Consider the following 144,179-nt stretch of genomic DNA (forward strand, 5'->3'; position numbering starts at 1 on the left):
ATGATAATCAAGGATATATAAGCACTAGATTATGATTTTAATGCATCTTGTCAATTTAAAAAATTTCCAGAATTGAAAAACATGAGTTAGTGAGTTAAGGAGACATATAAGGAAGCCAAATGGCTGAAAAAACAAAACCAAAAGGGATCCATGGAAGGCATATGCCAAATGCTGTCTAGTTCATCTGGCTTCTACCACTTTCAGGGCTGTTAATCACCATTACCCTACTTCTGTTTTGGGGGTCTTACACAATGAACATAATTGTCAGATTTTTATCTTCCAAACTTCACTAGATCCAAGACAAGCTGATTCTTTTCACCCCTCCCAGACCAAGAGCCAATCTTGCCCCCTTTATAATCAGGCAGGGAGAGATTCTCTAACATCTATATGTCATCCTGAAGTTATAAGAAATCAGAGTCCTCTACCTCTTTCCCCTTAGTAAGGAGGAAGATAAAATTTCTCATGGGAAATGAGACTAATAGACCAGAATGCAGGAAAAAATGGCAGATAAACTCTCAAGCCTTCATTCATAATTTACTATGAATCTTTTCCTACTCTTCTGCCCTAACAATGCATGGAATGTGCCTTTTCCCACCCTTCTAGTCTTCATCAGTTCAACCAAAAACAGGTGTTTATCAACTAGACATAGGATGGTCCAGGAGATATCACAAGAGTCTTCCACAAGAAACTCCTTTAAAAGGTTACCATGAAAATGCCAGCCTTTTCATATGGTGTAAAGAGACAGATATCATTACCCTGTGTACATGTATGATTACATGAATGGTGTGAATCTACATCATGTACAACCACAGAAATGAAAAATTGTACCCCATTTGTGTACAGAGAATCAAAATGCAATCTGTAAAAATAAAAAAGGAATTATGACAAATAAGTGTTTCTTTTTTAAATTCTTAATAAAAAAGAACATATTATGTACCAAAAAAAAAAAAAAAAAAGCCAGCCCTTACCAACCCAGTCACTCACTGGAAGCCTTGCTCATTCTGTTTCTCTCAATCAGGGCTATTCCCTTTCTCCTCAATGTAAAATCCCCCACGATCCACTAAAGCCTTGCTTATATGTTCATGCTCTTCTGAGTCAACCAATTTGGCCTAAGTGAGGTAAAATTTCTGCTGAATCAGAGATTGTCATCTTCACTATCACCATGACAAAGGTCCCTGCCAACCAAGTCCTTCCTGCTTACCCTGGGATCATAGTTGAAAAATACCCTTTGTTGCTAGCTAATGAGTCTCCCTGTTTTTATTACCAACATGAACATACAGATCAATGAAACAGACCTTCTTTGGGTATCCCAGGCCAGGTACTAAGCAGAAAATGACCCATGTGTCAAGCAGAAAAGTGGACCAGCAAAGTACAGAGCTGAGGATGCCCTGGAAGATCTCTCACACAGCCCAAGGGGCCAGGGACAGCTTCTCAGACTAGGTGACATCTAAGTAAAGCTTTCTGTTTGGGGGTCATCATATGCTGAATTATTATTTCCAAATTATAGTAATAAACACTATTTCCCCCTTACTGGGCACCTACCATGTGCCAGGCTTCATCCCTAGTGTTTCATAATTCCAAATATTGTCATGCCCTCATGCAGTAGTGATAACAGTGGTTCTGCAGATGAAGCAAGAGAGGCTTAGAATAGTTAGAGTCTGTAGCCACAGTGCTGGACTGAAGCTAAAGGCAACTCAAATAGTTCCAGGTAGAAAGGCTCAATGGTAGAGCTCAGACTCAGCTTTATCAGGAGAGGCATAAGCTTTGACTACGTCTTTTCACCATGAAAGGAAAAACTAGCTCATCTTAATGATAAATAAAAAAAAGGATAACTGAGAAAATGTTAGACTAATCTGAGTTGAAAATCATCCTTTTGCTGATGTGAAAGTGTCCAAGGCAGTGGATGCTGGAGTGACACAAGAAGTGGGTCATAAAAGGGATCCATCATATTCTCCTTGCCCTCTGTCTTCAAAACTCTCAGCCAACCTCTTGTCCATAATGGCTTTTCTAACAGTCTCTACCCAACTGATCATCTGGGATTTTCTATTTAGAGCCAGCTGGAAGCTCCTAGAGAATAGATGGACTTGCACCTGCTTTTGCAGAAAAGGGCACAGTCCTCCTGGTGGCATGGACTGTGGCACACCTGAGTCTCTCTTACTCTAAGCTGAATCAGCCAGGTAAGGAGCAGCACTGTGGGGAGGTCTGACAAGAAGGCCATGGTAGCAGTGGTGACACCTCATTATAATGTGCCTGGGTGTGGGTCTGTTGTAATTTTGTGTATTTGGAGTCCTATAAGCCTCTTGGACTTGATTTTCCATTTCATTCTTCAGATTTGGGAAATTTTCTGATATTATTTCATTGAATACATTGTTCATTCCTTTGGTTTGTTTCTCTAAGTCTTCCTCAATCCCAATAATTCTTAAATTTGGCCTTTTCATGATATCCCACATAGTTCTTGTAGATTCTGTTCATGATTTCTTACCGTCTTCTCTGTTTGGTCAACTTTGTTTCAAGATTAAATATTTTGTCTTCAATATCTGAGGTTCTGTCTTCCAGATGTTCTAGCCTATTTGTTATCCTTTCTATGGAGTTTTTAATTTGGTTTATTGTTTTCTTCATTTCAAGGATTTCTGTTTGGGTTTTTTTCAATATCTCTAACTCTATATTGAAATGATCTTTTGTTTCCTGTATTTGCTCTTTTAACTGTCGATTGGTGTGATCATTCAATGCCTGCATTTGTCCTTTCATCTCATCCTTCGATGCCTGCATTTGCTCTTTCATCTCCTCGTTTTCTTCCCTGATTGTTTTGATTATGTACATTCTGAACTCCCTTTCTGACATTTTTCTGCCATGCTGTCATTGGATTTTTTTGCTATACCATCTAGGTTTGTTTGGGACATTTTCTTCCCTTGTTTTCTCATATTGTTCAGGTATCTACCCCTCTAATAGTGAAACTCTGGGATATAGCAGATTTCCTGTATTGACTAATATTGTCTCTGTAGATTTCCAATAACTCACCTCTTAGCCTTCAGTAGCCTGAAGTCTTGGAGGAACTTGATAATGTGGTGCTCTACTAGGAAGCTGCCCCTCTAGTGCTGGTGGCCTTCAGGTGGGGTATATTCCCTGGTGGCTCTGAGTTGGTACCGAGTCTCTCAACACCTCCTCTTCTTGGCTCCAGGGTCTTGTCAAATGTCCTCTAGCCTCCTGTAGGTGTCTCAGGAAGGGAGTTGCCCTTACAATGATGATGGCCACACACTCAGGAGTAATTCAAAATGCCTGCACCAGCCTATAAAGAAGCCTCTGGCTAACTCCGTGATGGCAACAAACCTCGGCATTGTGGTCGGGCAGGGTTGTTCAGTGATGGCGTCTGTCTTTGACCTGGTGGTTGGGAGGGTTGGCTACCCACTGCCCAGCTCCGCAAGGCAGGCAGGTTGGGTGCCTGCTTGCTACCTCCGCCATGCAAGCGGCCTGACTCGCCTGCCAGTTCGCTCTGCGACTGTGACCAACCAGTGATGGCTAGGTGCAGAGATCAGGCAGGGTCGCTCAGTTATGATGTCTGTCCCTGGCCTGCTGGCTGGGCGGGATAGCTGCGCACACCCTACCTCCGCGATGTAGGCAGCCTGGTTCACCCGCCAGCTTGCTCCACGTCTGCTGCTGCTGACTTCTATTCCCACAAAAATGTTGTCTTATGTCCTTGGGAAGACAGAGGACTACTCCTGGGGAAAGCATGTTTCACTGCCTGGCCCAGCACCACAATGGTACAAGGATGTGCAGGCCTGGGTGGACACAATCCAAGTTGAACTGAAACAGGATGGCATGGGATGCAACATCATGTAGGTTAAACAGAGATGCCGTATATAAGAACACGTGCCAATAAAAGTCAAAATATTAGAAGGGAGGAGGGGAGTAGGTATGAATAGGAACCACAGAATGGGAGAGAGGGACTTGCCTTTGCCATATTCTCTCTTCCAGAATTTGGAAGCCAGCCGGTTGTCTCTCTTTCGGGGAATGTTGCAGCCATTCATGCCAGACCACCAAGGGTGTTCCCCTTCAGGAGGACTGGCAGGCAGGCGGAACTTTTCTGAACCCCATGCAAGATCTTCCTCACTCTCCATTCTGGGGGCCACTTGAGTCTGATCACGAAGTTCTCCCATACACACAACTTATTCAAAGCTAATTGAAACCCTCAGGGCTCTCGTCCTCAGCTAGACTGAAAGCCATTTGGCCACAGGTGCCAGAGTGTGTCATCATCAGTCACATCATAATACAGCATTGGTGAGTTTTACCAGGCAGGGTGCCTACAGCTCTACCTGTGTCACCCCATATCACAAGAAAATCCCACCCAGTGAGTAACATTAGTGTCTGTTTTGAAGAAAAGGAAACAGCTTTGAAAATGTATAGTCACAAAGATTCTGCAGTGAGAAAGAGACAGAGACCACCTGGGATGCCCCCCTCAGGCCACGATGTAGAGCTAAAACACAGTGCCCAGTCTCCATTTTTCTTTCTGCTATATGCTGACCAGGCCCATCCCAGGAACCCCAGAACTGTATGCTACTGGGACCACTTGCCACAATACCCTGGATTTTACCCACAGAATGACTGGGTCCTTGACCCTTGACCCTGGAGGCAAAAGCCCACACCTGCCCTTTTACACCCTCCTAAGTTTAGAGTGAGCCAGCCATGCCACACCAGTCAGCAGAAGGAACAGTTCCTGGCAGTGTCCTTCCTGGCAAGTCCACGCACTCAATCTAATGTTTTATCCAAAGCTGAAAAAGGATGCCAAGAAGCTCTGTCGCATTCTCTATCAGCTTCAAAGACAAGGATGAAAGATGACCCTTTTGAGATACCTTAATTACAGTTCTGCAGATGCAATGAAATGGGCTAAGTGAGATTCTGATATCTCATTCAAATCTGGGGGCCATCCCAGCCCTTTATAATGAGGATGCTGACCACTGACTCTCACAAGGGGAGATGCACAGAAATGGCCCTGAGCCAAATAGGTGGGACCTCATACAAGTCTATTGTCTGTGTATTTCTGTCCCTTCAGCTGTAAAGTGGGGGCCAAAACCAAGCATGTAAATCCACATACACTGAGTATGCTGGGCTTGCACTGCAGGCTGGGCCTCTTCCCCATCAGTAAGTTCTTGGCCATCACTTGACAAGATGCTCCATCTTGCTGACTATTTCTTCATCTTTTCCATGCAGAGAGGGAAGGAGAGAGGCTTAGATGAATCTTCAAAAGTCCTTCATGGTTCCAGGATCTAAAACTCAGCTCCATATGTCAGCACTGCCAGCTGACCTGTTCCCCACTGAAGCTTCCCTAACTCTCAACCTCTGAGGGTCTGGCAACACCTTCCTGCCACTGATGAATGCTCAATAAACACCAGCTGTGTACCAAAGGTATGTGAGGCACAGGACTTAATGCGGAACAAACTGATACTCTCCTCATGGGACTTATGGCCAGGTAAGTAACACACTTATCTGGAGCTGAGAAGACTGAGCTCCATACAATGCCTCCCCTCTGTGGAGTCTTCCCCCACAGTCCATCCCACCCTAGTCACCTCGAGTGGACTCTGCTGCCACACAATAAAATGATTTGAGGCTGAGAATTGTGCCTTTATTCTTCACCATTCTCCATCCCAGCACCCACAGGGACTTCAGAACATTCACCCAGAGCCCAATTCCTCATGAAGAGGAGGGGACTGTGGAGTTGCTGAGAGCCCAGAGGCACATACAACAAAATAACTTGTGGTCTGTATTTTTCAATTTTTTTACTCAGTGAGTCACACCTACTCTTCCCACAAATAGTTCAAAAGAACCAACTCTTGGTGTATCCTCACACAGTGACTCCATGGTGGGCAGATGAGCAACTCCCTCCCCTTCTGTCACATGACTGGTGGAGTAACCTAAGCACAGACCAGTGGGACCTCCTTGTCCCCTAGTTGCAGTCTACAGAACTTCTGGGGAAGTTCAGGCCTAGTTAGTTCATCCCCAAGTCTACCCATGTCCCAGGCAGGCCAGGAGGACACAGGACTGAGTCTCTTCTTCCCAGAATGTGCCCTGCAGCACCACTAACTCTCACAATAGTACCTGGAGCTGAGAAGACTGAGCTCTGTGCACCTGGAGAGTGTCCCCTGCTGTAAGCACAGGGTCCCCATCTCAGTCAACTTTCTTACCACCCATCCCCACCCCTGTTCTAAATCTTTCTTCCAAATAAGGACAACAACTGATCTTGGACTCCTGAGGTCTGTCATGTGTGCATAAAGACAGCAAAGCATAATAGGCCCCTGGAGGGTCAGAGGCTGGCATTCCTCACCTGCTGCTACTGCCATTATTTTACCTACAGCTTCAGTTTCCAGTCCCCTGGAGTTCATCTGCAAGCTCTGGGCTTAGATTAATTCAGCATGACACCTGCCACATCTCAGGGCCATGCTGAACTTCCATTTCCAGTCATTCAGTTCCTGCCATGCTGACTTTCCCCATCCTGTCCTGGATCTGATGTTAGCCAAGCAGGAGTGGGAAGGAAATGAGGCTCCCTACCCTGCAAACACATCCCTTCTCTTTGATAGTGTAATAGCACAAATCCCAGATTCAACAGCTTCGAAGATAATTCAGTTAACCATCTTCAATCAAAATGTTCACAATGTCAAACAAAATATGGATGAAATGGAAACCCAGTGCTATGGTTTGGATGTGAGGTGTCCTCCAAAACTTTACATGGAGACAATGCAAGAAGGTTTAGAGGAGCAATGATGGGGTTGTAGAGTCTTAACCCAAGCAGTGAATTCATTCGATAGGGATTAACTGAAGTGGTGGGGTGTGGCAGGAGGAGGTGGGAATTGGGGGAGTGGCTTTTTTTTTTTTTAATGTGGTGCTGGGGATCGAACCCAGGACCTTGTGCTTGCAAGGCAAGCACTCTACCAACTGAGCTATCTTCCCAGCCCAGGGGAGTACCTTTGAGGTATATATTTGTATATATCTGGTAAGTGGAGTCCTCTCTCTCTTTCTCTGCTTCTGTATTATGTGAGGTTTTCCCTGTGCCACACTCTTCTGCCATGATATTAGTCTCACCTCAAGCCCTGAAACTGAGCCCTCAAATAAACTTTTCCTCCTTTGCAATTGTTCTGGTTGGGTCCTTAAGTCTCAGCACTAAAAAAGCTGGCTAAAACATCCACAAACTTCAATTTTTGGATTCTAATACCAAAGAGAACACATGAAACAAATGATGTATAAAGGAAGGATGTATTTAAACAAAGCTATTTTGATCTGAACTCTCCCTCAGGTTATAGGCCAGTTTTGTTGCACCCCATGCTCTCAGTGAAGGTTTGTGTGCTGTAAGCTAAGAAAGGCCCAGCAATGCCTCACATGGATGCTCAAAAGCCAGGCCAGCATGCCACTGCTCCCGAGATCCCTCCAGGAACATCAGGTCAGAAGCGCACACCTTGCACATTCTTCAGCAAACTGCCCAGCACCTGGCAGAAGCTTGGCCCAGGGCTGCTGTTGGCCCAATCCTGCCCTCACCATGCTGCCATGCTGCAGGGGAGCACCTGATGAACAGCAGGCTCCTTGCTGAAAGTGGGATGGTGAGATCCCCTTCCCAAGGTTCACAAATGCTCACTGAAGACCAGCAGGTCTCAGCAACAGCCCAGAGGCTCCCCCTGACAAACAGCAAAAGGAGGCAGGGACATTTCAAGGGATATCCTAAGTCACATCAACCCCTCAGGTACAAATCCAAAATGACCTGGTGGGGAATCACCAGCTGGGAGAAGGGGGAGTTGTAGCTCCTCCAGGAACCCCAGACCCTGTACCTTCCCAGGGTCCTTCCCCTGACGTTGGTCCACCTCCACCCTGTCCTTAACCTCTGCATTAGAATTCTTGTTTGCTTCCTGACTTCCATTGCCATTTCCCATCCCTGCTGAACCATACACAGCACCTCAGTCCACCTCCACCTGTTGGTCCAAACCAACATAGTCCCATGGAACCAGGTTTCCAGTCTCATTAGATCCTTTACTAAGCAGAAAGGAAAATGTGTCTCCAACAGCATAAAAATTTACTTCCACATCACTGAAATCCAAGGAGATAACAAAAATTCATCTTCAGAGGACAGGTTTCTTCACAATGCAAACCCTGAAGGGTTAAATTCTTTCCAGGCAAAAGCCCAGCTACTCTATATCTGACATTTAGAACCATGAGCTCCAGATAATGGAGAAGCACACTTGAACCAAAAGGGTCTACTTCCTCCACCTTTCCTGTCCCTGTGTGTGAAAGGCTCACACATGCTCCTAAGGAACTGGGTAAGTGAAGAGTTGACACTGCAGAGACTCCTTGGGCTTGGGACTCAACTTGGGTCCTATCCCTGCCCTGCACTGCCCTGTGACCTTGGGGACTCCACATGTCAGTGCACTTGCTCATCAGTGTCACTAGCCTAGCACCAGCATGTGTGATGCCTGGGCAGCCCGCCTGACCTGTAATGATGCACCCTGAATTCTGCTTTCCCTTCCCCACTAAGAGCATGACTTGACTGTTCCCAGCATCAGCAAAGAGTGAATGCACAGTACTGGCTTGCTGAGGCAGTGACCCTCTTGGGGAACAGCCTCAGCCTGACCCTAACCATCCTCATCCCTCGTGATTTCCAGTTTCTCTCCCTAATAGTTCCTTCTGGCTCCAAAGAGGTCAAGGTCCTCTGCCCTTTGCAAGATCACACTCACTCCAGCCTCCAGACTTTGTTCCAGGCTGGAATGTCCTCCCTTCTCCCTTCTCCCTGTTCAAGGCCAAGGCCCATGTCCTCCCACCCACGGGCCTCCTCTGCTAACTCTGGCCAACAGCCCTCCTTCCCCTAAAGGACCATTCACCAAGAGGCAGAGCTGTGGCTTGGCTCCCCTATTCACTAATCCATGGGGACCACTGTCTTTCCTCCTCCAAACTTCACCAAAGTATCTTCATAGCAGGAATCAGAACCCTCCTAGTCCCGTTTCTCTTCCCTTTTCTAAACCCCTTACTACAGGATTGAGCAATATAGGGAGGACCCCTCTGAACACCCACTAAGTGCCTCTACTCAGTACTCTGTCCCTGTGGTCAGTGTTTGTTCATTCATCTGGCAAATACCTGAGAGTCTAAGGGGGCACTAACACCCCACATCCTGTACCTTCCTCAGGGAAGCCCCACATCCCCCATGATCCCCAGCAATTCCATCAGCACCTTGCACAAACATCTCCCCAGAGACCGTCTTTTCCCTCCAAGTGACACAGTCAAAGGCTCCTGGAGGACAGGGCCACATCCTTCCTATGCAGGCACATGATGAGCATGCACAAGACAGTTTAGAGACAATCTTCTCCATTTAGTAACTTTGGGTGGGAAAGAATAAAATTAAGCAGAGAACTCTTTTCAACTTGGAAATCACCAGGATTTGGGGGGTAGAGTAGCTTTCTATGGGGAACTGGAACCTGCTAGGGACCTGGAGAGAAGCACAGCTAGCAGTCTGTACCTAAGTCCTCAGAACCTAGCAGGCCAGGCGATTAGTCACTCCTTCATCAAAGAACACCTGTGTTAAGAGAGGACAAAGACACTGGTGATGTCATACAATGTCAAGATGGACAGCATCACAGCTGAGCAGAGCCCACCTCAGCATTCCATCTTCAGGGAATGGAGGTGCTCCCATCCACTGGCATGATCACAGCTAAGAATTTAACAGGGAATCCAGGAGTTTCAGTCAATGACTAGACTTGGTAGACGCACTTGATTTGCTGTATTCCAAAAATGTACATCTGAAACTTTTTCACGTAACTTTTTTAATAGCAAGCTGCCCAACACTTGTATAATAGCACTCTGTTAAGTTACTAAAATATCCCAGAAGTTTCTGCCACCAAGTGGTAGCCAAAACAACACTACCAGAGGCACTGCAGGAGTGTTGTAGCTGTGGTGTGCTGGTCCCTCTGGCTCCCATGTCTCAGGGATGGAGCATCTGACCAGGCCTATGCTGACCTCCGCACCACTCCACAAATTCAATCTTTCACCCCTCACAGCAACCCCAGATGTGGGTACATTATTATCTCCATTTTACAGAGTGGGAATTTAAACAAAGATAAATTGGGAGCTTGCCCAAAGCCAAAATCAGGCAAAGAGTTACAAGGCCAGGCCCCTCGGCTGCAAAGCAATGTCTGCAGCTATCCTCATTTTCTCCTGGCTCTATCACTCACAAGGCCCCCGGGAGTGGGCTCACCCTTTGATTCTGGCTGTGCTGGAGGAACATACTGACTGCTGCTACTGGCAACCTCAGTACTCATATGACAGAGAGTCCCTGTGGCTCTGGAAGTTCCTATCTTTAGTTTTGATCAACGTCAAGAAGAGCGAGGACTTGCATTTCTAAAGGGCAGTGCACAGGAAGGCTCTGCACAGCCATCTCTGCCCCTGGAGCAGTGCCCTGGTGCTGCCAAGGCCAAACCTCCCCAGGGCCAGCACATGGGACTGCCTGCCTGTGCACCTGAGCCAGCAGGTGGGGCTGAGGAGAGATCCTGAATCCTAGCCTTGTCCCAGTGCAACTCCAAAAGATATTTTGTGACTACAGCTTCTAATGCATCTTGGTCAAGTTTTGCATCAAACCTCCTACCACACTGGAAAGAAATTGGAAAACCAGGTTCTATCTGGTTCTAAAATCCAAGTTCTTATTATAGTATGTTACATATAGTTAGCAATTTATAGGTATTATGAATACAATGCTAGAAAAATATCAATAGAACAAGAGTCCTTTCCTCCATAGGGCACAGGGAAAACTGGAAAGGGGCTTATGATGGAATCTGCTCAAGTGCACTGGAAGAAGAGCTTTTGTCTAAACAGTCAATGTGTCAAGGGAGACCAGGAAATGTCATTTGCCCCTGGAAATCCATGAGTACGATTTCATGGAAATTACCAATCAACTTAAACATGCTTTCCTTTCTTTTATTCTTATTTCTTTTTCTTTTTAATTTTCTTTTGATGCTGAGGATTGAACCCAGCAGCACTTCACCATGGAGCAACATACACAGTCCTTTTTGTTTTTTATTTTGAGACAGGGTCTTGCCATGTTTCTTGTCAGGTTTTTTTTTTAAGTTACAGCAGCAAAAAAGCTCACTAAACAACCAATACACTGGTCTAGGATGGTGTCTCTATAGAAGTTGGGCCTGTTGATTTATTTCTCAGTGGAAAGATCTCAGTGAAGACATACATTTGGGAGACAGAAGCATAAAGATAATCCTTTTCAGGAACTTAGACAATCATCTGGGAAGAAGATACGGGAAGAAAAGAGAAGATGGTTTCAGACTGCCTGATCCTAAAGGAGTCCCAACTTAAAGCATTGGGGAGAGAAGAAAGACCCTGATCCTTCTTTCCTTTTAGTACTTCCCAAGGATGATGGGCAAAGCAACAGAAAATCTGTCAAGGCTTAAATGACTCAAGTTTTCCCTCTAACTGTGAAGCATATCTGCTAGGAAAAAAAAGATAACAAATATTAGCTAAAAGCCTGTCTGAATTCAACCAGGAATTTATTCTGTCTGTGAGGACTGTGACCCTGTTATATACAGGGAGTAATTCTAAATCCAGAGGAAAGGGTTTTCTAAAGAAAGACATTTTCTATTTATTAGAGGTTGGGAAGTGGAGGGGTGAGTAAGGGAGGCTGGATTTGATCATTTGCATGTGTGTACATGTATTGAATTATTCCTGTACCCCATTAATATCTACAATTAAGATATGTCAATCAAAAATTTTTTTTTAATTTTAAAACACCTTTGGAAACTGAAGGTATGATTTCCTATAGTTTGACAGTTTTTTCCGTGACACAGTTTATTCAAAAGCAGGAAGAAATAGTTCAATGATGGAAAACATTTTTTTTTTGAAGGAAGAAATTAAAGGAGGCTATTTGTGGCTCCATAACTCTTTAAGTGGTCCCAAACACAAGCTCATGGCAAGTTTGCCCACATACAACTTAAAAGTCCAGAGTTTAGATCAAAGCAATGAGCCCAAACAATAGGGCTCAACATGTCCAAATTAAGTAATTCATACAAGAAGCCATTTGCTATCATTTTTAAAAATATGAAATCATGTAGTTTCCCCAACTCTTTTTTCTCATCAAGACAAGTAAGTTTTCTGCTGCACTGGGTATCTGGCTAATATTCAGCTTCTTTGTATATTAAAAATAATTTTAGAAACTGCAGTTGGATTAAAAGGAAGACATGGTTCTTACTCATACACTTTCACCTTAAACTGTTTAACTTAACTTCTTAAAACTGCTACCTAAACAAAAATGAACAGGGTTGTTCTAATTCTCAAATTACATGTTTCTAAATAACACAATCCAGTAACTTCAGCCCAAGAAATTTCGCTATGAGACTTAACTAGTTATTTTTGACTGTGAGAAATGAAAGCTTTAAAATTGGGGTCTTTTTTCAGACTCTACAAGATTCTGCTGTTATTCATTGTTCAAAAACAACCTTGGTTGCATTATGTCCATCAGAATGATACAGTCTCCATCTCCAGAATGAAGTTTATCAGACCTTCCAATAATCTATCAGAAACAAGTATATATTATAGTTTACTTTTCACATAAATAGATGAGATTATGAAAAGGTAATATTCAATTTTCATTGCATAGCATCTTTCTAGCATTAGCCTAATGCAAATTAAAATATCATGTTACAAAAGTTATTAATCCAATAGAAATTCTTGGGTAGCTTTATTGATTGAAGGGAAAAAGTGTTACATGCTCACTGTAAAATAAAATTTGAGCAATATGGAAATGTACAAGAAAAATAAAAACCATGTGTGATTGTGTTGCCATCTAGGGACAGTTAATGTTTTGTATGCATACTCATGGTCTTTTTCTCTGTGCATGCTCACATCCTCCATGCCACATGCACACTCAACCCAGACACACAAATTGAGATTGTATTACACTGTTTGTGATCTTTTTGTCTTTAGTATGTCATGTACAACTTCTTTTGTGATTTTGTAATCTGATCATGATTATTAAAGTCTACACAGTATTCTATCCATCATATAGCCATACCAACACTTAACATTCTCAAATTATTGAACAGTGAATGTATATTAATCCAGTTATAAATAAGGGTACAGTGAATAATCTGCATAATGTTCCACATTATCCACCTACCCAAGCAGAGTGGTGCATTAGTTGCAATTAATGAACTTACTGTGACACATCATTATTATCCAAAGTCTACAGTTCACATCAAGATTCACATTTTCACATGCTGTGAGTTTGGATATATACATAAGGACATGTGTCCACCATGCCATGCAAGTATCATTCACATTTTTATTTTTATTATTTATTAATTTATTTTGGTACTGGGGATTGAACCCAGGGGTGCTCAACTAATGAACCACATCCCCAGCCCTATTTTGTATCTTATTTAGAGATAGGGTCTCACTGAGTTGTTTAGTGCCTTGCCATTGGTGAGGCTGGCTTTGAACTTGTGATCCACCTTCCTCAGCCTCCCAAGGCACTGGAATTACAGGTGTGCACCACCATGCCCAGCTATACACAGTTTTAAAGGCAAGTTAAATACTACCAAAGAATGGACCAATTCATTTTCTACCAGCATGTATGAAAGTGTCTGTCTCTGAATTCTTATAACATTAAGAATTACAAGAAAGAAATTCTTGCCTATTGGATAGCTGAATGATGAAATCACATTTTGATTTTTTTTAGTGAATCATATAGTTATTGGCTATTTGAATCCTAGAAGACGCCTGTTCATGCCCTTGCCTGTTTTAAAATTGAATATTTATAATTTTCTTTTTAATTTTTGTGAACTATTTCTATCATTCATTTTCAGGTACATTACATTTTTCCCTAACTTAGAGATGGCCATTTATCTTTTCATATTTAATGGTAGTATTTTCTTAGTTTTTGACATGTAGATGTTTTGTTTCTTATACAGTTAAATCCATAAAAATTAATTTGTTCTGATTATTTGAAACTAGAATTTCTGCACAGGGGTTTTTAAAAGTTAATTAAATCACCAACAGACATAAAAAATGTATACCCTCACAACCAAGGAAATAAAATACAAAGCAATGACATTTTAATATTTTTTTAGTAAATATTAAAAGGCTTAATATGACTTATTGATGAAAATAAATACTCTTACACACTGTTGTAGAATCAATAACTTCTTTGAAGTACAATTTGTTGATGCTCATTCTAACTGACATAGCAATTTTGCTGTTAGTCATATTCTGGTAGAAATGCCCGGTGATTAATGGTGAGATTAAAGATGATTGAAGATGGATACTCTTGCTTCCATCTCTTAGCTATTGTGAATAATGCTGCCATAAATATTGATGCACAGATGTATTTTTGAGTCCTGGCTTTCAACTCTTTGGGGTATATCCTAGCAGAATTTCTGGGTCACATGGTAATTTCATGTTTCACTTTTTGAAGAACCACCATATTGTTTGCCACAGTGGCTGCATTGTTTTACATACTTGGCAGTAATACACAGAGTTCTAACTCCTCATCAATATTTGATATTTACTATTTTGTTTTTGGTTTTGTCTCCTTGTTTATGGTTGCTAATCTAAGGAGGATGAAGTGTATCTGATTGCAGCTTGGATTTGCCTTTACCTAATGATTAATAATTCAGAGCATCTTTTCATGAACTTATTGGCCATCTATTTATCTGCTCAGATAACTACCTGAATACTTTGCCTGTTTTCTTATCAGGTAGTTTTGTTGTTCTTAAGCCCATGGATATTCCTTCATATAGCCTAAATATTTGCCCCTTATCAATTACATGATTCACAAATATTTTCTCCCATTCTGTTGGTTTTCACTTTCTGTATAGGGTTCTCTGATGCACAAAGATTTTTAATTTTGGCGAAGTTCAATTTATCTATTTTTTCTTTTGTTGTTTGTGCTTTTGGTGGGAGAAGTATTGCCTTTTGCTTTTAAAAGATCAAAGAGAAAAAAAGAGCCTGCCCATGAAAATTAAAAAAAAAAAAAAATACCTGCTGTCCTAACAGGTATTCTTATTATTCCTCTAGAAATAGTTCATTTTTTACATAAAAATTCCCAAATATTAAAGTCTCAACAGTGTATCTTGGCATATGTTTAAACAGCAATTGTTCTTACTGAATATTCATTATGCACGTCAGACAGTCAGAGATTAAAATATCAGCCATTGTCAATTCCAGAGCTGTCTGTCCTGAGTTAAGAGGCATATTTATTTGTAAAGACCCAGTTGCAAGTGACAGGAAACCAATCTGAAATGGCTTAGATAGAAAGGGGAATTTCCTGGCTCATGCAGCCAAAATGTCAAGGAGGAGTACAGTGGTTTTAACTAGGTCGAGACTATATCTCAAATATTTCCCTTTTATTATATCCTCCTTCCTTTTCTTTCTCTCTCTCTCTGATGTGTCAAGATATTATGTGAGGATTCTTAGCCCCCTTGCCCCAGAGTACCTTAGTGATCATCTAGTTTTCACCATTGTTTCTCAATTATGGCCTTCTTGCCAGGTGAGCAAGGCAAAGTGGTTTGAAGGCTGTATTAATCTTTTTTCTGTTGCTAAAACAAAATACCCAGGGCTGGAGAACTAATAAAGAAAAGAAGTTTATTTAATTCACAGTCTTGGAGTCTGAAAGTTCACATAGCATGGCACCAGTTGTGGTAAGAACTTCGTGGGAGATGGCATCATGGTAGGATTCATGAAGGAAAATCACATGGTAATTCAGGAAGCTAGGACAGGGGATTGCCTTGCTTTTTTATAACACCCTTAGGAGAACTCTCTGTGATTCCAGGAGAATGATTCGAATCCCTCTGAGGGCAGCAAACCCAGTGACCTAAAGACCTCCAATTAGACGCGACCTCTTAAATGTCCCACCACCTTTAATGTCAACACACTAGGGAACTGGCTTTCAACACATGGGGGACAAGGTCACACCATACCCAAACCACATGCAGTGCAGGTGAGGACATTGAGCAGACATGGAAGCATGTGTGCATGAAAACCTTTAGTTAACATGGAGCTCTTGTTCTCAGCAACTTGCCAGGCACAAAGGTTTACAGATTGATGGGTTAATGGGTTAAAGTTCCCCAGAAGTAGTGCAGAGATCCCATTTTATGACTTCACATCTTGATTTAAGAAGAACTATTAGATGTCAAAAAATCTCCAAACACACGCTTTTTGAAGAATGTGATTTATTCTATTATTTTAAAAACCCAGCCCATCCCATCATCTATTATATTTTTGTTATTATGTATAATTAAACATATAAAAGTCCTTTAGTAGACTTAAAATGCTTTATTTGATTATCCTGATAAATATTCATTATAAGGTGACAGCCAGATGTGCAGAAGGCAGAAAAAAAATAGTTAATCCTTTGAGCAAATTTCTTATTGGTACATTTCCTAATACGTTGTCATAAAGGCCAGTCCCTCACCACACATTAATTTTAGGACTTTGTTTATAATCAACATGAATGCCAAACTCCAATGCACTTTTCTATCTACTCATGGACCGAATTGTCTTATTTTTCCTTTGCAGAAAAGAAATATTATATTAAGCATAAATTTATAGCAGGCTTAAAACTTAGCTTGTTGGAAGGTTTCTTTCAGGAGGCAATGTTTCTAAAAGACTAATTCAGCTTCATGACAGAACATGAAAATTAGTATTTTCAATCAATGGGTTTCCAGTAGAAGCCTTGTTTTGATTGATTATGCTGTGTATTTATTTATTGGCTGTATTAGACTAACTATAATACAGGGCAACCCATAATCCTCAGTCCAGCATGTCTCCTTATCTCATGTCCATTTTTCACTCTCATTCTGCTCCATCTTTTGAGTCATGATGGTAACAGTGAGGAATGTAATAGAAGTGATTAGTCAATGACACCACAGTCCCAAGGGGACCTCAGGGTGGGTAATGGATCACCCACCTGTGTACAGATGTTTTGCAGGCATCACTGATTCCAGAAGCAGCTCTCGGAGCAGCGTGTGTGGGTCTAAAATTGAATATCATTTTTCCTTCTACACTAATGATGATGAACTGTTTCTCCTTTTGTTTATTCTCTGGCTTCTGATGCTTACATCATGTGGGCTTCAATAATCTGTATTAAGACACACGAATAATATTTATTATTTAAAAATATGATGCTACCAGGTGCAGTGGAACATACCTGCAGTCCTGACTGTCCACAAGGTTGAGACAGGATGATTGCTTGTGCCCAGGAGTTTTGGATCAGCCTGAAACACACAGCAAGATCCTTTACTTAAAAAAGTGTGATGCTGTGTTAATGACATTGACAGGCACAGCATACAATTACACTTGACCTGGAATTTTAAGTCTCAGGCTAAGTTACAGCCATTTTCCAAAGAGGCTAAATAAGCACATGACCCAGGTCATAGTTTAGACATACCTGAGCAAGGGAGGAGACATAGAAAGAACAAGATTGATGAATATCAATACAAGGTTGCTATTTAGAACTCTGAAAGGGACTTATCCTGGTATTATCATCAAAGAAGACATGAGCAGACCAACATAGAGTCCTGAGCCACAAATCCAGCATTAAAACCTTTGAGTTGATTTTCTCCATGCCCTGGTGAGGTCAATATTATCCTTATTTACTGGATTGGGAAAATCAAGATCAGGAAAGTGTAGTTATTTAAGTTACAACTCTGGCAAGAGGTATCGTCTAAATTGGTTTATATGGGTTGTAGCTGTCAAATAGTTACTTGGTTAGAAATTAAAACTGAGAAAATGAAAAATATTCTTGCATGCATTTGAAGATAACAATAATAATTGTGCTTCATCTTAAAAATATTGGCATCATATATGAGAAGGCCATCTAAAATCTTAAAATCCACAAAACTAAATCATAGCATAGTTTGTTCTTTCAGTTTTTCAGCTGAACCCTATGGTCAAGGGCAGAGGAGGAAGGAGATAGGTGCAAAGCCATGCCCCACTCCAACTCCCTCCCTCCCAGCATGCAAAACACCCAGTTCAGGCTGTTTCCTGTGTACTAGGGCAAAGTACAAATATGGATGAAGAGGGTGAACCCATCTGGGAGTTTAAGAGAATTTACATCAGGAAGTAAAATGAGAATGGAAAGATATAAGAAGGGGTGGGAAAAGTACCACCTGAGCCAGTCCATAGGCTGATCTCTGGAACAGCTTCTGCTTGAGAGTTGAAAATGAGGCTAAAAGAACCAAAGAGTGAAGTCCTTTGGCAGTGGCCCAGGTCTAGGCAGACTGGGGTCTAAATGGACTTCAGGTAATGGTTCTAAATGGTGACAAAGGGATTGACATGACAATTAGTCACCAGTCAAGGTCAGATGGGGGATATAGTTATGAGAACCACACATTAGCTGGGTTAATGGTCCAGGAAGCAGGACCAGCTGCAGCTGGAAAGGCAGCTGAGGCTGAGTAAACCAGGTCCACCAGCATGCCACGTGTGAAGGCAATGTTCCCGTTCTGCTTGAGGAAAAATTATATTCTGCGAAGAGGAAGTGAGAAGACTGACCAGATTTTGGACTTCTACTGAATTGTCTGGGGCCTGGCAGCATGGGCCAATAGTGAGAAGCTCGGCTTTATCTGGGGGTGTGTGCAGGGCCCATGGCTTTCTCTTGATTCCGTTGGCGCTATGCCTGCGGATGGCGCCAGGATGGCACCTGGCAGCTAGCCAGAGGTTGCTTTGATCACATCAGCGGTGAGGAGGTTGATTAACATAAGCACACCCAGGTGATTTGTTATTGGCCGTATCCAATTACGTCCACGCACACAACGCGTGCACAGGTGTTCCTGAGTGCTCCTGATCGTGCCTGCCTTTACCAGGATTGGGTAACTAGCTCCTCGCCTAATCTTTGCATAATTGGCGTTAGCCCTACCCGTCACCTCCTGGGGGGGATATAAGCTGGCTCTCCTCGAGCGTTGGGGTTCGAAGTTCTAGGCCCCAGGTTTGAGGTTGGGGGTTCCAGGTTTGAGGTTCCAGTCCCCGGGTTTCCTGAATCTACAATAAACGGATCCGAATTCAGAAGCCTCGCTATTCGTTTGTCTCCCATGCCAAATTGACTCTGCTGGACGGCGTCAATTCCCTTTGCTGCAAGAGGCTGGAGAACTGGTCCCCCCACCCCCACCAGAGCTGCTCTCTAACCTGTGGTACCCACAATAGGTCATGCTTGACTTCATTTGCATTATGTAATTTCTTGGTCAGTGAGAACTTTCTCCTTAAAACAATAACACAACTTTGAAGAGCAAAACATAGAAATGGCTTGGATTCTGAGCTAGTAATTCAGACTGAATAACCATGCAAAAATAAAAACTGAAGACCCATGTATTATGTGGACAACTTTTGATCAGAGCAATAAACATTTTACAAAAAAAAAAAGAAAATAGTGCCTCTATTAAACTCTCCTTGGAGTGTGCTACTTGATTCTTTCAATAGCTATCTCATCCTTGATTTTCTTCTCCATAAATGGAGTGTGGTTAGAGATCCCATTACTGCCTTGAGGTCAAAGTGAGGATCAGTGAGGATTATGGATATGAAAGTGTTGGATGAACTGTAACAAGTTTTAACTTGTTCAACTATTTGAATTGTTGTTAATCAACCCAGAACACTTCTTTCTCAAATATGTACACCGAAACCTTTATGTTCTTTAAGAACTCCTTATAAGGAATGCTATTTCCAGTACTTCCATTTTACCTTTCAGCACTGTCCTCATGGAAAGATGTAGCAAAGGAGGGCTTGAATAATACTGTCACTAGGTTATTTAACTTTGGCATTTCATGACTTTTGTTCTTTTATTGTTCTGTGTGCTACTGGGGGTTGAACCCAAGGCCTCGCACATAGGCAAACACTCTACCACTGAGCTACATCCCAACACCTTTATATTTTGAGACAAGAATCTTGTTCAAGTTTCCCAAGCTGGCCTATAACTTGCAATCCTTCTGACTCAGCTTCCTGAATATTTGGATCATGACAATTTCTCTCAGTTTCCACCTTGTGATTATCTTCTTGTTGTAATATAGGAATCAAATATGAGTTCATCATCTGTGCTTTAATTCAAACTAACTCCATTCTCAAAGATGCCATCCTAACTGTTCCCCCTGTTACTTCCCCATGAATGCCATCCCCTCTGATTTGGATCCACATGTTACTGATATTATGGGCTTTCATGACAATGAGACAAATACACCATATGGAAAAAAATCCCACTGAGAATTAAGTAATGAGTGTGGGCCTAGCAGAGAATGAACCAGACACAAGTGACCACTTTCAGCTGAAGTGTGGGCAGATCTTAGCCATCCTCAGGACTGAGGAAGTAAAAAAGTTCATCACTGTGGAGACTTCCTAAGAAAAGAAAGAGCAGCTTTTCTCATCCCATACATCTATCGGGCACAGTCTTTAGGAGAGTTTGGTGTTTTAACTCAGTTTCTGATGCTGTGCAGCTGTGCCTTGTGGACTGATCTGTTTCCTGTGCTCCAGGGACTAAATCTCCCATGTGGAGCCTTTTGCATTGTCCATAGCCAAGTGCTTCCTGGCTCTGAAGAAGAATGTGGTTTTTGCTGAAATTCAAGATGAACCACACAGAGATGAGGTCCTCAAGTGCAGAATGTTACCCAAAAAGTCCAAGTCAAACTTCTGTTAGAAAGGAAGTTGCTGGGACTGATTGAGGATTCTGCACCAGGGAAGCTGCCAAGTCACAAGACTTACATGACACATCAGGGTGATCAACCCAGATCCTCCCATGGCAAGAGACTGTGTATGGAACTGAGGATCTGAGAGTTGAAAATGTCCTTTTTGAGCATATTTGTAACAAGCAGAGAAGACAAGCTCAGAGGATGAGAGACATCAGGAAGGAGACCAGTGGGGCTCTCTAGGACATAGAAGAGGTCACTGGAGAGGAGTCCCAGATGCTTAGTAGTTACTTGATTGATCCCTGCCCACTCAAGCCCAGAAATTTGTTTTCAAACAGAGAATATGACTCTCTGTGCTGGCTCTTCTCCAAGGAACAGCATCTGCATACTCAGGACCTGAATGTTTTGAGTTTGCTGGAAATGGAAACTTTGGGCCATGGGAGCTGAAATCAGATGATGAAATCTGAGAACAAATCAGAGATGTTTAAAATTACTTGCCACTTTCTTCACTCTTAGACATTTGCCAGAATTTGTGTTAGTCAGTTTTCTGACAAAATACCTGAGAAAATCAACTTATAAATAGGAAAGTTTATTTTGGCTCAGTTTCAGAGGTTGCAGTCCATGGTCATTTGGCTCCATTGTCTTTGGTCCTGTGGCAACATGGCATACCACAGTGGGAAGGGTGTGGTGGAACAACCTGCTCACCTCATGTCAGCTGGGAAGCAAAGAGGGAGAGTCTGGATCCCAGTATCCCCTTCAAAGGCACGCTCTCTAGTGACCGAACTTTCCCCAAAGTGTCCTCACCTCCCAAAGGGTCCACCAGCTCCCAATAGTTCACAGACTGTGGACCTAACCTGTAAATGTGGAACTCTGGGGAACTTATTAAAGCCACAGCAATTTCATTTAGGTGACAGGTGCTACCCTTGGTGCGTGTGTAAAGCATGACCACAGTATTCTTTTTTTACTATTATTTATTTTTTTTATTTTTTACAGACTGCATTTTGATTCATTGCACACAAATGGGGTTCATCATTTTGCTCCTATGGTTGTACACGATGTAGATTCATACCATTCGTGTAATCATATGTGTATGTAGGGTAATGATGTCTGTCTCATTCCATGATTTTTCATCCTCCTCCTCCCTCTCATTCCCTTCTACATAATCTAAAGTGAAATTACACTTATTCAGCAGAAAAATTTATTTCTTCTAGACTTCTGGGTGATCAGCCCCACTTGTCATCCCATATAGCCCCAGGCTTAGAATCATACTTCTGCAGCTGACACCACACTGAACAATGCCTGATATATATGACACACTCAAGAAAAAAATTTGTGGATGAATGAACAAAGGAATGCTTTTGTCTTCTAGCACCTATGCTGGTGTCTTGTCTTCCTGCTTACTACTCCTCTGCTTGGGTAGAAATCCAGACAATTCTCCCCTTGCTCATCCAATCAATTAATCACCATGTCCTGCCAAGTCCACCTCTTCCCACTCTCATCTTTTTTTCTCAGTCTTCACTCTCATGCCCCTTGTTGAGACCAACATCTTTTCTTCTTATTCATTTTCCCAGTTCTACCACTTTCCAATTTATTCTCCACTCTAACCAGAGATGTCTTAAAACTGAAAGAAAGAAATTATTATTTTTCAAAGCCCTTCCAAAGTTCTCTATTCAGTTCAGATTCCTTAATACAATCTCTGGGGCACTACATGAGCTCATCTCTAGCCTGTGACATCATCACTCCCCACCACCCCTGCCTCCAGCTGGTTTTTCTAGGACTCAAAGCTCCAGCCACAAAGGAATTCCCATGTCCACAGCACAACTTTGAAGCTAAGGACACACTATGGCCTGGAATGTTCTTTCTTTCTACCTCCTCAGGGATAAATTGTGGTCATTCTTCAGTTCTCCCCATAGAAGTCAATCCTTCAGGCCACCTTCTCTTAACCCCAAGTCTTGCTAAGTCTCTTTTCTGCATGCTATAGAGCCATGTGGGAGAGAACAGAGGTTCTGCAGTTAGAGGAATCATGATTGGATTCACCACAGTGGCAACTTAACCTCTCTGGAGTTTGATGTCTTCCCTGTAAAATCTGGATAATTATCCATTCCTTTCTAACTGCTGTTTTAGAAATTGAAGGAGACAATCTCTAAGCACAGAGATCAACTGCCTATAGCACAAGTCGGGACTCAGTAGATGCATGCTCACTAAGTTTCTAGTGTTCTCCTTTAGCCTGTGTTGCCAGGGATAGGAGGCCAGGTTAGTATCTTCTGATGGGGATTCATGATTATATCTTTGCTCATGTTGACCTCCTACTATGAAGTGCCCCTTTTTCCCTCCCACCCACTCTCAGGGTCCTGTTCCACATACCCCAACCTCTCCCATATGATGATAGCCCCTGGTGATCCATCCATTGTGAGTTCTTAGAATATTATTCTTCTATTAATGATAGTAGGGCTCTTCAATTATTGGGCACGTTCTATCTGCCCAATGATTGGCATTTGATATGAATAAGCAAGGGAAAGGAAGAGAGCCAATCAAAGGATCTAATGAGTAGATTACTGTTGCAGGCAACCAGGGCTGATCTCATTAGGAATCTTGAGAAACCATTTAGATTGGCATCAGTAAACTATAGCTAAACCTAGCCTGTTAGTTTTTTGTGATTCTCAAGCAAGAATGTCTTTATGTTTTTAAATGATTGAAAGATAATCAAGAAATATTTTATGACATGAAAGTTCTTTAGATTCAAATTTTAATGTTTCTTATTATAAAGCCTTGGTCATTTATTTACATATCATCTAGGCTATGACTGCTTCAACCCTAAAACTGCTGAACGGATTAGTTCTCGTAGACACAAGATGGTCCACAATGATTAAAATATTTACTAACTGGTTCTTCACAGGAATTGTTTAAAAATTATGGTTTAGACCATGTTTCAACATTGTCTCTCTGGAAGGGCAAGGATCTTCTACATCAGTGCTATAGGGATAGTCCCAAGGGTTTTAACTTCCAACACTTTTAGTCTGCTCCTTGTCCAAGCAGTCACAAAAACTTTTCAGAAGAGTCCCAGGTCTTTATAATAAGAAGCAGATTGCATATTTGAAAGTCAGTGGGAGCCACAGTGATCCACAGAAGGTACAGAGAGCTCCTGATACAGGAGCGATTTCTCCATATTGGGCTGGAATTCCCATAACCCATTTTCACTGGTCTTCAACCATGGAACATTAAAGAATCAGCCTCATGTAAAGATACAGGAAGGAGCAAACATCCAGATAGTTTGTCGGTAAAGAAATCATTCTCGTTTCTCTAAAAATGAAAAAGTATAACCAATCCCCCATTTAGATGAGTGTGATGTATCACTATGAGCAGTTAGTCAGGGTAAGGACTGCACCAAGAACCAACTTACGGTAGCAAGCTCCATGCAAGCAAGAAAGAGTGTGGGCAAGAAGATTGGAGGTGGGGAAGGAGATGGAGACACCATCTGTGCTTAGTACTGCCTGCCTTAAGTTTCTGTATTTTGAAGTTTTGGAAGAAGAGACAAAGGAAAAAACAGAATTTATTAATCCATAGATTAGTAAATAGTCCATAGTCCATAGATTCTTATTAATTGGGAAGAGCGCTAGTAATAGGATACTCAAATTTACACCTGAAGTTATGAAGAGTAGTTGATATTAGTAGATGTTCTTGGTCCTTAAATATAAATGGGAACATATTCATTCATGGAAGGAAATAGGGGTGTATCCTCTAAGGGGTTAAGTCATGGGTTAGTAAGCAATGGAGTGGAGAACCTGAGTTTCCTGTTTCTTGACTCTTGCATGTCACCACGTATGTACCTCATCTGTCATCTTGATTCTTTGTAGCAAGCAGTAGGTGACACAGAGTCATTACTCTTTGGGTTTAGGGACAGGGATAGAATTTGAGTCATAAATCTCTAATTCTACAGAATTCAGTCAGAAAATGACATTCCATTAAAACAAGACAAAAATGAACAAAGAAGAGAAAACAGAAAATCAAAGAAAATGAAATAGGAATGAGCAATACAAATACCATACACTTGAGTTGGAGTAGTTGTGTCCATAGATTCTTATTAATTGGGGAGAGGCATTAGATCCAAGCCTGGTTCACTCTTTTCATTAAGAAGATAATTTGGGGGCTGTGGTGCAGTGGTAGAGTGTTTGCCTGGCACATGTGAGACACTGGGTTGAATCCTCAGCACCACATAAATATAAATAAATAAATAAAATAAAGATACTGTGTCCATTAACAATTTTAAAAATTTTAAAAGAAGATATTTTCTATAGTTCTAGAAAGAGCAGTAAACAGTTCTCCCCCTTTCTCCACACAGGTAGAAATAGGGAGGAAGCTCTTGAAAGGATGGCTATGATCTGAATTACCCTTTATTAAAAAGGATTTTTTTTCTTTCAAGGGAATTCCTGAATTGCTTTTCCAGTTAAGGAATATGGAGGTGGAAGTCATGGTGCACATTAGCTTTTTGTTGCTAGGACAAATACCTGAGGGAAAAAAGTTTAGAGAAGGAAAAGATTCATTTTGGCTTATGGTTTCATAGGTTTCAGTCCATGTTCAGCTGGCTTGAAGGTAAAAGCGTCATGGCAGAAGGACATGGCAGAGAAAAACTGTTCACTTCATGGCAGCCACAAAGCAGGGCAGGGGGAGACACCAGAGACAAGATATAGACCCCAAGGGCACATGCTCAGTGACCTTCTTCCTCCAATGCTTCCACACCCATGTGGTTTTCACCTCCTCCCGGCGTCCATTTTAATTATTAATCCATCAAGTGAATTGATCCACAAATGAGTTCAGAGCCTTCCTGATGAAATCACTTCCCCAAATCCATGCCTCTGACCAATACTGCATTGGGGGCCAAGCCTTCCACACACAAGACTTTTGACGACATTCCAGATTCAAACCATAACATGGTAGGATGTTCATAATGAACTGAGGAGGTGGTTCTATGAACCAGATTTGATATAACATTGATAATATTGCAGTCAATGTTTTATCAAAAGAGTGTGCGCCTTAAAATTCCAGTAAGTGGTAGATTAGCAGACAAAGAAATATGACATCTTCATAATCATAAGAGGGCCGAGAGTCCATTTCCTTTCCTGTACAGGTGCAGGCCAGCCCTTTGGTGTTTTAACAATGTTCTTATCAGAGGTAAAGAGGACTGGGTGTCTCTTCTCTGAAGACAATCCCAAGCAGACCCTGAGTACCCTGTGGTCACTCTGGAAGTGGTGTAAAATATCTAGTCTCTTCAAACCTCCACTGCCCTGTGATTCAGAGATGATGATTCTGGGTCTTCAGGGAAACTTCCATCTAATTTTGTTCCAGTAGGCTCTGACAACTGGACCTTTGTATTATTCCTCTGTATCCTTTGAGTACAGCATATTTTGTCCATCTGAATGGCTCTTTCTGTGAGCACCTGGAAGTCCTAACAGACTCTAGTAGGTAATATGGATGACTTTCTGCTCTTAACTAGATCCCTGTCCTCTACAGAGCCAGAGCATGCACATGATCACCAGAAAGCACTGTCACTCATTTGACTGTGAACCTGGAAGAAACAAATGCAGTTAAGATTTGTGAAATGGTGTCATAACCTGCAAGCTGGCTTTCTATATCCCCATTACATAGATTAGGTGATCTCTTTCCACTCAATCATATCTTAATTGTCTAGTTTTATAGACCAAAAAGCTTATACAATATTTGCTTTTACAAATGAACATGTAATGCCAAACTGGAAAAAATATTTGTAACAGTAATGACAGAAAAATAATAATATTGAGAATATTGTAAAGAGGTCCTAGTCAACTGGAAAAAGACCAAAAATTCATAGGAAAAAATGAACAAGGGAAAGGAAAAGGAAAATCAGAGAAGATGAAATAGAAGTGACCAATAAATATATTAAATAATGCTCATATTCACTAGGAATCATGGAAATAAAAATATTTAAAAACAAGATACCATTTCAACCAATGTAATGACAAAATTTTTAAATATTTTATATTAATACTTGAGTGGAGAAAAGGGAAAAGCTATTTTCAACATCGCTGCTGGGAGTGTAAATGTACATGACATTAGAGGATAATTTGGCAGTATCACAATTAAAATGAGCCTGTCCTCATGGCCAACCAATCTGCTCTAGATATTTGCAACAGAGAAATATGTAGGGAGGCAGAGTCTTCCAGTTATCTCCACATCTCTTCCTCATTTCTTGTATTGTAATAGGATTTCCATACAACAGCCTCCCGAAACATAAATAGACAGTTGGCCCTCCAAACCTTTTGGATCCCACATTGCAAATGCAACAACCATGAATGAAAAATATTCATTAAAAAATTGCATCTGTACCGAAATTTTACAGACTTTTTTCTTGTCTTTAGTTCCTAAACAATAGATATTTTTCTAAAAACTATTTACATTGTACTAGATTTTATAAATAATTCAAAAATGGCAAAAAGTATATGGGAAGAGATACACAAATTCTATGTAAATACCATGACATTTTATATAAGAGACTTGGGCATCCATGAATTTTGATGGGGTCCTGGAACCAATCCCCCACAGCTACCAAGAGATGACTGTATTTACTCATGTGATCTATTCTACAGTTTACATGCAAAGTTTTAGACTTAAAGTACCAATACCATTAAAAAGAACACATGTAATACAAGTTCAGATTCCTTTGTCCTGTGTTGTGTATGGGCGTGGAATATATTCCACTGAAGGTGTGCTCTCACAGATTTGTTTTTCAAGTTACTTTATATAATTATTTATTTTATGTTCACACTGGATGCCATGGATAATGTTAAAGAAATGCAAATAATTAGTATGTTATTAACAGTACTTTGTTAAAATACACGTAAAATTGATTAACTCCACTTCCTAGCAAAATAAGTAAGGGAAATTTAAAAAAAAACAGGAAATGCACACAGAGCCCAGCAACTTCAGCAGATTCTTGGAAGAGAAGTGGTGACTGATTTAGGAGAGAAGAGTAAGCCACAACTCCAAGTGTGTGTCCCAAAATCACAAGGTACAAAGGAAGTGGCTCACACTCCCTTCCCTGGACATAGGAGACTCTTGGCCCACAGGTGTAGTGGAGCACAGGGTTGAGGCATGCGGAAAACACAGGGGACAGAGGAAAATCTTCATATGGAAGAGTTGGCCTCACAGCTCCCCCTATTTGCAGATGACCCAGAAGGCTCTCAGAGGACTCTCCTTGGGGACCCTACACTGTCCTCTAGGGAAAGACCCCTGGCCTAGCCCTAGATCTATTCCTGATCCTTCTCTTCTGTGTTCTGTGTTTCAGGAGGTAAGCCACACACAGAGTGTCCCTTGGGCATTCTCCTTCTGGCTTCTGGGTAGATTCTGCTGGACTGGTGATGCACTGGGTGTGATCCAGAATTGCAGGGGACAGAGGCTGTCATACTTATTGCCTATTTTCTTCATGCCAGACTGTAGTTTGACAATGGCTTCATTCCCCTGCCTATGGCAATGGTTCCTGTTAAGGAGTCCCTCTCCCAGAGTTGGAAGCATTTAGGAGAGTCACAAACTTTCTACTCTACCTTTTACTTTCAGGCTTCAGGTGGAGTAGTGGCTCTCAGCTGTGGCCAGTCTCACTCTGAGCACTCACCCTCCACTGTTGGCCCTCTTAGGACAGGGACAGGAGTGCTACATGAAGAGGCCATGGGAGGATCTGACCATGATGTCTATTTCCTACATGGACCAATAATGGTTGGTGTTCTGAGAAGCTATCAGTTCCCCACTCAAGAAAAAGGCCTACTGGTAGCTTCCAGTCTGCTACTAAGTGACTCATCTTGCTCTTGTCATTGAACTATAAGCAGAAGTATCACACCAGGCAGACATCAAGTGTAGTTGGCCAAATGCTTGATTTTTTTCCACTCTTAAATCTAAATGGGCAACTCAAGATATAATTGAGGAAGACCACCATATGTAAACAAAAATAAACAAAGTGGGAAACAAGGGGAAACAGAAACCATTAAGGTAAAACTTTCAAATATAAATAAAAACAATATTCTCAGAGATGTTAAAAATGACACTGAATCCATAAATCAAACATAAGAACATAATCTTGTTATTTAAATTTTTGATATGAAGTCAAATGTATGGTTCAAAAGAGGTTCACTGCCTCTTGTTGACGGAGCATCATACTTGCCTACAGACTTGCTCATGTAACTTGCCTTGGCCACTGAAGAGTAATCAGAAGTATCAGACCAGGCAGACATCGATGTGTGGCTGGCCATGTGCTCAATTTTATTCCCCTGCAGGAGACCAACAATGTTCCACATATGGATTGTGTAATCAGCCTGGGTCTCTGTGACAATAATGCAGAGCGGAGCCACAACCAACCTCTAATAGATATGCAGTTTGAGCTGGCAAAAAAACCTTACTGTTTGAAGTCACTGAAATTTCAGCATCGTGACCACAATATACACTAGCCTATGCTGAGTAATACAACATTAAATATTTCAACATTTTTTAAAATGTGTTAAAAGATCTGAGAGAAAAATAAAAATTCAAGAAAATCTTTGGAAGGTAGAATAGATAAGAAGATGGAAAACAGACAAAAAAAAAAAAAAAAAAAAAAACAGAAAGAAGAAAAGTAGAGATTCAGCCAAAATAAAAATGCCAATATTCTAATAATATGTTTTATAAGTGACAGAACACATAAAATTACTGGGAAAAATTATTTAAGAAATAGAAAACATGAACCTCAATTGAAGGATATAATTATTATCCATTATCAGCCAAACACCATCAATAAATCTCTAATACCAAAACTTATTTCCAAGAAATTCTTCATCACCAAAAATGAATAGCTGTATAAGATTCTGTAGTTTAAAAAAAAGGTTACAGTAAAGAGGAACAAAAATCAGAATGGCATCAGGAATTTAAATGAAAATGGAATAAAGATCTTTAGAATTCTAAGAGTTATTGATAGCCAAACTATCCATAACATGAGAACAGAATATTTTAAAATATGCAAAGACCTATAATATTACTTTTTGAACTGTCTTTCTAAGAAAACTCCTTGAGAATGCTCTCCCATATAATGAAGTTGCAAACCAATAAAGATAAAGACATTGAACAGAAAACAATGTATCTAACCCAGGATAGCAGTGAAGACAAGATAGAATACTACAGAATACTATCTACACTTGCTGTGAAGCAACCAGTCCACACGGAAGCAGAGCTTTGAAGGGCTCCAGGGATGCAATTATGACTGCTGCTAAAGGTGTACTAAATGATATACACTCATGCACTGCATGTTTCAGTAACTGACTGTCGGGGTTTCTAGGGCCCCCAGCCTTAGGTAGGCATGGTCAAGATGGCGCCTGACGCTGAGCCAAAAGCGGCCAGCTATACAGTAAACAACCAGCGAATTCCAATGATTGGCTAGTTAACGATGTGACTAGAGCATGCCCCCCTCGTGTACCCATCCTATGCTTGCAGCTGTCCGCGTTTACCTCGTGTACTCTCCCCTGATTGGTTGAAGTGTATATAAGCCTGGTGGGTGGGAGAGTAGGCAGGAGAAGTTGAGGAAGAGGCAGAAGCGGCGGGGGCGGAAGAAGAGGAAGAAGCGGAAGAAGCGGCGAAGGCGGAGGTTGAAGCCAAGCTGGAAGCTGGGAGTACGCGGGAGCTGGAAGAAGCTGGGAGAAGGGAAGCTGGGAGTGCGCAGAAGCTAGGAGTAAGAGAAGTGTAGGAGAGGAACTGTGCACAATAAACTTCCAAAGCTTCAGACATTTGTCGTGTCTCTCTCTGCGGCCAGAGGGGACGCGATAACAGACAAACCACACATCACAGTAGTCCCATAAGACTATATTGCCTAGTGACATCATAGCCATCTTAGTCTGTCTACATACATTATGATGTTCACACAATGATGAAATCACCTACTGATACATTTCTCAGTGTGTCCCATCATGAAAATCACATGACTTTAGTAGAAAAGTCCCCTGTGCATTTCCGTCATGAAAGGATGACGTGACAAAGGTTTAAATTTGCCCCAGAGAAGAGGAGCAAAGAAAAAAGTTATCTGACAACCATAAAAGTGAGAAGTTTGAAAATATAGATGACTGAATGTCTATGGTACATCCATTCACCAAGTGTTAAAAGAAATGTGGCAGATATGTGTTATAATAAATAATAAATGATAAGATATTTTAAATAAAATCAAGATACAGAAAAAAATCAAAACACAGAATCGTGTGTGCAATATACTACCAGATATGTGAAAACAACATTTTATTGACCTACAGAAATTTCCATATATATAGAAAATACCATATTTGAAGTAGGGTCACCAGATAAAATTTAAGATGCCCAGTTAAATTTTAATTTTTAATAAACAATGACTATTTTTATTAAATTCTATGTAGTATTTGGGAAAAACAATTAACCACTTATATCTGAAATTCAAATTTAACTAAGCAACATACATTTCTATTTGTTAAATCTTGCAACCCTACTAGGAGGTTATAAAGTATGTGAAATTTAGTGTTCTGTTTCCAAAAATTTACTTGATGGCCTGAGCACACCAAAGGAAAGCAACAGCCCCTCCAAGTTCACATTCCTACACTGGACACATTCGCATGGTGTGCCCTGCAATTGTGAGATGTGGCACCTGGATGAATTACTAGGAGGCACTGCTTCTGGTGAAAGTGGCTCCTCACCCAAGGAAGTCACTGGCACTTGCTATAGAGAGAAGCCTGTGTCTGCCCTCAGGCTCCAACGGAGCTGAGGGCGACTGCAGACCACATGAACTGTCCAAATGCTGCAAAAGTTTTCTCCTAACACCAAATAGCTACCATCACTATGTTTGTTTCTTCCTGTGCCACACTCTCCCCAGTCCACCCCAAGCCACCATTGTTCCAAGTCCCAGGTAGAATTCGTGCTTATAATTTCTTAGCAACTGGATCTGAAAATATTATAATATTTTGAGTTAAGGGATTAAAAAACTTTATTACATTCCCTCTGCAGCCAGTTATAGTGCAATTTTGTTGGAACTTGTTGCTCCCTGTCGGGCAACAAGGTCCAATGTACCTCCTCAGGGCCCACCTGAAGAGAATATGGGGTCGAGCAGGATGATGAGTGTGGGCAGCAAAGGAAACACACCAGAGCCAGGAGGTCTGTCAGCGCATGAGGCACAGCAGGAACCTCGTTTATTGAGGAAATCACAGAGCTTTTATGTAGGATGGAGGCTAGGTGGGAACCAATCAGCTTAAAGGTCAGCAAGGCATGGGAGGTTCACGCAGGTGAGAGTCCCATAGGACTATATGGCAAGCACGAGCTGATCACGTTCGCGGAACTGTTGTTAACCAATCCCTGACTGTGGTCCAATTTATCGTCATTAACTATTGAAACCACCTTTGAGGCCTTGATCTTGCTCACTCACCAGGGAGTAAGGAGTCAGCCTGAGTTAGTTAATGTGTCATTAGTCCCAATAGGAACTCATTTGATGGGCTCCTACTTACCACTGAGTGGATGTTACTGACAAGTTTCTCTGAGGCACAGAAATAAGTAGTTCTCCTTCCCCTCCTACAGGGTGAAAGCAATGTTTCCTCTTGGGGGCAAAGAGTAATGCTCCTTCTTGCCCTTTTTCAAAAATTCCTGCTCAAACCCAACAGATTTCTCTGTCCCACCACCAGCTGTGACTGCTAAAAGCTAAGCTTTCCAGTGTCATTTATTCAACAAGCATTCATCAAGTGCCTACAGTATGCCAGGCTCTGGGGACTCCAGTATCATTTCAAGGTATGTCCTGGTGCTGCCAGGGACATGGAGAGATGCTGAGCCCTGCAGGGGCAAGCAGTCTCAGCTGAGGGGATGCAGAAAACCGTCCCACTCCAGCCCTTATTGTGGAAGAGGCTGATGTTCATAGAATCCAGGCAGCCTGCTCAATGCCATGATGCTGGCTAGCAGCTAAACCAAGACTGACCATCTGTATATTAGACCTGAAGCTTGGCATTTCTGGCTTTCTTGCATTGCTTTCTTCTTTCTCTCCTGGTCCACATAACCCCACCTTCCAGCCCCTCAGTAGACTTGCCTTTCCCCTTCCAGGCTCTAATAAAATGCCACACACCAAGAGGAGGACTGAATTTCTGAGTAGGCATTGAGTAGCCTGCTGCTGTTCCCCATGGAATGTATCTTGGTAACATGAGTTAGGAGGGAACTAGGCAGATAGACACTCCAATTCTCCATTCCCCCACAGACTGTGCCACAAGCAGACTCCCTATATGACTCCATTCTTAAAACTATAACAAACACCAAGCAGGCCTCTTTATCAAAAGCGAGACTAATTTTGGCTCCTAGTTCTGGTGATGGTCAAGGGCCCACATCTGTGTTGGCCTTATTGGTGGAGTTCTGAGGTGGAACAAGGCATCACATAGGAAGATACAGAGAGCAAGCATGTGAGCTTGCAGTCTCTCCTTACAAAGCCAGCAATATTCAGTCATGGGGCTCCACCCTGATGACCTTATCTAATACTAATCACCTCCCAAAGGCCACATCTCTACACCCTGCAGTATGTTTCCAGTCTCTTATTACCTCACAGTGGGAATGAAATTTCAACACGTGAACCCCTGTGAGGCACACTCCAGCTGTATCCAAAAGAGAGTTCTTCCGGAGCCCAGCACATGTGAGCTGTGTCTCCTTCCAATTCTTGAAAACAGCTCTGCTTTCCAGAGGAAACAGCTGAGAGATCGCTGTTATCAGATCTCAAAACAGTCTGCTGGTGCCTTGGGGTACCTCCTTCTTGCCTTTCTTGCCCATGAATTCTTATCCTGGGCTACTTCTGGGAAACCAACCTGAAATATCATTTAGTTACTAAGCATTTTTTTAAAATTATTGAGCACTTACAACCTTCCCAATCCTCCTTCCCTGCTTTATTTTCGACATGATATTTATTACCTTATAAATTATTTTGTTCATTCTCCCCGCCCCCCCACCCCCCCACCCCCAGCAGCATGTAAGCTCCTGGGTTTTGTTCACTGCTGTTTCCTCAGCACAGTGAGCAGTGCCTGCCAGAATGGGCACATTGTTTGCTGAATGAATAAATGTTACACACCAACAATGAGACAAAGAACAGGAAAGAAATGGACCAGAGCCCCAGGGAGTCCCAGGGAGTCTACAAAGAAAAAGCAACAAAACAGACCGTGCTCCTTGGACTCTTCAGAAGATCTGGCTGCCTCGTGCCATGGCCTCTACCCTGGGCTCCCTTCAGCATCTGGCTCTGGGGCTTCTCATTCTAAATGGATTCATTCCAGTGTGTTGTGCTCATGGCATCTGCTTGCACCAAGGATGGACTTTCCTGACCCTATAGCTCTCTTTAAACAACCTCTCCCCCAGCCCATGTTTGCTCCTGATTTGTCAAAAATGTGTCCTTTTCCTTCTGGAATCATGGAGCAGGTGTTCCTAATCCTACTTCTGGTCAGAATAGTTGCTTCCTATTTGAGGCCTGTGGCTGAGACTGTTGGTTTTCTCCCCATCATTCATTCTACCCATAGTGACAAAACAGATAATATGTCCAGTGATTCACAAGGGCCAACTGTTAGATTTGCAGGAATTTTGCCAACTGTTGTTAACCATTGGCAGCCTGAAACTGACCTCAGTGGTAGTATTTACCACATAAAACAGCAAATGTTACAATTGGGACCTACCTTCATTCCTCCTTCTCTCTCCTTCTTGTGAGGTGGGGTGGATAAAGCATGCTTGCCAACACACCAGGGTAAAAACATTGCACCCAGTTTAAAGATTACATTTCCCAGCCTCCTTTGCAGTAAGAAATGTCTAAGGAGTCAATAAAATGTAAGAGAAATGATATTTGGGACTTCCTGATGATTTTCTTAGAAGACAGAGTTCCCAAGTCTCAATATTGTTGCCTGAAATAGGAATACAATGACTGGAATTCCATAGTCATTTTTGATCATAAGGTCAAGGAGAATTAGATGGAGCTTGGTCCCTAATGACTTAAAAAGGTCTTAATTCCCTAACTCCAGAGCAGTGACACCAAATCCTAACCAATACAGGTCCAGGCTGAAAGTGAATTTCTCATCAAGAAACACCTATTTCCCATGCAATACTATTAATGTCCCCTGGGCAACATGGCTTACAGATATTATTGCTCATACTCTTGATCTGTGGGCTACAGTTGTCATCTACTTTACTTTCAGACTTACCCCATCCCTTGAAGCAGCCATTACTGTCCTCTTTCTTATTTTTGACATTTGATGTATGATTAAAGTTTATCCCAAGCCCTGAATTCTCTTAGAAATGTCTCTTTCAGTTTGGTCACCTTTGTCACCTGTTGCAGCAACTGACTGGTACCTTCTGCCATTGTTATCCTCATGGTGGGAGTTGAGCTGAGACTGTTCCCCAGAAGTATGCATGAACAGGAGGGTGGGTTTGGTAGGGGTACTAAAGATGACCAGGGAAGGACAATGTTTTTGTTAAATGAGTGAAAATAATCATGTGAGTGATCCCCTTTTCCTATGGAATTTAGCAGCCTGTACTATTGGAGGACCAGATCATGAACTGTGTGTTCCTACTTTAAAACAATGGCTTAGTGTAAAAGAAACTTTATTCATAAGGTGATTGAGAGTTTGATTTGTTTTTCCCAAATTAACTTATTTAGCCAGTTATTAGGCATCATCTATGCAATCCTTAAATTAACAAAATAAGTCCTATGGAAAAAATTGCCAACTTCATTACTGAATAATTACTTATATCACACCCAAGGACTTAGGAAGCATGACAATGTGTCATTCCCAGAAAGCAGTTTCATAAAATTCACATTGAATGCCTTTTTATTAGTTATTATTCTGTTAGAGATAGAAATAACAGAGACACATGGCTTTTTTTTCTACTCCATTAGGATAATTTAATCTTCTGGTCAATTATACATTTTTTAACATTTTAATTAAATGAAAATGAAGATGATCTATCTGTGTAAGTCTAAGCAGAAATGGCAATACTGTGTTTCAAATGTAGTATGTAAAAAAATATGCATTTGAAACCAGAGTGGAAGCTTACTATCAAGAAGATAATTAACTCTACTTTGGCAGCTTTTGCAGCAACTGAAATGTCTCTTAGGTGCTACTCAATTACATGCACCCCTTTTAGGTCCTGCTTGATTATGTTCATCTTATTCATACCTTGCTATGGAGAACCTGATTGTGTAACTTTAATCAAGATCAGATCTTTCTTTGCTCAGGGCAAGTAAATCTCCATGAAACTGCCAAGTTCAGAAAACACACTCCCTTCTCTCCAACACTATAATATAATCTGTTGAGCTAAAATTGAGATGCCTTTGTAAAAAGAAGTAAATAAATATATGTTCTAAAAAAAGAATTGTTTATCTATTTATATTTTACCTCTTCAGCAGAATTTTGCATAGAAATAATTTTTATTTTTAAACTTTCTTCTAGAAATAATATCTGCTTGTAAATCATTATTTGGCCCCTGAAGTTTTCTTTAAAGTAATTAGCATCTAAAATGATATTGTTAGAATAAAATTATAAATTTCTAGTGTTCAATTTTTCCCATTTTTAAGATTTCTTCCTAGGGTTCTAAAAGTTCTATGGACATTCAGTTTAATATAAAGGTATAATGGAAAAACATTTATATAAATGTAATGAAAATAAAGTAGCAGATTTTTGAGATGATAACTGACTTATGTCATAATGAACAAAACTGAACATTTGGTTTAGAGGATTCACTCACTGTAATGAGCAGCAACTCATTATCAAGATGTGTTTTCTTTTAAATTTTTATACATATTTCTAGTTTTTGATAGACCTTTATTTATTTTTTTATATGTGGTGCTGAGAATTGAATCCAGTGTCTCACACATGCTAGGCAAGTGCTCTAACCACTGAGCCACAACCCCAGCCCCAGCAAGATGTGTTTTGATCTCATTATTTTCCTGAAACCACACAAATTCTCACCTTATCTTTGTGAGTAATGAGTCTGCAGAGGGCCACATGGCCCTGTTGTGGTAATCAAATGAGATACTTGGAGGAGAAGTTCAAAACAGAATTTCTAGATTTTTTTTTAATTAAGCCTGGTCTAAATAGGTAACTGATCTAAGAGGCTACAATCATATGTCAACTTGTTCACTTGATGGTTTTAAGCATGAACTTTCAGAGGATGATCAGCATACTACAGTGATGCAGCCACATCAATGTTCATAGCTGCTCAATTCACAATAGCCAGATTGTGGAACCAAACTAGATGCCCTTCAGTTGATGAATGGATAAAGAAACTGTGATATATATATATATATATATATATATATATATATATATATATATATATACTCAGCCATAAAGAATATTTCTCAGCCATAAAGAATAATAAAATTATGGCATTTGCAGGCAAATGGATGAAACTGGAGAATATCATGTTGTGAGATAAGCCAATGTCAAAAAACCAAAGGGCAAATGATCTTGCTGATAAGCAGATAATGATACATAATGGAGGGGTGGGAGGGAGGCAAGAATGGAGGAATGAGGAACTGTATAGAGGGAAAAGAGGTGTGGGAGGGGTGGAGGGGGAGGGAAAAATAACAGAATGAATCAAACACCATTACCCTATATAAATGGATGATTACACAAATGGTACGCTTCTACTTCATGTACAGAGAAACAAGTTGTACCCCATTTGTTTACGATATAAATTGAAAAATTAAAAAAAAAAAGAGGATGAAAAGTTGCAGATAACCGACTCTGAAAAGGCAAAGTCTACATTACCCATTGCCTTTTATTTTAAAATGAGTTAAAAGATTAGAAAGGATTCACAAGCAAGTTACCAAAAATACAATTTAAATCTATATAAATTTTGTATCTTGTCAACACAATGTTGAGTTTATACCTGCTTACTTAAAAGAATAAAGAACTTTTCTGTTTTATTGAAATACTATTTGAAGTTGTTCCTAGGGCTACTGGTTAGAACCTTGAGCCTAGGGTATTTATTAGAGAGAACCATGACAGAGAAGAGTGTGTTTACTATGTGAAGGTGATTATGTTCAGTAACCTGGTGCTGTCCTGCTAATGACATCTTCACAGATCATGCCAGGATTAATACAACAGCAGCAAATGATCTGATGCCCCACAAAATATATTTTTCAAATGAAAATAAAAGGCAGACTGCATTAACAGTAAAAGGTAAAACAGAAGTTCAACTTTCCACAACATGTACCTTCTGACTACCTGGCCATCAAAATTCCTGAGATAACTAACTTATAAAGATAAAAGTTAAAGTTAAAACAATAACCCACTTATAAAAACTTATAGAAATAAAGGGTTTTTTTGGCTCGGAGTTTTGGAGGTTCCAGTCCATGATTAATTGGCCCCATTGTTTTGGGCCTGGGTTGAGGCAGCACATCATGGTAAGAGTACATGGCAGAGCAAAATCAGTTATATCACAAGCCAGGAAGCAAAAAGGAAGAAGAAAGAATGGGATCCTGTAAGTCCCTTCAGAGGAACACCCCCATGACCTAGAACCTCCCACTAGGCTCCTCCTCCTAAAGACTCATAGCACTTCCCAATAGCACCATTCTGGGGACCAAGCCTTTAACACATGGGCCTTTGGGGAATATTCCAGATCCAAACCATAGCACTATGCTAAATGTGAAACTTTTATAAAGTATAAAAAATGTATAAGTGGAAAATATCAGTTTTTAAAAATAGGTAGAAAACAAGATATTTTGAATGGCAAATGTTAATGCAAAAAGACAAATATTTTAAGATGAGTTTGATGACCTTTGCCTGTAAGGTACTGCATATAGATATTAATAAATGTCACATTATTGGAGGAGCATTATTAAACTTCAAGTCCATTGGTTGCCCCCTTTTTGGCCCACCCTGGCCATTTCCCCCAATATCACCTTTCCTCTCTCCTGATTTGTCTCTATTTCTCCTCCTCTCCATACTCCAGGGTTCCCAGACCCTACCCACCAGAAGAAACTGAAATTTAATTATACAGGATAATCTAGCTTTTTAACTCAACAACCTTCTCCCAGGCAACACACACACACACACACACACACACACACACACACACATACACATACACACACACACACAGAGAACAAACAACCTGTGGTCAGAGGGCCCACCTCCCCACTGCCAGTGCTGCAGGAAGAAAGAGGATGGTCTGGCCCGTGTGTTTTCTGTAACATGGTGGCTTGCATCAACGATGGTCTACTATGGCTTCTTATGTTTTGGTTACCCAAATGACAAAAGTGTGAGAGCCCTCTCTGGAGAGTGCTAAGGATGATCTGGTCATAAGCAAGGCCGTAAAGACCATTCGGAGGGGGAGCAGGGCACAATGCCACCTAGTGTGAGTGTGTTATCAGTTGTGTGCCCTTCACTATGTGTCACTTGGAGGAAAAGAGCAGGCCCTGTGCCAGTGCTGGGTGGCACTGGAGCAAGGACTTTCACAATGGATCTCCACTGACAGATCTAACAATGGGTCTCCAAATCAGCTCTGTGCAGGTCAGGCAGGATGGACACACACAGGGGATAATATGAATCTGTCTGAAGATGTGCAGAGCAGGCTCTTTGAGTGGGGATGCCCAAGTCATGGTATACATCAGAGCAGATGACTGTGGGCCCTCACGGAAGGAATATCAGAAGTACTATACAAGTACATAAGGAAAACTCTCACATACATGAGTGCCTACTGTATGCAAGGACTAGCTCTTCCTATAATATTTGATAGTTCTCAGGAAAGAATGTAAATGTGGATTCTTACACCTTAATCTAAATATTTGAAAGTTTAAAATCAGGAAATAGCTAGAAAATAAAACATGCTATGTCCCTCTACCTTGATGAGTATTCTTTCCTAACAACCTAAGGCCAGTTTCACATGAAGAATACTCAGGCCATTTGGAATTTCTGACCACCATTTTCTTTCCATCCTCAGCTCTACTCTGCACAAAAAGTCCCTGGGGGTTCTCCATCTAAATGCCCCATGCTGCATACCCAGCCTCTCCACTGTCTCCCGGCCCTCCAGCTGAGGGATACATGTTCTAAGGATGCCTCTGACCCTGACCTGGGGAGACTTGTACAGGTCCTAGTTGAAGAAGCATGGGCTCTCTGGGTGGAGAAATGCCCATATTCAGAGAATAGTTTATAGTAGGGAAGTATGGAACCCAAGTGTGTACTTTCCCTAACCCCATTATTTCACCTATATGGAAGGAATGACTGAAGGAGGTGTGGAATGGGGAACTCTAAAACCCCAGGTAGGGAAGAATCCCTATTGCCTGGGTTTGTGAGTGATGCTGGTACAGACAGACAGGGTAAAACTATAATAAGAAAAGTCAATATATCTTAGTAGCTTCCAATTGCAGGTATTTTCTGTCTCTTTCAGATAATACATGTCATATTAATTGGTTCAAATTTTACCTTAATATACTCCAGAATGATCTGCTATGCCACAGTAAGCGACGGAATTTGTCTTCTAGACCATTAAACCATGGGAAAATAACTGGCAAGAAAGTTGACATTTTGTAGGGGTGGACAGTGCATTAAATGTAGATTGGGGCTCTTCTTCTTCTCTTCTCTCCCTTTCTTAACAATAAAGTCCAACTCACTTTAGGTAGAGTCAAGTAAAGTAAGCGAACACTGCCTGAGTGGGAAAGAGGGAGTAAACTGTGGTGTTCTCAGAGCCTGAGCCCTGGGAAGGGTGAGAATATTCCCATAGGGAGATGGCCTGGCTTGAGCATGAGGGCCTGAGTGGGTAAGGAAGGCATCTGCACAGGAAGGGGACAGGGCAGTGGAAGCAATGGAAGGCTGGATACAGCTTGGGAAATTGACCAAATGTGTCAGTATGCTAAGGATAATGGAAGCCAGAATTCTCACCACTGGAGAAGTCACTGGGGGAGACTGAATGAACAATGCTGTTTGTTTGCAATTGTAGAGATATCAAGGTTTTCAACACAGAGAGGTATAGAAATAAAGATGTAACATATGATTACACAGTGGGTGTGATTCTACATCATGTACACCCAGAAGAATGAGAAGTTATATTCCATTTATGTATGATGTGTCAAAATGTACAAATATAAAGATATAAATGTAGATATGTATATACAGGTATAGATGTTCTCTGCGTTAAGAGATTTGGGGACATTAAGTACCCCAATAGCAATGAGTATACTTGGGGGTCAAATTTTGATTTCTAAATCTCATTTTCCAATATGAAGAAGCAGGACACCTTGAATTAGTAGCGAATTCCAGAGCTGGAGTAGGGAATGTACAAAATGATCCTGGAATCTCTTTAGTGCTCACAGAATAAGAGGATGGAGACAGATTACAGGGGCTCCTACTGACCAGATCTGGGACATTTTTGAGCATTTAGCTACATCATGATAATAATAGATTACACAACCCATAATGAAAAATTGTAATCCACTGGAACATGTTGCTACAAATAAGGAAATAAAGAGAGTAACTTGAAAGTTTCATAAGAAACAGGATATTTACATAGTGTGAAAGGCTTTCCTCCCCAAATACTTGTTATTTGCTAAGGGAGAAAAAGAGTAACTTTAGAGTAGGGAAGTTGGCAGGTACCACCTTAAGTAATGAGAGTAAACATGACCAGTATTGAAACTAACTGAAACATATCCCCTAAATAAACATTAAAAATGTAGCATCACTATTACATTCCTGCAAAGAGTCATATTTGAAGTTAAGCCATGAGAAAATATCACATCAACCCAAACTGGAGGACGTTCTACTAAAAAGTCCATAATTTCCAAAAGTGAAGGTCATGAGAGTCAAGGCAAAACTTTAAAATTATTCAAGACTGAAGAAACCTTAAGACATGAACAGCTGCTTGCAATGCAAGGCTTTAGGCTGATTTGTTTTGCTAAAGGACATCTTTAAGACAACCAGCAAAAGGTAAAGGAGGGTTGAGAAAGAGATGATAGTAATGGGACATCATGTGGGCAAATCCCTTGCAAATGACTGAGGAAAAAATAGTTGTGTGTGCTGTACTTACAGTTTGAAATTGTTTCACATTTTTAAACCAAAATAAAAGAAATAACAATAGCAAAATAACAATAGGAGTGGCACACTTAGAACAATGGGGAAAAAATAAGTAGATCAAAGCTCTAAAAGATGGTGAAAAGACAGTATTTCTAGATATGTCAGTATAGTTAAAAGCACTTCTCCTTTACAGAAAATGGACAGGGACAGTTCATATTTAATATACTTTTAAATAGGGAATAATAATAGTAGGGGGTATCTATACTTTTCTTTTGAAAGGGGGAAATAAAATTATAATATAAAAGAAGTGGACCAAGGTGAACAGACAGAGAAAATAATAAATCATTTTCTTCTCATAGGGAAAAGCAAGCAAGAGGCAGAGGATGATATGTGTGGAGTAGATGTTAAGTGGGCAGTATTCACTGGAGGACAAATCTACAGCACAAAGGAAGGAGAAGTCTTCAGGATTAGGACTAAAAATATAAAGAGCTCTTTCAGTACATACGACAGACTCCATGGGTCAGTCAGAGTTTGGATAGGGGAGGGCAGGCAGGAGGTATAACTTGGAGGACAAAGGAGTGGTTTGCACTCTTGTGCCCACAGAAGTGAGCTAAGCCAAGGGCAGAGGCAACTGGAGTTTGACCCAATCAAACGAATGAGTCAGAGTCTCACTGGAACCTGTTCCACCCCTGGTTGCCAGACTGTGGGACCCTCTCATTATGTTAATGGACAGTCATGAGGTGGACCACCAAAAATGGAAGTAAATAGTAATTACAGGCAGGACCATGTGGGATTCTGGGAGACACTCAGTGACAATTTGTCCATCAGGTGAAAGAGGAAAGGGAAGGTTTTGGTTTATTGATCCCACATTCTGCAGAGAGCTAGTGAGTTCCACCAGTGTGATCTTCAGATTAATGAGTCATGGAGTTGCCAATGCAGATGATTCCATCTGTTCTAATTCCTGGCCTCACCATCTGTACAGAAGCCAAGATAAGGATGCTCCTGGGACCCAAGCGAGGTTGTCTTGAGTTCTGAGCGATGCAGGAAGCTACTGTGTAGGTGTCTGCCCTCCCTCCTAACCCCAGAGTTCTAGGCCAACAGAGGACAGAGCTGACTATTGGACATGCTGCTCAATGGTGGAAGCAGCTGAGCTACTTCACCTTCTCAGTCACACTCTATTCTTTGCAGTTGCGTGTGTAATCTGGATATGCACAATGTCTATTTGTAGCTTTAATCTGACCTTCCAGAAGTTCCCTGACTTCTGTGTTCTCCCATACAGATGTTTTCAGTAAGGCATCCCATTACCATGAGAGTAAGTAAATCTGCCTTTCTCAAGCAGGAAAATCTTTTTTTTTTCCTAAATTAGAAAACTATTTACACCTCATTTATGGTGTGGAAAGAGATCCCACAAAACAAAGGAATTTTCTACTAAACATCTGCCATTTTCTGTGAAAATTCTGACATGCTGAGATAAACACAAATTTATTCAGAGGTCCCTTTTTAACACTAAGAAAATTGAAAATGTATGCAAAGAGTTCTCAAATGTTTCTCTCTTCTGCCAACATTTTTGGCCTGGAATATTAGCCATTTACATTTGATTTTGTGTAACTGACAAGTTCAAGGCACATTGACAATCATGATCTGCTTTTCTATTTATACCAGCATCAGCATAGGATGGTTAGGATTTTGTACACACCTGCATTCAGTATTTGTTGGCTGCAAAGAGCATTCAAGCTCAGCCTCCTTCTAATAGAGAAGGAGAAAGTGGTTTTGAAAGAATTTAAAAGATTATTTTCTATTTTACAAACACACACACACACATGCACACATTTACTGGCTAAAACTAATAAATGAATTCAGCAAAATTGCAGGATACAAAATCTACATGAAAAATCAGTTATGTTTATATATAATAATAATGACCACCAAAATTAAGAAAAAATCCCATTTACAATATTGGGAAAAATTAAATACTCTGCAATAAATTTAACCAAGGACATGAAAAACTTGAACACAGAAAACAATAAAATATTGTTGAAAGAAATTAAAGAAAGTTCAGAAAGACAGTCTTACTGATGATCTGGAAGACTTAATATTCTTATGATGTCAGTACAACCCCATGTTGTCTATAGATATATTTCAATCTCTTCCAAAATGCCAATGACATTCAGTTTTGCAGGAAAAAGATAAATTCATTCCAAAATTCAGATAAAATATAAACAGACCCTGAAAATTATCAAAAGAATCTTCAAAAAGAAAGACCAAGTCGGAAATCTCATACTTCCTGATTTCAGGACCTACAACAAAGTTAGAGTAATCAAAACAATGTAGTTTTGCTGACTTAAAAAGGACATATAGACCAGTGGAACACCAATAAATGATCCAGAAATAAATTCACACATACAGAGTCAAATGAGTTTCTACAACGGTGCTAAGATGTTTCAATGGAGGAAGGAAATTTTTTTCAACAAATATTCACATGCAAAAGAATGACATTGGACTTTTACCTTTTACCATAATAGATTAACAATTAATTATTAATTAATATTTAACTCAAAATTCATCAATGACATAAACTTCATTGCATTGAATTTTACAATTTGCCTCCATAGCACTGTTGAACAATTTTACAACTATTTTTTGAACATGACACTGAAAACACAGGCATCACAGAAAAAAACAGGTGAACTGTGTTACATCAAAATTTAAAACTTTTGTGCATCAAAGACACAATAAACAGAATGAAAAGGCAGCCCACAGAATAAGAGAAAATATTTGTAAATCACAGATCTGATAAGGAATCAATATCCAGAATACTTAAAGAACTCCTACAACAACAACAAAACCTAACACAATTAGGCAAAGGACTTGAGTAAATATTTCTCCAAAGAATATACATGAACCACCAACAAACACATAATGCGATGCTCAACATCTCTAATCATTAAGGAAATGCAAATCAAAACCATAATGAGATTCTACCTCAAATAAAATAGGATATCTACTATCAAAAAAAAAAAAAAAAACAGGAAATAACCACTGCTGGTGAAGATATGGAGAAATTGTGACTCTTAGGCACTGTGGATGAGAATGTAAAATGGCACAGTCTCCTTATAGAATTGTTTCTATGGTGGTTCCTCGAAAAAAATAAAAACACAATTATCACATGATCCAGAAATTCTACCTCTGGATAAGTTCCCAAAATAATTGAAAGTAGGGTCTCAAAGAGATATTTGAACCCCTATGCTCATAACAGCATTATTTACAATAGGCAAAATGTGGAAGAAACTTAAGTATCCATCAACAGATGAATGGAGAAGCAAAATGTGGCATATGTATGTATACAGTGGAATATTATTCAATCTTCAAAAGGAAGGAAATTCTGATATGCTACAATTCAGATAGGCCTTGAGGACATGATGCTAAGTAAAAGAAGCCAGATTCAAATGGACAAGTACTAGAGGGTTCTCCATGAGATGAGGTATCCAGAACAGTTGAATTTATGGAGACAGAAAGTGGTAGAGGAATAGTTATTGTTTAATGGACACATTAGGTTGAGTTTGAGGTCATGGAAAGGTTCTGGAATTGAATAGAAGTTATGGTTGCACCATGTGAATGTTCTTAATGCCACTGAACTATACACACACAAATGATTAAAATGTTACATTTTATGTTTTGTGTATTTGACCACACAAAAAATTAAAATAAAATTATATTCCTTTTAAGCTAGGTTTTCTTCAAATGATTTTGTTTGTGGTTGGTATGAATAATAAAACTAATTAAAAGTAATGTGACACCCAATAGTCCCATTATAACCCTTGAACAGAGGAGACTGAGGCAGAACAACTCTACGTTTTATATTTCTGAACATTTGAAGTAGATTTTGACTCAATGGAATCATTAATACACCAAAAACGAAGTCTAAAGCGACACACAAATATTAATGGACAAGGATATAATATTAAAGGATAAGATAAGTCAAAACAAAGCAAATAAAGACAAGACACTCAAGAAATCATACAATGAAGAAAGCTAAATGGCAGGGAGCTAGAAGAGGAGAGCAGGCTTGGAATTCTCCTGGGTTTCTAGTACTCGGCCTCAGTCTCCAGGGGTGATAGAGACCTCCCAAGTTGATTCCTGCCTTGAGAGAAGGTTTGTTTGTAGCCCTTGAAATAAGGTCCATCAGGCCAAAACACCAACTGACTAATAATAAAGGTACAGCAAGGTAACCAACTCTCAAACTTCACAGTTGGTTAGGGGCACCTGGATCCCCTCAGACTGCTTAGTCCTTGATACAGTTTGGCACCTCACAGAATGGCACAGGACAGATCCTCAAAAAGTAGTTTCTGGCTGGGGATCTGGCTCATTTGGTAGAGTGCTTGCCTCGTATGCACAAGGTTATGGGTTCAATCCTCAGTTCCACAATGTGATGAATTATGTATGTTTGGTTGTTGTCACCAATTTACAGACAAGAATACTGAGACTCAGAAAGGTTAGGATACATGCCAAGGTCAGAGAGTAGTGGAGCCTCTATTCTAGCATCTAAATCTAGCTATCTTTCCAGGACTCCTTCAAAGTCTTCTGTTAATATACAACAGGTAGAAGATCCCTTAAGGATGAAAATCAAATCAAGCTACTCCCTTGCCCTCCATCTTTAAAAGTTTCTCAGGCACCTCAACATAAGTCAAATGAGAGCTCTTTCCATGACCTATGAGACCCAGCATACAATATGCAGGTTTCCAACCTCCTCCCCAGCTCAGCCCTCAACAGACCTCATCACATCCTGACTGCATCCTCCATCCAGCATTGTGACCCCAGGGCATGTGCACTTCCTGTCCACTCTGCCTGGAGTGGTTTCCTCCAGAAGTCAGAGCCCCCTTCCCTCACTAATTCCCTCAAACATCACCTTGTCAGCAAGGCCTTTGATGACCACTTTATCTCAGGACATCACATCTCACCATCTTCATGCATTCAAAATTATGTCATATAACAAATTGCTCACTTGGTATTTTCCCCTCTGAAGAGAAAGCTCCATGAATTCACATACTCTTCATATTTTAGTTACTGTATCCCCAGACTGGGTATTTGGAAAGTATTTGATGAATGTACGAATGAATGATAAACCTCTCCATTTGATTTCAAGAATAGTAATTGACTCTACCAGGTCAACTCCTTGATACCACAAAACTTGTGCAAATTGTCCCTTAAACATAGAAAATCATGTCATAACAGGTTCACTGAGAATGACATCCCTCCTCTGCACCCAACTATCCCATATATCTATCACAAACATCCCATCTTGTACACATGCCTGTTCCCTTCCTTGTCCTGTGCTGCAACTTTGTCCTTTTTTTCTTGGTTCCCCTGAACTCCCTAACAACTCAGATTCCCAGGCTTTACACCCTTGGAAAGGTGCTAGGCAAACCACCCCAACCTGGTAACTGGGTCATCCCACAGGAACGGGCTATGACATTTCAGAACCTAGCAGATGTCTTCAGGGAGAGGTATAGGGGAAGCAGAGGAAGAAGCGCAAAGGACTGCTGGTTTCTCTCCATCACCTCTCATCTCTCCTGGATGCAAGACTTCACTAAAAATAAAATACCGTTCTCACTTGCAAAGCTGCTGCCTTTGGTTGGGTATAAGGAAAAGCATGTCACTAATCCAAACTCTCTGAGTGAGATGGACCGCCAAGGAGAGCTGGGGGATTCTCTGCTCCAGGAAGCCATGAGGCAGAGAGGTGTCAAGGGATTCCTGCATCAGGCAGGTTGCAAAGCACGAACTCCAGGGGCACTCACACTGCTAAACTGCACCAACATTAGCTCTCTGGGGAACTGGCTGTAGCTGCTATTTTACAGGTTACTAATTGTTGAGCACTAACAAGGCCCCATCTTCATCACATAATAACAAAATCTTTCCTGCCTCTATTCGCTAGCTTTTGCTGCACAACTAAACATCCCAGAATTTAGTAGCTCAAAACAACAACCATGCCGGGCACGACCAGTGGCACATGCCTATAATCCCAGCAGCTCAGGAGGCTGAGGCAGGTGGATACAAGTTCAAAGCCAGCCTCCACAACTTAGTGAGGCCCTAAGCAACTTAGTGAGACCCTATCTCAAAATAAAATTTAAGGGCTAGGAATGGACTCGGTGGTTAAGTGCTTCTGGGTTCAATCCCCAGTACAAAAATTTTAAAAAATGTATTTCTTTACCAGTCCATGGATTCCTGTTTTGAGCTAAGCTCACAAAGGCAGCTGGTCTCTATTCCATGTGATGGAGGGGCACTTGCTTGTGTATTTGCAATCAGCACTCAGTGGCCTCATTCATGTCTGGTAAGTAGCAGAGCCAATGGGGAAAACCAGGTCATGTCACGCTCATCTGGTAGGTAAGTCGGCTCCTTCACGGTGATGGGTCCAGAGGTTTTATGAGCAGCAAGAGGGCAAGTGCCAATGTCCTGGCACACTGAGTTCACAATATGCTCTATGGGCAATGTCTAGTGTACAGAATGATAGCTAAAAACTATGAAAATGACAGGAATTTCTCCATTTGGCAGAAACAACAGTAAAATGTAATAAATCATAATGGAACACTTTCACAGGAGACAAGGATCAATATGAAATGTTCACATTATCTAAAGAATGAAACACAAAACCACATAAAGGTGAAATAGAAATCATGAATGAAAAAACTTTGAAAAAAGTAAGAAATACAGAATCCTATCTATTTGTTTTAGATAAACTCCCAAATGGAGCCACGTAAAGCAGGTAAATATTGTTGTATTTCTAGATTTTCAAGATTCAAATACTTTTTTAAAGAGTATTTTGTGGAATTTGGTCCAGAAGACAATGTGAATAAAAAGAATCTATGCACATTTTTAACAGAATAATACCCAAACAGAATTTAGACAGAAAATATCCGACAAGCCATTAAATATGCTTATAAAATAGAATAGGCTACAAGAGCAGAGAAAAAAAAGTCTAGGGCATCCTATCTTCCATGTTTTGCACTTTCAAGTATGCTAGTGAACACTGCAGAGAAAACACTTTTGATGACACTGAACTTTTTCTTCATATCCCAGAATGATACAGTTATGATGCTGCTTCAATAAATATTAAAGTGTATTAAGAACATATCTGCCAAGCATTCAATTAAAACTGTGGTTGAATCTCATTGGGAAGGTAACGTCAGTGCCATCAGGTCTAAATTAACCCATCTAGAAAATATAAATTAAGTCACATTCCAGAATGCAGGCCAAAGATATCACTTTTAGATATCTATTTTCAACTGTATGTGCTCAGTAATAATTTGGAATCATGTGTTAAGTAGAAAATAATGCACTAACAAATTTTTCTTTTCTTTTCTTTTTGGTACCAGAGATTAAACCCAGGAGTACTGTTGAGCCACATCTCCAACCCTTTTGCCCTTTTTATTTTTTATTTTGAGACAGGATCTCGCTAAGCTGCTGAGGGCCTCACTAAATTGCTGAGGCTACTTTTGAACTGTGATCCTCCTGCCTCTGCTTCCTGGGTTGCTGAGATCTCAGGCATGCACCTGTAATCAGTAACAAAAATTAAATGTGCTATAATGCACAGGAAAGCACTGAAGGGATTAAGAAATTCTTTGAAGAAGAATGAAACAATGATAATATAGCATTTAGGGCAAAACAAATTACAGTTCCCTGACACTGAAACCAACTTCTCAAATGCAGAAAATACTAGAAAAAGAAGGAAGAAGACTCATTTTGATTACACATCTCAGAATGTATGACCAAATGCCAAATTTCAAAATTAATTTTTCCTTTTCCCTTTTTAGTTATAATATCTTTTCTGAAGTTTTTAATATTGAAACAACCAAAGCATTTTCTCATTTGTAAAGCATCCATAATTTAAAAAGTATAAGCACTCATTCCTACAACTAAGTTAAATTTATAGTTGAAGGGCTGGGGAGATAGCTCAGCTGGTAGAGTGCTCGCCTCGCAAGCAAAAGGCCCTGAGTTTGATCCCCAGTACCGCAAAAAAAAAATATATATATATAGTTGAAGTTGGCTGATAAACATGGCATGTTAAGTGAAATTAATGGGATAGCAACATTAGGAAGTAATGAACTTGGGTGACTTTTAAACAGGAATATAACTCCTATGGAAGAATTGCAAAGTATTTGCAACAACAATTTACCAGGTGCATTTATTTAGCACTCAAGTTATATTTATGCCATTTACAGCCACCTATAGCTTCTTAAAATTAAATTTTTAAAAGAATTACTCAAGATCTATAATGTCACTGCAATGTCTAATGTCTGTTTTTATAGAAAAAGGTGTTCTGGAGCAATTATGCTTTGGGGCTGCTGCAGAAACTTTCAACCAACACTAACAACTTAGTGTTCCTAATTAGTGATGCTGATAATTTGAATTGTATGCTATTTTATGTTCGTTTATTTGATTTGTGTTACTTTATTTTATATTTTTATTAAAAATTCTATATATTTATGCAATATGATGTTTTGGTATATATCACACACAGTGTACTCATAGCTCAGTCTAGCTGATTGAAGCATCAATCTCTTCACATAGTTACCTTTCCTGCGTGTATGTGGTGAGTCTTTAAGATCTACTTTCAGGAGATTCAAGATGGTAGGTTAGAGGAAGGCTGTGTTCCTAGTTGTTCTGTGGCTCAGGATTCAGGCAGCAGGCATACTGCTTCTCAGTGAGGTGGGTGAAAGAGGGATTTCACTAAAATATCACACACTCAGAGTGTCTTGGAGACTCGGAAATTTGGGTGCATTGAACAAAGAACAAAGAGCACACTGGAGCTAAGCCGGCTGTGACAGCAGCAGTGCTGGTTCACCACAGAGGAGGGAGAGCACAGAGAGAAGCACAGTGGACAGATCTGGTACAGAAAAGCAGATCAGAAAAGCAGCCTGAACAATTATCAAGAAAACAAGTAACAATAAATGTTGGCGAGGATGTGGGGAAAAGGTACACTCATACATGCTGATGGGATTGCAAATTCATGCCATCACTATGAAAAGTACTATGGAGATAACTCAGAAAACTTGGAATGGAACCACCATTTGACCCAGTTATTCCACTCCTTGGTCTATACTCAAAGGACTTAAAATCAGCATACTATAGTGACATGACCACATCAATGTTTATAGCAGCTCAATTCACAATAGTTAAGCTATGGAACCAACCTAGGTGCCCTACAACAGAATAATGGATAAAGAAAATGTGGTATATATACACAATGGAATATTACTCAGCCATAAAGAAGAATGAAATTATAGCACTTGCTGGTGAATGGATATAACTGGACACTGTCATGCTAAGTGAAATAAGCCAATCCCAAAAAAGGCTGAATGGTTCTCTCTGCTATGTGGGTGCTAACTCATAATAAGTAGTGAAGGGAAGAATAGAATTTCAGTGGATTAGACAAAGGGGAATGAAGGGAAGGTAATGAGTATGGGAATAGGAAAGACAGTAGAATGATTTGGACATAACTTTCCTATGTTCATATATGAATACCCAAACAGTGTAACTCCACATCATGTCCAACCACAAGAATGGAAAGTTACACTCCATGTATGTATAATATGTCAAAATACATTCTGTTGTCATGTCACTAAAAAGAACAAATAAAATAAAGAAATAAATAAAATTTTAAAAAAGAAAAGCTACCTGAACTCAGGGGTCCAGAGACTGCACTGTGAACTGGTGTCTGAAAAGTGCTTTATGTTTCTCAGTGGAGAGCTGAGGGAAGAGCAATCTTGAGGCCACACTGCATCTGCTGCTGTGGAGCCAGATGATCACAGCAGGCACAGCTGTACTGTCCTGGCAAGTGCTAAAGTGTGGCCTAGAATGTACCTAGCAGAGCATGAGTGAAACAGGCCAGAGAAGATTGTACCCAGGGGAATTCAAGTCAGAAAAGTGAAGAGGAGTCCAACTTGCTTTTCCTTTGGGTCTGGAGGCTTATCAGACCAGTTGGAGTGGAGCAGGAATTTGAACAGGTGGGTGTGAACACACTCAGGGAATAATCTCAGGGAGGCTGAGCTCCTGGACAGCACAGTGTGTGGAAAGTTGGCTCCCCTGCCCCATGAGTAGAATTCTTGGGAGACTCCTGAGATCTAGACTCCTGACAGAAATTAGCAACTCTTGGGCCCTAGGGGTGTGTTGATCTAATCTCTCCAGAGTAGATACCACCCAGCAAAGGCCCTAAACCCTGATTAGATCTAAGCCCCAGTCACAGGAACCCTCCTCATAGGACTCTGAAGCTGCCGCACCCTGGGAGTGCATCCATCTCTTTTATACAAACCAAACTCCAACTGACAGTAGTTCTCATGATCAATTAGGTGAGGTCCACTCATCTAGCAAAGGGGTACCCACAGGTAAAGGAAATAACCCATAACTAGGCCATAAAGTTAAAACTCTTGTAATCAGTCCTCTTAATTATACCATCCTCACTAGCTAATCAGTCACTGACTGCCACACTCAAAGAAAACACCCTCCATCATTCAACAATATCCAGAGAACCTTGACTTTGAACAAAACTCTTGGGCTCTCTTTACTTTAAAAAGGAAACTTAATACTAAAAGCAAACCTGATCATGGATCAGAAGTTGTTTTGGTCAAGGTGTTCACTTGCTCCCAATTGAAGTCATCAGCTTCAGCTTGACCATATCCACATGTGCTGTATGGTTCATTAAAGAGGCAACCACCACCTAAGATGTGAAAGAATAAAAAATAACATGAGTGACAACCAGACCTCTTAAATGATTGCACCTACTTGATGCCAAACTGGATCTGGTTTAGCATTTATTGCTCAGAATCTCTGGATTTCTCCATTATCATATACATGCTAAGTACTGCTGAGTATTAACCATGCCTTGCCCATACCATTTGTTGTTCTCCAAAAGGAATCTAACAACCATAGTAGACAATTGAAAGGAAGATCTAAGAAATTTTAAAATTCACATTTTCCAGATTTATAGGAATTGAGAAAATTTATTGTGCATTCAAAATGTTAATAGAACTTCCCTGAGTATTCAATGTTTTCAATTAAAAAAAATATTATTTGTCCAAAACAATAGAGAAAGGTTTTCACCACAACACTGGTACAATGGAAGGAGACAAGATGCAGTACAAATTATGGACAAAATACAAAATATTTTTCAAAGGATTATTCTAAAATCTAACAGAAACAGCTTTCACTTTAATATTTCAGAGATTTGGAGAGTCTCAAAATTAAAATAGATTATAAATTTACTTTATAGTCCATAAAAGTTTTAAAGGCAAAAATAATTTCAAGACTAAACATGTGGTAAACATCTGCTTAATTTTGCTACTAGGAATGAAGCTATTTATTTATTTCTTTATTTTTTTATTGTAAACAAATGGGATACATGTTGTTTCTCTGTCTGTACATGGCGGAATGAAGCTATTTAAATGAGGAAACAAAAAAATTAGAAAATGCAAAGTATGCATAGCAGTTCATCTGTTTCAGCATCAACAGAATTCAGCATATTGATGATGTTAGATTTCACCCCACATCCTCTTACATATCTGTCACTTTGAATTATTATAGCATCAGATCTTTATCCAAATGTTTCACTTGGGGAACATGAGTAATTATATCAACCACATTAATGACCATGAAAATTCTACTATACAGGATAATTGATATTATTATGCAGCCTATTACTTAATAATAATTCATATATTAATTATATGAATTCAAAAATATTAATTATAAGTGCTTGCCAAAGAGAATTAACATCTAGATCCAGAAAACATGAATTTAAGAATATTATTACACTATATTTGTAATATGTCCCTGGTGGCAAGAATAAATAAAATAGAAAACAGATGTTGGCTGGGAATCACCTAATCTAATTTCCCAGCAAATGCTCAAGTCAATTCTATATTCTCCTGGACATGCTGACAGTCTATGAAGAGGGGAAACACTCAGAATTTTGTAACATATACTTATCACACAGAAAAATCTCCTTAGAAAGGCCCCAATTCACTTCCTGAGGTGAAAACCCATTTATCTTAGCTCCACCCATGAAGAAATGGTAAAAGTCTCAGTTCTTGCACAGGAAATGTGATCATCTGTAAAGAGTTTTCATGTTCTCGGTCTTTATTTCTCCAAGCAAAACATGCTTTGCTCCCCTTAAATTCCTCCTTCTAGAAGGGTTTTGGACTCATCAGTAGCCTGGCAGCTGCTCTGAACCCTGATCCAAAAGACCAGAATTCAACTGGCTCCTTCCCTTGACCGCTGTTCTTTCAACAGCCTGCACAGGGTGCTGGTCCTTTCTGAGCTGTTGGGAGACTTCAAACTCATCTGTTCTTTCCACACCACCGCCGTCAAGTTGTTTCTCCTCTTCTGTATTGAGGTAATTTTTAGGTAATTTTTCTGAATTCAAACACAGAACTAAAACTCACCTCATTTTCAGAGCATCACCATGGCCTGTGGAGAGCTTTCAGAATACTGATCCTATGGCTCAGGTACTAGTCATCCTACTAAATTTACATTACAGGTTGAGCATCCCCAACCAGAAAATCCAGTCTGCCAAACTCTGAAAATATTTGAGTATCAATATGATGCCACAAGTAGAAAATTTCACACTTGACTTCATGTGATGGGTCACATTCAAAATGCAGGTGCACTAAAAATACTGCATAAAATGACCTTCAGGCTATGTATATCAGGTGTACGTGAAACATAAGTGAACTTTGTATTCAGACTCGGGTCCCATCCCCAGAGCATCTCATTATGTATATGTGAATACTTCACATTTTTAAAAATACAAAATTTAAAATATTTCTGGTTCCAAAGCACTTCTGAGTCCCAAGCACTCAGTCTGTATCTGATAAGCATGCTCTTAATGTCTGCCTCCGATGTGCTGTTAAATGCTACACGATGTAGAGTCCAGGAACTTTGTTTTAAATGGCCTCTCTCATTTTTCTAGACTTTTCTTAGTCATTATTTCCAGGCATAAGGGTGAAATAGATTCACTGACTTCAGTAACATTTCTAACACTTCTAGTTTCAACTTATCCTTCTTCTGGAAACAGAAAACTCATTATAAAAGGTAGAGCACGAAACTCAAAAGTTTTACCTCAACAACCATCTGTCATTTGCATTTCCCTCGTACCGGGTTTTAGTAAGTTCAGATGCAAAGTGGATTCACTGAGTGCCTAATGCTAACAACGTTCCAATTTGAAGTAAGAAATGTTAAAAAATCACACAAATATTTATGGTAATTCCCCCACCTTAGTTGCAAACCCTAATTTTGATGTCGAGAAGAGCATCAGTTCTAAAGGCATAACTCAACAGCAGTGGCATGAATAATAGTCCAAAAGAATGAAATAATCATAAATTTTGACATAAAAGGGGCCTCAGTGAACAGCACTCCTTTGGAAGTCCTGTTGTGCGATCTTAAACAGAGAGAATAATGACAAACATCCAGTGGTCAGCAAAGGCTGGTTAAAGGTCTGTTTTACAAGACAGCTGTTGCCACTGAAGATGGACCCAGATTCCAAGGCAATAGCATGTGTGGCTGAGAGCAAACCCGGAAGACCAATACAATGCCTTTGAAGGGATATAATTTTACCATTGCACAAAGTTGTTTTTATAACTGTAAAGAAAATATAAAAGTATGATATGATTCTCTCTGGACCCACATCTGATTATTGAGACCCTTGAAAATAGAATCAACCACAGAATTTCCAATGGCCCTAGGATATACCCGCTGCACAACAACCCTTATTGGTGGGACCACAAAGATAACAAAGGTGATTTTTTGAGTTAAAATAAAAAAGTGACAATAGAATTGAAATAACCAATTAAAGACAGAGGAATTAAGTTTCTGGTTTTCAGGGCAATTGGTATAGAAGCAATTGGTGAAGTTCTGGAGTCAAACCCCCAGACATCTTTTCATGAAAACTGCAGACTTTAAGAATAGGTATCTGAGGGGTTGGGGATTTAGCTCAGTGGCAGAACACTTGACTAGAATGAGTAAGGCCCTGAATTCGGTCCTCGACCCTAAAAAACTAAACAAAACAAAACAAAAAAACAAAGAATAGGTATCTGAAAGGCCATGGGCAGGACAGGAATTCTGCTCAAAAGCACTACTAATTCTAACTATATCTTCCTTAGCGTGGTATTCCCTAGAGCTGTTACCTGCTAAGTACCCAGTGAAAAAAAAGAAGACGCAATGAATTCCCCCAAATTCTATGTAGGATTTGGCAGCAATCATCTTGGCCTGAAAATTTTTAAAGTAAGTATAATGTAACATTGACCCAAATGATAAAAAAAAAATCTTTACACAGCCCCACAAAATTGCCTGATTCTTCTGGAACATTCCAAGATAAAATAGCTGCAAAAGGTAACTAAATCACTCATCATGTTCACTTTTTATTATGGTTGAAACTATAAGCCAGTTAAATGTTAATGAAATCTCCACAAATTATGGCTTTCAAACTTTTTTAATCCTGGCAATAATTAGATGGCAAGGTTAGTTGTCTATAAAGATCACCCCTAATTTATGAAAATAAAATATTGTCATTTGCATACCAAAAGGAATTTACCTTTCTTCTTTCTTTGAAGTAGCAGAAATGTCAACAACAATCGCATGAAATGTTTAAGGTATAAGATGTGAAGAACTGGCCTGCTTTTACCTGAAAGGGAACCCTAAGAGATCTTTCACGTCCTCATTCTATGGCTTACTGAAACTCCAGGCTGAGAGAAAAGACAAACTGACAAAGATTAGGGTCCACCCTGAAAGATGTTTTAACAATTTGTTTTTAATTGTGAGCCAGTCATGCCATCTTGACCTTGACCTCCTGCATACACTCTTCTGTAACCAAATGTGTCACTACAGAGATGCATGGATATTTTTTAACTGTGTTCCACTGGATTTGCAAAAGGCAGCTCTAAGTCCAATAAATTGATTTCAGTGTTCCTTCAAAAGTGGCAATTTACAGTCTCTAAGATCTGGGGGTGAGAGTCACTACTTAAGACTGTTTATTTAGCTCGAAGTTATTAATCAACACTTACTATGTGAGCACACGACTAAGATACTCAGAGAAAAAACCCTGATCTACAAAGTTCTCTGGTACTGACAGCTACTGTTGCCTCAGTGTGAACCTGGTGTCATGAACATGCTATCTAAGGGACAATATGGTTATTATTTATTCTTAACAATCAGTGGAAGACTCTTGTCTCAAGATGTCTGATTCAAAGAACTCACCGCACAACAAAAACCATGCATATATTTATATGTATCATCTCATTTAATTTTCTTAAAGACCTATCCATGTACCAGTTATGAGTATTATTAAACCTCTCAGGTCTATATACACTTTTCATCACTTGCTCTGCAAAAATGTGTCCATCTAAATCACCTGTCCCAATGGGCAAGAAGCTAAGATTCTCAGAGATTGAGGGAGAGACCCTGCATGAAGGAGGGGTGGCCTCACTCAACTGGCTGGCACAATCCTCAGCACACCATGCAGGGGCCTTCTCGAGACCTGACTCCTCCAGCAATAGCAATCTCCCCTGCACCTTTCTTGGGGTTTGCAGCAGGGGGCTCCAGTGGAACACCTCCCATTCATAGCTATCTCTTTCCCCTGCTTCCCCTCCAGAAGGCACATTCCCTCCAAGCTCTGCAGGTACAGATTTGTAGTGACTTCTCTGCCATCCACTGGGCCACAACCTGTCCTGGGTCTCCTGTTTGACCCTAAGTTTCCCAAGATGTCTGGACAGAGGCTGTTCCATGTATCTACTATTTCTTTATTCTTCAGTGCGCTCATTGGTCTATACTACCCAATCTCTCCTATTCCAAATCCCCATTAAAGTTCATAATTATTTATTTATTTATCTATCTATTTATTTTTGTGGTGGTTGTGGTACTAGGGATTGAACTCAGGGGCATTTTACCATTGAGCTATACCCCAAGTCCTTTTTATTTTTTGAGACAGGGTCTTAATAAGTTGATGTGGCTGGCCTCGAACTTGCAATCCTTCTGCTTCAGCCTCCCAAGTCACTGGGACTACAGGTATATACCACCAGGTCTGGCAAGTTCAATATTCTGTATGTTAAATTTTTCCTATTCAAGTTACTGTACTGTTTTTGTCTTCTGACCAACACCTTCCTATTTTTACAAATGGCAGTTCCAGTGATCAAATATCCCCCCAAAAATATCCCCCAAATTTCAGTTCAACCAAGGTCTGCATCTAAAGTTCATGCTCTTTCCAGTCTATATAGTTTCACCTACATCTATAAAGTAAGTAAACAATGAATTGCATTGTAAATAAGCTCCTGAAAGTGCTGTTTCTAAGAAGCAGTGGAGGACAGTCAAATGTTAATTTCATAAACTTGTAAGATAAACACACATTTTAAACTGTTCTACCTTTTAGAGGATAAATTGACTTATACACTCTAGGCAATCATTACTATTGTTGTAATTATAGTTCACTTAAAGTTATTTTGTAAAAACAGTATGACTCCTTGAGGAGTTTTTTGGAACATTTTCTCATATGTTCTAAATACAGAATGACCCCATTTTAAGGCAGCTTTTATCAAATTCACAAAGTATTAAATGGTTCTCTCCATAGAGAACAAAGATCAAAAAATAGTGCTAAAATACCCCCCAGGAGAATTAATGTTCTATTTTCTATTTTCCTAAAATACATGCAATCTCGGGTGATCCTATCCACTTATTTCAGATTTAAAAACTGTGTTAGATAAGTGGCTACACAATTCAAAGGATAAACAGAAAATGTGCTATAATAAACATAATTGTTTTAAGAGTTAAAGAAAAAACCTATACCAACATGCCAGAGCCCCTGCTTTCTTCTTGTAAATCACACTGACATCCATATTTAATTGCCTTCCAAACAATAAAAGTATGTAATGCTTCTTAAACTTTTGAGTGTGCAGGTGATGTTTAGTGAATCAGACACTAAGAATTATAGAGAAGCTCTCCTACATAATTTAATCTAGCAAGCAGCTTTTACACATTGCCCAAGCATTTAAATGGCTAATACTGTGCTCTATTGTAAAAAGCTTCCTTCATCAAGGGATAGATCTACAGAATACAAAGGAAGTAAGTTGTTTTATTATTGAAGTATCCATGGCTTATTACACTTACCACATACTTCATTTTATATCAATCTATGGATTCCTAATTTGTAAAAACACTGGATTGCAACAGTCATGTATTTTTCTTATCAATCATAAAATCTGGTTAATCAAAATGGGTGATGGTGTTATTTCCATTCCTAAATATTTTACAGATAAAGCCAAATTATTAGGCACTTCAGTGTCTCCATTTTTCCATATGTAAATAAATGCCTCATAGAACTGCTATTGGATTTAATGAGAACATGTACATGAATTATCTGTGTAAATTTGAAACTACCAGAGTATACTTGAGTGTTCTTATCCCTTGCAGCACAATACAGAAAACTAAAGTGTAAGAAACCATTGTCTACTTCCATCCTAGAAATCAGACCTGGAAAGGAAAACAAAATTCTGGAGGATCTGCCAGGATGACCTAGGCGAGAAGATGGCCAGACCTAGATCAGTATTTATCATCTGCTCTCGGCAGTGGTTTGTGTCCTGAGCCCCACACTGCAGCAGTGATTCTCACAGTAGGTTCTGGGCCAGCTGCAGCCCTGGACCACATCAGAAATGCACATTCTCAGGCCCCTTCCCAAAATTCCTGAATCAGAAACATTGGGGTTGGGGCAGCACCCTCTGCTTTAGCACACCTCCCAGGGATTCTGAGGTACCCTAATACCTGGCAGCCAAGGTTCTAGACTGATCTATTTAACCAGAATCTTCTGGGAGCAGCCCCAGAAATTTGTGGTTTTAAAAAAGTTCCCAGGGCTGGGGATATAGCTCAGTTGGTAGAGTGCTTGCCTCACAAGCACAAGGCCCTGGGTTCAAATCCCCGGCACCGCAAAAAAAAAAAAAAAAAAAAAAAAGTTCCCAGAATAATCTAATAGTTGACCTAGGTTAGAAAGAATGCTCTAGATCAAACATGTTTAAGAAAGCAAATTATTTGTGTTTTTAAAGCCACACCATTCTATATTTATTATAAATTGTACACATACAGTACTCTGCATACACTGATTATAAGTATGCCTGTAACTGGCTTTTTAAAGAATTACTAGAAAATATATATATATATATTTTCTTCCATTCATTAGTGGATTATACACTGTATTCCTTAAAGAGGACTGGGGATAAAGCTCAGTTGGTACAGTGATTGCCTTGCATGCACAAGGCCCTGGGTTCAATCCCCAGCACTACAAAATGAAAACATAAATGGGCATAAAGTAAAGCCTTTTGGAGATTGGTGCTCAAAATACTTAATAAATTAGTCATAAATATCACTCAGGTAAATAAGGAAAACAAAATAGGCAGCTGGATCAAAGTGTTTCTCGAATTTTCTGCTAAGAAAGCCCTGATCTGTCATTTTTTCTAAGTGGAACTTCTAAATAAGAAGAGATATCCTACATGGAAAATGATCCTAGTTACTGGTCAGAAGTACCCAGGAATTCATGAAAAGCAGAATTTCATTTCATGCACTCCTGCTACTTTAATATGATTTACAAATCCACCTCTTGATGGTTTTTTAGCATAAAGTCATTATTTGAAACAGCTGATAAAATAAAGTCCTGATTTCACCAATGGTGAATTGCAGTGCAGTCAAGCCAATTGTCAGTTTAAAACAGTAAGCCAATTGTGTATGTTCCCTGGGCACCAATTAATCTAAGCTCAATGAAATGAACAGCCTCAGTGAACATTTTTTTTCACCCATTTACAATCACTGAGTAGAACTGATGTATAAGAAAAAAATAAATATAACTTCCTATATCCTTTGGCAAAACATTCATTGCAACTTGCTATCAATAGGAGAACTGCTCACCTAACATCAGCTAACTTGAACAGCTGACCTGTACTGAAGGGCATCAGGGACCAGGGGTACATTAAGTCCTGGATCTGCTAGTTATGTGTGTCTTGCTCCCTGAACGAGAAGGAGATGAAATGTCCTCACAGTGAAGGCGCACTTAACCTAGATGATTTCAGTGAGGACAAAGGAGGAGTGTAGGACAAAGAAAAGTCAATGCACTTAGTCCAGGAGTCTAATAATCATAAGTCCCAGAAGAACTGGAACTAAAAATGAGAAAGAGGAACAGGTGCCACCTCCACCTCACCCAGTTGGTCTCTCTTCCTTCATATCTTAGCATGGAATCCCATTGGGGTCATTGTAATTCTCATGCCTAAAGATCTGAATATTTTACTAAAATATAGGTCCAAACTTTAAATCCCCTAATTCTGTGCTCAAACAAGAAAAAAGATATTCCAATGCCAAGGGGACCCTAGAGTGGCCCTGTTGAAATTACTGAGAAACAGTTTGATAATCTTCAATGCCAAATTTCCCTAATGGGTTTCCAGGGATAATTTTGACCATGGAAAAATCTCTGAGGATTTATGCTCTGCAAAATATATGATTCCTTCATAACATCTGTCACTATTGCCTGGGAAAAGAGAAAGGTTAAACTTGGTGGTACCTGTGAAAGTTTGGTCACTGATACAAGATGATGAGTATCAAAGAAAGTCACAGCTATGTTTCGTTCATATCATATGAAACAGGAGGAAAAAGTAATAGACCTTCCTTTATCCACACAGTGTTGGTTGGGTCACCTAACTCTCTGCCCAACATCTTATGCCCTTTGATGTTTCTCCTAACAGTTTCCCATCCTCCCCACACCACAATTTGAGTTTTAGCTCAGGTCCCCACTTGATTTGAACCATTCCCTCATGTCTGCCCCCACCAGCAATTCCACACATTCCTTGCAAGCTGAATTTTATAAATACATAGCTTTAAATACTCTCCCCTACTTAAATCTATTCATCAGTTCCTCACTGCCCATGAGATAACACTCAAATTTTATCATGTGATATATGTTGTTTTTCTGATTTGACCCCATCTACCTTTTCTTGTTGCTGCTTCCCTTTAATTTTACACTCTAGTAATTCCTGATTATTCATACATTCACCTCCAATGACCATGCTCCCATATGCCACCATCAGTTCATGCTGTGACTCTACATTGTGGACAACCAGAGAAATGAAATGTTGTACTCTATTGGTGTACAATGAATCAAAATGCATTCTGCTGCCATGTATAAGTAAGTAGAACAAATAATTTAAAAAATGAAAAAAAAAACTGATTACTGGTCTCTGTGTTAGAAAGGAACATGAAGAAAAAGCATCTAATTTAACAAATTATTCTGTTTAACAAAAACTCAGTCTGCACCAATGGAAGAAGAAATCTTGACTCTAGAGTTCAGTCTCTTCTTGGATCTGACCATGGCATCCCCCTCCCTCTCTCACCCTAGGACTCCTAAGGATTTGGTGCCAGGCATTAGGTCAGGCACTGGGGAGAAAAGGGGAAGGGACCAGTGGTGAGAGACCTCTAGTCTCTGAAAAAGAAGTCCTTGTCCTCAAAGAAGATAACTCAGGGAACACAGGGAGTTAAAAGGGGGTGCAGAGGAATTAAAACTACTACAGAAGTCCAAGAGAAAGAACAAAAGCTCATCCTGAAGGTCATCTTTTCCTAACTGATCCAGATAAAAAGAAAACCAGAGTCAGCAACTAGATTTAAGACTCTACTAGATACCCATGGCCTGCTATTCTAAGAATCTGCACAACAAGGCTGCTATTTGGCAGACCTCAGCATAAGTCAACAAAAGCACAGAGATTTGTGTGTATCATACTGGAGCTCTGGTTTAATGCCTCAGTCAGTTGTGTTTGGTTTTAGGTTTTAAACATAAAAAGAATGTTAACGATTACATATCATGTATCTTTCAAATTTATGAAACATAAAAGCAGTTAATGTTTACTCAATATCAAATGACCCCACTCACCATAAAGAAAGGACGCTTTGAAGAAAAGTAAATTTGTTACATAATTTCTAAAATTAGAAAGCTGGATTTCATGCAAAATTGTCCAAACCTAGAGCAATACTCACAAGGCACAAAAGTTGTCATGAATCAGCTTTCCTAGTAGTCATTTCACATGACCAATTAGTTACTAACATATAGGGAACTAAGGATATTGATTACCCTTCTTAAGGTCAACATGACTGGAGTATATTTCTTATTCTCATTGAGTGTTTGTTATTCTGTTTACTTTAGCCGGTATTTTACCACTGACTAACAACAGCAAGCCATCTGAGAAAACAGCCCTGAACCAGAAAGGAGGAGTCTGGCTCCCAGACCTGCCCCTGCCTGCATGTGGCTTTGGGCAAGGCAATCAGGCACCAGAGAGGAAATGTGATAGAAAGAATCTTACTCTGCCACCAAAAAGGATCAAGGCAAATCCTAACCCTGATAACTTAAAAGTCTTCTTCATCTCTTTATCTACAGATGAACTACCTTCAAGAATTAGGATTAAGCGATTTTGCATATTGGCATATGTTTATATATTTTATACTGTTACTTTATCTACCTACCTACCTACCAATCCACTTACCTACCTACCTAGTAAATAAGCTAATGTGGTTTTCTTTCTTATACAGTCCAGTGTCCTGTCTATGAAATAGCATAGATGTATTATATCATTGTTTTTCCAAACTGTGATCGTCAGAATGCTCTGATCATTTTTAGAATATCTGCCTGCTGCAAGTCCTTCTGAAACCCAACTTCCATAGATACATTCAACTTTCACTTAATTTTTCTTTTCTTTAAGACAGTCTCGCTGTTGGCCAGGCTAGCCTCAAACTCCTGGGCTTAAGCAATCCTTCTGTCCTAGATTCCTGAGTAGCTGGGACTACGACATCCATCACTGAGCCTGGTCCATTTACATTACATGTTGGAAGATTCCATTGACTACAAAACAACTGGGCTACAAAAAAGTTAGTATTTGACAATATTTGAAAACTTCGTGTCTAGATTATCTCAATATTCTACCCTAAGATCACACACTCATTTCTTTCTGTCTTAAAGATAATGATTCTTTATCAGTAATACAATGGAGGCTAAAATGTATTGTTGTGTACCAGGTGTACTTCTGGGGGGGATGATTATGATATAAAAATAAAATTAATAAAGTTAAACAATACAAGTAAAAGACAGCTAGGCTCACTGTTCACCAAGAAGATAAGGATTAGGAGGAGGCAGAAGGCATCCCACTCATAGGAAAGGGCCGGCCAGGCTCCTGATCAATGAAAAAGCAAAGATCACAACAAGGTCACAGGACCCAGGTGGGGTAATTGTTCCAACCTCATTATCTAAAATGATAAAATCACATATGCTGAAAGGATCACCTAATACAGGTGGGTGTGGTGGTGCATGTGTAATCCCTCAGGAGGCTGAGGCAGGAGGATCACAAATCTGAGATCAGTATCAGCAACTTACTAAGGCCCTGAGCAACTTTATTGAGACCCTTTCTTAAAATAAAAAAGGCTAGATATGCATCTCAGTGGTAAAGCACCTCTTGGTTCAATCCATAGTATCAAAACAAACAAAAAAACAGCACCTAATATGATATCAGTAGAATTCTTCCTACTACTAACATCTAGTAATTTGAGGGAGCTGAGGGCATGACTTAGTGGTAGAGCACTTGGCTAGCAAAAAAAAAAAAAACTATAATTCATTCTATAGCATAGAGACTAGATACCTAAAATGCAAATGCTGCATACAAATAGATTCATACTATCAGTCCTCTAACTACATCCACTCTAAAAATTATTTATTTAGAGCTATAGTGTACAGGTCCACACAAACAACCCACAAGTATAAATAACTAGATATTAGATATTTTGTACTTTGACAAAAACTACTTAATGATATTTGAGAGATGGGTGGGGAATAGGTTTCAAAAAAGGGGGGGAAAAGAGGGAGAAATGGGGGAGAAAAGGAGGAAGGAAAAGGAGGAGGAAGAAAAAAATCGAATTCAGTGACTTCATAACAAGCTTGTTGGGACAAGTCCTACTTGGGATGAGTCCTATCTGCTTCCAGAAACAATTTATTGGGATATGGCTAACACATAGCCTGGCACGTGGGGAGATCCATTTCTTATGAAAATTCCTTAATTTTTCATATGACTGACCTATAAGAAGTTATACTCACTGGGATAAGTGACTCACAGAGATACCATACCAACTTTGGTTGCTGTTGCTGCACTGCTAGGGATGGAACCTAGGGCCCTGTGCATGCTGGGTAAGCACTCTACCACTGAGCTACATCCTCAGCCAGTCTGAGTGTAATTTTATAGTTAATTATACATGACCTATATCTTTTTTTCTTATGGAATGCTCTTTAAGCCTGTGTTTGGCCTTGGTCATACTGGATTCTCATCTTTAATAGTATGTAATCTAGTGCAGGTACCTCATATATAGAGAATACACTTTTGTAGATCAATACAATATTGTTCAGTCTTAAAGAAAAGTAACCTTTCATGGGGCCATAAATTTGATTAGAAGAAGCTTAATAGACCAGCTAAATTTCTGAAATACTCCAACCAAAAATGAAATGTGGTACCATGGAAGCCACAATCCCCAGCTAATGTAACCAGCAGATGTCTCCACCACAGCCAAGGCTGGGAAACACATCTCCCACCAGAGTCCCTCTGCCAGAGGTGCTGCATCCCCTTTGTAGGACTGAATCTCCCACTATCAATAGCACACTCATTGTACCCTGGGTTTAGAGGAAATGAGGGAGCATGTACCACTTTTCAACAGTACCCTGAAGTGATGTAAAAATTCATGGTTTGGGAGTCAAAACTAAGTTTCATCCATCGCAGCCTCTTCCCACATGCTGTATAAATCTCACACAGATATTTATCACAGAATTGCAGAGATGACCTTAACCACAGCTGAGCAAAATATGGCTCCATTACTAATACCTCTCAATAAAAATCTCATTCTACTTCACTTCCATATATTGCTAACTTCAGAATTAAAAAATAAAACCCAGAGGGAAACCAAAAGTTTTAATCAGGTCAGGAAAAAAAAAAAGTGGACTAGAGTTGTTTCTTGGGGGGGGGGGGAACCTATTATAGATAAACTGTTAAATCACTAAATTCACTGAACAGTAAAAAGTCTCTAAGCACTGAAACATTAACCCAAACATAATCCTGACTTACAAATTGGGTGGTAAGCTCTTGTTTCCATCATGTGTTTATAGGAAGATCCCTGAAAATACCTTTTCCTATTCTCACCAAATGTTTCCTCAAAGATTACTGACCTCCAATAGCCCTGAGTCTCTGAGCTCAGCGATTCTGAAATTTTGGGGAGCTGATGGACTTCCTTGAGAAAGTGAAAAGAACTGACCATGATCTGTCTCCTCAGAACAAATGTACATCTGTGCAAATCTTACAATTCCTTGGGTTCTCTGGAGCAATGTGGCATTTACTCAAAGGGATGTTCACTGGCCACCTGCATCAGAATTGCTGGGACCATTTATTACTACACATATACTGAGTTCCAGGCAAGTTTTATGAAACCAAAATCACTGGGAGTGGGGCTGAGGTTCTGAGTTTTAGGATACTTCCCCCAGCAATCCTGAAGCTAGTTGAAGGGAGGATGTTCCTCCACTATGGCTGTTTTTCCTATCCTCTCCAGATCAGTGCCCCAGTACTCTCTTCACTCTCTAAGGAGCCCAGATCTGCCATCTCCATATGACTGGTGGGCATCTCCAGTGGTATACAGTACAGCCCACCCACTTTCCACACTCCCACACCCTGCACACACAGCCCTGCTCTGTGCTCATCAGGACCTTGGACTCTCTTGTGCATTGACCTGGAGGCACTTCCCAGAAAACTGAGACCACTGCCATAAAAGGTACCAGCCCCCTGGCTATTTCCAGGTCATTAGCTGTTCACTGAATCCCCATAATTTTCATATAAAGGAGACTGTCCCTTTCAACATTCTGTACAGTGTTTGGCCTCCCAACAAGGCTTACAATAGAAGCAGCACCTACTACCAAGTGCAGAGGAGGTCACACCTTATCTGTCTATACTTAGACTGAAGAATATCCCACTTATACATCTATGCAGGAACACAGCCATGTCATCTTGAATGTCAAAGTTAAAAGGAACCTTAGATAGAACACAAAGTCTTATGCAAATATGGAAAATGAGGTCTGGGAATTACCTGACTTATCAAAGCAAGGGAGTCAACATTCAGCTCTCCTGATGCATACTAGCACATTCTTATTGTGGGAAGTGATACTGAAGCACAGGATCCTAACCTTCGACTTTAGTTAGGAATGTAGGACACATACTCAACCAAATACAATTTGACACTGTGAAAATAACATGCTGAGGCCATTTCAAATGAGGAGAGACTAGGGAGAATGCATGTAAGGTGTGGCTGGGAAGTTGGGTGGACTTTTGAGGCACAGATACTACATTCCAGAAAGCACAGAGTGTTGTGAGGAGGCCACTATGCATGCATGAAATAAAAGTTTATCTCAGCACAAATAATAACAAAGAGTGGCTGTAGATAAGGCTACAGATAGCTGGGAATGTGCTGCTCCAGGCTGGGGACCACCCTGGAAGGAATGGGATTTTCACACTGCTACATTCATGATTCAACATGGCCATCACAACAGACTGATGACAAAGGAGGAAAGAAACATTATTCCCTCTTACAGACAAGAGCAGGACTTGGAATGAAGTGACTGGCCTATAGTCCCAGAGGTAGACAAGGCAGAAGCGGAACAATGACCCTTGGTATACTAACCCCACAGAGGCAGGTTTTCCTCTTGCAATAATTGATATAAAACCTCACCAGGATGACTATTTCACAAATGTTACTTAGATATGTACTATATAAGACAATTGCATCTTTAAGAAAATAGACACATTAGATGACATCTATGAATTTTACAGCCAAAGAGCACTGACATCTCAACACCACTAAAGATTGTTTATAAATTTATTAAGTGAAGATTTGATAACAGAAAGGAGATAATGAAAGAGAGGCACAGAGAAGTGAGATTGATTTCTTCAAATAGATACCAGAGAAAACTCACTCCTAGGATCAACTGTCAATAATTCTGCCAAAAGAATCAATCCTGGAAAAACAGCATGCTAAGCAAGAGCACTTGGAGAGGCAATGAATTACACTAGGCAAGTTTACAGACACCTTGAACTGACTGTTTATTTGCTTTTTCAATTTGAATCAGAAGCACGACTAGAGAAACCTAACTTAACATTGAAAGCAATCACCATGCACCATCAAGGAAGCTCACAGGGCTGGGGAGTAATTTAGGGGTAGAGACTTGCCTAGCATGAGCAAGGCCCTGGTTTCACTCCAAGCAGCATAAAAGAAGGAAGTGGGAGGGGGGAAGAGGGGGAGGGGAGAGGAAAGAAAGCACAGACACATGGCAAGGGTGCTCAATCTCTCTTCAAAATTGAAAAGAAATGCTAATGCACCCCAGCTCAGAAATGCTGTGCTAGAAAGAAATTAATATCAAAGCTGGAACAGCAGCTTCTGTCCACACAGTAAGATGGATACAATCGTGTTTGGCCCAACAGTACATGGAAGTACAGGAATCTGATAGAACAGAGGAAAATGAAGACAAATCTTACAAAGAATTCAAAGTGGAACAAAGTTGTGCAAATTACCCCGGGCAAGGGAAAGACTAGAGGGAGAGCAAGTTTTGTATTGAAAGGGAATGGCCACAGGAGCTCCTCATCTTACAATCCATATTCTTCAAACCCCTTCCCTGGCCTCCTGGGCAGCAAGGAAACTGTGCAAATTGAGGAAGCTGCACAAATCAAAAGTCTGAAGGAGAGCACAAATATGACTCATTGGAACCTACCACTCTGTGAAGACAAAGACTTGGTCATACTTCAGGTCAATGACATTTATGAAATGCTACCTGGAGATGAGGTAAATTGTGTTTCCCATCAGTTTAAAAGTCAACACAGTTAGCAAAATTTAAATTCTTGCACTGGTCCTCAAATCCTACTTTTATTTTGAACCCACATTCAATGAGCTACACAGCCTGCACCCATTCCTCCATGTGGATCATGCATGCCTTTGTCCTCTACTGGACCAGGAAGGCCTTCCCTGTCCACAACCCAAGAGGCTGCGCCACCATTTCCTTATTCCTCTTCTCGTATATATAAAACCAGGTTGATCCAAAAAATCAAAATATCCAGCTCCTCAAAGAACCTTCAAAATGAAACACCTCAAACATTTATCACTTTATTATGAAAAAATCATTCAAAGTCATTTCTTCTACTTTTTTCTTCCACTTTTTTTGAGATAGAGTACACACCTGCTATTAACAGTCACACTGCTGTGCAATAGCACACCAGAACTTTTTGGTCCTATCTCACTGTACCCCTCCCATCTGCCTTCTCCAACCTCTGCTAAGGATGCTCTCAACTTCTATGAGATCAACTCTCAGATTCTGCATATGATTGACCTCCAGTGATGGTGGTATTTGTCCATGACTGGCTTATTTCACTTCACATAATGATCTTTAGTTCCATCCATGTTGTTGCAAATGATAGAACTTCACTCATTCTCATGGCTGCATAGTATTCAATAGTATATATGTACCACATCTTCTGTATCTATTTATGAGTTCATGGACATATGTTGTTTCCATTTCTTGGTTATTGTGAACAGTGCTGAAATGAACATGGGAATCCAGGTGTCTCTTTTACATACTGATTCCATTTCCACTGGATATACACCCACTGATGGGATTGCTGGCTCATAGGATAGTTCTATTTTTAATTTTTAAAGAAACTTCATACTATTTTCCATATGGCTACACTAATTTACAGTCCCACCCAGAATGTACGAGGGTTCCCTTTTCTCTACCTCCTGCCTGCAATACTTGTTACCATTTGTCTGTTTGATAATGGTCATTCTTACTAGTCAGATGCTATCTGACTTGATTTGCATTTCCCTGATGATCAATAATGGTGAGCATTTTTTATCACATACCAGTTAGCCATTTCTGTTTCTTTTGAGAAATGACTATTTCAATCTACAACCTAATTTTTATTGCTCTGTGTGTGTGTGTGTGTGTGTGTGTGTGTGTGTGTGTGTACCTGCATGCATGTGCACATGCAGGGAAGTAAACCCAGGGTATTCAGCATGCAAGCATTCTGCCACTGAGTCACATCCCCAGCTATATCCCATTTCCCATTTTTAAATTGGACTATTAAGGGATTTTCTCACAAATGAGTTTTTCGAGTTCCTTATATATTCTGGGTTTTTTTGAGTTTTTTTCTTTTTTTAACCAAGGACTGAACCCAGGGGTATTTAACCACTGAACTACAATCCCCAGCTTTTTTTATTTTTTTTGAGACAGAATCTCACTAAGCTGCTGAATCAGCTTTGAACTTGTGATCTTTCTGCCTCAGCCTCCTGAGTCACTTGGATTATAGGTGTGCAACACCACACCTGGCTGTATTCTGGACCTTAACCCCTTCTCAGATATATAGTTGACAAATATTTTCTCTCATTCTGCAGGTTGTCTCTTCACTGTGATGATTTTCTTTGCTGTGCAGCAGCTGTTTAGTTTGATGTAATCCCAAGAAAGGATTCTAAATGTTTTCACCATAAAGAAGTGCTAAATAGTTGAGAATGTAGATATGTTTAACCTGATTACACAATCTATACATGTATCAAAATATCACAGGTACCCCATTCACATGTACAATCTTTGTGTTTTACTTACCCATTAGAATAAACTTGGTAACTTCTCCATTCAACCCTAATCTATCATACATACTCTCTTCTAATAGAGTCTAGGTTGGATCTTTCTGGCTAGTCTTTTTGTAGGGAGATTTCTGCTTTGTCTGTGCTTTCACTAATAATTCTACTTCTTCCTGTAGGGCTGTGTCTACCAACAACTGCTAGTTGTTTGACTTGTCTGGTTTTCACTCCCCTTCCCACCCCAACCCCTGAGGTTCTGGGGATTGAACCCAGGGCCTCATGCATGTTAGACAAGTGCTCTACTACCGAGCCACACCCCGAGGCTGATTATTATCTTCACACTGTAGGTTCCAAATATCACAAATTATATACTCTGGTAAATTTAAATGGAAGAGCACTCCATCAGAGAGGAAATTAGTACTTGGAAGACTGCAGAAGCACGCTGTAGCAGGGGTCTGAGAAAAGGAACACAGACAGGACTGGGTCACAGGAACAGTCACTCCAGGATCACTGGAGTCACTAGGTCACCTGTGCAGCCTGAGTCATCCACTGATCACCCCATATTACCTGCATTAAGCTTATCAATGGCTGCAAGAAGTCACAGCTCCACATCCAGCTGCCAAGAACCAGCTTTGTCTCCCTTTGGCCTCCACAAAGGGAAGTGCATTCTGCCCTGCGTTTCCTGGGATCCCCAAAACCAATCCTGTCTATTCTTTTTGCTTATTGCTGGAGAGAACAGACTGAAAGAACAAAGTCACACAGCTGCAAAGAGGCCATCACAGATAGCGTGACTGCCTACTGAATCAAAGACTCACCTGCTTAGAAAGTGGCACAACCATCTGGCAATTATTATAGGTAATATGGAAAGAAAGCTGACATCTCAATCTTCAGAGACAAGGCAGACAGGATGGAAGGTCACATCTTGGGAACCAGAAGGCTGGTCTACGGTGCACCCTGCTCATATCTGTTTCACACACTCACACACTATTCAACTGTGTACCTTAAGCTCTGTGTCCATATTTGTTTTACATTCAAGTACCTAGAAAAAGACAACTTGTATTCTATGAAACATGGTCTGCAAAAAGCCCACGAAATATTGGGTACTGCACAGGGTCTCTTTAAACTGCTTGGTAAAAGATTCAGTATAGAGATGTGCATATTACGATTCTTAAAAATAATCCATTTAGGACAAAAAACTATGAGGTATATAAAAAAAGGGTAAAGAAGAAATAGAAAACCAAACAGAACTGAACAACAGAGGCTAAGACTTAAAATGTCAACTAATCTATATTTTACCAGAAGTTCTAAAGCATTTTCACATGTGAAAATATAAGCTTGTATTTTGAAAACAAAAAGAGTAAAGGAATACTGCATCAGGAAAGATGCACAAGGGCAGACCCACAGCATACATGTCAGTGGTGCCAAAATAAATGAGAGGAGATGGGCCAAAAGGGGAGCAGGGAAAGGTAAGTAAAGCCAAAATCCAACAGTGCAATAGGTCCCAAAATGAAATAGTATATATGTAGCCAAAAATAAAATGAAATTATAAATAAAGTCAGCAGAAAATGGTATTATTCCACCACAAACTTTAGCAAATACAGCCAAAGCAAAATGATATGCACTGAAAATTTTTTAAAAGAGCATTTTATTTTTTTAAATATTTTTTAGTTATGGATGGACCTTTATTATACTTATTTATTGATTTATATAAGGTGCTGAGAATCAAATCCAGCACCTCATGCATGCTAGGCAAGCACTCTACCACTGAGCCACAACCCCAGCCCTAAAAAGGGCATTTTAAAGTGAAGAAATTTTTATTTAAAACTTGTTAGGGGAAGTACTACTGTTAGTCTGCAGATACATATGGACTCATCCTGTGGATTTAAATCCTGTGTATGCTGTGGAAAGAGAATGAGTACAGAGTTTGAAATTTACTGAACACTTCCTGTGGCAGATACCAAACCTCTCTCAATACTCATGCTCAGCAAACCTTTCATATGGGAAGTACTGCACTCATTTAATTGATGAGCACACTAAAACTTGGACAGGTAATAGAAGTTTCTCAGGATTATTGAGGTTAATGACAGAAACTAGCAATCAAATCAGGATGTGTCTGTTTTCATACTTATGGTGCTTCTTAAAATGTATAAAAGAAAAGCATATAAAGGAAAATATATGCCTCTATACCTTCAAAACAATATAGACTTACATGGAAAAGAGAACTCTAATCCACCTTGACTTTTTTTTTTTTTCACAAATATTGGATAAAGGTAGAGATCACTGACTAACTCTCAATGGGTATTTTATAAAATTACTAAATTTTTCCAAACATTTTCAATCAAATGCATATGGCTAAGCAAACATCTATATCACCTTCCAAACTAGCTCTGGTATTCTACTAAACCAAAGATCTATAAAACTGCTCCACAATATCTTATTTATCAGCATATTTCTGGAATCTGCCCCTCCCAACAAAGCATTAAACTCCTATATTACTTTTTCCTTCAAAGAGAAGTTATAAAAATCAAGAATAAAAAATAAACAAAATGGATTTTAAACCAAGAGTATCCAAAGATACCAAATGCATGGAGAACATATTCTTGACCAAGTGACTATAACTAAGTAGTCAAATGACATCTAAGCTGAGTAGGTAGTCTTCTGAGCATTATTTCCTTGATTCACAAGTTCATATCAAACATTCATAAAACCTAAAGCCAGGCACAACTGTGTTTCCTACTTCTAGAAATCACAGAAAATATTCTTCTTACAAAAAGAATACACTCAAGGCCTATCATAGGTACTTTTCTAAAATGTCATAAAAGACAAACAGATGTTTAAAATCACAACTCAAACTTTGTAAGATACTGAAATTTAAAAAAAATTCAGTAAGACTCAGTTTTATTGACACCTATAGGAAATTTGGGTAATCTTTATGATGTTTTCAATAAGAGTGGAAACCAAAAAATATTAAGTTGATTATATATGTATGTGAAAGTTGGAGGGGAATAGGAGGGAGAAGAAAAACATTCTAAGTGCTAATAAATTTGGAAAATACAAAAAAGAAAAGTCATTTGGTCAACAAATATAATAAATAAAGTATGCGTGCCAGGCTATGTGCTGACCACAGGATACATCTGCTCCCAAGGAGGTCAAGGGTTAAATGCAAGAATCTATCACCTGGTAGACAAGACTCATCTACTCTTAAAAGGTCAGAAAACTAATAAGCACACACATGGCTCTGTGTTTCAGAGGTTTACAATCTCTGTGGGGAAAAAAAAAATACAGCTGAGAGATTATGCTCTGGCCAAAGGATAATGCGAGATACCAAATTCAAGAAGTGACAGAACACTGTCACCTTCTCTGGTGACATACTGGCCCTTCACATCCTTAACTTATGTCATAGTTGTCACTCTGGAGCATCACACTTTCCTCTCTAAACATCCATTGTCCTGGAATAACCTTGAAACCCCTTACTGCAGAGCAAGCTCCTGTGACCCTTATGTCTCAGCTCGTGCATCACTTCCTAAGCAAAGGCTTCCCTAAGCATCCCAACCCACCCCAACCAAATAAGGTCTCCACCGTTCCCACAACAGTTGTACCACAATGGCAGTACATTTGTCATTATTTATTCCATGTCAAAGATATACCAAAAATCAAGAAAGAGATTACTATTACTTGAAGAGGAAGCTGTCAGGAAGTTGCTCACAAAGGAAGAACCAAGCTCTAGAATGCAAAGCATGGAGGTTTTCCTGATGGTTTGGGAATACCAGATGTCTCCTTGGTGTCTGGCACTGTGTGGATCACACTGTGAAGATGGATCTCACTAAATGCACTTAATCCTCAGAGTAACTCAACTCTATAGGAACAAACGGTATTCACTTCCCAAATAAAGAAACTGGTTTTAGAGAGAATACACTTTCTCCCTAAACTCAAATGACTTGTACATGAAATAACTGGCTTTCCAGATATAGTTTCAATTCCAAAATTATGTATAAATAAATGTGATTCCCAACTCCCTTCATTTTCAGATGAGGGAATCAAAAACCCAGGACATGAAATCACTTTCCTGGAGAGGCATGGTCAATAAAGGCAGACTGTGGCAGTGACAACATATTGAGAAATCAGAAGTAAAGATTCAATGGAATGAAGACCCAACCAGGCTAAATACAGGGGTGGTGGGATAAAGAAAAGTCCAATGATATGCTAACAATCTAGATAACTGACAATGATGAGAGGCATCAGGAGAGGACACAGGTGAAAATGATAGGAGACACATCTGGCAGCCAATTAGAAATGTCAGATTTATCTTGAGGGTGCAGAAGGAAAAGCATGAGCCAACTTGTACAAGCCCACATTTGCAAAGTCACTCGATCATATGGGAAAGGTAAGCTGGGAACAAAGAGATACAGGGCTTGGGTATTAATTAAGCGAAGATTTCTTAGTCCTCTAAGGCAGGGCTCCCCAGCCTTCCTCGCGTCACAGCACATGTACACTGAACACAAATCTGCACATCTCCCTAGGGTCAGCGGGTGTGAAGTCCAGTGTCTGTCCTTTCATGGTACCCATGTGGGGCATAGGAGCCAGCAAGCGAGGCTTAGAGCTCTGCCAGAGCTCTAAGAACATGCAATCATCATTCCTGCCACAAGGGGACTTGCTCCACTCTATGTTTTCTGGCCTTGGATACTCCATGATGAATGTTTAAAGACAGCTCAGGTTTGGGATCGGGGCTTGGTGGGTTCGATCCTCAGCACCACATACAAAAACAAGTAAATAATTTAAATGTATTGTGTCCATCTACAACAAAAAAAGAATTTTTTTTAGAAGACAGCTCGGTTTTATTCCAGTAAGAGGGCAGCGATTCTAGGTAGTTATGTGCTCATTCAAAAATAAAGAAATTAGATGACATAAACTGCAGTCATGAAGTGGTAGGTATTTTGTCCAGATTTGTGCTGAAGTTGACCAACAAGAGGGGGAATAAATTGAGAACACAGCAATGGGGAGATAAGAAAATCAAGGGTTAAAAGATCTAAAATGTAAAACAAAATCTTCCATGTGGTAATGGAAGAGCCATTGTGGACTCCTGAGCAGAGACTGGTGATACAAGGAGTATTATCCTATTTGAAGCTACATAGTATCTATCACAATAAAGAGGCCAGGGACAACCACTGAGCACACAGGTGGTTTCAAAGTTAGGAGAAAAGGTTAACTCCAGAAAGCACTTTGGAGGAAGATTTGGCAAAAGATGTTACAAAATAGCTTGTTTTACTAACAGGCTTAGAAATCATTTGAATATTCTGTAATAAAATAAAACAATGAACACTTAAAACTGATCAGAAGATTTGTATTTAACCTCAGCTTATCAGAATTAAACTTATCCCCACAGTCTTTCCTTCTACTGTTATTAGAGCGGTAACAAAGAAGAGTACACTTTAGTTATAAAGTTATCTTGAAATACCAATTTTCCAAGCAAAACCTAGAAAAACATGTACTGGGGTTTACATAGAAATCCTTATCAAGTAAGATACTAGGTCTTAAGACCTAAAGTGAAAAAGAACTCCAGGAATGAAGTCAAAATGCAACAGTTATCAACATTAACTGACATTATAGTGGCAGACAGAGATTTCTTAAGCCATCTGCAAACACAGGCTTTTATCTGACTGGTAAATGAATTTTTTAAATGCCTGACAAAGCAGAGACAGGTCTGGCCTTGGGAGGTAAACAATTTCACTTAAAAGCAGAATCGTTTAACTGTAGGGATTTCAGCAAACATCATTTTGTTTTTTAATATCCCTACCATGGGGATTGAGAATGCATATCTACCCTTTATAATCCACAAAGTACTAGATTCAGGTAAATCATTGTTAAAGTGAGCGAGTCTGCCAGCAAGCCCCATCTTTCTGCACAGACTCCTGGGAGCACAACCAGTACACCACCTCATCACAAGGGTACAGACTCTAAGGAGCAAAGGGGTCAGTGCATAATTACACCTAAATAGGCCTCCAAGTCCTCCTGCAGTCAAGACATGCACTTCCTTCATGGGCCCAGAAATTAAAACACACACACACACACACACACACACACACACACACACCCATATAACTTGAAATAAAATACTGGCTCATATCTTTTGATATTCCGAAGCATACAGGGAGACCAAGAAGGTTTTGGATTGTAGGAAGAAAGGCAATTCATGAGCTATTACTATTTAAAGACCAAACCCCTGTCAAACAGCTTGACAAAAAAATGGTGGTTTTTAACACACACAGCTTGCAGCCGTGCTGCCAATAAAAACAGTGGGTGGTAATTCTGCCAGCTAAAATGTTGCTTTAATGGGGGTAACGGCAGGAACAACTGTCCCTCCCCAACTCCCTCTCTAGCAGCTATGGCTAGGCCACATCCCATCTTGTGGCTGCAGAGCCCACCAGTTCTTCATAAGGCCATTTGCAGAGGGAACAGGAGTGCTCTTCTAGGCAAAGAACCCCAAAGGCCACTGTCAAAGCAGCTAGGAGACCTAAAACCATGTCACTTGTAAGTGAAGATTCTTCTCAATTGTGATTGTCTCATCCTAAGCAAATGTAAACCTTTTAAGTGGTAATCAAGAAAGATCAACAGATGAATTCTAAATTTATCCTAGAGTTAAAGACCAGCAAATTGGTCTTGACATTTTCCAGGAGAACAGCTGGTGGCTAGCCCTCTCCAGGAGGTGAGTCAAGGGCCCTTCTCCAGTGAGGGCAATGGGAGGGTGTGGGTTCCCACGTCAATGACTCTACTTCCTGTTTTTCAAGTTGTTCATTTAAAGGGTGGCAATGAGGATTTTGGGTGCTCTCAAATATTAATCTAACACCGTCACTAATCAGGCTGGGATTTACACCTGGCTTTTGTCTCCTGAATTACTTCAGATTAGATTAGCCAAAGAGAGCAGAGAACTCAAATGTACCTGGGTCAAACAAGATACTGTATCAGAATATTCTTCTCACAGCTATAGTATGTGAGCAGAGGTGGCCTGGAAATGATATGGCAGCTCTACTTTACAACGTCCCCAGAGAGCCCAAAACCACCCAGTCCATCACTGCACAGCCCTCATCCTCACAGTCAGGCTGGGGCTCCAATCAGAACACTCCCATTCCATGCAGAAGGACGGAGGCAGAGGCAGGAGAAGGGTGCATTCCATCCTCAACAGGACCATGGTGGGTGTTCTGCACAGCACATCCATACGTACCCCAGTAACAGATATGCTGTTCAATACAGGTTACTAACTACATTCAATATTTACATATAAACTGAAACTAATTAAATTTACCTAAAATTAAACACTTACTGCTTAGACACTAGCCACATTCCAAGTGCTCAGTAACCTCACATGCTGATTTATTACTGTACTAGTCAATTCCATCCCCACAGGAGCTCAACTGGACAGCTCTGATCTGGAGCCTAAGTACCACACTGCCAAACCCACTGCAAGAGGGGCTCAAAAATGCAGATTTGATGGTGGGGGAACAAATGACATCAGATAATTCCATCCTATAGAAGAATTGAAGGAAACAGTGAGACCTGCAGTCTCTCCTGGAAGCTTCAAAGTGTTACATACAAAGAGACCCTCTTCAGATAGACTTTTAAACTTTGAAGCAATTCTTATATAAAAATAGCACACATGGAAATACCAATTGTTATGGGTCAAATTGTGTCCACAATATCCATGTGTCCTATATAAAAGAAAGGGGGTCGTTGCAGATATAATTAGTTAAGAGGAAGTTACACTGGAGTTGGGTGAACACTTAATCCAATGTGGCTTATATTCTCATACAAAGGGGAAACTGACACAGAGGCCCCACACAAGAATGTCACATGAACATGAAGGCAGAGAGCAGTGATGCACTTATAAGCCAAGGGGCGGCAAAGATGACCAGGAAACCAACAGAAGCCAGGACAGAGGATCCTCCCTCACCGTCTTCAGAGGTAATGAACCCTGTCAACACCTTGATCTTGGACTGCTAGTCTCCAAATCAGGCAATCAATTTCTGTTTTGTAAGTCATCCAGTCTGTGGCATTTTGTCACAGTAGGCCTAATACACCCAGAAGCCACATAAGACAGCTGGCATGTAGAATCCATTTCTCTCTAAAAGAACTCATGGCTCCCTCCCCTCTTCCTCTCTGGGGGCTCAGAGACACCATACCTGCTCCAGTGCCAACACAAATGGCACACTTGGCATTCACTCTAGAATGCGGCTGAATGAATTCTACATCAGTATCCTGGACACCCCTACACTTTCCATTAATGCATATGTTTAGGAGGAGTGTTCTGACTGCTTACATGCTTTCTGTTGTTCCAGTAGAATAATTAATTGATAGATTTAAAGAACAAAAGAAAAAGTTTCAAAGGATTCCGAGTTAGTTCTAGGATCAAAAAATGTCTGAGAAAAGCTACTAGCTTGGGATTCTAGAGGAAGACAAAATATCGTGGCAACAAACAAGAGTTAACTGTTCTCAGCAACATGGTTGGCCTAAAATAACTTAGTCTTATTGTCACTGACCGATAGGCTGATCAATTTTATTTCTATTAATTTATGGAATCCTTACAACAACCCAAAGAATTTCTACTCATTATTGAAAATTTTATAGTACAGAACATTTAGAGAATTTTGCAAACTCACCCAAGAGTTTGGGATCTAAATGCATTTAGCTTTTGTTTTATTTCCTAGAAAGAAAATATTTGAACTTCAAACAAATGAAGTTTGAGGAGTACATCCAGGCTCAGCTGAAAATGGACAAATCTAGACAGAGGTGTGGCTCAGTGATAGAGCATGAGTTTAGCATGTGCAAGGCCCCAGGTTCAATCCCCAGCTACGAAATGGAGCAGAAATGGGTGAGGATGGAAAGAAGATAATGTCTTTGAACAAAATTATCTTCATGCTAGCTCTAGTTACTCAGTCAACTCACAGTCGCTGGGGGAGGAACGTCCAATACACTTCTCATTTTTAGAGACATAAACATAGGGCTACGAAGACAAAAAACCTACTTTTCGATTCATTTGTTCATTCAATGAACATTTATATATTATCTACCATGTGCCAAGCACTATTTGTTCTGGGCACTTAGAATGTACTTTAACAGGTGAGACAAAATAAATTATAAACATAATAAGCCAATTATGTGGTTCTTCAATTCTGTTGGGGGCTGGGGGATGACAGAGCCCTATAATAGGTATTTAGAGTGTGGGGCAGTTGCACTATTTTATTTTTACGTAAGATTTTCTAAGTTATGGTAGAAAATTACTCCACCTCACACCCACACTGTTCTTCTTGAAGAAATGCTTCTCTACAGTAAAAATGAAAAAAAAAATTTTTTAAACCTGCAAATTCAGTTTCCTAAATTTTATCTCCTTTTAATGCCCTAGGACAAAAACTTCAGCACTCAATATTCATTTTGAGTACCCATCTTGACTTTAAGACTTACAGGCAAACAATTACACTAATTCAAATACACTAATACAGAATCCAATATTCTCCAAAACAATTTTGGGCTTTTTGATCTTGAAATCTGCAGGTATATATGGTCTTTTTTTTTTTTTTTCAAACTTGATTTTATTTATTTTTATTTTATTTTTTTAATTTTTAATTAGAAAATTTTAATGAAAGATTTTAATCTATTTTATCCTTTTTAAAGGACCTATTAATAATGTTCTGTATAGTGTTAAGAAATCACTCTGTATCTGTATCTGATTCAAATTCTTTTTTTTATATATATATTTATTTATTTTTTTTAATTGTATACAAATGGGATACATGTTGTTTCTCTATTTGTACATAGAGTCAAGGCATACCATGTGTGTAATCATACGTTTACATAGGGCAATGATGTTTATTTTTTTCCCTTCCCCCCCACCCCTCCCACTCCTCTTTTCCCTCTATACAGTCCTTCTTTCCTTCATTCTTACCACACTCCTTATCCCTAACCCTAAACCTAACCCTAAACCTAATGCTAACCCCTCCCACCCCCCATTATATGTCCTCATCCGCTTATCAGCGAGATCATTCGTCCTTTAGTTTTTTGAGATTGGCTTATCTCACTTAGCATGATATTCTCCAATTTCGTCCATTTGCCTACAAATGCCATAATTTTATCATTCTTTATGGCTGAGTAATATTCCATTGTATATATATGCCACAGTTTCTTTATCCATTCATCAATTGAAGGGCATCTAGGTTGGTTCCACAATCTGGCTATGGTGAATTGAGCAGCAATGAACATTGATGTGGCTGTATCTCTGTAGTATGCTGATTTTAAGTCCTTTGGGTATAGGCCAAGGAGTGGGATAGCTGGGTCAAATGGTGTTTCCATTCCAAGTTTTCTGAGGAATCTCCACACTGCTTTCCAGAGTGGCTGCACTAATTTGCAACCCCACCAGCAATGTATGACTGTTCCTTTTTCACCACATCCTCGCCAACACCTATTATTGCTTGTATTCTTGATAATCGCCATTCTAATTGGGGTGAGATGAAATCTTAGGGTAGTTTTGATTTGCATTTCCCTTATTACTAGGGATGTTGAACATTTCTTCATATATCTGTTGATTACTTGTACATCTTCTTCTGTGAAGAGTCTGTTCATTTCCTTAGCCCATTTGTCGATTGGATTATTTACATTCTTCGTGTAGAGTTTTTTGAGTTCTTTATAGATTCTGGAAATTAGCGCTCTATCTGAGGTATGGTTGGCAAAGATATTCTCCCACTCCGTAGGCTCTCTCGTCACATTGCTGATAGTTTCCTTTGCTGAGAGAAAGCTTTTTAGTTTGAATCTATCCCAGTTGTTGATTCTTGCTTTTATTTCTTGTGCTATGGGAGTCCTGTTAAGGAAGTCTGATCCTAAGCCAACAAGTTGAAGATTTGGACCTACTTTTTCTTCTATAAGATGCAGGGTCTCTGGTCTGATTCCGAGGTCCTTGATCCATTTTGAGTTGAGTTTTGTGTAGGGTGAGAGATAGGGGTTTAATTTCATTCTATTGCATATGGTTTTCCAGTTTTCCCAGCACCATTTGTTGAAGAGGCTATCTTTTCTCCATTGCATATTTTTGGAACCTTTGTCTAGTATGAGAAAATTGTATTTATTTGGGTTTGTGTCCATGTCCTCTATTCTGTACCATTGATCTACCTGTCTATTTTGGTACCAATACCATGCCGTTTTTGTTACTATTGCTTTGTAGTAGAGTTGAAGATCTGCTATTGCAATACCCGCTGCTTCGCTCTTGCGACTGAGGATTGCTTTAGCTATTCTCGGTTTTTTATTCTTCCAGATGAATTTCATAATTGGTTGCTCAATTTCTGCAAGGTACATCATTGGGATTTTAATTGGAATTGCATTGAATCTGTATAGCACTTTAGGTAGTATAGCCATTTTGACAATATTAATTCTGCCTATCCAGGAACATGGGAGATCTTTCCATCTTCTAAGGTTTTCTTTAATTTCTTTCTTTAGTGTTCTGTAGTTCTCATTGTAGAGGTCTTTCACCTCTTTTGTGAGATTGATTCCCAAGTATTTTATTTTTTTCGATGCTATTGTGAATGGGGTAGTTTTCCTAATTTCTCTTTCTGAAGATTCATCACTTATGTATAAAAATGCATTGGATTTATGAGCATTGATCTTGTAACCTGCTACTTTACTGAATTCACTTATGAGTTCTAAAAGTTTTCTGGTGGAATTTCCAGGTTCCTCTAAATATATAAACATGTCATCAGCGAACAGGGATAGTTTGAGTTCTTCTTTTCCTATTCGTATCCCTTTAATTTCTTTGGTTTGTCTGATTGCTCTGGCTAGAGTCTCAAGGACGATGTTGAATAGAAGTGGTGAAAGAGGGCATCCCTGCCTTGTTCCAGTTTTTAGGGGGAACGCTTTCAGTTTTTCACCATTTAGAATGATATTAGCCATGGGCTTAGCGTAGATTGCCTTTATAATGTTAAGGAATGTTCCCACTACCCCAATTTTTTCTAGTGTTTTGAGCATGAAGGGATGCTGTATTTTATCGAATGCTTTCTCTGCATCTTGAAATAATCATGTGATTCTTAACTTTAAGTCTGTTGATATGGTGAATGACATTTATTGATTTCCGAATGTTGAACCAACCTTGCATCCCTGGGATAAAACCCACTTGATCGTGGTGCACTATCTTTTTAATATATATTTGTATGCGATTTGCTAAAATTTTGTTGAGAATTTTTGCATCGATGTTCATTAAGGATATTGGTCTGAAATTTTCTTTCCTTGATGTGTCTCTGTCTGGTTTAGGTATCAGGGTGATATTGGCTTCATAGAACGAGTTTGGGAGGGTTCCCTCCTCTTCTATTTCATGGAATAGTTTGAGGAGTATTGGAATGAGCTCTTCTTTAAAGGTTTTGTAGAACTCGGCTGAGAACCCATCTGGTCCTGGACTTTTCTTTGTTGGTAGGCTTTTGATGACCTCTTCTATTTCATTGCTTGAAATTGGTTTATTTAAGTTGTGTATGTCCTCCTCCTTCAGTTGAGGTAATTCATATGTCTCTAGAAATTTGTTGATGTCTTTGAGGTTTTCTGTTTTGTTGGAGTATAGATTTTCAAAATAGCTTCTAATTATGTTTTGTATTTCAGTCGTGTCTGTTGTGATGTTTCCTTGTTCATTCCGAATTTTAGTAATTTGAGTTTTCTCCCTCTTTCTCTTTGTTAGTGTGGCTAAGGGTTTATCGATTTTATTTATTTTTTCAAAGAACCAACTATTTATTTTGTTAATTTTTCCAATTGTTTCTTTTGTTTCAATTTCGTTGATTTCGGCTCTGATTTTAACTATTTCCTGTCTTCTACTACTTTTGGTATTGGTCTGCTCTTCTTTTTCTAGCACTTTGAGCTGTAGTGTTAAGTCGTTTATTTGTTGATTTCTACTTCTTTTTTTGAATGCACCCCATGAAATAAATCTTCCTCTAAGTATTGCTTTCATAGTGTCCCAGAGATTTTGATATGATGTGTCTTTGTTCTCGTTTACTTCTAAGAATTTTTTTATTTCCCTCCTGATGTCTTCTGTTATCCATTCATCATATAATAGTGTATTGTTTAATCTCCAGGTATTGGAGAAGTTTCTGTTTTTTATTCTGTCATTTATTTCTAATTTCAATCCATTATGATCTGATAGAGTACAAGGTAGTATCTCTATCTTCTTGTATTTGCTAACAGTAGCTTTGTGGCATAAAATATGGTCTATTTTAGAGAAGGATCCATGTGCTGCTGAGAAGAAAGTGCATTCGTTCTTTGTTGGATGGTATATTCTATATATGTCAGTTAAGTCTAAATTGTTGATTGTGTTGTTGAGATCTATAGTTTCTTTATTCAGTTTTTGTTTGGATGATCTATCCAGTGGTGAGAGAGGTGTGTTAAAATCACCTAGTATTATTGTGTTGTGGTCTATTTGATTTCTGGAATTGAGAAGGATTTGTTTGACGTACGTGGATGAGCCAATGTTCCGGGCATAGATATTTATGATTGTTAAGTCTTGCTGATTTATGCTTCCCTTAAGCAGCATGTAATGTCCTTCTTTATCCCTTCTGACTAGTTTTGGTTTGAAGTCCACATTATCTGAAATGAGGATGGATACTCCAGCTTTTTTGCTGTGTCCGTGTGCATGGTATGTTTTCCCCATCCTTTCACCTTTAGTCTATGGGTGTCTCTTTCTATGAGATGAGTCTCTTGCAGGCAGCATATTGTTGGATTTTTCTTTTTAATCCAATCTGCCAGTCTGTGTCTTTTGATTGATGAATTCAGGCCATTGACATTCAGGGTTATTATTGTGATATGATTTGTATTCCCAGTCAATTGACTCATATTTGTTTTTGACATGATTTGGTTTCTCCTTTATTTGGCTATTCCTTTAGGCTAGCGCCTCCCGTTGCTGATATGCATTGTTGTTTTTCATCTCTCCCTCATGTAATATTTTGCTGAGAATGTTCTGTAATGCTGGCTTTCTTTTTGTAAATTCCTTTAGCTTTTGTTTATCATGGAAGGATCTTATTTCGTCGTCAAATCTGAAAGTAAGTTTTGCTGGGTATAAGATTCTTGGTTGGCATCCGTTTTCTTTCAGGGCTTGGTAAATGTTGTTCCAGGCCCTTCTAGCTTTTAGGGTCTGGATTGAAAAATCTGCTGATATTCTTATTGGTTTCCCCCTGAATGTAATTTGATTGTTTTCTCTCGCGGCCTTTAAAATTCTGTCTTTATTTTGTATGTTAGGTATTTTCATAATAATGTGCCTTGGTGTGGGTCTGTTGTAATTTTGTATATTTGGAGTCCTATAAGTCTCTTGTACTTGGTTTTCCATTTCGTTCTTCAGATTTGGGAAATTTTCTGATATTATTTCATTGAATAGATTGTTCATTCCTTTGGTTTGTTTCTCTAAGCCTTCCTCAATCCCAATAATTCTTAAATTTGACCTTTTCATGATATCCCATAATTCTTGTAGGTTCTGTTCATGATTTCTTACCATTTTCTCTGTTTGGCCAACTTTGCTTTCAAGGTTAAATAATTTGTCTTCATTGTCTGAGGTTCTGTCTTCCAGGTGTTCTATCCTATTGGTTATTCTTTCTATGGAGTTTTTACCTTGGTTTATTGTTTTCTTCATTTCAAGGATTTCTGTTTGTTTGTTTTTTTTTCTGTATCTCTAACTCTTTATTGAAATGATCTCTTGCTTCCCGTATTTGGTCTTTTAACTGTTGATTGGTGCGATCATTTAATGCCTGCATTTGCTCTTTCATCTCCTCCTTCAATGCCTGCATTTGCTCTTTCATCTCCTCATTAGCTTCCCTGATCGTTTTAATTACGGACATTCTGAACTCCCTTTCTGACATTTCTTCTGCTGTGCTGTCATTGGGTTTTATTGATGTAGTATCTAGGTTTGTTTGGTACATTTTCTTCCCTTGTTTTCTCATATTGGACAGATGTCAGTGGGAATCTGAGATATTGCAGATTTCCTCTATTGGCTTATAGTGTCCCGATAGATTTCCAGTGTATCACCTCCCAGCCTTCAGTAGCCTGATGTCTTGGAGGAATCTGATAAAGCAGCGCATCCGAAGAAAACTGCCCCTAGCCCCCTACTAGTTCCACGGCTTGGAACTGGTTCTGTGCGGAAATGCTCTCACTGTGGGCCTGCACCGTGCAGCTGGCCGTGTGGGAGGAGCCCACTGACGGAGTGTGGAAGGCTACCTTGGGAAGACTCTAGCTGCCCTGCCTGGCTCCGATAAGCCACCTCTATCTGGGCCTGCCACCCGGGCCGAGCTTTACCCAGAGGGCAGACTCACCTGTGGCTCTATTTCAGTCCGAGTCTCTCAATGCCTCCCCTTCTTAACTCCTGGGTTCTGGAGCGACTGGAGGTGCAGTCACCCTCTAGGCCGCCATCTTGGATCGCCCCGTGAAGAGAGCCTGCAGCCGGAGTGGGCAGAGCCGCCTGAAGAGTTCTCTGGCTGCCCTGCTCTGATCCCAGAGGCTGCTTGCAGATCGAAGCTCTCCGTTGGTTCGGGGACTTGTGGCTGGTTCTATGTAGAAAACCTCTCACTGGGCGGTCTGGTCTGAGAAGCTAGCCTTGAAAGGCACCTCCCACCGCAGGGGTCCAGGCTACTTGGGGAGGTCTGCCCTATCCTGGTCCCTGAAGCTGCTTGTGTGCCGGAGTACGTTGCGCTGCAGTGGCTCCGGGACTCGGAGCTTCTTCTGGTCAGAAAGGCTCTCACTAGCGGGCCAGTTCCATTCCGAGAACCTGGAGAAGCTGGCTGTGTGGGCGGGGCCCACCGCCAGAGTGCGCAGGGCTGCCTGTGGATGACTCTAGCTGCCCTGCCCGGTTCCGATAAGCCACCTCTATCTGGGCCTGCCACCCGGGCCGAGATTTACCCAGTGGGCAGACTCACCTGTGGCTCTATTTCAGTCCGAGTCTCTCAGTGCCTCCCCTTCTTAACTCCTGGGTTCTGGCGTGACTGGGGGTGCAGTCTCCCTCTAGGCCGCTATCTTGGATCGCCCCGTGAAGAGTTGATTCAAATTCTTGATATGCTATTCGGTTTCAGAGGTCTCAGTCCGTGGAAGTCTAGCTCCATTCCTTGGGGCTGGAGGTGAGGCAGAACATCACAGCAGAAGAGTGTGGCAGGGGAAGTGGCTCACAGGATGATCAGGAAACAGAGAGAGTTTATTTATTTTTCACTAGAACCTTTTTAGAAGCTCTACTGAATAATTCTTGAAAGTGTATCATCTCCTTTAGGCTTTAAAAAGAATTTCCCCCAGTCAGTCTAAATAACATAAATCCAAGTGTGGTGCTTTCCCAGTAACTGCAGAAAAATCTAAGTCAAAAGCCTGATTTCATGGTAATCATTCCCATTTGTTGGTGAGTTTTGCAGTTATTTCAGAATATTCATGAAGCCTCTTAGATAAGAGCACACTAAGTCCAAAATAAGAGCTGCTAATAATGCATTCCTACTTTTATGTAAATAGTTATTAATTTTGATAGCTTACATGGATGGTCTTAGTCTGCAGTTTAAAAGAGGAGCATAGGTTTCTCTATAAAACAGTCCACAAAACAGGCAAGAAATAATTATACTGTATACACATTTCTCCTTTTTGCTTTTATGTCCAAAATATTCAAAGGACAATACACTGACATTAAGTCAACTACATATTTAACTGTATAGTCAGTTTATTAAGTAAGGCAAGAGTTCCATTTGTCTAATTTGTTAAAATACCAGATTTTAGCCAGTCTCCCTTTTTAGTTTAAGAATGCAATATTATTCAAATTTTGTTATGTAACTGTCTCTATTTCCACCATTTTGGTATTTCACAATAATCATCTGGTAAACAGACAACTCTTTGACACTACCTAGGATAGACTAGGTTTTAAGACAGTTGTGAAAGATTTCGTTCAAAATGCATTGGAGTGCATGAAATTTCATTTATATAACATGATACAGTGCACCAAATATTTTCACACAGATTATCCTATTACATTCTCACAACAGTGTAAGACAGGCACTGCAATCATTGTAGTTGAGAAAAATTAGGCAAAGAAAAGTTTAATGACAATTGGTGACCACACAGGTAGCAAGTGGTATAGGTGGCAACTGGATGTTTGGATTCTTTTCCTTTTCCTTTAGGCTGTTCAGAACAGTCTAAAGCTTAATTAAGCACTGAAGTCTACTCAATTCAGATCATGAATCAATTTTTTGGCAGCTATCTGACATTACATGAGCTGGAGAAAAGCAAGAATGGAGTATGATCTCCTTTACCTTGCTTTCTTCACATAGGTATTCTCATCATTCAAAATCAATGGATCAACTTTTAAAGTCAATTAAACTTCTCACCTCTTAGTCTTTCTCTTCTCCTTTAAATCCCCCAAGACACTGGAGGTTCACAGACTCCACGTAGAATCTCTATGTGAATATAAATACTGAGATCAAATAAATGCTCTTCTCGAATTAGGAAACCTGCATTTTTTATTCTTGTTTTTCTGCAGACCATTTAGAAGGTCTTTTTGTGATATTCATGTACCCATCTTACAGCCAAGTTCTCTTAGCTGTGAATGAATAGTATTGGATGAGATCTTCAGGTATTTATCTAACTCAAGGATTCTATGGTCCTACAATGACACCTCTTAAAATTTTGTAAGGGCTGTAGATCAATACTTGCAATAACGATCAAGCTTGTTTCAATTCAGAACATACATATGTAGGGATAAGCGACTATTTTTAAACCATGGTATCCTCACAGTATATTTCCATTGCTTTACTACTAAATTTGAAATTTATTTTTATCATTAAGAAAAAAACTTGGCTTTTTTTTCCACTCCCTGCTGCTGCCAAGGTCGCAGATTTGAAGCCAGTCTGCTGCCACCGCAATGTCGCCTCCTCCCTGCTGGCCGCCCTCAGGGGCAACTCCTCCCCCAGCTCCAAGGACATCATGAAGATCCTGGACAGCGTGGGCATCCAGGCAGAAAGAAGAGGATCGGCTCAACAAGGTCATCAATGAGCTGCATGGGAAAAACACTGAAGACGTCACAGCCCAGGGTATTGGCAAACTTGCCAGTGTGCCTGCTGGAGGGGCTGTGGTTGTTTCTGCCGCTCCTGACTCTGCAGCTCCTGCTACTGGTTCTGCCTCTCCTGCAGCAGAGGAGAAGAAAGTGAGAAGAAAGAAGAGTTTGAGGAGTCTGAGGATGATATGGGATTTGGGCTGTTTGATTAAATTCCTGCTCCCTTGCAAATAAAGCCTATTTATGTATCTTGTAAAAAGAAAAAGAAAAAAAAAAAAACTTGGGAGGGGATCAAGGGTCATGAAGACTTTGAAAAGAATTTATTAGCTACTGAATGTTTTGGAACAAGTGTCAAAATCTTAAACCCATAAACAAAACAAGAGCTTGATGGAGAAGTATATTTACTTCTAGAGTGCATAAATCTTGCAAGATAAAACTTGTTAAATACAATTTAATTCACTCTGGAATACAGTTAAATAGATATAATGGGTGGCAAGTTGTCTTGATCTTTTCCATTGGAAAAATTATGACCGATGAGTGATGCTCACTGTTGAACCTCCAGGCAGAGCCTGTGTTTGAACTCCTTGTCTGTATCAAGAGCTTCCAATCAACAATTGTTCTATATCCATCTTCATCAGACCAAACTGACACTCTGCAATTGTGATGAAGGAGAAGGCCAGAAACCTTACAAAATAAGTCCCTTGGTACTTGGTGTGATGTGAAGTGCAATCAACATGTCAGGGAGGTGAGATCCTCTCAGCAAATCTGAAGCACTTTTGACAATGAAAGAAGTTTTCTATGTCACCCTCTCTCCAGCTGAGAAAAAAAAAATGTTTCTGGCTCCATAATTACTTTCCTTTAGGGAAGGGATTTACTATGAGGCACTGGTACAGAAATTTCACACTTCAGGTTCCACATTTCCTGAGTAATACAATAGCCACAATAAATGACTTTTAATTAGTCATTCCAAACTGAGTGAAGAGTGATACAGACCCCTTATCTGTGCATAATCCAGGAGAAAGGCTGTAGCCTTTAGGTAAAAGTCCAGGTTGTTTGTTGAGTGCTACCTGCACTGAGCACATTCAGGTTTCCAACAGTTTGAGTTTATAATAATGTAGACACTTCTCTGCTACCTCATTAATAAGGTTGCTTTATAACTTAGGGGCAGGGAGAGACAGGAAGCCTAAAAGCACAGGCTATTAAATACTGAGCAACAATTTATGTACCAAATTTATAAACAAATAAATTTTTGGTTCTCAACAGAGAAAAAATGAAAATGATGCCTCACTTTCAGAATCACACATCCTCTGGTGACATCTTTTCAAAAAACCCAGGAATATAGAGTCTTAAAGTTACTGTATATTTTAGTATAATGGTGAGAATTCACTTTCATTTCCCAGAGTCCATTCTGGCCCTTACAAATTTTATTACTTAAGCACCAAATACTTGCAATAATTGGACCTTCCACATATACACAATCCAAGAATGATGATATAGGCTCCAGGCATAACAAAGACTTAGAGTCAAAGCCCAGTTTTTTCTATAATATTTGAGACTTGAAAGGAATTTCATATAAGCATTGAAATAAAGGGAGACTACATTTTTCATTCATGGATTACACTTGAGACAACTGCAACAATGCAGAAATGTTCAAAAGATTATCTTAATTTATTATTTTATCACTATGATAAAAATGAGTCTACGACTTGAGTTTAGGTTAGTTTTAGATGGTTTTGTATGATTTTATCTTTTTAATTCTTCAAGTTAGAGGCATTTTAAAAATCAAAGTAGTAAACTGAAGTGATAAACTCAAATGTGTTTTAGAATGACTCAAAAAAACCATCTATAGACCTTCTAGAACTGACAATATGGTAAGTAAAACCAAGAGTCCCAAGACCATTTTTAATTGTCCTACTTAAGTGGATATTAAAATTTCCTTCTGACACAAAGTCTACCTTATCTCTGTTAAGTGTTTTGTACTGTTTGTCTTTCTTTCAGCTGACTACAAAATAAATGTGATGTTTAAGTACAACAGTTCTGACTACAGTAGAAAATTAAAAGAACAGGGAAAGAGATAATATGCAACTCAAGGACTAGCCTGGAGCATGACTATATAATCTCTCCTGAGACCATCATCTACTTCCCAACCAAAGGGGGATCTGTATGTGCTGTGTCAGGGCACAAAATCATCTGTGCAAAGTTAAAAAAAAAAAAAAAAAGCTGTTAAGTGAGGCGCATTTCTTTTTCTATGACTCTGGTGTACAAGAAGACAAAGATGTTTCATTTTGGAATATCTCATATAGAAATCTGGAAAAATAACTTTCAAAAAGATTAATAGCTAGGTTTGGGAATGCAGCTCAGTTGTAGAGCACTTGCATAGCATGTGTGAGTCTCTGGGTTTAATCCACAGCATTGTTGGAAAAAAAAAAAAGTGAGATTAATAGCTAGATTCTTGATAATACTTCAGTTCTTCATTTATACAAAAATATTAACATTGAGGTAGGTTTCACAAATAACCTAAGACATAAATCAACTAATCCTGTTTCTACCAATTAAAATAGAGTAATGATGCTATTTTAGATTTTAGAGTGTTATGAAAAATCCATATTTAGCATGTAACAGGGTCTGGGTACAGTCTCTGTTCACAAAAAAATCAGAATTGAACACACTGAAATATTGTAAATATGAATCAAAAGACATGGATTTAAATATCAAAATATCTGAATGTTATTTAACATCTTGTGTTATGGTACAAAATAAAACTGGGAGAACTCAGAGAAACTTCAAAGAACAAGCTTGAGACTGGTGACAAGATTTGGGCTCATACTTACTGGTTCCAGGACCTTGAGCAAGTTTCCTTAAACTGTGATGCCATCAATTTTAGTGCCTCTAACTACAAATAATGATAATAGCACAATGTTATTTGGGGATCACATGAGATAACGTCAGTAAAATACCTGGCCTTGGGCCTGACATACAGTTGATGATCCCAAGTAACAGATGTTTTTCAAACACTTAACACAATTCTTTGGGGTTAAATTTCTCCCTTTTGGACTTGCTACAAAATCGTGATCATTTAACACAGCACAGAGGAAAACCTATTTATCCATCTTCAACTTATTCTATAAATAAAAGTCGAACACATACTCACTTTTCCTATTCAAATTGAAGAGAAATTATAATCTGGCTGTTAATTTGACATTCTGTGATAGCAAAACAGGTTTCCAACATAAATTCAAATTTGACATGCCGTTGACCTGCCACAAAAAAATCAGTTACATGGCTGACTCTCTAAAGCGTTTTCTAAATGCAGCTATGAAACTTAAAAAAAAAAAAAAAAAATGAGAATATATAACTATGTGAAAATTTATCTGTATACATTCAAAATCATTAATGAGGGCTGGATATGTAGCTCAGTGGTAGAGCACTTGTTTACCATGCCTGACACCCTGGGTTCACTCTGCAGGATTGCAAAAAAGAAAAAAATCATAATACTAAAGATGGGACATTTTCCTTACAAGCCAAAATAATTTAGTGAAGAAAAAAAAAGCAATCTTTCAAGGTTACAAGTATCTACTTGATTAAAAATATAAATTGAAAATATAATCTCAATGCACATATACAGAAAACACTGGCCTTTTCTCTGAAGCATCATGGCATATAATAGGATTAGAGGTTAAAAGAAAACACAGCTATTCTTAAATTACTAGGTTATGGTCTATTGCAGTCACTTGGTCCTTCTACCATATCCCTTGCTGGGGTCCAGCCCTAGCAGGAGTCCATGGGTTCCACACAGGTAGCGGGGCGCGGGGAGACAGCATTGGTGATGGATGGAGAATGAAAGACACAGACTCTAGTTCTGGTGCAATCACTCCCACTTTATTCTGGGGAAGGTTGGGTTTATATACATTTTTCTTCAGGCTATAATGGCAGTCTTGTGGTCAATGAAATTAAAGAAGTTTCCAAAGCATAGGCAGAAATTGTTCTTAACAAGGAACCGAAAGATTATGAGAAAACAGTAACCTTACAGATTATCCTTACCTAATCACAATTATTTTAAGAATATCTAAGTCAATGAGCTAATACAATGTTTATTTCCTAAATATCTAAACTCTATGTGACCTAAGACTATTCTTATTACTCTCGCGGTTAAAGCAATAGACAAGTAATCTCATGTGACCATCTCTACTAGGTCCATCTGGTTAATATCTAAATTGCTGAGTTAAGGGCTACAGGAAGGCAGTGGTCGCAGTGGTTCTCGTGGCCAAGTTTTTTTACTGAATAGATTACCTTGTCTTATGCAGCTCTTTTTTCCAGAACAGGGCATTGTGCACCAACATTTATTATAAGGGTGACCTATTTTTATAGGAAGGAAGGAATGTTGTGAAACCTTATTCTTTTACCCCACCACCACACATAAACAAAACCATCGTTAGGATTTAACCAGCCTGTTGGAGACAAAGGCAGATCTATATCTATTTTCTCCAGAGGCTTTCAGGGACTCATTGCATGGTTGCAAAATTATTTTCAACTTTATTAGTGATAAAGACCCATTATCTTTCAGATTGTAAGTAATATTTTCTGGAATTTTTATTGTATTCCCCTCGTCCCCTTAAGCAATCTGTTCAGACTGAAATGAGTAATATATTATCAGAAAAACACAGCAGAAAAAACACCATGCTCCGGAGCAAAACATCTGGCAATTCCCTTTAGGATGAGCCTTTGCAAACATCCTCCAGAGGATCTTTGTCAAGCACTGGATGGAATTCCAGACGCCCCCCGCAATCCCTAATGGTTCTCCAGCCTCTACTTACATCCTGTCATTGACAGGGAAGTTGCTACTCTTCAAATCCCCCATTCCATTGTTTCATAGCTCTGGGACTGTTACTAGTATCCTAGGTCAGAGGCCTGACTGCAGGGTGGGGAAAGAGTCCCAACTAAACAGGTCCTAGCTATTCACCCCAAACAGAACAGGTAATGGTAAAAGCAGGAAAATAACTTTAATCAATATGGTCACATTGGGAAGGCAAGGTAAGATCCAGCACCTCATCCCTGTCATCCAGGTACTGAAAGGAATATCTGGACAAGGGCAAAAGGTCTGTATAATTAAGCAGTCTTGGTCACAGTGTGGTCTGGTTGACCATTATTTCAATTCTGACTCTGTAAGGTGTTTCCTCCTTACAGAGAATTCCTTATCACTTGAAGGGGCAATTTCCACTTACTGCTCAGGATGTTCATCTATCACACCTGTGATCCTGGAGAAAGGTGATGACTGGAGACTTCTATGTACCACTCCAGGGATCTTGAACAGGATGCTGCAAATCTTGCCTTAGTCTTAAAGGGGGAAGAGATAGGCTAGCTAACGTTAGGGCTAGTAAACCTTGCATTCCTAGTTTTTAGATGAACACTCCTTACATGATTAGCATGCCTAAGTGCAGAGCTGAGCAGGTACCTGAACCCAAATTTACATTAATACAGGAGGAAAATTTTAAAATGAAGGCAGAGATGCTGAGCTTTATCCAGCATGTAGACATTTGCAGGCCTAAGTGTCACTGCTTTTAGCAAAGGCAGCCCAAATCCCTGTTCTAGTAAGAATCTCTTCCCTAAAAATAAAATCATCAAGAAACTCCAAACATCAACTTTAAAAAAAGTTTGTCCTACCACTGAATTATGTATGAGCAATTGACTAAAAAGTACAGGACTTTTTATATGAAGTACTGTCAAAGCCAATATCCTCTATTCTTTACTTACATACTGATTCTTCTTAAACTAAATGCACAGCTTTGTATGACTTTGACCTACTATTCCAACATAGAACATAATAACTCTTTTACTTGTAATAAACAAATAAATATAAACTGCTTCAAAAGTTATGAAATCTTAAGTTGAATGAATAAAAAATAGTGCTGCACACAAAGGAGATCCTAGCTCCAGTGTTCCCACAATAGGATGCCATATAAGAATTCAATATGGAGCATCACTCTTCAAGAAAACACAGCAAATCACCTGACTTCCAAAACGGATCATTCCTATTCTTAAGAGATGACCACTGAGTGCAGTGAGTGGCACACACCTGTAATCCCAGTGACTTGAGAGGTTGAGACAGGAGGATCAAAAGTTCAAAGCCAGCCTCACCAGCTTAGCAAGACCCTGTCTCAAAATGAGAAAATAAAAAAATAAAAAGTGCTGAGGATATGACTCAGTAGTACAGCACCCCTGCATTCAATCTCTGGTAACAAAAAAAAAAAAAAAAAAAAAAGTGATGACAAACATGAGATTCAATGAGGACCCGAATATATTTAGGTTGTTTAGTAGGTTGATCAGGGAAATAAAGATACATAATTCCCTTACTCATAAACCTCTACTGAAGACCTAGGTTCCAGTACTCTGTAGGTCACAGATTAATAATCTTTAAAGTGCTGTAGGAGATAAAAAATAAAAATTAAATGATATGATCAAAAATCTGTAGAATGAGAGTAAATATTTAAATCATATCTGATAACTCCTAAAACTTGATAGGAATGAAACAAAGGATTTGAAAAGACATTTCTCAAAGGAAGATATACAAAGACAAGCACATGAAAACATGCTCATGCTCTGCAGCATCAGTCAGGAGGGAATGGAACTCAAATCTGCAAGTACCACTTCGCACCCAAGAGGATGACTAGAATCAAAATGATGGATGATAACAAGCACTGGCAGGCATGTGGAGACACGGGAACCTTACATGCCATTGTCTTCTTTAGAAAAGTTTGGCATTTCTTCAGAAAAATAGAGTTACCATACAGCTCAGGAATTCTACTCCTATGGACATGACTAAAAGAAATTAAAATATGAATCCACAAAAAATCATGCATACAAATGTTTGTAGCACCATTATTAGTAAATATAGATGTCCATCAACTGATAAATAGATAAATGTGGTATAATCACATAATGGAATATTATTGCATCATAATAAAGAATGCAGTGCAGACTGGTGCATGCTAAAACATGGACAAACCTTAAAAACATGATGCTGAAATAAACCAATCAGAAAAGACCACGTTATATGATTCCATCTATAGGCAAAGTGCAGAATCAGTATATCTACAGAGACAGAGTAAATTAGTACTTGCCAAGGATTTAGGCTAGGGAGTAGAAATGGCCAGTATGATAGTCCATCATTTTGATGTATCCAATAATGAGAATGAGTTTCCCTACTACGGAAGACCTAGATCACTTTGAGTTCAGGCAGAAGCTGAATAAACTTCTGAATTAGCTGCCAGAGATGGACTGCCCACAGTTGAGATCAATCATTTCAGTCTGTTAAGTTCTAGAAATAAATACAACCCTAACATACTATTCATTTGGGTTGGGAATATAAGTGAGTGGCAGAAGGTTTGCCTAGGATGCACAAGGCCCTAGTTTCCATCTCCAGCACCACAAAAATACATACATACTAATAAATATATGCAGAAAAAGAAGGTAAACATTTTAGTCCAACACTTAGTTTTCAATATAGAGAATAACAATATTTGTTTAAAATTTAAAGAAGAAACAGAGTCCTGTTGCTCTTTAAAGCTTATTTTGTATATGTATACACCAGGAACACCCAACCAATCTTTAATACTGCTTCCTTAATCTTTGCCAATCTCACTGATTTGTACTGTGTGATAAGCTGTCTTTACCCTTCCTGCTAAATTTAGTCAAGTGTACATCCTCTGACCACTGGGAATTGCATATGTTTCATGTACCCATAATGAAATTAAAAAGGTAATAACAGTTCTGAAAAATCTTTTCAGGGAAGGTCAAGTAACTGATCCTTGTGGAAAACCAACATTGTAGGATGATGCCGGAGTACCAGCATTCCACAGGTATGCTCAGGTATGGGTGAGGTGGTTCCCTTTTATGATCAACACTTGTCAAAAGTCAGGTTCCCTATCAGCCTGGTCTACTTAATTTAAATATCAGGTTTCACTGGGTTCATGTTGCTATGTATTTTTTTTAATTTTAAAATTAGAAGTGGGATATAACAGTTCAAGCCACACTTTCCAGCAAGAGAAACAATCATGATTGTCCTTCTATCAGCAGTTCCTAACATGATAGTTGACTAAAACAGAAAAAAAAATTATAAGAAGGAAGCTTTATAAACATCACATTAGGGAACCCACAAGGTGGTGCACTCCTATAATAATCCCAGCGGAGTTTGAAGTCAGTCTTAGAAAGTGAGGCTTGCTTCAGTTGGTGAAATATATTTAAGATTCTTCCATGTTTTTAGTGGCTTGATAACTCTTTTCATCTTATTAGAAAAGACAGACTTTGAATAAGTTGTGTCGGGACAACTGGATAATCATGGTAAATATAAAATAAGATTCACACCATACACCATCATAAACTCCAATGGGTCAGGGATTTTTATTGTAGGAAAGAAAGAAAAATGTGAATGCAGTCTGAGCAGATCACTGTGGAGACAGGTTTGGCAGCATGGAACAGAATTGCCTTCACTGACTCTTCAGCGCTCAGTCACTGCCTCTCATTGTTCATGGTACTCCAGGTCTTTCTCTGTGTATTTTCCTGAAACCTTGAAAGTTTGCTGGCCCACCCTCACAGCTGGAGAGAAATGTCTGAGAATTAGCAGTCCTCAACCAGTGACTCTTTTGCGCAGTGCCTGGCCTAGTTTTTTCATTTCTGTTGTGTTATATTTCATCATGAGTATACCAATGTATTTATCTGTTCTTTGACTGATTAATAGTAAGGTTGACTCCATTTGGAGGTTATTATGAACAGTGTTGCTATGAACATTCTTTTTTTATTTTTATTTTATAAAGAAAAAAACCTTAAAGGAAAACTTGATGGCACCGGATATGGCAATGATTACCTGAATCATTGTGGAAAAAATTGGATCTCTTGTTGACAAAAGTATAGACAACAAAAAAATAAATTGAATTATATCAAAATTTAAAATTTCTGCAAATCCAAGACAATAATCAAAAGAATGATAAAGGGTTAACACAGAAAATATCAAAATAAGTCTTAAAATTCAAGGAAAAAATCCCAAACAATCCAATTATGAAATGGCCAAAAGACTCAAATACACATTTCTCCAAAGAAGATACACTAATTACCAGTAAGAAAATGAAAAGATGTTCAGCATCACTAAGCACTGAAAAACACACATCAAAACCAAAGAAAGATACTACTTCATACCATTTTAGAATAGCTATCAAAAAATGGAAAACAAATATTGATGATGATGTGGAAAGTTTAAACTCTTATTCTAATTTCTTTCTTTTTTTGGGGGGGTGGGTAACCAGGAACAGAACCCAGGGGCACTTTACCACTGAGCCACATCTCAAGCCCTTTTTATTTATTTTGAGACAGGATCTTGTTAAATTGCTTATAGCCTCACTAACTTGCTAAGACTGGGCTTGAACTTGGGATCCTCATGCGGCACCATCATGAGCCACTGGGATTACAGGCATGTGCTCTTGTTCTAATTTTACTGATGGGAATGCAAAATGGAACAAGTTTTGTAGTAAGTGGTATAGGCAGTTCTTAAAAAAAAAATCAAGAGAATTGCCACATGACAGACCAACTCCACTACTTATATCTAAAAGAGTAGAAAGCAGGGTCTCAAACAAATATTTATGTATCCATATTCACTGCAACATTATTTATAACAGCCAAAAAGTAAAGTAACCCAGTGTTCTCCAATAGATGAATGGGCAAACTAAACAAGGTCCTCACATTCAATGGAATATTATTCAGCCTTAAAAAGGAAATTCTGACATATGCTGTATATACAAACCTAAAGATATTAAGCTAAGTGAAATGAGACAGTCGCAAAAAGACAAAAACTGTATGATTCCACTTATACTGGGGTATTTAGAGCTGTCAAATATATAGGGACAACAATGCAAAAAAGTGGTAATCAGGGACTTGGGGGAGGACTGGAGTGGGGAGTTATTTAATGGGTACAGAGTTAGTTTAGCATGGTGAAAAGAATTCAGGAAATGGTTGCACAATGATGGAACACAGCACTACTGAACTGTATACCTAAAAATTAGTTCACATTATGTGTATTTTACCTCAGTGGAACATAAAGACTACTAATTTTTAGCCTCTATCTTTTCTCATTGATTTTAGAAGCAACTTTTATTACATTGAATTTCCTGTGTTATTGGGTATATTTCTGGATTTCCCCCTATTAATCACTGGTGTGCTTACACTGTACTACTACACAATTTCAGAAACTCAAGAGTATGGATACTGGAAAACACAAATTCTCCATTACTCTCCTCTCTTCGGGTTTTCCTAGATATTTTTGCATGTTTATTTTCTATATTAATATTATAACTGTCATGCTCAAAGATGTCATTTTTATTGATACTATATTAAATTGCAAATTTGAAGAGAAGTGACACTTTATGATGATGAATCATCTATCCAAGAACAAATTATGTTCAAGTCCACTTGAGGCCCTCCAGGAGAGGTCTAGAATTTTCCTTATTTAAATTTTTAAAATGTATTTGCTTAATTTTATTTGTAAGTATTGTATTTTGTTGTTGCTTCTATAAACCAGACTTTTCTCTTCTATTCTATCCTCTGATCAATTAATGTTTGTATATATGAAGGCTTTGTATGTTAACTTTTCTGAGGTGTTACTTAATTTGTTTAATGTTCTTCTTAATTTTGTCATTGATTCTTTGCATTTTTCAGGTATCACAGAGATAGTTTTACATCCTTGTAATTCATAAACCTCTAATTATTTTTCCTTCTCTGATTTCATTGGCTACTATCTCCAATATAAGGTTAAACAACAAAATCAGTGTGATCCTTGCCTTATTTGGGGGCTTAGTACAAAAGTTTCTTAGTTCAAATGCTGACCTTATTTCTGCAATCTAAATATTGTGTCTAATGTTAAAGTACTGTTCACCAATTACTAATTTAATGAGAGTATTATTTTTTCTTTTAAAGTCAAGAATGGGTGCTGAACTTTGTCAAAGGCTGCTTCACCAGCTAAATAATAATTATTATTATCATTATCCCATAATCTCCATGAAGGCAGCTATCTTGGTGGCCATATTCAATACTTTTTTCTACAGAATGCTAATACATAAAGTTTAATATTAATTTTAAGACAGTTAAAAGAGCAATGTTAGGCTCCAAATGCTTCTGTAATTTAATATATAGATTACCATGTTTTCTGTTTATAATATACATGGGGCACATGATAATTGTCAAAGTATTCATACTTGCTCATCTGGGTAGACTCAAGAAATAAAGAAAAAATGAATTATGGAAACTACAGACTCCACAATTTAAGCTTTAAAGCACCTGATAAAAATTCCATCTCTGTACTATGAAACTTGTTTCTTTACTCTCTCTGGAGGGCAAGGGCAGCAACTGAGAGCTAATCTAAGCCTATTTTAAATAATCTACACCAGTTTCAACATTCATTATACTCTCATTGTAAAAGATGATCAGGTGAAAAGCACATGGCATGGAACAGCAGGATGAAGGCTTTAATTCAGTGGGAGGAAGGGACACCATAAGCCAATAACATAAAAGCCTTTTTAACAAAGAATGTCATTCTCCTAAAGTATTAATCTATGGCAAATTACACAGAAAGATTGTGATTATAGTTTTCAGTGATTTAGAAAAGGATAACTTAATGCAAAGTTAAAAGTTGATTCATTTTTTTGTATGTAAATACATATTTTTTATTGTAAACAAATGGGATACATGTTGTTTCTCTGTTTGTACATGGAGTAAAGGCATACCATTTGTGTAATCATAAATTTACATAGGGTAATGTTGTTTGATTCATTCTGTTACTTTTTCCCCTGATTCATTTTTGCAAGCGGTTTACTAGCTGTCAATTATACTCTTCATCATCCACCGAGTTGATGTATAGTTAAACACAGACTAGAAAACATTATTTGGTTACAATTAAGGCTCTCACTATGTATTGTAAAACCTGGATATGCTACCAAAAATACATATTCTCCAACCTCTGTTTATATTTCCATAAGTCAAACACTCACTTTGTTTAAAATCTTAATGCATGCTTTCTAAAAGTAAATTTAAGAACTGAATGAAGCAACTAGTTATAAATAATCAAGAACATTTTGAAAAGCAGATTCTGCAATATTCTCATGCTAAAGCAATTCTTGTATGCTGGAAAGAGACTATTCAGGGTACCGACTTTTGGGACCATTGTATCTGAACACAGAAATCAAATATTGAGGTAGCCAGAACTCTGAAGAACACCTGATCAATTCAAACCTCTCACATAATAGAGGAAAAAAAAAAAAAAAAAAACGAATCCCAAGGAAGGTAAGTCCTTTTGTAAGCCACACAGTTACTGGTAGAGCTAGAACTAGGTTGGGGTTTCTCAACCAAGTATTAATGCCATGTCACCTGCTCCCCTCCCTAAACCAGTGAACATGTAGACATATCTTCCAAACAATTACAGTGTATTTTAGGTAGTTGGCACTGTAGGTTAATTTACCTGAGATAAAGTCCCCTTAAGAGTCTGTGGGTGAGGAATAAAGCACTTTTCTCTCCATGGTGATTTTGACATATGAAGTGACAATGGTAGAGCTTCAAGTAATTAACAATGCTTTAAAGTTTTCTATAAAGAGATTCCTAAAAGTTTTCTCATTTATGAGGTAGGTTTTTAAAACTGATTCCATAAGTATCTCCATAAGGAAGTACAGGGTGCCATCTGTGCAGCCATCTTGTATAAAAAGCTATTTCGTGAACTGGGCCCCCAGGAAAAGGGCGTGCAAGCACTGAGGATGCCGGCAGCCACAGTGGCGCCTTCGAGGGCCAATACAGATCAAATAGGATGTGCTGGGCCCTGGGTTTATCAAGGCTGTTCAGAGATATCTATCTGAAGAATGTGCAGCTGTCCGGAGACCCCACCTAGCAAGGACAGGGAAACCTAGCCCTGACCCCTCTCCCTCATAATTCACTCCTTCCCTCCTCCCTGCTCCCTCCAGGACCCAATAAGATTCAAATAAAGTGGAGGGACCAAACCATAAAAGGACAAATATTTAGCTGTCCGAATGTTAAACAATAATGTACAGGTCCTTGTATATGAATGCTGAAAAAGCTCTTAAATAGAGTGCTTTCAGGGCCCCCCTCCCCAGCCATTGTATCGGTCTGAGGGGCTGGTTGTGGACCAGGCTCCAGCTTGCTTTAATAAAACCTCATTGTGTGATTTGCATTACCCACTTTGACTCTCCCGGGATTAGTCGGAATGGGACCCTAACAGAAGGCTGGAATCAAGAGTCACTAAAGACACCACTTAAAAGTCACTTTCTACATTTCACTTCCACGCCCCACCCTCAGCCCCCAATCTTGAAACACTTTGAAACGCTGGCCTCAGGAAAAGAAAAGGCAGGCTAACACTGTTCCTGTCAGACATATATTTTTTTTCTGTTGTAAAGCGTAACTCGTTTCTAATTCCCTCAAAAATCTAAATACTGCAGTGTCTTGCTCAGCTTTTTCACCGTTGTGACTGAAAGACCCACCAGAACAGCTGCAGAGGAGGAAGCGTTTATTTGGGGGCTCCGGGCTCCACTCCTCCGGGCTCCAGCCCAGGCAAACACCACTGGGAGAGAGTGGAGGAGGGTAACAGCTGGCAGGAGATGCAAAAGCAGAAAGAGAAGCGCCTCCCACCAGCTACAAATAGGTGCCCCAAGGCCATGCCCCCAACGCCCACCTCCTCCAGCCAGGCCCCACCTGCCTCCAGTTACCATAGCGCATTGAGGTCCTGATGGGTTAAGAGGCTCTCACAACCCAACCATTTCCCCGCTGAGCCTCTTGCATTGCCTCACACAGGAGCTTTTGGGGGACACCTCACATAGGAACCATAACGGGTAGTATCTCTCTTTGGGCGTTATATAGGTAGAAAAAAACTTTCACCTTTTTAAAAGTCTCAGTAAGAGAAAGGGGAAGAGGTAGCAGAAAGAGAAAGGGAAGGGATGGGAAGGGAAGGGAAAGGGGAGGGGAGGGGAGAGAAAATCATCCACCACACACAGCCCCAAAATAACTATTTCTCCCTTGACATCTCTAGCACCTTGGGAGAAGGAATGTTGAAATGCTATGGGCTATCTGTGTCACTGGGATATAGAAAAGGCACCAAGTTGGAGGAAGGACGATTCATCACTTAGAAGCTCAAGTTGGAAGCCTTGGCCTCACTTTGAAGGATAAGAAATGTACTCTACAGTGTGTGTGGAAAAGATTTCTTCCCACTCTGTAGGCTCTCTTTTCACATTATTGATTATTTCCTTTGCTGAGAAAAAGATTTTTAATTTGAATCTATCCCATTTATTGATTCTTGCTTTTATTTCTTGCACTATGGGGGTCTTGTTAAGGAAGTCTGGTCCTAAGGCAATGATGGAGATTCAGGCCTACTTTTTCTCCTGTTTGGTGCAGGGTCTCAGGTCTAATTCCTAGATCCTTGATCCATTTTGAGTTGAGTTTTGTACAGGGTGAGAGAAAAGGGTTTAATTTCATTTTACTGCATATGGATTTCCCATTTTGCCAACACCATTTGTTGAAGAGGCTATCTTTTCTCCATTGTAAATTTTTGGCACCTTTGTCTAATATGAGATAACTACTTATGTGGATGTCTCTGTGTCATCTATTCTGTACCATTGGTCTACCTATTTTGGTGCCAAAACCATGATGTTTTTGTTATTCTTGCTCTATTGTAGAGTTTAAGGTCTGGTATTGTGATACCTCCTGCATCACTCTTCCTGCCCAGGATTGCTTTGGCTATTTTGGGTCTTTAGTGCTTCCACATGAATTTCATGATTGCTTTCTCTATTTCTATGAGAAATGTCATGGGATTTTAATTGGAATTGCATTAAATCTGTATAGCACATTTGGAAGTATGGCCATTTTTTGATATTAATTCTGCCAATCCAAAAACACAGGAGGTCTTTCTATCTTCTAAGGTCTTCTTCAATTTCTTTCTTTAATGTTCTATAGTTTTCATTGTAGAGATCTTTCACCTCTTTTGTTAGAATGAATACCAAAATATTTTATTTTTTTTCTTGAGGCTATTGTGAACAGAGTTGTTTTCCTCATTTCCCTTTCAGATGTTTCATTGCTTATGAATAAAAATGCTTTAGAATTATGCATGTTGATTTTATATCCCACTATTTTGCTGAATTCATTTATTAGGTCTAGAAGTTTTCTGGTGGAGTCTTTTGGATCCTCTAAGTATAGAATCATGTCATCAGCAAATAGTGACAGCTTGAGTTCTTTTCCTATTTGTATTCCTTTAATTTATTTGGTCTAATTATTCTGGATAGTATATCAAGGAGGATGTTGAATAGAAGTGGTGAAAGAGGGCATCCCTGTCTTGTTCCAGTCTTTAAAGGGAATGCTTTCAGTTTTTCTCCATTAAGAATGATGTTGGGAAGGCGGGCCAAGATGGCGGACTAGAGGGCGGCTGCATTTCACGCTGCTCCAGGACGCAAGATTCAAAAGAGGAGATAGTGAGAGACTTGGGACCAACTCAAAGCTGCCGGGTGAGTCTCTCCTGTTGGGGAGGCGTCCCGGATGGGGCGGTAGCCCCGGAATGCAGGGAATTTGTGAAGTGGAGTTGCTCGGCGAGACGCCCCTCCACCCGCTGGAACGGTAAACACGGACAACTGGGATCATCGTAGAGGAGGCGGCTCAGCATAGCGCTTGGACTCGAGCAGCCGCTGGGGCTCCGGGTGGCTGCATGGGGAGGAGCTGCGTGGCGAGCTGTTTGGACCCAGAGTGACCGCTTCCGAACACCGGGGGGTTGCCCGGAGGAGGAGGAGAGGCCCGGCGGGTCGCTTGGGTCTAGGAGTGACTGCATCAGAGCCACGGGCGGTTGCCAGAGGAGGAGCTGCGTGGTGAGCTGTTTGAACTCAGAGTGGGCGCTCCTGAGCGCCGGGGGACTGCCCGGAGGAGGAGGAGGAGCGCGGCGGGACGCTTGGTCTGGGAGTGACTGCATCAGAACCACAGGTGGTTGCCAGAGGAGGAGCTGCATGGTGAACTGTTTGAACTCAGAGCGAGCGCTCCTGAGTGCCGGGAGGTTGCCCGGAGGAGGAGGAGGAGCGCAGCGTGTTGCTTGACCTGGGAGTGACTGCATCAGAGCTGCGGGCGGTTGCCAAAGGAGGAGCTGCGTGACGAGCTGTTTGAACTCGGAGCAGCTGCTACAGAACACTGGTGGCCTGCCTGGAGGAGGAGAGCGGTGGGACGCTTAGCCTGGGAGTGACTGCATCAGAACCACAGGCGGTTGCCAGAGGAGGAGGCGAGTGGTGAGCTGATTGGACTAAAAGCAACCGCTCCTGAACACCGGTGGCCTGCCTGGAGGAGGAGCGTGGTGAGTCACCTGGTCTCGGAGCCACCATTCCTGAACACCTGGGGGGCTACCCCAAGGAGGAGGAGGAGGAACAGGGCGGGTCACTTGGACTTGGAGTGACTGCCTAGGGCTACGGGTGGTTGGCGGGAGGAGGAGACCCGAAGTGAGTTGTTTGGATTCCTAGTGACTGCGTCGGAAACCGGGCGGCTGTCCGGAGGAGGAGGTGTGTGGCGGGTCTCTGTGTCTCAGAGCTATTGTACGGGGCTCCAGGTGGTGGCTCAGGGGAGGGGCTGCATAGCCAGGCGATTGGTGCAGAGCAGGGTCCCAGGAGCTAGGTGGCTTCTTGCTGGAAGAGCCGCACAGAGACACGCCTAGGGGCGGAGCGAAGTTTCCAGGGCGGCGGGCAGATTCTCTGGGAGAGGCAACCTAAGGAGACTCGCCTGCGAAGGGTGAGGCTCCCAGGCCCAGGACGTAGGTCCGGGCCCCTGGGATCGTTGCAGAAGAAGACAGCCCAGCCCAGGGGGTAGTTGTAGATTGAGGGGAACCTCTAGGAGGGCAACTGACTAGCGAGACGTCCCCACCGAGTGACTCTTCCCGGCCGGGGGAGGTTTTCCCACAGGGACGGTAAAGCCAGAGACATAGGCACAAACAGGCCTTGCCTCAGCCCACAGTCTACTTCCCCATTGGATGACCATTGGTCAACAAGTGGAGGCACCTCCGCCCACTAGCAGGGAATATACGCCACCTGAGGGTTAACACACCTAGAGAGGCAGCTTCTTCGTGGAGCTCTGCATTATCAACCTCCTCCAAGACTTCAGGCTACTGAAGGATAAGAGGGGATATACTAGCAATCTTCAGGGACATTATAAGTTGATAGAGGAAATCTGCAATATCTTAATGACCCACTGATCCCTGAACAATATGAGAAAACAAGGGAAGAAAATGCCCCAAACAAATCTAGATGTTACATCAATAAAATCCAACGACAGCATGGCAGAAGAAATGACAGAAAGGGAGCTCAGAATGTTCATAATTAAAATGATTAGGGAAGCAAACGATGAGATGAAAGAGCAAATGCAGGCATTGAACGATCGCACCAATCGACAGTTAACAGAGCAAATTCAGGAAGCAAAAGATCATTTCAATAAAGAGTTAGAGATATTGAAAAAAAAACCAAACAGAAATCCTTGAAATGAAGGAAACAATAAACCAAATTAAGAACTCCATAGAAAGCATAACCAATAGGATAGAACAGCTGGAAGACAGAACTTCAGATATTGAAGACAAAATATTTAACCTCGAAAACAAAGTTGAACAGAGAAGATGGTGAGAAATCATGAACAGAATCTCCAAGAACTATGGGATATCATGAAAAGGCCAAATTTGAGAATTATTGGGATTGAGGAAGGCTTAGAGAAACAAACCAAAGGAATGAACAATCTATTTGAAGAAATAATATCAGAAAATTTCCCAAATCTGAAGAATGAAATGGAAAATCAAGTCCAAGAGGCTTATAGGACTCCAAATACACAAAATTACAACAGACCCACACCAAAGCACATTATAATGAAAATACCAAACATACAAAATAAAGACAGAATTTTAAAGGCTGTGAGAGAAAAGAACCAAATTATATTCAGGGGGAAGCCAATACGGATATCAGCAGATTTTTCAATCCAGACCCTAAAAGCTAGAAGGGCCTGGAACAACATTTTTCAAGCTGTGAAAGAAAATGGATGCCAACCAAGAATCTTATACCCAGCAAAACTTACCTTCAAATTTGACGATGAAATAAGATCATTCCACGATAAACAAAAGCTAAAAGAATTTACAAAAAGAAAGCCAGCATTACAGAACATTCTCAGCAAAATATTTCATGAGGAAGAGATAAAAAACAAAGAAGCAAATCAGCAAAGGGAGGAATTATCCTAAAGGAACTGTCAAATAAAGGAGGAACCAAGATGTGTCAAAAATTTTAAATATGAACCAAATGACTGGAAATACAAATAATATCTCAATAATAACCCTGAATGTTAATGGCCTGAATTCATCAATCAAAAGACATAGACTGGCAGATTGGATTAAAAAGAAAGATCCAACAATATGTTGCCTGCAAGAGACTCACCTCATAGAAAGAGATACCCATAGACTAAAGGTGAAAGGATGGGGAAAAACATACCATGCACTTGGGCTCAACAAAAAAGCTGGAGTATCCATCCTCATTTCAGATAATGTGGACTTCAAGCCAATGTTAGTTAGAAGGGATAAAGAAGGACATTTCATACTGCTTAAGGGAAGCATAAATCAGCAAGATATAACAATCATAAACATCTATGCCCCAAACAGTGGCTCATCCATGTATGTTAAACAAATCCTTCTCAATTTTAGAAACCAAATAGACCATAACACAATAATACTAGGTGATTTTAACACGCCTCTTTCACCACTGGACAGATCTTCCAAACAAAAATTGAACAAAGAAACCATAGATCTCAATAACACAATCAATAATTTAGACTTAACAGACATTTATAGAATATACCATCCAACCAAGAGCGAATACACTTTCTTCTCAGCAGCACATGGATCCTTCTCTAAAATAGACCATATATTATGCCACAAAGCTAATGTCAGCAAATACAAGAAGATAGAGACACTACCTTGTATTCTATCAGATCATAATGGATTGAAGTTACAAATTAATGAAAGAGTAAAAAACAGAAACTACTCCAACACCTGGAGATTAAACAATATGCTACTATATGATGAATGGATAACAGAAGATATTAGGAAGGAAATTAAAAAATTCTTAGAGGTAAACGAGAACAAAGAAACAACATATCAAAATCTCTGGGACACTATGAAAGCGGTACTTAGAGGAGGATTTATTTCATGGAGCGCATTTAATAAAAGAAGTAAAACTCAAAAAATAAATGACCTAATACTACAACTCAAAGCCCTAGAAAAAGAAGAACAGACCAACACCAAAAGTAGTAGAAGACAGGAAATAGTTAAACTGAGAGCTGAAATCAACGAAATTGAAACGAAAGAAACAATACAAAAAATTGACAAAATAAATAGTTGGTTCTTCGAAAAAATAAACAAAATTGATAAACCTTTAGCCACACTAACAAAGAGAAGACGAGAGAAAACCCAAATCACTAAAATTCGGAATGAACAAGGAAATATCACAACAGACACGACCGAAATACAAAACATAATTAGAAGCTATTTTGAAAATCTATACTCCAACAAAATAGAAAATTTCGAAGACATCAACAGGTTTCTAGAGACATATGAATTGCCTAAACTGAACGAGGAGGACATACACAATTTAAATAGACCAATTTCAAGTAATGAAATAGAAGAAGTCATCAAAAGCCTACCAACAAAGAAAAGTCCAGGACCAGATGGGTTCTCAGCCGAGTTCTACAAAACTTTTAAAGAAGAACTCATTCCAATACTTCTCAAAGTATTCCAGAAAATAGAAGAGGAGGGAACTCTCCCAAACTCATTCTATGAAGCCAATATTACCCTGATTCCTAAACCAGACAGAGACACATCGAGGAAAGAAAATTTCAGACCAATATCCTTAATGAACATCGACGCAAAAATTCTCAACAAAATTTTAGCAAATCGCATACAAAAACTTATTAAAAAGATAGTGCACCATGATCAAGTGGGTTTCATCCCAGGGATGCAAGGTTGGTTCAACATCAGAAAATCAATAAATGTCATTCACCATATCAATAGACTTAAAGTCAAGAATCACATGATTATTTCGATAGATGCAGAAAAAGCATTTGATAAAATACAGCACCCCTTCATGCTCAAAACACTAGAAAAAATAGGGATAGTGGGAACATTCCTTAACATTGTAAAGGCCATCTACGCTAAACCCATGGCTAATATCATTCTAAATGGTGAAAAACTGAAAGCATTCCCTCTAAAAACTGGAACAAGGCAGGGATGCCCTCTTTCACCACTTCTATTCAATATCGTCCTTGAAACTCTAGCCAGAGCAATTAGACAGACCAAAGAAATTAAAGGGATACGAATAGGAAAAGAAGAACTCAAACTATCCCTATTTGCTGATGATATGATGGTATACTTAGAGGAACCAGGAAATTCCACCAGAAAACTTTTAGATCTCATAAGTGAATTCAGTAAAGTAGCGGGATATAAGATCAATGCACATAAATCGAAGGCATTTTTATACATAAGCGATGAATCTTCAGAAAGAGAAATTAGGAAAACTACCCCATTCACAATAGCTTCGAAAAAAATAAAGTATTTGGGAATCAACCTCACAAAAGAGGTGAAAGACCTCTACAATGAGAACTACAGAACACTAAAGAAAGAAATTCAAGAAAACCTTAGAAGATGGAAAGATCTCCCATGTTCTTGGATAGGAAGAATTAATATTGTCAAAATGGCCATACTACCTAAAGTGCTATACAGATTCAATGCAATTCCAATTAAAATCCCAATGATATACCTTACAGAAATAGAGCAAGCAATTATGAAATTCATCTGGAAGAATAAAAAACCCAGAATAGCTAAAGCAATCCTTGGCAGAAAGAGTGAAGCAGGGGGTAGCGCAATACCAGATCTTCAACTCTACTACAAAGCAATAGTAACAAAAACGGCATGGTATTGGTACCAAAATAGAAAGGTGGATCAATGGTACAGAATAGAGGACACGGACACAAACCCAAATAAATACAATTTTCTCATACTAGACAAAGGTTCCAACAATATGCAATGGAGAAAAGATAGCCTCTTCAACAAATGGTGCTGGGAGAATTGGAAATCCATATGCAACAGAATGAAACTAAACCCATATCTCTCACCATGCACGAAACTAAACTCAAAATGGATTAAGGATCTCAGAATCAGACCAGAGACCTTGCATCTTATAGAAGAAAAAGTAGGTCCAGAACTTCAACATGTCGGCTTAGGACCAGACTTCCTCAACAGGACTCCCATAGCACAAGAAATAAAAGCAAGAATTAATAACTGGGATAGATTCAAACTAAAAAGCTTTCTCTCAGCAAAGGAAACTATCAGCAATGCAAAGAAAGAGCCTACAGGGTGGGAGAAAATCTTTGCCAATCATACTTCAGATAGAGCGCTAATCTCCAGAATCTATAAAGAACTCAAAAAACTCTACACCAAGAATGTAAATAATCCAATCGACAAATGGGGTAAGGAAATGAATAGACACTTCACAGAAGAAGATATACAAGCAATCAACAAACATATGGAAAAATGTTCAACATCTCTAGTAATAAGAGAAATGCAAATCAAAACCACCCTAAGATTCCATCTCACCCCAATTAGAATGGCAATTATCAAGAATACAACCAACAACAGGTGTTGGCGAGGATGTGGGGAGAAAGGTACACTCTTACATTGCTGGTGGGGCTGCAAATTAGTGCAGCCACTCTGGAAAGCAGTGTGGAGATTCCTTAGAAAACTTGGAATGGAAACACCATTTGACCCAGCTATCCCACTCCTTGGCCTATACCCAAAGGACTTCAAATCAGCATATTACAGAGATACAGCCACATCAATGTTCATAGCTGCTCAGTTCACAATAGCCAGATTGTGAAACCAACCTAGATGTCCTTCAGTTGATGAATGGATAAAGAAAATGTGGTATATATATACAATGGAATATTACTCAGCCATAAAGAACGATAAAATTATGGCATTTGCAGGCAAATGGATGAAAGTGGAGAATATCATGCTAAGTGAGATAAGCCAATCTCAAAAAACCAAAGGAAGAATGATATCGCTAATAAGTGGATGATGACACATAATGGGGGGTGGGAAGGGTTAGTGTTGGGGTTGGAGTTGGGTTTAGGGAGGGGGGCAGGAATAGAGGAAGGAAGGACTGTATAGATGGAGGGGAAGGGTGGGAGGGGAGGGGGGGAAGGGAAAAAATGGCAGAATGAATCAAACAACATTACCCTATGTAGATTTATGTTTACACAAATGGTATGCCTTTACGCCATGTACAGACAGAGAAACAACATGTATCCCATTTGTTTACAATTTTATAATAAAAAAATATATATATATCAAAAAAAAAAAAAAAAGAATGATGTTGGAGGGGCTGGGGAGATAGCTCAGTCGGTAGAGTGCTTGCCTTGCATGCATAAGGCCCTGGCAAAAAAAAAAAAAAAAAAAAAAAAAAAAGAATGATGTTGGCCATAGGCTTTGCATAAATAGCCTTTACAATGTTGAGGTATGTTCCTACTATCCCTATTTTTTCCAGTGTTTTGAGCATAAAGGAGTGTTGTATTTTGTCGAATGCTTTCTCTGCATCTACTGAAATAATCATATGATTCTTAACCTTAAGTCTATTGATGTGATGAATTACATTTATTGATTTCCGCATGTTGAACCAACCTTGTATCCCCAGGATGAACCCCACTTGACTGTGGTACACTATCTTCTTAATATGTTTTCATATGCAATTTGCCAGAATTTTGTTATGGATTTTTGAATCTATATTCATCAGAGATAACAGTCTAAAATTTTCTTTGCTTGATGTGTCTTTGTCTGGTTTTGGAACCAGAAATGAAAAGTTGTACCCCATTGGTGTACAATGAATCAAAATTCAGTCTGTAACCATTTTTTTTTTATTTATTTAAGAAAAAGAAAGGTACTCTATAAAAGAGAAAGAATTGTCAGGTGGAAGGAAAGTCAAGGGAAAATCTTAGAGGGATGCACACAACGGCCTGTCATGGGTGTGTGGGAGGAATGGCAGAAGGCTGCTGGGCTCTTCCCAAGAAGCTTGGATTTTACACAAGGGTGATGTGTGTATGGCATGAATGGCAGCGATATGGCAACAGCTTGGAGTTAAGAGAGATTAAAAGCAAAAGACCAACTTTGTCTGCTCTTTTTTCCTATACTTTTGTAGTCTTATCCCCCAAAATTCCTTGCCCAATCCAATGTCATGGAAATTTTTCTCCTATGTTTTCTTCTACTAGTTTCATAGTTCAGGTTTTATATTTAAGTTTTTAATCCATTTAGAGTTGACTATTGTATGGTTGAGAGACAAGGGTCCATCTAGCTTCATTTTTCTGCATGTGGATATCCAATTTTCCCAGAATCATTTAATGAAGAGACTGAACTCTTTTTTCCCCAATGTGTGTTTTTGGCATCTGGTCAAACATGAGTTGGCTGTGAATACGTGGACTTATATCAGGGCTGTCTATTCTGTTCCCTCAACCTATATGTCGGCTTCTTGTGCTAGTACCACACCTGCAGCATATTCACAATAGCCAAGACATGAAATCAACCTATGTGTCTACCAATAGATGAATGCATAAAGAAAATGTGGTTTTCATTTCTATCAAGTCATTGCTAGTTCCTCCTCCCAGGGCCTTTTCCCAAAGTTGACTCTTCTTTTGGACCACAGAGAGCACCAGTCATGGAACCCCAACATGGAAAGGTGACTCGGACCACTTTGAAAGCCTGAGCTGCCACCCACAAGGTACAAGGGTTGCCCTGACTGAGCCCTGCAAGTCTCCTGCTCCTCCCTGGCCCGCTCAGCCCAGTGCCAGAAAGTGTGGTCCTGTCCAGGAGTCATGATCCTTGCAGACCAAGAGAGCACAGGACCCCCAGGAGAAGCTGCACAGGTATGTGGACAGTTGTGAGAGACAGTAGTAGAAATGATCACTGCTTCCATAAAAGTGGTAGACTTTGTTCACCTTAAAAATATATTGGACTTTGGGGATGTGGTTCTTACCTAGTGTGCAGGAGGCCCTGAGTACTATGCCCATCACCACACACAAAAATGTGTGTTGTGTGTGTGTGTACACATATACTATATCTTGAAGCAATGTCTGGTCTGGTCCTAGATGCTAGGATAAGAAAGAAGGAAATGAAAAAATAAGTTTTATGTTATCTCTGCATGTTTCAGGAAATACATAATCATAAAGGAAAACATAGGAAAATTTAAATGTGACTAAATATAAAACTCAACTTACCTGCTAATATTCTTTGCTTGTTAATAATAATCTTTAATTCTTTTGAGGATTCAAAGAACATTAAATTAAAAGAAGAGAATTCATCACTTTCATAAGAAATATTATTTTAATTCTGGCAAGACCAAGTAATACAGGTACCTAGGGAAACTCCCCAGATGGCTGATGGATATGATTTTTTTAAATCTCTAGCAAACTGCTACATCTAGCCAAACTAAAACAGCTCTGAGCTGATAATGCGTGAGTGGTGATCCTGTACTGCATTGTATTCATTTCCCCTCATACTAACACACCCGGACGTTCAGTGGTGATAAAACAGCACATATGGATAATGCTGTTTGGTATACGCTAACAACCTTGGTAGGTTTCCCTTTAATAAAACACTCCAGGTGTTAGTCTCAGTAATTATGCCTGACATCATTCAGCTTTAGGAATGAAATACAGCTGCCACAATTCCTTGTTTGTGTTTCTATGTATCATCTGCAAACACACAGCCTACACAGTGACGGCAGTCCCATGTCCAGGCTCTGCATAAAAACATGCATAAAAAAATACAATCAACAGGATGATCGACATGAATGGAAAACTACTGAAACACGCTATGTAGTTAGAAGTTTTCAAACCATTCTGATAAGGTGCATTTGCTCCTTTATAACTAGTGAAACATTCCCATGTATGACAATTTCAAAAAATGCCAGAAAAGTGACAAATCTGACTCAAACAACCTCTGACACAGATACCACACAGCTGGGTATCATACAGGAAAACACACATACTCTGGGAACCTGGTTCTAGGAAATTAAAATTTAGATGTCATATGCCAAACTTTCAAATAAATGTGTTGTTAAAATCACAACACCATGAGGCAGTTTCCATTTTCCAAAGGCATAATTTGAAAAAAAAGGGGGGGGGGGGCCCTGGGGTTGTATCTCAGAAGTGGAGCACTTGCCTTGCACATGTGAGGCACTGGGTTTGATCCTCAGCACCACATAAAAATAAATAAATAAAATAAAGTTATTGTGTCCATCTACAACTAAGACTTTTTTTAAAGTTTATGATCCTATTAAAAAATAAAAAAGTCATAATAGACCTATTACATGGCACTGAGATAGTAAGTTATAATGATGTGATTTAAGGAACAGAACCCTCAAAAGGTAGACCTGGTAGTACAAGTGGGTCCTGTTCTTCACTTTCAAATGAATATACATGGTGGGGAATCATCACTCCAGTCTCTTGCACTATTTCAATGATCAGGACAAAATGCAAACATCAACCGTCATGTAGTAGCTGAAAAAAGAACACTGAAAATATAAACAATGCTGTCAGCATTGCACACAACACTGAGGAAGGAACTTTTGTAAGATCTAATTTTACATTAAGAAAATTAAGCACTTTTTTTTAAACTGTGTGTCTTTACACTATCATGACGACCACATCAACATTCCTGTCCAGACCCGTTTGCCTCACTTTAGATACAAAGTGAAGACAGCACTTGGACAGGAGGCAGCCATACATCATGGGCCATGGCACTTGAAACACCTTAATAAGCAGCATGGCACTGAACGCCACTCTTCCTATTGATGTGGCAGAAGTCAAAGCTAATTCTATATAAAGCTAATTCTATATAAATTTCTGAGGTAGATGAAATCTAAACAAGAAATACAAGTAAAGAGAACATAGCAACTATCTGTCAAAGGCAGACATGGGCATTTTTTAAGCTCTATAATTATAGAATGATACACAGAGAGATCAAGAGAATTGCTATAAACTCACTAAACAGCATCTGTTGCCAAATGCACTTAAAACTTTTAAGAAATATCTGTGAGAGAGGACACCCTGACGCCCTGCTACATCCCATCCAAGCACTAAGTGCTCTGCTGATTGGCACAGGTTGCAGTAGCAACAAGATTTTGTGGCAGTCATCTCTATTGACTCAATGGAACTCAAACCATAGGCTTCACTGTGTTCCTGTAAACACAACCAGTAACCAAAAGGAGCAGAGCATTATTAAAATAGATCTGACACATAAAACTTACTCTTTTGTATCATAGAAAGTGCAAAGGATATCCCACTCCTCGCATTATACCCAAAGGACTTAAAATCAGCACACTATAGTAATGCAGCCACATCAATGCTTATAGCAGTTCAATTCACAATAGCTAGATTATGAATTGAGTTTCTATAAATCTCGATGCCCTTCAACAGATGAATGGATAAAGAATCTGTGGTATATATATACACAGGAATATTATTCAGCCATAAAGAAGAATAAAATTATGGCATTTTCAGGTTAATGGATGTAATTGGAGAATATCATGCTAATTAAAATAAGCCAATCCCAAAAACCAAAGGCTGAATGTTTTCCCTGATAAACGGATGATGATACATAATGGGGGTTGAGGGGGTAAAAGAATGGAGGAAGTTTAGATTACATAGAGGGAAATGAGATGGGAGAGGGGACATGGGTATGAAAGATGGTGGAATGAGACAGACATCATTACCCTATGTACATGTATGATTACATGAATGGTCTGAATGTACATTGTGTACAACCATAGAAATGAAAAGTTGTACCCCATTTGTATACAATGAATCAAAACGAAGTCTGTAAAAAAAAAAATTGTTAAAAAAAAAAGTGCAAGGACCTACAGTTCCTTTTTGGTTTGTATGTGTCTTTGACAAGTGATTTTACTGACATGAGGAACTGACTTTCTATTTATAGGGGACTTTAGAGAACAGCAGGCTGGGGAGTAAGGTCCACCAGGGTCAAACCCCACTCTGCGGCTCCTTAGCAGTTATAGCACATCAACCAAGCCATTCACATTCACCAGGCCTCTCCTCTTCTGCAAAATGGGGATATCAACAACCCTCCCTCCCTCTCAGGGCTACTGTCAGGACTAAACACAATATGCCTGGAAAAAACAGTACAAGAGCAGGTCTCAGTAAGTCTTCCACAAACATTTGTTTTGCTTACTTTTTTTTAAATGGTGGTTCCATTTTTTTTTAACCTCAGGTTTGTAAATACTACTTAAAACACTTACTCTGAACTTTATAATAAACTTCTCACACTGTCGGGAAGAGCTGGAAACACTGCATGAATATATTCACCCATTCTTGTGTCTTAGCCCTTCCCTACACATTAAAAGCTGTGGAAAGGCATTTCCTGTGCTTGCTCCTGTTAACCGTCACCTGATCAAATTCAAAGGCAGCACATTCACTAACATTCCTCTTTCTGAGCAGAAATCATCATTACACACCATCAGTAATTTCTCACAACGTTTCACAGTGGAAAATGGCTGTAGAAACATGAGACGTGGCATTTATTAAGATTGTAACACACACTCCCTCTTCTGCTCTGGGGCTGGTGCGTCCTCACATTTAAAGGAAGTTGACAGCACAAGGGAAAAGCAATAGGAATAAAGGTGTTATTACAAGACTGAGGAAGGCAACACCCCCCAGAATGCAAATTCCCACCCACTGTGACTGCTGGGGCCTCACTGGATCACTTCATTGGCAGAGCAGAGCGCTACTCCACCCCACTGCCTGTGACCATCCCCACTGCCTACAGAGGAGCAACCAGGCACCATGAGATCTCTCTACACTCTGTCACGTGCCACTTCTCATTTTGTCAACAACAGTCCCATCCCCTCCTTTCTCTACACCTGTCCCATTCTCTACTGCAGTGGTCCACCCTTCATCCTGGGTCTGTATCTCTGAGAGCCACCTGGTCTTCCAGGGCCTGGTGCAAAAGCCACTGCATCCACAATGCACTCCTACATTATCCTTAGGTATAATTACTCTTTTCTTCAAACAGCCTTTAAAAAGCATCTATATTCCACTTTGTATGAGAGTTCTTTATGATAATACAGATTGTTTATACTATCCCCTGCTCAATCCTGAACAGTCAAAGCGGTACTTACTCATTTTATATATCATCCATGCAGTTATTTTACATGGTAGATAGTGATGACTTCTTTTTGGCAGAAGACATGAATTACAATTAAGTGTGTTCCCAAAAATACAAAGAACTCAGTCAATAATTGGGCTAAGGAACTGGGCAGACACTTCACAGAAGAAGATATACAGGTGATCAACAAATATATGAAAAAGTGCTCATCATCTCTAGTAATTAAAGAAATGCAAATTAAAACCACCCTAAGGTTTCATCTAACTCCAATTAAAATGGCTGTTATCAAAAACACAAGAAATTATAAGTCTTTGTGTGGATGTGGAGGTGGGGGGAAGGCACACTCATACATTGCTGGTACAGTGCAAATTAGTGCAGCCATTCTGGAAAACAGTATGGAAATTCCTCAGAAAACATGGAATGGACCCGACATTTGACCCAGCTATCCCACTCCTCAGTCTATACCCAAAGGACTTAAAATCAGCAAACTACAGTGACACAGTCACATCAATGTTCACATCTGCTCAATTCACAATAGTTAGATTGTGGACCAACCTAGATGCCCTTCAATTGATGAATGGATAAAGAAACTATGGTATATATACACAATGGAATATTAGTCATGAAGAAGAATAAAATTATGGCATTTGCAGGTAAATAATGGATGGAGTTGGAGAATATCATGCTAAGTGAAATAAGTCAATCCCCCAAAACCAAAGGCCAAATGTTTTCTCTGATAAGTGGATGATGATAAATAACAAGGAGGGGGCAAGAGAAGAATGGAAGCACTTTGGATTGTGTAGAGGGAAATGGGGTGGCGGGTGGGGAAGAAAAGATAGTGGACTGAGACAGACATTATTACCCTGTGTATGTGTGGAAGTACACAAATGGTGTGAACAGACATTGTGTACAACCACGGAAATGAAAAGTTGTACCCCATTTGTGTACAATGAATCAAAATGCAATCTGTAATAATAAAAATTTTAAAAAGGGGTAAAAATAATTAAGTGCATTCAATTCTTAGGCACATGTTACTGGTTACCATTATACCATGTGTTTATTTCTGTTCAAGGGCCTTTTCATAATTTTAAAACAGGAGGACATTTTACAAAATATGAAGAAGGTTGATCTTTGGGATTCAACTTCCTGGTTTCTGATCCTGCCCAACCACATATTAACCATGAGAGTGTGGCCAAGTTACAACAAATGAAGCATATGCAAACTGAGAAGTAACAGTTCTAACTTCCATAAGGTTGGCAAGAAGTAGAATAAGATCATGCATGTAGAGTGCTGAGCAAGTAGTACATGTCCAATGATAGCTGTTAAACTTTTCATAAAAACACATTTGTGTTTCCTTCACATAAAAATAAAATTTGTAATGTCAAGGCAAGTTGATCTTCAACACATCTCAGTCTGCCGGCCATACATCTGATTTCCAGAGAGTGAGCATTCATGGTGTTTATACTAGTTCTAGGCGAGATGTATTTGAGATGTTGGTGCAAACTCAGCCCTCCCTCCCCCAATACTAATTAATCCCAGGAAATCTTATTTTTCCAGATTCCTTTGAAATTTTCAAGATTTTCTTCTCTGATTCTCACTCTCTCATTGGAAAAAAAAATTTAAGCCTATATACCATATAATAGCACCACTTTTGAAGACTTGTCATATTTCTCTCCTGTCATCAGATACTCTGTGGCGAATACAACATACTGTACATCTCTGATATCATTAGAAAAACAAAGATAAGTCAGATGCAGTGGCACAAGCCTGTGCTTCCAGGTACTCGAGAGGCTGAGGCAGGAGGATCGCAAGCTCAAGGCCAGCCTGGGCAACTTAGCATGATCTTGCCTCAAAAGGGGAGGTGAGGCTGGGAGGGCAGTGGCTCAGTAGTAGAGGTGCCACTGGATTCAGTCTCCAGCAATACCACAAAAAAAAAAAAGAAAAAGAAAGAAAAAGAAAGGAAAAACAAAGATAATTAGTTTAATCCAATGAAAATGGAGGACACAGAATTTTAAGACTGTAGTGGTTCTCATCTAAGAAACTCAAGAATAAATACAGCTGGCCTCATGAATCACTTAAAAGTTGCTAATTCCTCAACTGTTTCACATAAACAGTGAAAATGAAAATGTCGGTAGGACTTTAATAATGCCACCATAGCAAAACATTTTATGCTACCATTAAAATGTTCTGTTATCTACACTCCAAAGTTTTAGAGCTATTTAGTATCTTCAGGTTTGATTAATGACATCATGAATTTTAATATATAATTAGGACTACATAAGATAAAGAGCCCCAGATAAAGAAGGCACAAAAATATTTAATGTGGTCCTTAATATGCCTGAGTAAATTTTTCAAAATTCATTTGTCTAACAAAAATCTGTAGTTCCTATTTTATCAGGCTCTGTAACAACTATTTTGGATTAAAACAAAATTAAGACATAGTCTCTCCTCAAGGGTCTTGCAGACAGAAAGGAGATAAGTCTAACAGATTTAAATCTGAAAGTAAAAACGTAACACAATTCAAGCTTTTATTTAAAGCACTGCTCACAAATTCCCAAGTTGGCCCCATATGTTCAACACAAACAGTTTAGAACTTTGCTTCCAATATTTCCAAACATGAAAGCACTCTGATTTTCAGTTTGCCCTATAACAAAATTGGCTACAGTAACCTCAGGTCTTAAAAGTACAAAAAAGTGAAGTCAAAATATTTGCTGAACAATTCTCTTTTAAAAATTACTTTTCCACGTGTGGTAGCCTAGGCCTGCGGTCCCAAGGAAAGAATGAAGATTGCTTAAGCCAAGGAGTTTGAGACCTGCCTGAATCATATAGGGAAACTCCACCTCGAAATAATATTTAAAAAATGTAATCAATATTAGCATATAAGAAATAATTGCCTTCAAAGTAAAAAAAAAAGTAAATATTTTTCTGAGTCAGAGGACTCATCTTTTGAGATCTATTGTAAAGGTATCCTTCACATTCAATTAACATTTCAAGAAACAAATAATTCAACATATAAATCATCACTTTCTTTTTAGATCAGAAAAGAATTATAGACTTGGAGAAGGAATGTCCCACAGCCCACTCCTGACTCTTCAATTCTGATCACTCTGTGGCTGAAGAAATGTTAGGCTTAGCTGGACACGGTGGCACACGCCTGTAATCCCAGCAGCTCAGGAGGCTGAGACAGGAGGACTGCAAGTTCAAAACCAGCCTCAGTAAAATCGAGGTGCTAAGCAACTCAGTGAGACCCTGTCTCTAAATAAAATACATAATAGGGTTGGGGATGTGGCTCAGTGGTAAAGTGACCCTGAGTTCAACCCCCGGTACCAAAAAAAAAAAAAAAGAAAGAAAGAAAAGAAATGTTAGGCTTTTCCTGAAGCATTTTATCAAGTCACTAAGAGTTAGGGAAGTTTAGGTAACAGCCCATTCCAAAAATCCTGAGTTCAGCTTGCACATGCCAGAAGTATTCCCTGACTTTCAGAACTGAAATTCTGAAGACATCTCTCTTGAAAATATATATTATATATATTTATTTCTAAAACCTATTAAGTATTATACTTTTATTTGCTTAAAAATACTTAATAAACCATATGTGTCAAGAACAGAACAAAGCACTTTCTAGGACACACCAATGAATCCAATAAGCAATATCAACAAATAAAAGCAAGTAGGATATAATAAGATAGTCGGATAGACAGAGATATACAGAAGTATAAATGGCAAATAGCATACAAGGTAGAACAAGGTAAGAATAATAATGCTTAAATATATGCTTTAGGAGCCAAACTTGGAATCAAACTACAGTTTAAACATGATTTCTTTTTTAGACAAATGCCATTCCAAACAATGAACTAATAAATTACCCTCTGGAAATGCAGCTTCTGCTCCATGCTGAGGACCATCCAGGACAGGGAGGCCTTTGTGACTTGGTGTCTATTTACAGGTGCTCTTCCAGACAGGAAGAGTAACAGGTGTCTGGCCTCCTGTGGTTTCTGATTAGAGTTCATCTACTGCAATTCAGGGGTTGCTACTGAATGAAACTAATTTCTACAACTATCAATGAAAGGTCTTGGGCTGGGGATGTAGCTTGGTGGGAGAGCACCTGCTTGTCACACAGGAGGCCCTGGGTTCTATCCCAACACCACAAAAAATAAATAAATAAAAGGTTTTAATTGTGCCTAATTTGACAAATGGTTCCCTCCGTTTGATTTCTGATGATACCTGATCAGAAACCAAGTGTCCATACAACACTTTTAATGCAGTACATGTAATTAAGGGGCCTAAATGTGAAAGACAATGCAAATAGAGCTATTGGACAATTATTCAATTGCTCTCTTGCAATGCAATGAATGACAAAGATAAGGATTCATTACTTTCTAAAAAGCTCCTTCTTAGGAAGGCACAATATTCAGTAAAAACATGAGTATAAACCACCCTTGTGAACATATTTGGCATTAACTGGAATTACCTAAGTTTCTCTTTTTTTCTTCCTTATTACAATAAGGTACATAAGATCAGGACAAGTCATAATCCACATTCAGATGGAGCTTGAACTACAGCTACAAAACAAATATTTAATGAATAAATCCCAAAATCACCTTAAGGTACAGTCCAGGACAGAGCAGTGTTTCTGAATATTTTGCATTTAGTTTCTGAAACTTCCCTCAAAGTCACCCAGCTGAAGGTTTATTCCTGCACTGAAGAGGCAAGAAGTCCTATGGGTCACCAGGAGCACTGTCCACCTCTGAGGGACATCCTGCTCAACAACTCTATCTGCATAAATCTGTCCAGGTCTATGAAGTCAAATTCCAAAACTATTTTAAACATATCCTCACCCACTTCCCCATAATCAACTGGGCTGGGTATTCTGACAAAAGTCAACAGCATAGGGGAGAGGCACCATAGGGGACACCAGTGTCACCTTATAGCAAATCTCCTGGACCAGAAGGTATCTGGGTTCCTCTCTCCCTGAATTCCCAGGCATGAGGTCTTCTCCACCTTCCTCTACAATACCTTTCTTTATCACACACTGACCATGGACAGCTCCTAAATGCCATCACCTGAGAGTTTTCCCCTACCTATCCTATCCTCAACCTTGGCAGAAACAGAGGCCAGATCACCACATCCACAGGTTTGACCAAGAACAGGTCAAAAATAATTTTCTAAAATTACGTTTGTACTGAACATATTTACACTTCTTTCCTGATCCTTATTCCCTGAACAAAACAGTGTGACAAATATTTGTGTAGCGTTTACATGAGGTGTTATAAGTAATCTGGAGATGACTGAAAATGTGCAGAGGATGTGCAGAGGTTATGTATAAGGGAATTGAGTACCTGTGGATGTCGGTATGCAGGGGCGGGGGGGGGGGGGTCCTGATACAGACAGAAGGGGTAACACTGGAAGCCTCCATCCTCCCACTATTGGCAGAAAATACTCAGAGAGAGCTTTGTGAGCTTAGATTTTCTTTCTGGAAAGACTACTTCCTACCTCTCTGTCCCATCACAGAACATCTCTCTCTCCTTTCTTCTAGAAACAATCCCTGGAGGATTCCTCCAGATGGAATGCAGTCCCCTGCAGGAGACAATGCCCTGACAGGAGACCCAATGGGTCTCTGGGATCACAGCAAGAACCAGTCCTGCCCGGCATCTGCCCAGGGCCTCTGAGCTACCAAGTAGCCCAGACCACTGTGTGTGTGAAATGTGACAAAATATGACACCATAAACCCAGTTTGCCTCCAGGAAGATACTTCGGGGGAATGTTTAATTGTTTAAACTCTTAGAACTCCTTGTTCATGCTACACACAAACATTGAGGGTACACAGAATAAAGAGTAATTTTATCCATCTCCATTACCATAAAATATGAAGCCTAGCATTGCTGTCCATTGAGGAAATCATCATTCTCCCTGAGCATAAACAACTTCCGTTGCCAACACGTACTTTATAGTGTTGAGATGTGCAGTTTAAGTGGAAAGTTAAATTACTCCAGGGAATAAAATTATCATTAGGAAGTTTTCCTAAAGCAAGTACAGTAGCAGCAGATTTTTAAATTATCATCTAACAGGCTGCTGATATCAGATAAATTAGAGTAAATCAAAATAAGATTGAATGTGTAAATAATGTATTGCTTCAATATCACTATAGGTATAAGTCATTACCCGGAAGGGTTTTTATTTAAAATGGGGGACATTCTCCAAAATTGTCATTTTTGTACTTTCCCTGGTGGCTTTATGCAATTTTATTTCCATGGAAAAGCACAATTAAATCTTAGATTTTAGCTCACTCACCAACAAAAAACACTCTTCCCTATTTATCCATTTAGAAATTGCACATATTAAGTGTAAAAATTCTGTGCTAATGATTTGCTCTTATCAGAATTACATCATAAATGTTTTAAACATTTTTTTTGCAATCTAATAGTAAAACTGGTCAGTGTGGCTCCCAAGGCACACATGAAACTTTTACTTCAAAAAGTTTATTACAAGATTAGTAGGGGTTATAAACTACAAAAAAAAAATCATTTTGAATAAATTAGAATAGCCTTATTTTTTACCAATTTTTTCTATAACAGTTTATATTCATTTTATAAAATAGTCAAAGTCTTTTGAAACTATTACTTCCTTCAGGAGCTTTCTCTTTGATGTCAATAACTTAGGCCTCTTTTTTATCTTCAATCAAATTAATTCCCTAGGAAGCTTGTAACAAGTTGGCTGATTGAAGGGATTAAATTTAAGGATTTATAAAGAAAAGCAGCTTTTGATACAATGCTATTACAACATGATCGCTTACCCATAAACTGTCAGATACAGAGGGTTTTTTAGGTTAGATACAAATGTTCATTTTAAAAGCTATTATCATTCAATAAATAGAAAGGGAATTATTTTTGTAGTTTGTACTCACTTTACAAATAAATAATCAGTAAATAAATAATCAGTCGACATGACTCCAGGACCATAAACAATGGCTTTTTTTTTTTTCTTTTTTGCTTCTGTGTATTTGCTTGCTTTGGGGGTAGCAGGGGGTGGTGGTGGTGATGGTGGTGGTTGAATGCTAAATGAACCTCTTTACACACCTGGTCAGAGGATTTCATTGATATTATACAAATAATATGTATTGAATATTTTAATTTAACTAGCTCTTTGGGGGTGTAGACTTTTAGGTTTCTATAATTAAATTGTGTAACAAAAAAACACTATTTTGTTTAAGGAAGAAGTATGATTTTTATTTATCATTCAATACACTTTATTATGAGACAGAATTTGAGGGAACAAAGGATTCTAGATTAAATATCAGGGTTTTTTGTTGTTGTTCTTCTAAGGTTTTACCCCCCAACATTTACTCCCAACTTGCTTGATAATGGTATCCCAGGCCCTTTAAGGAATTTATCCTCCATCGGGGTGGGTCTTGGGGTTCCTGACCTGTGTGTGGGCTTTTTTCCAGATGGGTTTTGGGTCTTGATTAGTGTGACTCACCAACAGAGAAAATGGTCCCATCCTATTCCATCCCTGCAGCATGCCCTAAATGACAGGGCATTAGTTAAGAAGCAGGTCTAGTGCCCTGAAATGACCCTGGATCTCTCTTGATCTTTATTCTGTACCTACTTTTCTGGCCTGTCACTGCATTCTAAAAGCTTCCTGATGTCCTTACAATAAATTCCTTTTCTGCTTTAACTTAACGGCAGTCCAGTTTCATTGCTTGCAACCAGAGAACCCTAACTGATTCAGGTGCCCTTTTGCGAGATTATCTCTATGAGAAAGTAATGAACACTGACTCCATTCTAACCATCAGGTGCTCTTTCTAGAGATGAATTATTGCCTGACCTTGCCTACTAGCTCTGAGGAGTCCTTAAAAGGCAAACTTGGAAAAAATCAATAGCCTTCAAAACTATTTCTAATAGTTTTGCCGTTGCTATGGAGCCCCAGGACCTAGTAAGTGATCAACACAGTAATGATACATTTGTCCACTTATATAAGGGAAGTTCTAACTCATGACCTATAACCTCAATTATATTTGTAGAAAACTGAAGTGACCCATGAGTTTCACATACTTATTCCCCATGATAAGGGGCAGTGAACTGACCCATAGTGTGTCTTTGTCTCACCTGTAAGACACATTAAGAGTCTGTGTAAAACAGGTCTACAAACTGTGAGCAGTACTTGCTCCTTTTTTAATATGTTTATTCTCACCCTCAGAAATTATGTGCCCTATGGTGCACCAAGATACAATATCATATATAAGCTGAAATTTGCCCATAAATTCCTTAAAATCAAATGAAATTAGCTATCCCTAGTAACACAGGGTGTTGGTTGGTCCAGCAAATTACAGTGAAGGCTTGGGCTTGTTCCAGCAGAGTTCAGACAGAGCCAGAGGCACCTGGAGGCATCCCTAGATGTTCCTAGTGGTGGATGAAATTCTAAAAATGCTCCCACCTGCCCACAGAGAACCTATGGTGTATCACTTTGTGAATACTATAACGATTCTGCCTATCATCATAAGTACAATTATGATTCTGAAGACATGACTCTACCATGTGGTCAGATGGCACAATTGATGGTAAAGTGGACCTTCAAAGTAGAAGATTCTAACTGTGTCTCCTCTTTAAACACCTGTGCTTTTGTTCCCACTTCTCTGCCATTTTGAGACAGCAAAGATCCTCCCCCAAAACCAAGAAGATTCTGGCATCATGCTATTAAAAAAAAAAAAAAACAGCCAAATAATGAGAACCAAAGCAAACCTCTCTTCTCTATAAAGTTTCCAACCTCAGGCATTTTGTTGTAGCAGCACAAAATATATTACCCCTCCACCAATGCTAAGAATCAAATTCCTTCCCATCTTCCTAGGACTTCATTTTATCTTTTATGAGAATTGTTTTTAAATCCATTTATCATTTATAATCACCTTGGCAGTCTCAAAAATCTCAACACCAGCCATGTCCAACACCAATTAACTGGGAATCTCTGAGAGTGAGTCCCACCATCAGTTTTGTTTTGTTTTGTTCATACTGGGGATTGAACCCAGGGTTGCTTAACCACTGAGCCATATCCCAACACTTTTTAATTTTCATTTTGAGATGAGGTCTTCCTAAGTTCTTTAAGGCCTCACTAAGTTCCTAAGGCTGGCCTCAATTTTGCAATCCTCCTGCCTATAACTCCCAAGTCACTGGGGTGTACACTACCGTGTCTGGCATCAGTATTGTTTTTTTTTTTTTTTTTTTTTTGCGGTGGCCGGGGGTTGAACTCAGGGCCTTGTGCTTGCAAGGCAAGCACTCTACCAACTGACCTATCTCGCCAACCCCAGTATTGTTTTTAAAACTCCAAATGGCTCCAATTTATAGCTAGGGTTAAGAATCACTCCCTCTATCTTCACAGTCTCCAAAGATATTTAAATATTTGCAGATTTCTCTCATCTTAAGAAACACTGCCTCCCTATTATCAAAAAGACCAAAAAAAATTATGATGAGGATGTGGAGAAAGGAGAACTCTCATACACTGCTGGTGGGAATGCTTCCATTATAAGAAACACTATGGAGGTTCCTCAAAATAAATAAAAACAGATCTACCTTGTAATCCAGCTGTCCCACTTCCAGGAGTAAATACAAAGGAAGGGAAATCAGTATGCTGAATAAACAATTGCTTATCCATGTTTACTAGATATGGAAACGACTAAAGTGCCCTCAATGACTGATGGACAAAGAACATGTGATACAGGTGTATGATGAAACAATATTCAGCTGTAAAAAATAATGAAATGCTGTCATTTGTGACAACATGGGTGATTGTTGAGGACATTATGGTAAGTGAAATAAGCTGACTACAGAATGACAAATATCACATCTTCTCTCTTAGGTAGACACTAAAAACGTTGATCGGATGCAAGTAGAGAGGAGAAGGAAAACAGAAGATGGATAATGAGTGCTGAAACGCAGCTGGATGGGAGGAAAGCCCATAGTGCTCTATGGCACAGGAGGGTTAATACAGGTCACAATAATATACTATATATCAAAACAGCTAGAAGCAAGGAGATTTTGAATGCTGTCAGGCACATGTACTCACAAAAAACAAACGTTTGAGGTGATGGACGTGATAATTACCCTGATTTGATCACTGCACTTAGCATACATGTATCAAAATATCACACTCTGAGAAATATGTAAAATTATTGTGTGTCAAAGCACACACACACACACACACACACACACAGCCTCCCTCAATTCCATGACCTCCTCTGAATACATTCATCTCTCTCTCACTTCTCTCAGATGAAACTTCTCAAAGACCCGTCTAGAGGCAGAGAACAAGAGGACTGCACCTTAGCAAGGCCCTAAGCGACTTAGCGAGAACTTGTCTCAGAATAAATAAAAAGGGCTTGGGATTCAGCTCACTGGTAAAAAGCCTCTGGGCTCAATCCTCATTCCAATGCAAAACAAAACCTGAAGTCCCACCTATCCTCTTCCCTGCCTGCACCTCTCTCCCCACCAGCTAAAACCAAGCTGTTCTGCAGGAAGTGCTTTCAGCAGGCTGTGATGGTCCTCTGTTCACCCAGCACAGGCCCTGGTCCTGTTGTTCCTCATGCCCTTGACTTCTCAGCAGCACATTCCTTTCCATTTATTGTGTCCAAGTAGGTTTTTTCCTCCTGGACGGTGTGGCTTTTTTTTTTTTTTTTTTTTTGCAGGAAAAGATTTTTATTATAATGCAGAGGGGAAAGAAAAAAGAAAATTTGTTTCCCAATTTGCATTTGACCCTAATGTGGAGTGTCCATGTTAACAGAGTTCATTTTATTTGTTTCTACAGAGGAAATCAAAATCGGTCTTTTCTGCTTTTGCCTTTACCTCAACTCTGAATTGACTCTTTTTTTTTTTTTTTTATTGTAAACAAATGTACATGGAGTAACAGCATACCATTTGCATATTCATACATTTACAAAGGGTAATGATGTTTGATTCATTCCGTTATTTTTTTCTTTCCCCCCACCCCTCCTACCTATCTTTTCCCTCTGTACAGTCCCTCCTTCCTCCATTTTTGCTCCCCTCCCACCCCCAACTACATATCATCATCCGCTTATCAGTGAGATCATTCGTCTTTTGGATTTTTGAGATTGGCTTATCTCACTTAACATGATATTCTCCAATTTCATCCATTTACCTGCAAATGCCATAATTTTATTATTCTTTATAGTTGAGTAATATTCCATTGTGTATATATATATATATATGTATATATATATATATCACAGTTTCTTTATCCATTCATCAATTGAAGGGCATCTAGGTTGGTTCCGTAGTCTGGCTATTGTGAATTGAGCAGCTATGAACATTGATGTGGCTGTATCTCTGTAGTATGCTGATTTTAAGTCCTTTGGGTATAGGCCGAGGAGTGGGATAGCTGGGTCAAATGGTGTTTCCATTCCAAGTTTTCTAAGGAATCTCCACACTGCTTTCCAGAGTGGCTGCACTAATTTGCAGTTCGGTGTGGCCTTTTGACAGCACATATACCTGCCTTTTATCAGGAAGGTTTGCTTCTGTTCTCTCTTAGAAGATTTTTGGTTCCCATTCTTCATTCTCTTCCTTTAGAAAAACAAGTCAAGATGTGATGGTAACTCTTTGTTTTTCCTACATATCAACTTCAGAGAAATCCTTCTTCTCACATTTTCACTTTGCTTTGTAGAACTTTCTCAAGTCTGTTTATTCCTGCATTTTCATTTGTAATTACTAAATTTGGGGGCTTCTAATGTGATTTTCATCTTTCCAAAGTTTTGTTTTTTTCTTTCTTCATGGGGATGAATCAGCTCCCTTGCCATCACCTTTATTTTCTCTTTTCTTCCATCATATGTGCCTTTTCTTGAAACCCTCTTTTTACAAAGTCCAGTTATCATTATTCTGTAAAGACCTTGAAGAACTAGGAGTCTGAATTTTTCTTGTGGCTTTGGATCTGTGTTCTTCATTTTCCTTCCTTCCTTGAATTCGTGCTCCCTGTGCCCAGGTCTGGCACAGGCAGACCTTCACACTGCAACAGGACACCGCTGGCCCCTGCCCATGATCAGCACAGGAAGAGGAAGGAGCAGCACTGGCCCATCACTATCTGCACCTCTGTCAAGCCCTGTACCCTGGGAGGATTTCACACTCAGGTCTTTGGGGCGAACCTCCTTCAAACTAAGCAGCCCCTTATGTCACCACTCTGTGGTGATGTTCCGGCCACCACCTAGCTGATCTTCCCACTCTACTCCGTCCACATTTAGGAGCCTGTACTAGACAAGCAGGTGGTACATGACCACCATGGTGGTTAGGTGGGCACACAGGCATTGAGGTGCTGACTCCAGGTATCTTGGTTCTCTCAGACCCTGATGGGCTCGGGCTCCCTGGTTGTTTAGTTCACAGCCTGCCCTCCTGTGCATGGTGGCTCTTCTCTTCCATCTGCTCCCTGTCTGCCAGCTTTCTGCAGTACATGGCCAAGCTGCACAGCAAGTCCTGACTGTGCCTTTTTATTATCTTAGTGAAGCCATTTAATTTCTAAGGCCTAACTACTTGAGAAAACTACATCCTGCCAGAATTTGAGGTCTGTGTAAGTTCACAGCATCCTCTCTCATTTGGTCCAAATTTCACTGTATTTGGCAGATATTCTTTATAGTTTGTGGTCTGAGGTTGTGGCTATTTAATGGAAGACAGCAATTTCTTCTTTGTTTTTCACTCTTTTTCTTCCTTTTGTGGACTTCCACGAAGAATTCTGGAGTAAAAAAGGGGGCTTTACACCACCATCTTTAACTAGGTCTCTGTTTAATTTTTAAATAGTTTGAAGCAAAGCCAATAAACATTTTTCTTCTTTTAGAAAAGCCAACCAAGTACAAATTATTCCAAAAATCTTATTAAGTTAATTAAAACATAGAAAAAATGCTTAATGGGTAATTTACTACTCTAAATATTTATAAAAAAATCACTTCTAAAAGACAAATTTACTATTTTTGAAAATGTTCACTATTACCTTAGATATAAATCATAGTTACTTTGCTTTACTGATTAATAACCATGAGGAAGTCCCCCACCCATTTCAGAGGCTATTGATTCCAATATTTGTTGAACTTGTGAACTTCATTAAAAAAAAAAAAAAGGAATTCTTGAAAAATATGCTTGGAAAATTATGACTCTTTACAATGCCAGGGATTCTCATTTAATTTAATCCAGAATAAAATCAGGCTGAGTACTTTGTGGAGGGAGGGTCTTTCCCAAAAAATTATACTTAAAATTTAACACTAGGGCCAGGTATTAGAATCCCAGTTACTGGGGAGACAGAGGCAAAGGGATTCCAAGTTAAAGGCCAGCACTGGGCAACTTAGCATGACCCCATCTCAAAATAAACAATAAAAAGGCTGGGGAGGTAACTCAGTGGTAAACACCCCTAAGGCTCAATTCCCAGTACCAAAAGAAAAAACTAACACTAGGGCCAGGGGTATAGCTCAGGGGTAGAGCACTGCCGACATGTGTGAGGCCTGTTTCATCCCTAGCACCACAAATGAAAAGGTTAACACTACTTATTGTAGATGACCACCTTCTTCACTCAGCCCTGCCAAGAAGGAACAAGGCTTTTATAAACCCTTCCACTTATTCACTTTAGACATTCGTACCCTAGCCAAAAAAAGAGAGGTCCCCATATAAAATTCAAATCCTATCTCCATTTATTATTAATTTGCTTTGTTTTAAATCAATTAAAAAATTAAAACTAATCATTATGGGTTTTAAAATGTCTGTTTCTCTCTTCTCTGGGGGCACTCTCTCCCCACAGAATTATCATAACCTCAGATGTAAAACCACAATCAACTACAATGGCTAATTATATATTTAATTTACTGACAAATAAATTACTAATTTCCTCTAAATATAATTACTTTCTTTAGGGAAAATAATTTATAATCATGTTACATATTCCATATTATTATATATTCCATTTATACAACCCATGAAACATTCCCCTAATGTAAACATTTTCATCAGAAAAAGCTGCCTAGTATAAAACTAATCAAATTTTCAGTTATGCCAGTATTATTTTTTTCTAGTTGAGAGGGAAAAAATGAGTAGTTGCTAAATTGTAATCCTCAAGAAACTGAGTTATACACTCAGGAGGAAGAAGAAAGGGGAGAGGCAGGGACTGTGTCTCTGAGGACCACAGTGCATCCTGGTTAAAGAGGCACCTGTGAAAAAAAAAAAAAAAAAAAAGAAAAAAAAAGAGGCACCTGTGATAAATGTAACCTGACAGTATCCAGAGACTGGAGCAATATTCTATCAAGTATTTTTAAATTCAGTTCCACACAAGTCAACTCAGTTTTGCCTGAAGATCCTCCCAGACATTTAACTGGTGTGGATATATTTACTTGTCTCTCGGAATTGGGAGTGGGAAACAGCAAAAGGAACAGTGCGTAGTGTTTCAGGATGGCAATAAACTAGAAGGCTGGATGTTCAAGGGAGCTAAAACTCAGGCTTCCTTCCCATGCCCAATTTTTTAAGTTTTATTTTGACATAGTTAAGGAACAATATTTTTTTAATTTTGAAGGTTGTCACCATTGTTTTGTGCAGATATTTAAAAACAAAAATGCAATGTTATTTACTCTTCAAGAACTACCTCCTTCATTTTATTTGTTGCACCAAAGACCAATGTAGGATTGTGAGCATGCACTGCAACCTCCATCTTTCACAGTGATTCAAGTTACACTTACCAACCTAAGTAATCTTAGATTCTTAGCTTCAGAATTCATTTAGGGTATGTAGTAGTTAAAACTCCTTAGAAGTTCAAGATAGAACTACTTCATATGTTTTAGGACTCCCTGCCCATTTTGGTTTTTGGTGGTACTGCAGATGGAACCCATAGGTACTCCACCACGGAGCTATAATGCCTAGTTTCTTTTTTTTTTTTTTTTTTATTTTGAGACAGGGTCTCACTATATTGCCCAGGTTAGTTTCAAACTTGCCATCCTCCTGCCTCACCCTCCCAAGTTGCTGGAATTGCAGGCATGCACCTCCATACCCATTTTGAAATGAGAAACTGCTGCAATATATGGAAGAGAAAGGGTATGTGAATTCTTAAGCCAGACCTTTTAAAGTCTCATGTAGCCAGGAATAGTGACCCACATCTATAATCTCAGCAACATGGGAGGCTGAGGTAAGAGGACTACAAATTCAAGGTCAGGCATATCAACTTAGCAAGACCCTCTCTCAAAAGAAAAAAACAATAAAAAGGAACTGGGGATACAGCACAGTGATAGAGCACCCCTGGGTGTACTAGTACCAACAAAAAAAGTCTTACATAGCAAAATAAAAAGATGTTCCAGACAGCTAATATATGTTTATAGATCCTGATTCCCAACTTCTCAGCTTCTACTGGAAGTATCTTTAATACTTGATTCACCAATTATTAAGATGGAAACAGAAAGTCTCAAATCATCATCATGTTCATGATCATCTATAGAGTAATACACACTTTCTGTGTTCCACAGTCTGTCTTCCTAACACCAGACATGCTACAACACAATGTAGAGACTGAAAATAACTTTAAATATAAGCAAACTTTTTAACAAGGACAGAGAAAATCTATACGTATTGGGCTTTTTATCTTATCATGAAACTACTTATAGCTGTCTTGTCCAATGCATTATTACCAGTCTCAGAGAGCTATCATTGGAAAATGGTCAGTCCAAATTGAGTTATAAGTATGAAATGCACCCCAAATTTTGAAAGTTTTCTTAAAGAAAAAAGTAAACTATCTCGATAAACGTTATCTGATGATAGGCTGAAGTAATGTTTTGCATTTATTAGGTCAGATAAAATATATTAAAATATATTAAAACTTCTTAAAAATGCAGTGACTAGAAAATGTTAACTTATAACTATGGCTCACCACATTGTCTTTCTACTGGGCAGAATAGGTTTTATCTTTTTCTTTTCTTTCTTTCTTTTATGTGTGTGTGGTGCTGAGGATTGAACCCAGGGTCTCACACATGCAATCTGTCACTGAGCTACCCTGATAACTCCAGGACAGTGTGGTTTTAGAGACTAATGTTGAAATAATCTATGAAGCAGTTCAATTATCCATTAGATTAAAAGTTTAGGTAAAAAACAGCTGGGCACCCTGATGAACACCTGTAATTCCAGCAACTCAGGAGGCTGAGGCAGGAGGATTGCAAGTTCAAAGCCAACCTCAATAACTTAGTGAGACCCTAAGCAACTTAAGGAGACCCTGTCTCAAAATTAAAAATAAAAAGGACTGTGGCTGTAGCTCCGTGGTTAAGTGCCTCTGGGTTCAATCCCAAGTATCAACAACAACAAAAATTGAGGTTAAAAAATAGCACACATTCATTCTCTCCCTAACTCTCCCAAATGTGCCTTAAAAGGCAAGGGAGACAGCAAAACTGCCCACCAAGAAGGTTACTGAAATAAAAAGATTTAGCTTATTACCTTCGGTCTTATCCCAGACATTTAACTCTTCCAAAAATTTCCTCTGCTCCACTGCTTCCTGCTGTGAAGCTTCCAAGCAAACTGTGACCCCAATCTCCCAGGAGGTAAGCACATGCTTTAAAAATTAGCTGTTGCTATGGCAGTCACCACAGTTCCAAAAAAGGTGGGTACCCTAACAGGTGTGCAAGTGACCAGATACATGTAGAAGGTCATGAAACCCTCTCAGGTGAAATATGAGCAGATCACCAACACAAAAATCTTGCCACTCAACACCAAAAGGGTTCTCTCTATATATATCACTACCGCCAAGCAGAGACATATCTTCTACTGGAAGGCTAAACCACAAAGGGGTGCAGTGTCGGGGGCTGCAGACCCCATCCTAGCCTAGCCTGGCTTGAGGATTTCAGTGTGGCCCTGATGCAGGACATCAGTGTGGCCCAGATGCTGAGACATAGAATTGCAACAAACAGCTGACACTGCTTGAAGAAGGAGCCCCGGCGCTGAGCCAGTTGGCTAACACTGATCAAGGACTGTACCCTGGCATTAAGCCGGGGCAACATAGATTGCAACAAGGACCGTACCCTGGCATTGAGCCGGGGCAACATAGATTGCAACAAGGACCGTACCCTGGCATTGAGCCGGGGCAACATAGATTGCAACAAGGACCGTACCCTGGCATTGAGCCGGGGCAACATAGATTGCAACAAGGACCGTACCCTGGCATTGAGCCGGGGCAACACAGACTGCAACATCAAGAACTGGCATTGAGCCGGGGCAGCATGATCTGCAACATTGAGGAACTGGCACTAAGCCGGGGCAGCTTGGTTTGCAACATATGACTGATACTACCGTAAGAACTGGCCCCGGCACTAAGCCAGCAGCGGATACTATCTAAGAAAGCGGCCCCGGCATTAAGCCAGGGCCAAGAAGAACTGCTTTGATTGGACAGAAGTGACTTATGCTTGCATATGCCTTTTAGTTGCTCTGATTATATTATATTGTAATCTTGCTCTCCCCCGCATATTTTATAACTGATTGTTCTTCTGTATCTATGCCCACTATGCACTTTTTTGATATACTGTAATCTTAACTATTGTACTCTGTAACCTGATTGTCTCACAATTCATATATATATAACCGTAACTGCCTTGAAAGATCATCAGAGAACCAGAGAATGATCAGAGGAGAAAGAGAGAAGAATAAAGAGCTCTGATGAACAACTGAGGTGTCGTGTTTCTCTCTGCGGGCAGAAGGAGCGCGACATTCTGGTGCCAAAACCCAGGAATCGAAGCAACTACCTAGGTAAGTTTTTAAGATTATAATAAGTTTTTAAGATTAAGTTTTTAAGATTAATATTATAGTAAGTTTTTAAGTTTAAGTTTTTTAAGATTAATATTATAAGTTTTTAAGATTAAATGTTTTTAAGATTAAAGTTATAATAAAGTTTTTAAGGTTAAAGTTTTAATAAGTTTTTAAGATTAAAGTTTTTAAATAGTTTTTAAGATTAAATTTTTAAGATTAATGTTATAATAAGTCTTATAGATAAATGATATAAAAGAAATAAAGGCAGCCTTAACATTACATTATAATTATTAAGACATACGAAAAGTAGTCCAATTAAAGTGAAAGTTCGCGACAATTAGGACACACGGAGGGTGGTCCGGGGACATTACAAAGCAATTAAACAAAGAAAGGTAGTCCAGGGACATTATAATAATTAAAATAGGACACGTGTAAAATGGTCCAATTAAAAGTAATAATAAGTGATTACAATCACAAAAAAGCAATCAGGACTTATTAAAAAGTCCAAGGGCACGCAAATGGCGGCCATAATAGCTATAGAATAAAGGAACAAAAAATAGGAAGGACGCAATAAAACTGATTTATAAAACTGGTGTCTCTTTTCTTTGCGCCGACTCAATTAGACAAAACAACTAGAATATGGGTTCAGAAATGTCTAGAGCTCGTATGGAAGGGCCTTTAAATGCTCTTTTAAGAATTAATGGTACACCTTTAAAAGCCTCCACGGCAAGGAAATTTTTACAAACAGTAGAAATTATATCTCCTTGGTTTTTAGATACAGGATTATTAGATATCCCACAATGGGAACAATTGGGTGAAGAATTATTTAAAATTGATCAACAAGAAAAATTACCTGCTGGCACTTTAGCTATATGGTCTCTTGTAAAAGACTGTTTAACTTCAAAGAAAAAAGAGAAATTTCAACCCCCTCTAGATGAAGGAAATAATATCCTAGAGGAAGTAAAAGAACAAAGATCATTGTGTTCCTTTCCTCCCATTAAATCTAACCATTCTGAGTCAGGGGAGGAACTATCAGATGAGGAACCTAAACCAAGAGCCGACAATATACAGTCGGCACCACCTAGTGGTAAGAAATTGTATCCTTCACTTAAAGACTTTAGTTTTAAAGTGCCACAATTAGTTCCACCATCCTATGGTTCTAATATACAGCCCAATTTCTTTCCTCCTGCCCCCCCGGGACCTGAGGAACCTCCTAAGGTACCTCTTCCTGAATATAATCCGTATTACCCAGAAAACCCCTTGAAGCAACCTTGGTGGAAACATGAGCCCAATACTAGTTCTTGTTTTCCTGTATTTGAAAATCCACAAAATCAGAGGTATCATCAACCATTAGATTTTAAATTAATAAAGCAATTAAAAGAAGCAGCTAGTACTTATGGTCCTCAAGCTGCATTCACTATGTCACTTGTAGAGACTATTTCATCTTCAAACTTGATCCCTAGAGATTGGGAGAATTTAGCTAGGGCTACTTTGACTGGTGGGCAATATTTAATGTGGAAAACAACTCACCAAGAGATTTGTTTAGATACAGCCAGAAGGAATGCAGCAGCAGGCAATCCTGCATGGAATATAGAAATGCTCACAGGGCAAGGACAATATGATAATATTCAGGCTCAAATTCAATATCCTCCTGCGGTGTATCAACAAATTGCTACTGCCGCAGTAAGAGCCTGGAGAACTCTTCAAGGCTCAGGGGATTTACAAGGTCAATTGTCTAAAGTAATACAAGGTTCTAATGAACCATATGCAGATTTTGTAGACAGGTTAATACAAACAGCTGGTCGAATATTTGGGGAAGCTGATCAAGCTATGCCTTTGATCAAGCAATTAGCATATGAACAAGCTAATAAATGGTGTAAAGAAGCCATTAGACCCTGGAAAACTAAAGATTTATCTGCCTATTTAAAGGTTTGCAGAGATATAAATGATTCTACTATTCAGGGACAAGTGTTAGCTTCAGCCATTGTACAAGGGTTACAAAAACTCTATAATACCAACCCATCATATAAAATAACCTCCAGAACTTGCTTTCTTTGTGGACAATTTGGACATTACAAAACCAATTGTCCAAATAAAACTCCAAATAAAAATCTAAAACCAGGGCTATGTCCTAGATGTAAAAAGGGTAATCATTGGACAAGTGTATGCCAATCAGTTAAGGATAAAAATGGTAATTATTTAGGACCTAACCCAAGACTGACAAAAAATGGGAAGCAGGGCCTACCCTGGGGCCCACAACAAATTTACAGGGTAATTCAACAGGTTCTAAGGCAATGGTACCCCCCTACGGAGAAAGGAGGGAATCCAGAGCTACTAAAGGGAATGCAGGACTGGACATCTGTGCCACCTCCAGACTGGTCTTAACTCCTGATATGGGAGTTCAAATGATAGATTCAGATTGGAATGACAAAATACCACAAAATTCGGTTGAACTTTTATTAGGTAAAAGTTCACCTACCCTAAAAGGACTTACAGTTCATCCAGGGGTTATTGATTCTAATTTTGAGGGAAAAGTAAAAATTATGGTTTCATCTCCTAGAGGAATTACAGTAATATCTCCGGGAGATCAAATTGCTCAAATGTTAATTCTACCAAGTAATCATACCCTATGGTCCAGAAACGATAAAATTAGGGGATCTCAAGAATTTAAATCTACTGGGGATCCTTTTGCTTGCTTCACTATGAATCTTGGGGACCGTCCATTATTAAAACTTACCATAGGGGGAAAGGAATTTACAGGATTATTAGATACAGGAGCAGATAAAAGCATTATCTCTTCCAATGACTGGCCAAAAGGCTGGCCACTTGTTACAGCCAACCAGACCCTAAGAGGACTGGGCGTAGCTTCCAGTCCCGACCAGAGTGCAGCTTCTTTACAATGGAAAGATAGTGAAGGTCATTCTGGAATATTTCAGCCATATGTATGTGATTTACCCATCTCCCTTTGGGGAAGGGATATTTTACAACAAATGGATGTTAAATTAACTACTGATCAAATCTATAAAGGTACCCCAATTAAAAATATATTACAACATATGGGGTATAAAGAAGGAAAAGGATTAGGCAAGCACAATCAAGGTAATACTTCCCCTCCAAGTATACCTATTCCAAAAACTAATACCACAGGACTGGGTTTTTCCTAGGGGCCACTGAAACAGATAAAATTCCAATAATTTGGAAAGATGATGAGCCTCGATGGATACCTCAGTGGCCCCTGACCAAAGAAAAATTAGAGGCTGCCCAAAATCTAGTCAGGGAACAGCTTGATGCTGGTCATGTCCAACCTTCTACCTCTCCTTGGAATACACCTATTTTTGTTATTAAAAAGAAATCAGGGAAATGGAGACTGCTTCATGATCTCAGAGCAATTAATGATCAGATGTACCCTATGGGGCCCATTCAATGTGGCCTACCATTAGTTTCTGCTCTGCCCAAAGGATGGCCTACTATTATTATTGATATAAAAGATTGTTTTTTCTCCATACCATTACATAAAAATGATTGCTGGAGATTTGCTTTCACCTTACCCTCTATCAATCATGCTCAACCTGATCAAAGATTTGAATGGGTTGTGTTGCCCCAAGGTATGGCTAATAGTCCTACCTTGTGCCAAATTTATGTGGATAAAGCTTTAAAATCTACCCGAGAAAGATTTAAACAACTTTTAATTTATCATTACATGGATGATATCCTCTTATGCCATAAAGAAATAGCCCTTTTAAAGGAATCTTTAATATTTTTAACCAAAGAATTGGCATCATGGAGTCTAATTATTGCCCCAAACAAAATACAAACAGGAAATTTACAAGACTATTTGGGAACTAAATTATCAGCTACTACAGTACAACCTTTAAAACTTACCATAAGAATAGATCACTTAAAAACGCTTAATGATTTTCAAAAGTTATTAGGAGACATCAATTGGATTAGGCCTTATCTAAAACGATCTACAGGAGAACTAAAGCCTCTCTTTGATTTGCTCAAAGGAAATCCTAACTTAAATTCTATAAGAGTTCTCACACCTGAAGCCAGACAGGCGATTCAGCTAGTTCAAGAACGTCTAAAATCTTGTCAGGTATCTCGTTGTGATTTAACTCAACCTCTGTCATTTATTGTCATTCCGGAAGCACACAGTCCATCAGGTATTATCTGGCAAGGGGGTCCTTTATGTACTCTTAATTTGCCTAGTTCTCCCTCTAAGGTGCTTCAATCCTACCCCAATGCTCTGTCCCAGCTAATATTTAAAGGCATAGAAAGTTGCATATCTACATATGGGACACATCCAAAATTTATTATTACTCCCTATACTGTTAAACAATTACTATGGTTGATTAATAATGATACAGACTGGGCTATACTTCAATGTACTACAAATGCAAAATTTGATAATCATTATCCTAAACATCCCTGGATTCAATTTTGTTTAAACACTCCTGTTATTTTTCCAAAAATAACGAAGGTTAATCCCATAATAGAAGGTGTTATAGTGTTTACTGATGGATCTAAAAATGGATCTGGAGTTGTAATAATTAATAAAGAAGTACATACTACTATTATTCCAGCCTCTTCTGCCCAAATTGCTGAATTAGCCGCAGTTATACTAGCTTTTAAATTATTAAAAGATAAACCATTTAATTTACTTACTGATAGCTGTTATGTTAAAAATTCATTAGCTGTGTTAGAAACAGTGCCTTATATTTCTCAACACTCTACCATTACCTCCTATTTTAATAGCTTACAACAATTGATCCATGAGCGATCCCATCCCTTTTATGTAGGTCATATTAGAGCTCATACCAAACTGCCTGGACCTTTAACAAAAGGCAATAACTTAGCTGATATAGCCACTAAAGCAACCTATGTATTCTCTGTTACAGAACAGGCCAAACTTTTCCATGATAAATTTCATGTAAATTCCACTACCCTACGCAGAAAATTTCCTATTTCAAAAGATATTGCCAGACAAATAGTCAAAAATTGTCAAAACTGTGCACCTCTTATTCCAGTTCAATCACTTGGAGTAAATCCACGTGGTCTTTTGCCTAATCATATTTGGCAAATGGATGTCACTCATATCCCTGAATTTGGGAATCTAAAGTATGTCCATGTGTCTATTGACACATATTCAGGAGTTATTATGGCCTCTCCTTTAACCGGAGAGAAAGTAAACAATGTTATTCAACATTGTTTACAAACATTTGCTTGTTGGGGCATTCCAAAAATTATTAAAACAGATAATGGACCTGCTTATACCTCTAAAAGTTTTAAACATTTTGCTGATACATTTGACATACAATTGGTAACTGGAATTCCCTACAACCCTCAAGGCCAAGGTATCATTGAACGCGCCCACCTTACTCTCAAAAATCAATTATTAAAACAAAAAGGAGGCATTGGAGTCTCCTATAGATCCCCCAGGGATAAACTTAACATAGTTCTTTTCATTTTAAATTTTTTAACTTCAGATGACAATGGGCGTTCAGCTGCTGACCGTCATAGTTCTCCTAATTCCACTCCTCAACCATGGGTCAAGTGGAAAGATGTACTCACTGGACAATGGAAGGGTCCAGACCCTGTTCTCCGTAGGGTCCGAGGGTCTGTTTGTGTTTTTCCACAGGATCAACAGGTTCCAGTGTGGGTCCCAGAACGACTGATACGAATCACCGCGGTGCCTGCACAAGCCTCCACTGAACAAACCATTGAAGATGACACCTCTGATACTGTTCCGGAGGGTAATCCTACATCTACTACTTCCCTTCCTGACATCAGGAATTAATCCCCACATTCCTATATCTCTTACATGGCAAGTTTATTCCCAGACTGGTAAAGTAGTCTGGTCAGTGGAGGGTGTACATGCCCTCGGAACATGGTGGCCAACTCTACACCCAGACATATGTCAACTAACTATTGGAGTGGACACCTGGGATTCACCAGAAAATAAAAATCCCAATATTAGGATAAAAAATTATCCCCGTAATAATTTAGGAGAAGGGTGGATCCATAAGTGGTGTCAAAACCCACAACGTAGATGCTTTCTTGGAAACACAGACTTTTATGTTTGCCCCAAAGATGGCCGAAACCCCCAACAAAAGAAATTATGTGGGGACATAGAGTCCTTTTTCTGTGCTGCCTGGGGATGTGAAACTACAAGGGACGCATATTGGAACCCTTCGTCCACCTGGGATTGGATTACGGTACACCGTAATTTTACCCCTTCAGGTAAAGATAATTGTTATGCATCCAAATTATCACAAACCATTTGCGGCTCTAATTTTCTCTGCAATCCATTAAATATTTCCTTTTCTAATCAAGGAAAAAATGAAAATAATTTACCCTACTGGCTTAAAGGAAGAACTTGGGGTCTCTGATTTTATGCTCCCGGATATGATTTTGGCCTTTGGTTCACTATTAAACTACAACAAAATACTGTTCCGATAGCTGTAGGACCTAATACAGTACTGATAGATCAAAGACCTCCTTCTCAATCTATACTTCATTTATTTAAACAACCAATTGCCCCAATTATCACTCCTTCTATTTATCCTAAAACTGATATTTCACTCAAAACTACGCCTGCCACTCTTAGTTCTGAAAATCGTTTATTTAACCTAATCAATAGTGCTTTTTATGCTCTTAATCATACATATCCTAACCGAACCAAAGAATGCTGGTTGTGTCTTACTTCCAGTCCTCCTTATTATGAAGGAATTGCCATAAATATTTTTTGGAATTATAGTAGTAAACCTGATCCTAAATGTGCCATTTTACCTAGCTCCAAGCTTACCATCACAAAATTCTCCGGACAAGGACTTTGTATAGGGAATATACCCCCTTCTCACTCACATTTATGTAGTATTAATTTTACTTTAGCTAATAATAATAAAGATAACCATTATCTTTGGGGCCCAAGTGGAACTTATTGGGCTTGTAGTACAGGACTAACTCCTTGCATATCTACCACAGTTTTAAACTTTAGTTCTGATTTTTGTGTATTAATCCAATTATGGCCTAGTATTTCCTATTTAACATCCGACTATGTGTTAGGGTCACTTGAAGGACGTAATCGTTACCCTAGGGAACCTATTAGTATGACTATAGCCCTCCTTCTGGGCATAGGTGGGATAGCTGCAGGCATAGGGACTGGAACTGCCGCCTTTGTACATGAGAACCAATTGTTACTTCTGCAAACAGCTATGAATGAAGACTTAGCAGCTATGGCAAAATCTATTTCTGCACTAGAAAAATCTCTAACCTCCCTGTCAGAGGTTGTTTTACAAAATAGAAGAGGCTTAGATTTACTCTTCTTGCGTGAAGGCGGCCTTTGTGTAGCTATAAAAGAACAATGTTGCTTCTATGCAGACCATACTGGAGTAGTCAGAGAAACCATGGAAAAAGTCAATGAGAGATTAGCTAAGAGACAACAAGAATTTGAATCCCAACAAGGATGGTTTGAGCATTGGTTTTATAAATCTCCTTGGCTCACCACCCTCCTATCTACTATAACTGGCCCTCTTATCATCCTACTCTTAATTCTGATTTTCGGGCCATGTATTTTTAATAAATTACTCCATTTCATAAGACTTAGGCTTGACACTATTCAGGCCATGATGATAATTCACCAACACAAAGTTTAATCTTCTTTTGATAACTATTTTCCAGCTTCAGTCTCTCCTGCAGGTACGGCCTTGCCTCTTCTTTTTTCCAGTCACAAAGAAAAGCTCCGATTTTACTTATGTGCCTTCAACAACGCTTATTTACACCATCGCCTAGTCCAGTATCTTCATCTGTTACCTAACCTACCTGCAGTGCTAGACCGGAAGCCGATAACGGGTAATGTAGGAGGTGGCCATGTACCAACCTAAGACAGAAGCTGTAGCATGCTCTACGGTATTCAAAGACGGGTGCTGTAGCATGCTCTACAGTATTCAAAGACGGGTAAGGACATGTGCTCGACCCCTCAACCTAAGACAGGCACGGTCTCAAACCTTTTCTTTTTTAATAAAAAGAAAGGGGGAACTGTTGGGGGCTGCAGACCCCATCCTAGCCTAGCCTGGCTTGAGGATTTCAGTGTGGCCCTGATGCAGGACATCAGTGTGGCCCAGATGCTGAGACATAGAATTGCAACAAACAGCTGACACTGCTTGAAGAAGGAGCCCCGGCGCTGAGCCAGTTGGCTAACACTGATCAAGGACTGTACCCTGGCATTAAGCCGGGGCAACATAGATTGCAGCAAGGACCGTACCCTGGCATTGAGCCGGGGCAACATAGATTGCAACAAGGACCGTACCCTGGCATTGAGCCGGGGCAACATAGATTGCAACAAGGACCGTACCCTGGCATTGAGCCGGGGCAACATAGATTGCAACAAGGACCGTACCCTGGCATTGAGCCGGGGCAACACAGACTGCAACATCAAGAACTGGCATTGAGCCGGGGCAGCATGATCTGCAACATTGAGGAACTGGCACTAAGCCGGGGCAGCTTGGTTTGCAACATATGACTGATACTACCGTAAGAACTGGCCCCGGCACTAAGCCAGCAGCGGATGCTATCTAAGAAAGCGGCCCCGGCATTAAGCCAGGGCCAAGAAGAACTGCTTTGATTGGACAGAAGTGACTTATGCTTGCATATGCCTTTTAGTTGCTCTGATTATATTATATTGTAATCTTGCTCTCCCCGCATATTTTATAACTGATTGTTCTTCTGTATCTATGCCCACTATGCACTTTTTTGATATACTGTAATCTTAACTATTGTACTCTGTAACCTGATTGTCTCACAATTCATATATATATAACCGTAACTGCCTTGAAAGATCATCAGAGAACCAGAGAATGATCAGAGGAGAAAGAGAGAAGAATAAAGAGCTCTGATGAACAACTGAGGTGTCGTGTTTCTCTCTGCGGGCAGAAGGAGCGCGACAGTGCAGGAATGGAGTGTGTGCTGGGAATGGCAGGATCCCCTGCTGGATTCTAGCCCTAAGCCTGGGAAAGTTCTCTGCGGCTGCCACTTCCTGCCCTTCCTCCCCAGGTTTCAGTGATACCTGGAAACCCATGTTGGGGGCTGAGAGTTTGCAACAAGGAACTTGGCTGACCCAGGGAACAGCAGAGTTAGCATTCTCAAGGAACAGCTGCAGGATAAGTATCCACTGAATCTTTCAACAAATAAAATTCTTACTATGTGCCAGGCATTGTTCCAAGGCTACATCATTGAACAAAAGTAAGGTGCCCTGTTTCAGCAAAATCACACAACAAAAAAAAAAAAAAGAAAGAAAGAAAGAAAAATTATAAACCACTTCTAGAAGTTAGTAAGTGGTAAGTGAAAATAAAAGTAGATCAGGTAAGGAAGTTTCTGGGCTCTCACTGCAGGAGCAGCAGTTCGCTGGAGGGACCAGGGTAAGCATCAGTGAGAAGGTGAGAACTCCCAAGAGACCTAGGAGGGGGAGGAAGTGAACCAAGCCTGACTCAAGGGGAAGCAGCAGAAGGCAGCAGAGGTCATAGCTGGCATAGACCCCACACAGGACAGAAGCCTCTGCAGCAGGAGGCAGCTGGGTAAGGAGCAGAGTGACAGGCGGTCACAGAGGTCACACAGCCAGACCTTATAAGGTTCAGAGGCCATGATGAGGACTGCAGTTTTAACTCTGAAAACATCCTAGAAGCTTCTGAGCAGAGGAATACTTTTTTCTGACTTCTGAAAGAACTTTCCTGTATATTGTTCTGTGGAAAGACTCTAGGATCAAGGATAGAAGCAGGGACAATTCAACCAAAATGTGTTAAACACTGTTGCAACTGAAAGCTAAATAACAACAAGATAATGATAAGAGTA

General features: G+C 39.4%; 1 pseudogene; it reads left to right on the forward strand.

Annotated features, from left to right (window-relative positions):
* The first annotated feature begins 3,315 nt into the window (after positions 1 to 3,315).
* LOC124965339 (60S acidic ribosomal protein P2-like) lies at positions 3,316 to 88,561 on the forward strand (annotated as a pseudogene).
* Positions 88,562 to 144,179: the final 55,618 nt, after the last annotated feature.

The sequence above is a fragment of the Sciurus carolinensis genome, chromosome 15 (assembly GCF_902686445.1).
Source record: "Sciurus carolinensis chromosome 15, mSciCar1.2, whole genome shotgun sequence".
NCBI lineage: Eukaryota > Metazoa > Chordata > Mammalia > Rodentia > Sciuridae > Sciurus > Sciurus carolinensis.